The 135,332-nt window shown below is 53.9% G+C and overlaps 4 protein-coding genes across 17 annotated transcripts; 3 read left to right on the top strand and 1 right to left on the bottom strand.

Moving 5' to 3' along the window:
* Positions 1-30,715: 30,715 nt before the first annotated feature.
* On the top strand, positions 30,716-72,846 carry FGD3 (FYVE, RhoGEF and PH domain containing 3). Its single transcript, XM_057498427.1, has 18 exons — positions 30,716-30,874; positions 41,504-41,643; positions 47,814-47,971; positions 48,137-48,656; positions 54,023-54,112; positions 54,790-54,926; positions 56,401-56,557; positions 58,143-58,281; positions 58,812-58,870; positions 60,127-60,273; positions 60,412-60,504; positions 61,765-61,844; positions 62,770-62,800; positions 63,566-63,670; positions 66,139-66,234; positions 68,910-69,032; positions 70,301-70,441; positions 71,928-72,846. The coding sequence occupies exons 2-18, from the start codon at positions 41,539-41,541 to the stop codon at positions 72,048-72,050; spliced, it is 2,304 nt and encodes a 767-aa protein (XP_057354410.1). The 5' UTR covers positions 30,716-30,874; positions 41,504-41,538; the 3' UTR covers positions 72,051-72,846.
* A 10,772-nt stretch (positions 72,847-83,618) lies between these two features.
* Positions 83,619-99,578, top strand: SUSD3 (sushi domain containing 3). Its single transcript, XM_036896939.2, has 5 exons — positions 83,619-84,420; positions 93,291-93,479; positions 94,965-95,109; positions 95,635-95,772; positions 98,573-99,578. Exons 1-5 carry the CDS (start codon positions 84,333-84,335, stop codon positions 98,766-98,768), a joined length of 756 nt encoding a protein of 251 aa, XP_036752834.2. The 5' UTR covers positions 83,619-84,332; the 3' UTR covers positions 98,769-99,578.
* A 4,780-nt stretch (positions 99,579-104,358) lies between these two features.
* On the top strand, positions 104,359-117,016 carry CARD19 (caspase recruitment domain family member 19). Its single transcript, XM_036896933.2, has 6 exons — positions 104,359-104,492; positions 113,570-113,712; positions 115,043-115,196; positions 116,143-116,199; positions 116,333-116,404; positions 116,766-117,016. Exons 1-6 carry the CDS (start codon positions 104,486-104,488, stop codon positions 116,873-116,875), a joined length of 543 nt encoding a protein of 180 aa, XP_036752828.2. The 5' UTR covers positions 104,359-104,485; the 3' UTR covers positions 116,876-117,016.
* A 5,360-nt stretch (positions 117,017-122,376) lies between these two features.
* Positions 122,377-130,804, bottom strand: NINJ1 (ninjurin 1). 14 transcript variants are annotated; one of them, XM_036896926.2, is made up of 6 exons: positions 126,784-127,332; positions 126,530-126,566; positions 124,555-124,780; positions 124,000-124,192; positions 123,740-123,902; positions 122,377-122,859 (listed from the first exon to the last, which is right to left on the bottom strand). In XM_036896926.2, the coding sequence occupies exons 1-6, from the start codon at positions 126,819-126,821 to the stop codon at positions 122,803-122,805; spliced, it is 714 nt and encodes a 237-aa protein (XP_036752821.2). In that variant the 5' UTR covers positions 126,822-127,332; the 3' UTR covers positions 122,377-122,802. The 14 variants fall into 14 exon arrangements, 12 of the variants coding, with proteins under 12 accessions (XP_036752821.2, XP_036752820.2, XP_036752824.2 ...); XM_036896925.2 differs by lacking the exons at positions 126,530-126,566; positions 126,784-127,332 and adding an exon at positions 130,492-130,804; XM_036896929.2 differs by lacking the exons at positions 126,530-126,566; positions 126,784-127,332 and adding an exon at positions 130,492-130,785 and having other exon boundaries at positions 124,555-124,763.
* Positions 130,805-135,332: the final 4,528 nt, after the last annotated feature.

The following is a 135,332-nucleotide window of genomic DNA, read 5'->3' as shown; positions in this document are numbered from 1 at the left end:
CTTTTCAGTGTCCCAGAAATATTGGACTGTTGTAGCTTTGTTTTCATTTGTCTCCATGTATTTCTTGATTTCTCTTTTAATTTGGCCATTGATCCATTGAGCATTTAGAAGCATGTTGTTTAGCCTTCATGTGTTTGTAGGCTTTTTTGTTTTCTTGTGTAGTTTATTTCTAGTTTTATATCATTGCAGTCTGAGAAGCTGCTTGATACAATTTCAATTTCTGAAATTACTGAAGCTCTTTTTGTGGCCTAGTAAATGATCTGTTTGGGAGAACAGTCCATGTACACTTGAGAAAAATGTGTATCCTGCTGCTTCTGTATCCTACAGAAAAATCTGTAGATATCTGCTAAGTCCATCTGATCTAATGTATTGTTCAGTGCCTCTGTTTCCTTACTTATTTCCTGTCTTGTTGATCAGTTAATGTCAGTGATGTGTTAAAGTCTCCTACAATGAATGTGTTGTAATATATTTCCCCCTTTAATTCTGTTAGTATTTGTTTTACATATTTAGTTGCTTCTATGTTGGGTACATAGTAATTTATAATGGTTATGTTCTCTTGTTGGACTGATCCTTTTCTCATTATGTAATATCCTTCTTTGTCTCTTTTTACTTTGTTTTGAAATCTATTTTGTCTGATACAAGCACTGCTACTTTGCTTTTTTCTCCCTATTATTTTCATGAAATATCTTCTTCCAACCCTTCATTTTAGTCTATGTATGTCTTTGGGTCTGAAATAAATCTCCTGTAGGCAGTGTATAGATGGGTCTTGTTTCTTTATCCACTCTGCCATTCTATGTCTTTTGATTGGTGCATTCAGTCAATTTACATTTAAGGTAATTATTGATACATATGTACTTATTGCCATTTTATTAGTTGTTTTCTGGTTGTTTTTATATCTCCCCTCTGTTCCTTTCTTCATCTCTTATACTCTTTTCTTGTTATTTGATGGTTTTCTTTAGTGGCTGGATTTGTCTTTCTAAATTTTTGTGTATCTACTATAGGCTTTAGGTTTGTGGTTACCAAAGGTTCAAGGATAGCTTCCTGACTATGTAACAGTCTATATTGAGTTGCTGATTGTTCTATTTCAAACACAATCTATAAGCACTTTTTAATTCTTCTTCCTCCTCCAAACTTCCAAACTTTATGTATTAGGTTTCATAATCTGTACTTTTTGTGTATCCCTTGATTGATTTTGTGTACAGTTGGTTTTGCTACTTTTATTGTTTTCATTTCATACTTGCTTGGTAATTAATTGGTCTGCTATATTTACTACGGGTTTAATTTCACTGGTGAAAACTATTTAGCCTTAGAAACATTTACATCACAGCAGTCCCTTTAACATATCTTGTAATGCTGGTTTAGTTGTTATTAATTCTTTGAACCTTTTTCAATCTGGAAATTTTTAAATCTCTGCTTTATAGTTGAATGATAATCTTGCTGGGTAGAAGATTCTTGGTTGAAGTCTGTTTCAGTACATTAAATATTTAATGCAACTCCCTTCTCACGTGTAGTTTCTGCTGAGAAGTCTGCTGATAGCCTGATGGGATTTCCCTTATAAGTAACCTTTTTTCTCACTGGTTGTTTTCAATACTTTCTTATTATCCTTGATCTTTGCCTTTTTAATTATTATATGTCTTCCTGGGGTTCCTTCTGTCAGGGAATCTCTGCACCTCCATGACTTATGTGTCTATTTCTTTCCCCAGACTGGGAAATTTTTCAACAATTATTTTCTTAGAGACACTCTCTATTCCTTTGTCTCTCTCTTCTTCTGGTACCCCTACTATGTGACTATTGTTTCCTTTGGATTGGTCACACAGCTCTCTTATCATTCTTTCATTCCTAGAGATCCTTTTTTCTCTGTTCCTCAGCTTCTCTATTTTCCTATTCTCTAATTTCCATCTCATTGATTGTCTCCTCTACTTGCAGCAATCTATTACTCATTCCCTCCACTGTATGTTTCGATTCAGTTACTATACTCTTCAGCTCTTGTATCTCTTAGTTGAAGTCCTCCCTGAGATCTTTAATACATTTCTGCAGATCAGTGGGCATATTTATGACTTTTACATTGAAATATTTATCAAGAAGATTGGTCATGTTTGTTTCATTTAGCTCTCTTTCTGGTGTCTTATCCTGTAGTTTTGCTTGGAACATACTCCTCTGCCTCCCCATTTTGTCAGGGTTCCTGTGTTTCTTCCTCTGTATTATATATATCTGCTATGTTTTCTGTTTAGAGAGTAATGGCTTCATGAAGAAGGCATCCTGTCATTCCCAGAAGCTGAGGGCACTTTCCTCTTTGATGCCTGGTTCTCCTTTGCTCTAGAGCCCCAGTTGATGGTGGTGGGCAATGAGCAGGGTTGCCTTTCTTTCTGTCTGCTGTCAGTCTGCTGAGGCCAGGAGTTTGCCTCAGCCAGCACTTTGTGATCAGAGCAGTAGCTTCTGTTGGGATCATTGTGGGAGGGGCCACCCTCTACCTGACATGCAGTGATGGCAGGGCTGCCAGGGTGAATGGGGAAGTTACATAGTGAGTTGCACAATGGCAGGATGCATGGGCTTGTGCTGGGGACAAATTGTCTGGTTACAGAGCATGGGGCACCTGGCACCACTGGTAGCCAGTCATGCACTGGGTTGGTGCATGGCTGTGCAGAGGCAATGAGTTACACTGTGGAAGGGTACATGGGCTTGTGGAGGTGGTGCAATGTGCATAGTAGGAGGCTATACCACAGGGCACAGCTGCTGCAGCAAATTGCATAGATGTCCCCTAGCTGCAGTGAGGCACCCAGCACTGGGCTTGGCCACCCATGAGTAGAAAGGAGTTCTCAGAGCTGGCTCTTGCAGGTGCCTCCCCAGTTGGGCTGTAACAGGGCAATGAAAGCTGGGAGAGTTTCCCTCTGCCTGCAAGACAGAAAAGTCTGACACTACTGGGCTGATTGGGGTGGTGGAGAAGCGCCCTGGGGCTGAGCAGCCAGTGAGGGGGATGGAGCATCTGGGGCTCCTGAGAGTGCCTGACCTGTTGGACTGTGGGAGGACTGGGGAGGTCTTGCCCGCCCGTCCTTTCTTCTGCAGAGATAGCTTCATCTGACCCTCACCCCTCTTGCTCCCCTCCCACTGCTGGCAACACTTTCAAACTGCTGCCTCTGCATTGGTTCTCAGGGGGACCAGCAAGCATGCGTGCCTGTCCTCCATAGGAAGCTGGTGTCTCAACCTCCCAAAGTGTTCCAACTGTCTCTGTTCTCCAGCCCTGTTAATCACCTGAACCCAGTGCAATGTTGACTCGTGTTCCTGGAGCAGATCTCCAGGGCCAGGTGTGGAGAGTTCCTGGGTGCCTATCCCCTCCCTGCTTTGTTCCTCTTCCTACCACTTGTGGGCTGAGATGGGGGATGGGCTTGGGTCCCACTTGAGTGTGGCTCTGCCACTTTACCCTTTTCTGTGTGTTCTTCTCTTCTTCCCCAGACATAAGTGGTCTGTTGTGCAGTCTTCAGTTCATTTTCAGGTTTAGTTGTATTTGCTATAGTTGCTTCCTTGGTGTGTATGTGGGAGAAGGTTTCCATGTAGCTTTCCTACTCCACCATCTTGAGCCTCTGCCCTGGTTAACACTCTTTTATAATCCTTTTTATTTCTGTAGAATAGGTAGTAATGTCCCACTTTCAATTCTTATTTTCATAGTTTGAATATTTTTTTCTTAGTCCATCTAGCTAAAGATTTGTCAAATTTGTTGATCTTTTAAAGAACCCACTTTTGTTTCATTCATTTTCTCTACTGTTTTTCTACTCTTTATTTTGTTTATCTCTACTCTAGTCTTTATTACTTCCTTCTGTCAGCTTTGGGTTTAATTTGTTCTTCTATTTCTAGTTTCTTAAGGCATATAGTTTGTTTATTGATTTTTTGAGATTCTTCTCATTTTTTAATGTATGTGTTTACAGCTGTACACTTCCCTCTAGCTTTGCTTACACTACATTCCATATGTTTTGAGATGCTGTGTTTTTGTTTTCATTTGTCTCAAGGCATTTTCTGGTTTCTTTGTGATTTATTCTTTGAACCACTGGTTATTTAAGAATGAGTTGCTTAATTTCCACATGTTTGTGAAAATTACAGTTTTCCTTCTGCTATTGATTTTTTTAGTTTCATTCCATTTGAGCAAAAAATATACTGTGTATGATTTCAGTCTTTTAAACTTAGTAAAATTTATTTTGTGCTCCTTTGCTGATTTTACTCCTCTTGCTATAAGAAACCCTAACCATGTGTATAACAGCTTTCCAGGGTCCTGTGAATAATTCTAGTGAATCACTGAACGTGAATGTGGCCATGGGGACCCCCAACACAAAGACCTATAAATAAAATTTTTGGGCAGACCTGAAAAAGAATGCATAAGTACTTGAACGAATGGATAAACCATGAAGTTCTTGGAGAGGAAAACCCCAAAATAAGAAAAACACCAAACTCCTCTGAAGTATTTTCTAGATTAACTCAACTCTAATGAAAATGCTTCTGGGAATTGTTGTTGTTGTTGTTGTTGTTGTTTTCACCTAGCTAAGGGGATTTTAAAATTTGTAATGGAGGTAGGAGATGGGAAACAATACCCAGGAAATGTTTGAAAAAGAACAGCAAGTGGGGACTTAAATTTTTAACGTAATATGATTCTTAGTACTTAAAACAGTGTGGAATTGACATATGAATAGATAGCCAAGAGGAACAGAATAGAAAGTCCAAAACTACAGGCATACCTCAGAGATATTGAGGAGATATGTTTTGATGAAGTGACCCTTCATCATTATGTCATGTCCCTTTTTATTCTGGTAATTCTGCTTTATCTGAGTCTGTTTTGTCTGTGTTGATATAGCTACTCTAGTGTTTTTGTTTATATGATATATTTTTTCCATTATATTACTTTTAATCTTCCTAAATGATATATTTGAAGTGAGTTTCTTGTAGAGAACATATAGTTGGGTCATTTTTAAAAACCCATTTTGACCATCTCTGTCCTAAATTTATACCATTTACATTTTATGTAGTTATTGATATGTTTGTATTTAGGCTTAATATTATATTATTTGTTTTCTGTTTATCATACATGTTTTTCTTTCCTCTGTTTCCCCTTTCCTACTTTCTTTTGGATAATTTTGACCTTTAGTATTTCATCTTAAATCATCTGTTTTTATTTTATCTATTTGTATAGCTTTTTTAGTAGTTGCTATAGGGATGACAATATGCATGCCTAACTTTTCATTCTACTTAAACTGAAAATTTTACCACTTTGAGTATAATGTAGAAATGTTGCCACCATATCAAACCCCTGTACCCTCCATACTTTATGTTACAGTTGTCTTGTATACTATATCTACATACATTAAAACCCCACCAGATGGAGGGGGGCTCAAGATGGCAGCATGAGTAAGGCAGTGCAAATCTCCTCCCAAAACCTTATATATATTTGAAAATACAACAAATACAACTATTCCTAAAAGAGAGACCAGAAGATACAGTACAACAGCCAGGCTACATCTACATCTGTGAGAACTCAGCATCTCACAAAAAAGGTAAGATACAAAGTCAAGACCTGGTTGGACCTGAGCACTACCCCCACCCCAGGTCACTGGCAAGAGGAAAAGAATCAGAGTGGGGAGGGAGTGGAAGTACAGGACTGCTAAATAACCAGCCCTAGTAATCTGCACTGGTAGCACAGACACACATTGCCTGGTGTACTGGATATTAGAGAAATGGAAAAGTAAAGTCTGAGATGGAGATCGTGAGCGGCTCCCCACAGCTGGCTCCCCTGGGACAAAAGAAAAGTGGGCACTTTTTAAAAGTCTTAAAGGGACAAGGGCTCAACAGCTGGACAAAATTGTCCCAGCACACTCAGCCTGCCATTCATTCCCCCCAGCCAGTGCTGTAAGCAAACGAGCCGCCACAGCTGTGGAGCAACCAGAGAACAGCCCCGCCCACAGCAACCACACAGAGTCTCCTCCCAGCGTGCAGCTAATTAGGACAAATAGAGGAAGCCAGAGCAAGGTCTGGAAGGCATGAGGGGGCCCCATTCTCATAGGAGAACACACCCAGCATGTCTGAACCCCCACAGTGCGCTAGGCTATTCCAAGGGCTGCCCCGCACACGGCAGCTCAGGAGACTATCCCAGAGTCTGCTTCCAGTGTGTGGGTAACCCACACAGGCAGCAGAAGCCACAGCAAAGTCCAGAAGGCCTAAAGGGGCGCCGTTCTCACAGGAGAACACACCCGGCGCATCTGTGACCCCTGCTCTGTGCTAGGCTATCCCAAGGGCGGCCCCACCCATGGCAGCTCAGGAGATTATCCCAGAGACTGCTCCCGGTGTGCAGGTAGACGGCACAGGCAGCAGAGAAGGACAAGGAGACCAACAAACCGGAAGGAACTTTGTTCTTCCAGCTGACACACATGCTACCTCCATGACAACACATCTACCATCATGAAAAGGCAAAAGAATCTGGTCCAGTCAAAAATCACTCAGAGAACCCCACAGACAGGGCCTGGTGAGATAGATATAACTAATCTTCCTGAAAAATAATTCAAAATTAAAGTCATAACCATGCTGATGGACCTGCAGAGAAATATGCAAGAGCTAAGGGAGGAAGTCTAGAGGGAGATAACAGAAATGAAACAATCGATAGAAGGTCTTAAGAGCAGACTGGACGAGGTGCAAGAGACTGTTAATGGAATAGAAATCAGAGAACAAGAATACAGAGAAACTGAGGCCAAGAGAGATAAAAGGATCTCTTGCTAGGAATGAAAGAATATTAAGAAAACTGTGGGACCAATCCAAACAGAACAATATTCTCATTATAAGGGTACCAGAAGAAGAAGAAGAGAGAGAAAGGGATAGAAAGTGTCTTTGAAGAAATAATTGCTGAAAACTTCCCCAAGCTGGGGAAGGAAATAGTCACTCAGACCATAGAAGCCCACAGATCTCCCAACACAAAGGATGCAAGGAGGACACCAAGATATATAATAATTAAAATGGCAAAGGTCAAAGACAAGGACAGAGTATTAAATTCAGCCAGAGAGAGAGAAAAGATTACCTACAAAGGAAACACCATCAGACTATCATGAGACTTCTCAACAGAAACCTTAAAGGTCAGAAGAGGATGGCATGATATATTTAATGCAATGAACCAGAAGGACCTTGAACCAAGAATACTGTATCCAGCATGATTATCATTTAAATTTGAAGGATGGATTAAACAATTTCCAGACAAGCAAAAGTTGAGGGAATTTGCCTCCCACAAACCACCTCTACAGGATATTTTAAAGGGACTGTTCTAGATGGAAGTACTCCTAAGGCTAAATAGAAGTCACCAGAGAAAATAAAATCACAGCAAAGAAAGCAGACCAACCAAATACTAACTAAAGGCAAAAAATAAAGTCAACTACCCAGAAAAGCTGTCAAAAGAAATGCAAAATAGTACAGAATAAAATACCTAACATATAAAGAATTGAGGAGGAAGAATAAGGAGGGAGAGAAATAAAGAATCATCTGACTGTGTTTATAATAGCTTAATAAGAGAGTTAAGTTAGATGATTAGATAGTAAAGAGACTACCCTTGAACCTTTGGTAACCACAAATCCAAAGCCTGCAATGGTGATAAGTACATATCAAATGATAATCACCCTAAATGTAAATGGACTGAATGCACCAATCAAAAGACACAGAGTAATAGAATTGATAAAAAAGCAAGATCCATCTATATGCTGCTCACAAGAGACTCACCTCAAACCCAGACATATACAGACTAAAAGTGAAGGGATGGAAAAAGATATTTCATTCAAACAATGGCAAAAAAAGCAGGTGTTGAAGTACTAGTATCAGACAAAATAGACTACAAAACAAAGAAAGTAACAAGAGATAAAGGAGGACATTACATAATGATAATGGGCTCAGTCCAACAAGAGGATATAACCATTCTAAATATATATGCACCAAACACAGGAGCACCAGCATATGTGAAACAAATACTAACAATTAAAGGAGGAAATAGAATGCAATGCATTCATTTTAGGAGACTTCAACACACCATTCACTCCAAAGGACAGATCCACCAGACAGAAAATAAGTAAGGACACAGAGGCACTGAACAACACACTAGAACAGATGGACCTAATAGACATCTATAGAACTTTACACCCAAAAGCAACAGTATACACATTCTTCTCAAGTGCACATGGAACATTCTCCAGAATAGACCACATACGAGGCCACAAAAAGAGCCTCAGTAAATTCAAAAAGATTGAAATTCTGCCAACCAACTTTTCAGACCACAAAGGTATAAAACTAGAAATAAATTGTACAAAGAAAGCAAAAAGGTTCACAAACACATGGAGGCTTAACAACACGCTTCTAAATAGTCAATGGATCAACAACCAAATTAAAATGGAAATCAAGCAATATATGGAAACAAATGACAACAATAACACAAAGCCCCAACTTCTGTGGGACGCAGCAAAAGCAGTCTTAAGAGGAAAGTATATAGCAATCCAGGCATATTTAAAGAAGGAAGGACAAACCCAAATGAATACTCTAACATCACAATTATCAAAATTGGAAAAAAGAAGAACAAATGAGGCCTAAAGTCAGCAGAAGGAGGCACATAATAAAGATCAGAGAAGAAAAAACAAAATTGAGAAGAATAAAACAATACAAAAAAATCAATGAAACCAAGAGCTAGTTCTTTGAGAAAATAAACAAAATAGATAAGCCTCTAGCCAGACTTATGAAGAGAAAAAGAGAATCAACACACATCAACAGAATCAGAAACGAGAAAGGAAACATCACGACAGACCCAACAGAAATACAAAGAATTATTAGAGAATACTATGAAAACCTATATGCTAACAAGCTGGAAAACCTAGAAGAAATGGACAACTTCCTAGAAAAATACAATCTTCCAAGACTGACCAAGGAAGAAACACAAAATCTAAACAAACCAATTACCAGCAAAGAAACTGAAGCAGTAATCAAAAAACTACCCAAGAAAAAAACCTCCAGGATAGATGGATTTACCTCAGAATTTTATCAGACATACAGAGAAGATATAATACCCATTCTCCTTAAAGTTTTCCAAAATTTGAAGAGGAGAGAATACTCCCAAACTCATTCTATGAAGCCAACATCACTCTAATACCAAAACCAGGCAAAGACCCCACCAAAAAAGAAAATTACAGACCAATATCCCTGATGAACATAGATGCAAAAATACTCAATAAAATTTTAGCAAACCGAATTCAAAAATACATCAAAAGGATCATACACCATGACCAAGTGGGATTCATCCCAGGGATGCAAGGATGGTACAACATTCGAAAACCCATCAACATCATCCACCACATAAACAAAAAAAAAAGACAAAAACCACATGATCATTTCCATAGATGCTGAAAAAGCATTCAACAAAATTCAACATCCATTCATGATAAAAACTCTCAGCAAAAAGGCTATGGAGGGTAGGTACCTCAACATAATAAAGGCCATATATGATAAACCCACAGCCAACATCATACTGAACAGCGAGAAGCTGAAAGCTTTTCCTCTGTGATCGGAAACAAGACAGGGATGCCCACTCTCCCCACTGTTATTCAACATAGTACTGGAGGTCCTAGCCATGGCAATTAGACAAAACAAAGAAATACAAGGAATCCAGATAGGTAAAAAAGAAGTTAAACTGTCACTGTTTGCAGATAACATGATATTGTACATAAAAAACCCTAAAGACTCCACTCCAAAACTACTAGAACTGATATCGGAATACGGCTAAGTTGCAGGATACAACATTAACACACAGAAATCTGTGGCTTTCCTATACACTAACAATGAACCAATAGAAAGAGAAATTAGGAAAACAATTCCATTCACAATTGCATCAAAAAGAATAAAATACCTAGGAAGAAACCTAACCAAAGAAGTGAAAGACCTATACCCTGAAAACTATAAGACACTCTTAAGAGAAATTAAAGAGGACACTAACAAATGGAAACTCATCCCATGCTCTTCGCTAGGAAGAATTAATATCATCAAAATGGCCATCCTGCCCAAAGCAATATACAGATTTGATGCAATTCCTATCAAATTACCAACGACATTCTTCAACGAACTGGAACAAATAGTTCAAAAATTCATATGGAAACACCAAAGACCCTGAATAGCCAAAGCAATCCTGAGAAGGAAGAATAAAGTGGGGGGGATCTTGCTCTCCAACTTCAAGCTCTACTACAAAGCCATAGTAATCAAGACAATTTGGTACTGGCACAAGAACAGAGCCACAGACCAGTGGAACAGATTAGAGACTCCAGACATTAACCCAAACATATATGGTCACTTAATATTCGATAAAGGAACCATGGACATACAATGGGGAAATGACAGTCTCTTCAACAGATGGTGCTGGCAAAACTGGACAGCTACATGTAAGAGAATGAAACTGGATCACTGTCTAACCCCATATGCAAAAGTAAATTCAACATGGATCAAAGACCTGAATGTAACTTATGAAACCATAAAACTCTTAGAATAAAACATAGGCAAAAATCTCTTGGACATAAACATTAGCAACTTCTTCATGAACATATCTCCCTGGGCAAGGAAAACAAAAGCAAAAATGAACAAGTGGGACTATATCAAGCTGAAAAGCTTCTGCACAGCAAAGGACACCATCAATAGAACAAAAAGGTGCCCTACAGTATGGACGAATATATTCCTAAATGACAGATCCGATAAAGGCTTGACATCCAAAACATATAAAGAGCTCACGCACCTCAACAAACAAAAAGCAAATAATCCAATTAAAAAATGGGCAGAGGAGCTGAACAGATAGTTCTCCAAAGAAGAAATTCAGATGGCCAACAGACACATGTAAAGATGCTCCACATCACTAGTTATCAGAGAAATGCAAATTAAAATCACAATGAGATATCACCTCACACCAGTAAGGATGGCCACCATCAAATAGACAAACAACAATGAATGTTGCTGAGGTTGTGGAGAAAGGGGAACCCTCCTAAACTGCTGGTGGGAATGTAAATTAGTTCAACCATTAAGGAAAGCAATATGGAGGTTCCTCAACATGCTCAAAGTAGACTTACCATTTGACCCAGGAATTCCACTTCTAGGAATTTACCCTAGGAATGCAGCACTCAAGTTTGAAAAAGACAGATGCACCCCTATGTTTATCGCAGCACTATTTACAATAGCCAAGAAATGGAAGCAACCTAAGTGTCCATCAGTAGATGAATGGATAAAGAAGCTGTGGTACATATACACAATGGAATATTATTCAGCCATAAGAAGAAAACGAATCCTACAATTTGCAACAGCATGGATGGAGCTAGAGGCTGTTATGCTCAGTGAAATAAGCCAGGTGGAGAAAGACAAATACCAAATGATTTCACTCATCTGTGGAGTATGAGAACAAAGGAAAAACTGGAGGAACAGAACAGCAGCAGAATCACAGAACCCAAGAAGGGACTAACAGATACCAAAGGGAAAGAGACTGGGGAGAATGGGAGGGTAGGGAGGGATAAGGGTGGGGAAGAAGAAAGGGGGTATTATGATTAGCATGTATAATGTGTGGGGTGGGTGAAAGGGGAGGATCTGTGCAACACAGAGAATACAAGTAGTGATTCTACAATATCTTACTATGCTGACGGACAGTGACTGTAATGGGGTTTGTGGGGGGGACTTGGGGTCGGGGAGACTCTAGTAAACATAATGTTCTTCATGTAATTGTAGATTAATGATAACAAAATAATTTTTAAAAAATCAATACAGAAATAAAAGAAACAAATTGTACAAAGAAAACAAAAAGGCTCACAGACACATGGAGGCTTAACAACATTCTCCTAAATAATCAATGGATCAATGACCAAATTAAAATAGAGATCAAGCAATATATGGAGACAAATGACAAAAACAACACAAAGCGCCAACTTCTGTGGGACACAGCGAAGGGAGTTGTAAGAGGAAAGTATATAGCAATCCAGGCCTATTTAGAGAAGGAAGAACAATTCCAAATGAATAGTCTAAAGTCACAATTATTGAAACTGGAAAATTAAGAAAAAATGAGGCCCAAAGTCAGCAGATGGAGGGACATAATAAAGATCAGAGAAGAAATAAATAAAATGGAGAAGAATAAAACAATAGAAAAAATGAATGAAACCAAGAGCTGTTTCTTTGAGAAAATAAATAAAATAGATAAACCACTAGCCAGACTTATTAAGAGTAAAAGAAAATCTGCACACATTAACAAAATCAGAAACGAGAAAGGAAATATCACAAATGGACCCCACAGAAATACAAAGAATCATTAGAGAATACTTTGAAAACCTGTATGCTAACAAGCTGGAAAACCTAGAAGAAATGGACAACTTCCTAGAAAAATACAACCTTCCGAGACTGACCAAGGAAGAAACACAAAATCTAAACAGACCAATTACCAGCAACAAAATTGAATTGGTAATCAATAAACTACCCAAGAGCAGAACCACTGGGCCAGATGGATTTACCATGGAATTTTATCAGACATATAGATAAGACATAATATTCATTCTTCTTAAACTTTTCCAAAAACAGAAGAGGAGGGAATACTCCCAAACTCATTCCATGTAGCCAGCATCACTCTAATACAAAAACCAGGCAAAGACACCACAAAATAGAAAATTACAAACCAATATCCCTGATGAACATAGATGCAAACATACTCAACAAAATATTAGCAAACCGAATTCAAAAATATGTCAAGAGGATCATACACTGTGACCAAGTGGGATTCATCCCAGGGATGCAAGGATGGTACAACATTCGAAAATCCATCAACATCATCCACCACATAAACAAAAAGGACAAAAACCACATGATCATCTCCATAGACACTGAAAAAGCATTCGACAAAATTCAACATCCATTCATGATAAAAACTCTCCACGAAATGGGTATAGATGGCAAGTACGTCAACATAATAAAGGCCATATGTAGTAAAATATCTAGGAATAAACCTAACCAAGGAAGTGAAATACCTATACCCCGTAAACTACAAGATACTCTTAAGAGAAATTAAAGAGGACACTAACAAATGGAAACTTATCCCATCCTCTTGGCTAGGAAGAATTAATATTGTCAAAATGGCCATCCTGCCCAAAGCAATCTACAAATTAAGTGCAATCCCTATCAAAATACCAACAGCATTCTTCAACGAACTGGAACAAATAGTTCTAAAATTCATAACCACCAAAGACCCCGAATAGCCAAAGCAATCCTGAGAAGGAAGAATAAAGTGATGGGGATCTCACTCCCCAACTTCAAGCTCTACTACAAAGCCATAGTAATCAAGACAATTTGGTACTGGCACAAAAACAGAACCACAGACTAGTGGAACAGGATAGAGAGTCCAGATATTAACCCAAACATATATGGTCAATTAATATATGATAAAGAAGCCATGGACATACAATGGGGAAATATCAGCCTCTTCAACAGGTGGTGTTGGCAAAACTGGACAGCTACATGTAAGAGAATGAAACTGGATCACTGTCTAACCCCATACACAAAAGTAAATTCAAAATGGATCAAAGACCTGAACATAAGTCATGAAACCATAAAACTCTTAGAAAAAAACATAGGCAAAAATCTCTTGGACATAAATATGAGTGACTTCTTAATTAACATATCTCCCTGGGCAAGGGAAACAAAAGCAAAAATGAACAAGTGGGACTATATCGAGCTGAAAAGCTTCTGTACAGCAAAGGACACCATCAATAGAACAAAAAGGAATCCTACAGTATGGGAGAACATATTCATAAATGACATATCCGATAAAGGCTTGACATCCAAAATATATAAAGAGCTCATGCACCTCAACAACAAAAAGCAAATAATCCAATTTAAAAAATGGGCAGAGGATCTGAACAGACACTTCTCCAAAGAAGAAATTCAGATGGCCAACAGACACATGAAAAGATGCTCCACATCACTAATCACCAGGGAAATGCAAATTAAAACCACAATGAGATATCACCTTACACCAGTTAGGATGGCCACCATCCAATAAACAACAACAAATGTTGGCAAGGATGTGGAGAAAGGGGAACCCTCCTACACTGCTGGTGGGAATGTGAATTAGTCCAACCATTGTGGAAAGCAGTATGGATGTTCCTCAAAAAACTGAAAATAGAAATACCATTTGACTCAGGAATTCCACTCCTAGGAATTTATCCTAAGAATGCAGCGGCCCAGTTTGAAAAAGACAGATGCACCCCTATGTTTATCGCAGCACTATTTACAATAGCCAAGATATGGAAGCAACCCAAGTGTCCATCAGTAGATGAATGGATAAAGAAGATGTGGTACATACACACAATGAAATATTATTCATCCATAAGAAGAAAACATCCTACCATTTGCAACAACATGGATGGAGCTAGAGGGTATTATGCTCAGTGAAATAAGCCAGGCGGAGAAAGACAAGTACCAAATGATTTCACTCATATGTGGAGTATAAGAACAAAGAAAAAAAACGGAAAGAACAAAACAGCAGGAGACTCACAGAAGCCAAGAATGGACTAACAGTTGCCAAAGGGAAAGGGACTGGGGAGGATGGGTGGGAAGGGAGGGAGAAGGGGAATAAAGGGCATTATGATTAGCACACATAATGTAGCAGGGGGGTATGGGGAAGGCAGTATATAGCACAGAGAGGACAAGTAGTGACTCTGTAGCATTTACTATGCTGATGGACAGTGACTGTAATGAGGTATGTGGGGGGGACTTGATGATGGGGGGAGTCTAGTAACCATAATGTTGCTTATGTAATTGTAGATTAGTGATACCAAAAAAAAAAAAAACCCACCAGACAATGTTCTTTTAAAAATCATCAGTTTTAAGGAACTCAGTGGGAGATTAGTCTGTTATATTTGCCCATTTCTGTTGCTCTTCCATCACCTCCGATTCTCCCAGTTTCTTTCTGCTATCACATGCCTTCTGTTGGAAGATCTTTCTTTTATAATTCTTTTAGAATGGGTGTACTATGTAGAAATTATCTTAGTTTTTCTGCATGGGAGAACGTCTTTGTTTCCTCTTCATTCCTGAAGGATATTTTCTACTAGTTATAAAATTCTGGATAAAAGATATTTTCTTTCAGCATCTGAAATATAGGCACTTTATCTGGTGTCCATGATTTCTGGTGAGAAATCCTGCCATCTGCATCTTTTCTGCTTTGTAGGTAATGCACTGCTTTTCTCTAGATGCTTTCAATATTTTTCTTTGTCTTTCATGTTCAGATGATTGATTAGGATAAGTCCAGACACGGATTTCTTTTGGTTTACTCTTTTTGAGATTTGTCAAATGTTTCAGGGTCCTGAATATCAGCATCACCCTAGAATTTCTCTAGCAGAGATTCACTGGGACTCAGCACTCAGCATCTGCCCGTGCTTCTGCCTGCTGAGACGAACCGCAGACTGCTATGCTGCTCTTTCCTCACCTCACCCTCATTCTGGTTCCTGCTCTATTTAAAATTTGGATATTTTGCTCATCATGGATTTTTCTGCATTAATTCTGAGAGACAACTCCTCTTTATCTCTTTTGAAATTCAAGAAAAAACTCCCTGGGAGCTCAAAACAGACCTCACTGGCCAAGCCGGGACTCATGCCCAGGCCTGGGCTACCCATGGCTGGCTGCCAAAGCCAGGTGGCCCACCTGCAAGACTGACAACCAGTGCAGCTGGCATGGGAGAGACAGTAGGTGGGTGAGGGCAAATCCAGGTAAACTCCCTTCAGAGAGGAGCAGGCAGTGGGGCTGGAGGATTCTGTCCCAGCAGGCTTCAGACACCAGTGGGATGTCATCATGTTCTTGGAGAAACTACATTTCAAGCCAAACATCACCTATACAAATAAGATCGTTTTTAACCTACAGCACTTCACATTCTTGTCTTTTTCCCCAGTTTACCTGTGTTGTTAAACATGTGAAGACTACTTCATGTACTATGTGCATGTATGCACATGTATGTGTGGTGTACACTGTATGTATGTAGACTGTGTTCATGTAAGTATACTTCAGTAAGAAGGTCAGTGAGACAACAAATAAAGAAACTCTCTTAAAAAGACAGAGAAAAGAAATGAAATGATGGATCCTAAAAAAAAAATTTTAAGAGCTCTGTGTGAACCATGTATTTTGGAAGAGAGTGGTCCAGGCTTAGAATTGGCACTGTTGGAGTGCAGACTCTTGATTCATGACTCTCTGAGCTGATAAACTGAAGTTTAAGACAAACTGTCTTCAAGGAAAAAAAGAAAAACCAACTCACAAAATATTTTAATTTACAATAAATCTGAAGATTTGGTTTCTTAAGTTTATTTGTGGCTTTGCTTTTTCCTCTCAAATGGGCCACATAAAGATGCTCCTCAGTGCCTTTTAGTCACAAGTAGACACAGAAAAAGGTTGTGGGCCTGGGTCTCCAATCACCAATGGAGGAAATGTGTTATTTCTCTACATCCTGCCAGCACCAAGCATTGGTCTTTTAAAGTTTTGCCAGTATGGTGTGAAATAATATTTTGTTGCTTTGATTTGTAATTCCCAGACCATTGGGGGATGTACTCTAAAATACGGGGAGGCCACGGTTATTGGGGGATTAACTGACCACCATCTGCTTCTTCAGATGGTACCATTCTGGAGACCAGTTTATCTGACATCCATCAGCATAAATCAGTTTGACATAAATAGAATAGATAGCAGGGACCCAGGGGTTTGACATACTGTACTTGCACATGGCATTTATTAAGCACTGATCCGTAAACATCCTTCTGCCTGCTGGCCTTCCAGGCTGACCCACTGTGGCCTCGGGCCAGACCCCCAGGCGTGTCTGGGATGTCAGAGGTGGCTGGTACTGCCTGTCTGTGCCCACTTGAGTCTCCAAGGCTCCATGCAGCACTGAGTTATTTCTGAGACTCAGAAATGATTGTGGCATGTTTTGCTCCCTCTCTCCCCACCACACTCACAGGGTGTAAGTACATGCTGGCCTTCAATACAATACTCTCTGATGGGACTTTTCTAAACTGTTCAGAGGCGCCTACCCCCTGAGATGCTCCTGGGGAAAAGCAGCAGGTCCCACATGCCTGGGGGCAGCTTCTCGGTGATTCCCCTCTTGGAGATGTTGGTGGAGGCAAGGCTCAGGTGTCCCAGGCTGGTCGCTGTTGCAGGGTTTATTTATCCCTTTGGAAAACACCATCTGGGTAGGTCGAGTGCCTCAGGCTTCTCGCTGAGGCTGACCTTGTCCGCAGCAACCATCAGCTAATGTGCTGTGCTCACAGGGCTCCAAGAAGCTCAACCTGTGCTCAGTCCCACAGCCCTACAAGTCACAGTGCCCCCAGCTGGGTGACCTAGGGAAGCTGCTCAAGGCTTTGGGCCCCAGTGTCCCCATCTGCAAAGGGTTTAGTGGTGGAACCCATCTCACCAGCAGCTGTAGGGTTCCACGAGACAGAGGAGATGTGTTCAGCACCCGGCTATGATCCTTCAGGTCTCCGCCATGAGATGGGGCTTCCTGTTATGACAGGGGGCCTTTTCTTTTTCCCTTCCAAGCAGGTACTCAGCTGAGTGGAGGGTGGGGCAGCTGCCTCATTACCCTGGCTCCCAGCTGTGTGACCCTGGGTGCGCTGAGCCTCTGTGGTCCTGCGAGCAGGACCTGGGGAATGCGCCTGATTCTGGAGCCCAAGCACCAGGCCTTGGCCCTGTCTATGCACAACGGCCCTGCCCTGTGCTCTCCCCTGTTGTGGAAGCCCTGAGCAGTAGGAGTTACTGATTCCTTGGGGAAGGAGGTGGCCACAGTCCAGCCTGACCTTTTTTTGGTCTTTAGGGATGACATTGTGAGGAAGGGTGCACCCCAGGCTTCTTGACTGGGCTTGTGTGGCCTGTGTTTTGCAGGGCTGGACATGGAGGGACACAGATACTCGTATAGCCCAGGTATGGGGAACAGCTAGGGACCTGTGCTGATTACACATACAGGGAGGTGGGCCTGGGTCCTGGGGAGCAGTCAACTGTCCCTACTCAGGCCCTAAGCCCGAGCGCTGGCGGAGCAGCATGGAGAAGTGCAGGGTGGGGGCCCCACTGAGGCTCCTGTCAGGTGTGTGTGATCAGCCACATTACAGGTGAGGAAAATGAGTCCCTGGGCAAGGTTTTGGGATGGGGAGTGCAGGCATTGATGGGTTCACTGGGTTGTGGGGCCCCCAGGGTGGTAGGTGCAGGTGGGTAGGTGCAGGCCCTGGAGTGGCTGAGACTGCAGTCATCAGGCCTCCGTGCTCACTTGGAAGGGAGGGCCCCCACCTGGCGTATGGATACTCTGAGGTCACCATTGTGACCTTCATTCATCCATCTTTGAACCTGTATTTTGTCAGAGAGGTCAGAACAATGGCATCTGTGCAATGTCCCAGTGGTCCAACCACTTTCCACCCACCTGCTTCCCTGGGACAGGTTCATTCTGGCTCTCAGGCCCTGCCCAGCCTCCCCTGCCACAAGCTACCTGAGCAGAGATAGCTCCAGCTGGCCAGGGAGGCTGGGTGTGGGTGCAGGAGGCTGCAGGAGGGTTGGAGTCAGGCCTGCCCATGCTGGGATGTCTGCAGGCAGAGTGAGGTGCTGCAGTGTCCAGGTCTGAGCACACCTGAGGTTTAAAGACACCTCAGAGTGATGGCTGTAGGGAGCAGAGAGGCCCTACCTTCCTCAAAGCCCCTCCGGCTGGCAGGAGGGAGGCCAGGGGGCCATATGGCCTGCACCCCCGAGAATACCCCATATCCAGGAGCATTCCCTCCACTGACCCCCAGCTGGGGACCCTCTGTCCTCCTTCCAGGCTTTCTGGGGCCAGCTTGCAGCACCCCACCAGAAATGAGCTCCAAAACAGATCGCACGCCTTTGGACGGCACTGGCTAGGCACACCACAGAGATTACCAGGACGCCAGGCCAATGACCTAAAATGTAAAACTTTTCTTTATTTTGAATGAAATTAAATAGCTAATATAAGACAGTGTGACAAGTCAAGAGAGACTGTGGAAGAAAAGAAGTCACCTTCACATGGCTTCCCTGCAGCCCACGCTGCCGGTTCTTCAAGTCCCAGCCTCAGCTCATCTCTGAGTTTCCGTTCGTGATTTTCTTCAGAACTTAAGTTTCTGGAACTTGCTTTGGCCACTTGAGGTCGTGTTAATCAATTCCTGTGTTGACATGTAGATTCAGCCCATTTTTCTTACTGTTGAACTGCATTCCATTACAGCAGGATATAGCACAATACATTCAGACTGTGGACGCCTGACTTTGCTGGCTAACAGTAATGTTTCAATGAATAGTCCTGTACCTGTGGGGCCCTTCCTGCTTTTTCTTGCTATGTACAAGAGATACTAATACCTCAAACATTAATAAATAAGTAAAATTAGCTAGGCTATTAAAAATATTGTTATGCCTGTAAATTTGCAAGACTACATGAAATAGACAAATATCTAGAAAAATATTACTGAACTGACTCAAGAAGAAACATCCTGAATATTCCCATAACCACCGAAGAAATAAAATCAGCAATTAAAAATCTTCCCACAGTGCAGTTTTACCAGAACTGGAGGGAACACATAATTCCAATGTCCTGCAAACTTGGCAGCATACAGAAAAGGAAGAAACACTTCCTGTTCATTGTATGAGGCTAAAACATGCCCAGGTATATGTGAGAAAGACAAATCACAGACCAGTCTTGTCCCAAACAAAATTGTAACACTCCTAATCTCCTGACAGAACATCAGCTGTGCGTCAGGAAAGACAGAGAGGCACAACTGAGTTGAGTTCTGACCCAGGTTTACTATGCACACTGTCCCACACAGGTTCATTCCACTGGGATACGTGGCAGGTGTTCTGGTCTGTGTGCCCCTGTCTGTGCCCAAGTCTCATTACCGATGATGCATGATTGCCCACCATGTGCATGTCCTAGGGCAGCTGCAGCAGATTTCCACAAACTTGGTGAGACGAGCAGAAACGTGTGCTCCCCCAGCCTGGAGGCTGGAAATCTGAGGTTCAGTTGGGGCAGGGCTGCACTCCCTCTAGAAGCTCCAGGTGGGGGGGGTCCTTTCTGCCTCAGCCAGCTCCTGGGGGCTCCAGGCACCCCTGGGCTTGTGGCTGCATCCCTTGTCTCTTGCCTCTGTCCTCACATGTGTGTCTCTGTGTTTGTCTCCTTTCTCTTAAAAAGAAACCAGTCATTGGATTTAGGGCCACCCTAATCCAGGATGATCTCATCCTGCAAAGACCCTTAACTACATCTGCCAAGACCTTATTTCCAAATAAGGTCCCATTCACAGGTGCTGGGGGTGAGAACTTGAGCGTTATTGCGGGGGACACACACAATTCAACCTACTACATCCACCTTGGTCTTCTTTTTCAAATAGGCCTTAGGTCTTGATTTTTGGTATTTTTTTAGGTGAATTTTTGAGTCAATTTCTCTAATTCAAAGAAAAATCCTGTGTTAGTTTTCTATTGTCATTGTAACAAATCACCACATGCCCTGTGGCTTGAAATAGCACAGACTTATCTTGTGCAGCTCATTAGGTCTGGCGACAGGTCTCCCGGGCCCAAACCAAGGTGTTGACAGGGCTGTGACCCCCGGGGGCTCAGAGAGAAGCTGTCTCCTGCTCATCTGGGTCATTGGGAGAATGCAGCTCCTTGAGGTGATAGGATGGGACTTTCACAGCTGTTCACAGACGTGTGTGGCTGAAATCTGCGTCACCGTGGCTCATATCCCCACAGAGGGCACCAAGGTGCTGTTGTCTTCTTGTTTCAGCTCTCAGACTGCAAACGCCTTTCCAAGGGCCATTTAGTGCCTTATTTTTTACCACTTTTGTGCCTTTTATTGGTGATTTTTCTAAGATGGCCCCAAGCATAGTGCTGAAGTACCGTCTAGTGTCTCTAAGTGCAGAGAGGGCTGTGATGTGTCACAGGAGACAGTCCTGCCTTCAGTGGCCTCCTTTGGGCATGAGTCACAGTGCTGGTGGCCGAGAGTTCAGTGTTTATAAATCAACAATATATATTAAATAAGGTGCCTTTGAACAGAAACAAACATAAGCCAAGGTTATGCACCAATCAGTTGAAGAAGTGTGACCCGTGGCTTGTGGCATCCTAACCTTGGTTTCTCTCAGGAGCAGCAGCCCTGTGTTTGCTGATTCAATGTTCCAGGTGACTTTACAGAGCACGACTGCAGGTAATGAGGACTGTCCATCTCAGTCTGTTATGGCTGCTGTAACAAATACCATGAATTGGGTGACTTATATTTCGAAGTTTCTCATGGTTCTGAACATCCAAGACCTGCGCTGGCAGATTTGGTGTCTGGTGGGGGCCTTCTTCCTGGTTCCTAGATGGCGTCTTCCTGCTGTGTCCTCTCCTGGCAGAGGGACAGGGGTTTCTCAGGGGTCCCTTTTCTAAGGGCTCTGATCCCATCATGAGGGCTCCCTCAAGGCCTCTTCACCTCCCAAAGGCCCTGCCTCCTAACACCAAAACTTTGGGGGTTAGGTTTCAATACGTAAATTTTAGCGGAACACAAACATTGAGTCCATGGCACTGGAATACACCATATGATAGAATAAAGTCCAGAAACTACACGATTATCTCAATGGGTACAAAAAAGCATTTGACAAAATCCAACACCCTTTCAGGATAAAAGACACTTAATACACTGGGAATTGCAAGGACTTCCTCAGCCTCAGTGATGAAGGGCACCTGTGGACAACCCTCAGGGAGGGGCACCTTTCTTCTTTCATCCGTCACTGCAGACAGCTGCTTCCCCATTGTCACAGCAAAGCAAGGGCATCCATTCCACTTCTATTCCCCATCAGGGAGGATCTAGCCAGAGAAGTTGGCAAGGAAAATAAACAGAAGACATCCAGATGGAAAAGCAAAAGGCAGAATGATCTATTTGCAGATGATATGGTCTTGTATGAACTAACAAGTTCAGTGAGGTTGCAGGATACAAGATCAATACACAGAAACCAATGTATTTCTGTACACAAGAGCCTGTGGAGGTGTCCATGGCTGTGCAGACCTGGGTTTGGGCCTCCATGAAATTCTCCTGCATCTGTAACTTGAGACAAAACACCCCCTCCCTCTCCTGGAAGACTGAGGATAGGGGATGGTGGTGACCCCCACCTGCTCTGCACACATCTCCCAGGCCTTCAGTCCCAGGGGTGGCTCTTGTCACCCCCCTTCGCTGTAGGGGTGCCCAGGCCCAAGCAGAGACAGGACTCTGAACCCCAGGGAGGCCCCAGCAGCCTGGCTGGATTTCTCACCCCTGACACCCTGCTGGGCTGAATGGGGGCAGTGTCCACATGGAATTGTGGCATCTGCCATTCTCCTAGGGAGAGTCGGTGTGGATGCAAGCATGGCCTTCTGGGACTCTGACGTGTTCATGGTTAAGCTTGCAGTGAAGCATGTCTGCAGTGGCCCGGCCGGGAACCCATGCATTCCATGTGCTTGAGTGGCACAGACATAACCACCAGGTCTGGGAGGCATCCTCCAGGGGCTGGCATGTTGCACAATTGCCGGGAAGTGGGAGGGCTCCCATGGGGCAGCTCAGGGAGGGTCCAGGCATCTTCCCTCATGGTGGACTTGGCCTTGGCATGCTGGACGGGTATCCCTCCCTGTGGGGCTGCCTCCACCCAGCCCAGTGCACACTCAGGCCTGGGCAGTGGTCCAGGGCTACCATCAGAGCAGGAGCACAAGCAGGCTGGCTCGTGGGGGTCGCTCCTGAGGCTGCCTGGGGAGGGCTTCTGACTCAGAGACCCCTGGGCCTCCAAGACTGACAGATGTGCAGCCTGCTGGGCCACCCTGTTTGGGGGGCTCACCTGTCCTGCCCTCTAGCCACCAGCCTCCAGTCCTGCCGCCAAGGGAGGAGGGCCCAGCTGTCCAGAGGCCCTTGCCCCCCTCGCCAGAACTGCAATGCCAGAGCCATTTACCAGCTTTACAGTTTCTCCATCTGCGAATAGAATTAAGGATGCCTACCTCCCTGGGGCCAAAGGAGGCATCCTTGTGTGCAAGCCCGGCATGCACCAGTGTTCAAGAAGACTTCTGCTTTGTGTGTTCCCTTTGAGAATAGTCAGTGCACAGTTCTGACTCAGTTTACATTGTTTGCATAATAATTTGCAGTTGTGTATGTCTGGGCAGGTTGGTTCAGTGTGTCTGAAGGCAGCTGCCCTTTCCTGGGCTGTGGCCCCACCAGGTCTGACTTGCCCGGGTGCTGAAGGTAGCACTGCTCCAGCTCAGCAAACTAGCTCCTTTATGCTGTGGGTGGCACAGGAGAAATTTCCTATGGATGGGGCAGTTGCACAGATATTGTTGAGCTCAGCAGAGAAATCTTGGAATTGAAGTATTTCTGCCATTTTTCTACACACCACAGGAAAATCACATTGCTCCCACCTCACATAAAGACACCTTTTCTTTGCTGAGGCTTCTGAACGAAAGCCAGCTGTGAGCTCAGGCCCAGGGACTGAGTTACCTGCTGACGCCTGGTTGTGGCGCAGGGTGCCTACCTGGACAGGACATGGGTCCCAATCCCTAAACAGCCCCTGGACTTTTGGGACAGGGAGGAGTCTTTCTCTGAGAGAAGTCTGGTGTTAGTTTTGGGGGAAAAGATCTGGCTTTGGACAGTTAATGAAGCCACCTGTGGAAAGTGCCTGAAATGCAATGAGAGCTCAGAAAGCAGGTAGTTCTCTTCTCTCCTGGGTTTTGTTTATTGCACGTTTTTCACCACAACAGCATGGGAACAAGGAGCATCTGCATGAGGCCACCCCTCACCCCCCACCTTTGCTGAAGTCGCAGCTTCCACTATGCTGCCTTTCCCCCACCGCCACAGCCCTCCTAGGTCCTGACCACAGTGCCTGTTTCAGCGCGTTGGGAGATCACCACAGCCTGTGCCGGTGGGTCTGGGTTTTACCACCTGGTGGAGGGCAGAGGCCACACTGGGACACTGGTGCTGTCTTGGGTGGAAGGACAGGCACAGTTCTCCCCAGGTGCCAAGGACGCTGACACCCATGGGTGTCACTCACCACGTGGCCATATGTGTGTGCATGCCCCACACTGGCTGTGATGGCAGGGAACCCAGGGTCAAGGCTCTGTGGGCCTGGGCTGCAGGCCACCCTCCCTACAGGAGGTGCTGAGACCACTCCAGCACCGTGATCTTGCGAGACCTGGAGGAGAAGCTGGGACCGGCAGGCAGTGTTGATGGACAGGGAATGGGGGGGCTGCCTCGGCTCTGGCACAAGAGGCGCCCCTGCAGGCTGGCAGGTTCCCACCTGTTTCCAGCCTGGGAGCACGAGAGAGACGCTGTGAAACCGTGGGCCCAGCCAGGGGGAGGCAGCGTTCACTGGGTGGCCTGGTGTGGGGCCTCGGGAAGCCACCGCCTCTTGGGCGGGCAGTACGGGGAGCACCCTGGCTGTGGGAGAGCAGGCCCCTGGGCGCTGGGCATTGGGGCCCTGGGTAAGCCCTCACTGGGGCAAGAGCCAGGCAGGAGCCAGGTGCAGCTTCGGGGATGCGCCCCAGGGGGCTGCAGCCCGCCTCCGGCCTCCGCATCAGCCACAGCCCCGGCCATGTGCGTGTGTGCACGGCCCCGCCGGCAACGGCGGGCAGGCAGGCGGCATGGCCCTTCTGCAGGCGGGGCTGCCACAGAGCCGCTGGCCTGTCACTGTGCCCGGCTGCGCAGGGCTCGGCATGCCGGGACTGCCGGGGCCGCAGGAGGTGTCATGGCGCAGGTGCGTGCGGGCCGGGGACTGGCCTGGGCTGGAGACTGCAGTGCACATGCCACACACACCACACTGCACACCACAAACACCACACACCACACACACCACCGCTCACGCCACACACCACACACATGACCACACTGCACACCGCACACACCACAAACGCCACTGCTCACGCCGCACACACCACACTGCACACTGCACACACCACCGCTCACGCCGCACACATCACACACCACCGCTCATGCCACACACCGCAGACTGCACACTGCACACCACACACAATGCCTCTCACACTGCACCCACCACACACCACCGCTCAAACCACACACCGCACACTGCACACTACCACAAACCACACACATCACCATACCACACACACCACACACCACCGCTCACACCACTCACTGCTACACAAAGCACACTGCACACCACACATACCACACCACACACACCACTACACCACACACCACCACACACCACACACCACACCACACACACCACTACACCACACACACCGCACACCACACTACATGCCACACACACCAAACACCACACACACCACCACACCACAACACACACACCACCACACACTGCACACCACATTACACACCACACACACCACACACCACACACACCACTACACCACACACAACACCACACCACCATCCAAACCACACCACACCACACACACCACTACACCACACACACCACCACACACACCGCACTACATGCCACACACACCAAACACCACACACACCACCACACCACAACACACACACCACTACACCACACACACCACCACATACTGCACACCACATTACACACCACACACACCACTACACCACACCACCATCCAAACCACACCACACACCACACACACCACCACCACACCACCATCCAAACCACACCACACACCACACACACCACTACACCACATACAACACCACACCACCATCCAAACCACACCACACACCACACACAACACCACACCACCATCCAAACCACACCACACCACACACACCACTACACCACACACACCACCACACACACCGCACTACATGCCACACACACCAAACACCACACACACCACCACACCACAACACACACACCACCACACACTGCACACCACATTACACACCACACACACCACACACCACACACACCACTACACCACACACAACACCACACCACCATCCAAACCACACCACACCACACACACCACTACACCACACACACCACCACACACACCGCACTACATGCCACACACACCAAACACCACACACACCACCACACCACAACACACACACCACTACACCACACACACCACCACATACTGCACACCACATTACACACCACACACACCACACACACCACTACACCACACCACCATCCAAACCACACCACACACCACACACACCACCACCACACTACCATTCAAACCACACCACACACCACACACAACACCACACCACCATCCAAACCACACCACACACCACACACACCACACACAACACCACACCACATACCACACACACCACACCACACATGCCACCACACACACCAGACACACCAACACCCAACACACCCAACACATACAGCATACACACCACACACTGCACACCACCACCACACACACCACACTTCACACCACACACACCACCACACCCCCAACACCCACCACACCCCACATACACCCCACACCACAACACACACAACACACACACCACCACACCACACCACACACCACAAACACACACCAGACACACCACCACACATAATACGCACACCACCACACCACATCACACACACCACACCACACCACACCACACACAACAGACACACCACCACACACAACACACACACCCCATGCACCACACACACCACAAAACACCCACCAGACACAACACCACACACACCACACTACACACCACCACATACCACACACATCACACTACATACCACACACACCGCAAAACACACACCACACACACAACACACAACATATACCACACACCACACTACACATACAATACCCAGCACACACCACATACACCACACACTACACACACCACACAGAACACACCACACACCACATAGATCACACAGAACATATAACACATGCCAACACATACAACACACAACACACACATATCACACACCACACACCACATGCATACACACTACACATACATCACACAATGCACACACCACACTCTACACAGAACAAACACACAACACAAGCACCACATAATACATACACTGTACAACACACAAAACCACACACACTTTACATATACCACACTGCACACACACACCACACAGTACATGCCATACAACACACATGAACCACAGCATACACACACCACAACACAACACATCCCCACGCCGGCCTCAGAGCTGGTCCACCCCCATGTGCCTCTGCAGGTGCAGTGGGTGTCTGCACCCCGCAAAGCAGCCGCCGGTCAGGTGGTCCATGCTCTGCGGCCAGGACTCCTAAGGTCTGCGGGAGGGAGGCTATGGCAGGGCCCCTCTACAGCCCAAGGCTCCAGGACTGGGCCTGTCCCAGGGCTCCCTCAAGGAGCTATTCAGAGCGCTGTCTCTCTCTCACCCACTTTCATTTTCATTAGGGAAACAAGTTCTTCAGATAAATGTGGGCAAGGGTCTTTTCTTTAAAGAGGCTGGAAGGTGTCCTTGGGGAGACAGCCTGTTCTGGCTCATTGGTGACATGGACCAGATGCTGTACATCTGTGATGAGGACATAAGCATGTTCCAGCTGGCGCTGGGCTTCTTCCGGGGTGACTGGAGTGCAGCCATGTGGTCAGAACCAGCCTGAGGTGGACAGTGCAGACATGTGTGCTCTGTCCACAGCACACAGCCCCCAGGCAGCCCCAGGCATCATGGAGGCTACGTACATGGTACAGAAGAGTTGCTTCGGTGGGGTGCCTTCCCTTCCAGGCCCAGGTCTGCCAGCAGGTCGACTGAAGGCCGGCGGCTTTGGACTCAGGGCCTTCTCTATGCTGGGCTGTGTCCTTTGTACAGGGACTCCATTGCCAGAGCTTGGGCTGGGCCTCAGTTCCTCATCTGTGCCGTGGGGTCCTGACAGCTGGTCCCTGGGCCCTTAGAGGGCTTGCTTGCTCAGCAGCCTCAGCCTGCGCCATGGGGGCCTGGCCCTGCTCTGGGCGCCAGGAGCACACTGACATGCTGGGGAGCTCAGACCGGGACATGTCTGTGTCCACCTCTGTGGCATGTGCTCGGCCAGTGCCTCAGTTTCCCCAGCAGTCCAGTGGGGCTTGCTGTGCGACTGAGGGCTGTGCCCTGTGGCATGCGCAGCCTGTCTCACTGCCTGTGTGGCAGGAACACTACCCCTAAGATTGCGGCCCCAGCTCTGCCCCGGTCCTGCTGCTGTGGGCTAGTTTGCAGGGAGTGTCCATCTGCTCCAGACCCTCAGGCCATAACCCTTGAGAGGCTCTCAGCTGCCCGCTGCCCTCAGCAAAGGCAGCATCCCTGGTAGCCCGACTAACTGACCCACCAGCCACTAACCGGCCGCTGACCAACTAGCTGGCACCCACCCCCTGCCCGCCTGCTTGCTTTTCCTCCTTCCTGCCTCCCCGTCTTGGCCCGGGAAGCATTCGTTTCAGCCTAACTGCACAGGATATAGAGAGACAGGTGAACACACGCGAGAGGCAGAGCCGGTGGGGTAGGAAGCCTCAGCTGGGTGGCATCCCTGGGAGTTGTGAGCGTGGGACACGGGCCACCCTCCAAGGGCCTGGCCCACTGGGAGAAAGCCGTGAAGACAAGGGAGCCCTAGGGTTGGAGGCCTTTCCCGCCTCCAGGTCAGGCCCTTGGGCGTCGTGGGAGACTGTGAGCTCCTGGTGACGTGGGCTAAAGAACTGAGCCCAGAGCCAGAGAGCCCGCTCAGGAGGTCTGCACAGTGTGGGACAGGGCCTCAGGGACAGGGCCGTCCTCCCCTACCCAGGGCCTCCTGGGTGCTGCCCCCTGTCCAGTTCCCAGGGCGTCTGTCCTCTCAGCTGCTCGGTCTCCTGCAGGGACCAGGGGCAGGCAACAGCAGTGGCCAAGGCCCCAGGGTGGCCCCAGGCTGAGACCCCGAGGAGAGTGTAGAGCATTTAGAGGGAATTCCACTGGGTTTTTTTTTTTTTTTTTGTAGATAATTATTTTTTATTGAAGGGTAGTTGGCACACAGTATTACATTACATTAGTTTCAGGTGTACAACATAGTGATTCAACATTTATATACATGACAATTCTAGGTACCAGCTATCACCATACCAAGCTGTTACAATATCTTGACTATATTCCTTATGCTATACATTACATCCCGGTTACTTATTTATTTTACCATTGGAAGTGTGTACTTTTTTTTTTTTTTTTTGTGAGGGCATCTCTCATATTTATTGATCAAATGGTTGTTAATAACAATAAAATTCTGTATAGGGGAGTCAATGCTCAATGCACAATCATTAATCCACCCCAAGCCTAATTTTCGTCAGTCTCCAATTTTCTGAGGCATAACAAACAAGTTCTTACATGGAGAACAAATTCTTACATAGTGAATAAGTTACATAGTGAACAGTACAAGGGCAGTCATCACAGAAACTTTCGGTTTTGCTCATGCATTATCCACTGGGCTTTTAAAATTAAAAGCTACTTGCGATAGATGCTTGGCCAGATAATGAGGAGGCCCTTTGTTTCCCAGCACTGAAAACAAACACAGAGGCCCAACATGGGCTCACTCCTGCTTGGCTGACCCACCAGATCCGGGTCTGATGCCCGATCGCACTGATGTGTCCCCCTCCCCAGAATGTGCTCGGTCAGGACTTCTCCGGTCAGCATCCTGACTCTCCATCCCCCAAAGGTATCCACTTAATGAGACCCTTTTGTCCCCAGATGGAGGTAGCCTCACCCAGAATAACCCTTTTCTCTGATCATGTCATCCTTGCCCCCCTTCCTGTGGCCTCAGAGCATCTCCACCTGCCAGAGGGCACTCTGCCCAGTTCCGGAGTCACTTAATAAAGCCAATTAGGTCTTCAATGTTACTTGGTTGAATTTCATTTTTTAAAACCATTGATTGATTCCTGGTAATTCCTAGCCTGTCTTCTCTGGGTGTGTAATTTTGTGCCTCAGAATATTCTGCCTGGACAGAGCCGGACAAGGCTAGATTTTTGCTGGGTGTGTCTTACACAGAACTTGTAACATCCTAAAACAAACTACTGTCCCATGCAGATGGGGCTCATTTCTGTCTGCTCCTGTGTTCTTAGTCCTTGAAACATCTTGGCCTCAGGATCCAAGCAGCTGGTGTGGCTGCAAACTGGATAAAGCCTGGCATCTGAGGTGTGGTCTCAGGGCTCCCGGCAGCCTGTGCTGCTCCACAGAGACAGGTCCCAGGCAGGGCGGCTGTTGTCTTTCTTCCTGGGTGACTGACCAGGACCCCAGGGGTGGGCCAGGAGCTGCCTGCATCTGTGTGGGGGCTTCGTGTGCAGGGGTGTCCATGGGAAGCCGAGGCAGGTGGCCTAGCTGATGCCAGGAGCTGCTGCAGAGAGGCCCCATGCCCACACAGAGGGGCTGGGGCAGGTGCAAGCTCAGAGTCGAAGACCTTGGGTGGCAAGTGGCTGTTTGGTCCCCTGATCACCCTGCGACACTTTGTCTTAAACCAAGTTCCAAAAACCTGCAAACCAAGCTGTGCTGCTGAAGAAATAATTGACTGTGGGGCCAGCAGTCTCTCCAGCCCGCAGCCGCTTCCTGAGAAAGTCCTGGCTGCAGATCCCTTCTGAGGGACAAACAGGTTCCCTCTCCTCTCCTCCGCCCTCCTTTCTGGCAGCAGACGCCCTGTGAGCTGAGCCTGCAATCCGAATAGGAAAGGGTGCCGGCGACTGCTCAGGACCCTGAGGGCAGGGGCCCCGCCCCCCGGCTCAGGCCCCAGCCCGGCAGTGTGCGCAGCCCTTACTGCCTGAGTGCTCACAGCCCTGCTCGCGCTGTTAAAATGTTCCCACACGGTTAAAATTCAGCCCCACTTTCTTCCAGGGTGACCACAGTGCCTGGCTGAAGATAAGGGCGCCAGGCTCTGCGATCACCCAACCTTCCTGGAATCCAGAGCAACACCGCAGGCTGAGGTGAGTAACCGTAGAATGTTTCCAGAGAATTCTGGTTTGCTTTTGCTTAAATAAGGAAGTAAAGCAAGTGGTGAGGAGGCTCCACTCGCCGCAGCCCAGCCTCTGGGTGTTGAGCATGGTGTTGGGGAGGGGGCTCCGTGCACCCAGCCAGCCAGCCTCATAGTGCTGGTACACCCGTCCACCCTCCCAGCCCTGGCCACGGAGCGAGGGGTAGCTTCCATCTTTGAACAAGGTGCGGTCTTGGTTTAAGCCAACCTAGAGCACTTTTTGAAAACGTGTGTATTCAGAGAGCAAAACTGAATCTGGCGTCCTTTTGGGTTTCTTGGCCACATTGCTCCTCAGATTTCAGGCCGCTGAGTGGGAATTAAGTTTTCCATAGGCAACCAGCACGGAGACGGCTTTCACGGCCACTGCGGAAGCCTGGAACCTCCCACCAGCTGTGGAGCTGTTTTTTAGTCTCTTACTTCCAAGTGGGTTGGCTTTCCTCCCAAGTGCAAATACAATAAATGTTCTTTGTAGACATTCACGTGTTATGGAGAAGCGTGGAGGGAAGATGGAAACCCCCGGAAGCAGGCTGCCCAGCACCCCGCCCCGGCTGGTGGGCGTTTCCATGGCTCCCGCTGCCCCGGGGAGGGAGATGACAGCACTGGACCCCTGGTGCCATTGCCATGGTCTGACAGGTGCTGCCAGCCCCTGTGCAGCCCATGAGTGGCCCCCATTTGGGAGCTGCTTTCTGGGCCTGCCATTGCTCCTGCTGGCTGCTCAGAGATGGGTGTTGGCTGACTGCCTGCCTGATGCTCCTGGCATCTCTGAGCCTCGGCTTCCTTATTGGTCCTGGAGCTCTTCCTTCCAGGGCTTCCTCTGGCCCTGCAGCCTCCGTGCTCCCTGCCCGCCTCTGCCCTGTGCATTGGGTTTTGTCCTTTGCACAGCTCAGAACAGTGTGGCCCCGAGTGGCTTGGTCCTCATGCAATGTGATCCACCCAGTGGGTGGCCCCTGAGCAGCGTGGCCCTGAGAGGTGTGGCTGTGGCAATCATGCCACCTTCTGAGCTGCAGCTTCCCTCCTGAGGAAGGGAAATGGGGATGGCTCTGAGGTGGTACCACATTCTCTCAGTGTCTGTGGGGACTCAGTCTGGCCAAGTAGGACGGTTACACCAGGTCAGCCTCCTCCCTCCCTCTCTGCATCTGATAAGGTTTCTAGCAGCTGCCTTGGTCCAGTCATGACTTGTTTCTCCTAAGGACCCAGGAACTCCATGAGTCTTTTATAAAAATCAAACTTTTTGGGTTGAAATACCTGTAGATTCACAAAGACCTGCTCCCCGGTGGAGCTGCCCTGCAGAGTGGAAGAGCTGATCCAGCCCCTGCCACCTGAAAGGCTCCCGGCACTCCAGCCCTGCCTCGCACCCCGCTCCCCACACCCGTGCTCCTGGCTGCCGCAGCACCAGTTCAGAAAGCCTGTGGCGGGGCCGTGTGGCAGGGGCCTTCCCACTTACCTGCGCCTTCAGAAGCTTGCGCTGTGCACCAGCACCCCTCCCTCCGGGCTGTCAGTGGCGTGGCTGTGGCACAGCTTTGCCACAGGGCAGTGGTGCCCTTGCAGGTCCTTGGCTCGCACTTTGGGGCTGGAAAGGGAGAGCCACCTGGTCATGAGCGTGGTGCCCGTGTGGGCCACGCCCTCACCCCTGTGGGGCCACTTGCTGTGCCAGGTCGTGGGGTGTCTGGTGGCTGCACCCACTTACACAGAGTCTGCCCAACTGGTTTCCAGAGCAGCTGCCCTGTGGTGTGTGGCCCGCCCATGTGAGTGCCCAGCCCCCACCTGCCTGCGCCAGCCACTGGCTCGCTGTGCTCATCCTTTCAGGGCCTTAGCAGGCACTTGCCAGGGTGGCAACGGCCCATCCGTGCCTCTAGGCTGTCTGTGTGTCCTCTCTTTCTGGGGCCTCTGGGTGCCTGTGGCCCATGTCCAGCGGGATGTTTGTCCTGCTGCGGGTCCTACCGTGCTTTGCGAGCAGCCCTGTGGGGGCAATTGCCAACGCTGCCCCTCTGGCCGACCGATCACTCTCCCTCCAGGGCCTTGGGCAGAGGCTTCAGATTCTGAAAAACTCAGATTTGTCTACTTTTCCTGTTGAGGATCATGCTTTTGGTGTCAAGTCTAAGAATTGTTCACCTAGTCCTCAATCCCAAAGATTTTTCCTATTTTTTTCTTTAAACTTTTTAGTTTTATATTTTACATTTAAATCTGTGACCAGCTGAGTTCAAGCTGGTGTAAGGTGGGCAGTTCCGGTCGGTCGGGGTTGATCATGTGTCCGTGGATGTCTAATCGCTCAGATGCCCTGCGTTGAGAGGCTGGCTCTCCTCCCTGAATTGATTTTGCACCCTTGTCAAAACCCCTGTTCTTGGGGCTGCCTGGGTCCCCGGCTCTGTCCCACTGATCCACGCCTCTCTCTGGTGTTGTCTTGGCCGTGGCCATGGAGGGAGACTTACTGTCAGACAGCGACTCCTCTGCTTCCTCTCTTTTCCTCAAAGTTGCTTAGCTATGCAGGGGCCTGTGCTTTTCCATTTAAATTTTAGAATGGGCGCGTCTCAGATCTATGACAAATCTCACTGGGGTTCTGACAGAAACTGCAGTGACCTTGTTGACCATTTTGGGGATGATGCTCTTTTTCTTTCACTGCATCATCAAGCCATGACACATGCCTTTTTTTGTCTTTTAGATTTTTATTTCTTTTATCAGCATGCTATAGTTTTCAGCATGCAAGTTAAGTTCAAGTCTTATTTATATTTGACGATTTTTTTTTTTAGTGTAAATGGCATTGTATTTTTAAATTTTTGGTCTCTCCATTTTCATTGCCAGCAATGACTTTTATGAAATGACCTTATATCTACGACCTGCTGAGCTCACCAGCTCTTGGAGAGTGTGTATGGATTCTTGGGACTTCTTTTGAAGATGATCATATCATCTGCCAATGTGGACACTTTCATGTCTTCCACCCCACTCCAGGCACAGGGAGTTCCCTGCCTTGCCTTATTTCACAGGCTAGACCACCCACTACTCTGATGAATAAAAATTGACACCTTTGCCTGTTTCCATCTTTAGGGGGTGTTATGGGCTGAACTGTATCACCCCAAATTCACATGTTGGGGTCCTAACCCCAGGACCTCAGAATGTGGCTGTGTTTGGAGATGGGGCCTTTTAAAAAGTAATTGAGTTAAAAAATGAGGTCATATGTATGGGCTCCAGTCCCTTCTGACTGGTGTCCTCATAAGGACAGGAGATCAGGACACAGATGCAGAGGGGTGGTCACATGGGGACGTGCACCCAGGAGGGAGGCCTCAGGAGGACCAGCCCTGCCAGCACTTGGATCTCAGACCCCAAGCATCCAGGATGGGGAGAGAATGAATTTCTGCTGTTGTTTCTATGGGATTCTGTTATGGACCCCCAGCAAACTGATCACCCTGCCCCCCGCCAGAGCCCAGAGCCTGTCACTGCTCTGACTTCATGACTTCTGTCTCTTCTTGGCTCTCACCTGATGCAGTCTTTGTGTCTGGCTTCTTTTGTGATCTACCCATGCTATTAGTATATCAGTATTTCACCCCTTTTTATCCCATATAATGGCTATACCACTCTTCTCTTATTCATCCTCTGGTTAGTGGACATTTTATGCTTCTACTGGCACCATGTAAGGTTCTGTGCTCATGGCCTTGTCAACACTTGGTATTGTCAGTCTTCATCACTGTCGCCATTCTGATGGGTGTCATGATACCTTGCTGTGGTTTTAATTTGCATTCCCCTGACAGGAGCTGTTGAGTGTCTTCCCAGGGGCTTACTTTCCATGCACATAACTTTTTAGAGTCAAGTATCTGACCCAGTCTGTTCTTCAATTTAGTTTTACTGGGTCATTTGTCTTTGTTGTTGTTGGTTTGTAGGAATTCTTTGTATGTTCTGGACACAAGCCCTTTGTCAAATAGATGTAGTGCAAATATTTCCTCCAAGTCTGTGGCTTGCCTTTTCATTTCCTTCATGAGGCCTTTTGTTGGACACCTGTTCTTCATGATGAAGTTTGGTTTATTGAGTTGTTCTTCTGTGGCTAGGGCCTTTATAGCCCAGAAAATCTTGCCCACGTCGAGCTGTTTTCCCTGTGTGCTCTGAGTGACAGTCAGAGGTCATTTTCCATATGGATGTCCACTCATTCTAGCTTGCTGAGAGGACTTCATTTTACTGCGAGGAAGGTTGGCACCTTCACTGAAAATCAGTGACCACATGGCTGTGGGCCCATTTCTGGACTCCATTCTGCCCCCATGATCTGCTTCTCTATCCCTGGGCTGACACCACACTGTCTTGTTTCTAGCTTAATTCACTTTTATTATAGTAATTATTTCATGTAGTAAATCATTTTACTTATTGTAGGAAGTCCTGTTCTGTGGCAGTCTGCCGAGCTAGTTCTCCACTGTGGGCACACACACCCCCTTCCCCCTGGCATTGCCCTGCAGCAGATTTGGCTACACTGAGTGTCATGGCTTCTCTGTGTGGGCATGATGATCTGCATGGGGGCTTGGCTGGGGGGCGGGTGAGCTGGGTGCTGTCATGGCTTCATTGCTTTGGTTGAGCGCCACACAGCTTTCCCCAGGAACTGGGGGCAGGGTGCACCCCAACTGCATGCCTTTCCAGACTGCCCCACCTCTGTGGGATAGCAGTGCCCTCCATGCCCCCCAGGCTCCCTACATCCCAGACTCCCCCTTTCCCCCATGTCCCCTGTGTGCCCCACGCTCCCATGGCTCCTGTATTCCTTGTGTGCCCCATGCCCCTGGCTCTACCTGTGGAGCCGTCACATCTCGGCTCCACTTTGTCATGGAGACAAGCCACAGGAGGAAGTACAGATGTTTGTTTGTGTTTGTATTATCAAGTCTTACATAAATGATTAAGGTTTTTATCCTTAATCATTTATGTATTAAATAAATCATTTATGTATTAAATAAATCATTATGATTTATTTTCCATATGGATGTCCCCCCATTCTATGATTATGGTTACATGATTAAAAATCCAAAAATATACCCTCTCTCCCATCTGCCTCCATTCAGCTTCACTCTTGTTTTCCATAGATGACCATTTTAAACCATTTAAAAATTTTCAAGTTTACATAAAGTTGCAATTGATTACCAAGTGTCGGTATTTTGCCACATTTGCCTTCTGCCCATGTATAGGTGGACTTCTTTTCTCAGAACCATTTAAAAAAATTTGCAGCGCCCATGTGGGGAGCACGCTGCCCCAGGCACCTTCATTCCACCATGGGGCTGCATTGTCCACATGTGTGTCTCCCTCGGCAGTTGCAGGGGCTGTGGATTCCCAGCCAGTCCCCTCTGGGTGGGCCTGGCGTTTCCAGCTCTGCTCTTACTGACTCCAACACAGGGACACCTGGCTCCTTGTCATTGTGCACCTGGGCAGGTGAGCCTGTGGCGCCCATTTCCAGAGGGGTGGGTGCAGGGCATAGGGTGGCTGTCCCTTACAGCCTCTCACCCACAGCCTCCTGGTCATGGCCCATCTGGCAGGGACAGGGGGAATCAGTGCATGCTCTACACACTCGCCAGGCATGCGGGGGCCCTTGTCACGTACAGGAGCCCCTTAGGCCTCCTTGTCTGTGACTTATCTGTTCTCCCCCGTGCCCTGAGTCACTGGCTTCTTCATCACTCCACAGCCTACTCGTGCCCCACAGAGACTAAATGATGGCAGTGACCCACAACGGGGGGCATCCATCTGAATCTTAAGAAAACAAAACCTGAGCCAATTTGCAACAAAATCAAATGTGTTTTGAGTCATGTCAACATCAGACATGCTTTATATCTGGTGATGGCTTTGATCCTCTGTCCTCAGGCTGCTTCCTGATTCACACATGAGCTGGAAGCTGTTCAGAATGTGAAATGTCTTCAGGGATGAGAGTTTGGCGCAGAGCTAACCCTCTGTGACCTACCAAGGGATTGTCCCAGCTCATTAAAACATCAACCACTGGTCATAAACACCTTTTATTCTGGAATAGCTTTTTAGTTATTTTATAGTTTTGTAGGTTATAGTTAATATAGTTTTATTCTGGAATAAGATCATACAGAGTTCTTGTATGCCCTCCACATAGATTTTCCACTGTTAGTGCCTTTGTAACCGGGCTGCACTTAGGAACACCAGAAGCTAGACTGTAGTCAGATGGCACCAGCACCCTATCTTGGATGCCACTGTGTATTTAGTGAAGTGGGTGTGGTGCTGCTGCTCTGCCCCCTCATGCTCACGATGCGGACAAACCGCAGCAAGCTGCCAGTTCACACTGTTTGATATTTCATACTGTAAAAACCCTCATTTTTGGCACAGGCGTTGAAATGGGCCCTGGGATTGTGATGTTAATTGTTCTGACACTTTTGCAAGAAGGCCTGCCAACACATGCGGGCTCACCTCTGCCTGTCCAGGGAGCCACACCCGTGGAAGCACAGCATGCCCCAGAACGGTGTTGCTAGTTGAGGATAAACCTTTCCAATGGCCCTGGTCGTAGGAGCGTAAAAAACATTTGAGCCTTTTCCAGTACCCGGGTGGTGCCGTGTGGGTGTCCTGCATCTGTCACTTGATTTTAGCCAATGGTGCAGAGAAAAGCTCACTGTCCCTACCCAGAGCTAATGGAGAGGACCGTGGTGGCCAAAGAATGGCCCGGCCGGGGCGGGACGGGAGGGCGTGGTGGCAGGGTGTGGGCCCCTGACGTGGGTCAGCCCATCTGCATGGGGGATAAAGGCAGCTAGCTGGGTGTGGCTGCCTGGCCTCACCTTGGGCTCCCAGGGGCCAGCTAGGCCCAGCTTAGTGGCATGGAATTAAGGTTGGGAGACAAAGCACGGAATTTCAGGAGAATGACAAGCATCCGCGTAAGTATGTCCCATGATAAAGCCATGCCCCAAATAGCCCATGGGGTATACTCACACCACAGAAGGGTAGGCTTGGCTACCACGTTCTTGTTTCTCCCCCACAGAGCCGCCAGTGGGCCTGAATCAGCCCCCAGAACTCCAGGGCTCTGAAAAACCCCAATTAAACTGAGACCTGATGTTCTGTGCACCCATCAGAGAACGTGTGTTTGGAAAAACTCTGTAATAAAATGCTCAAAACAGTGTTCTCATTTTCAAATTAAAAGGCCTTTTCGTGGTAACCTGGGGAAGGGGCTGTGAGCCTCTTGGCGTGTCTGTGTTCAGTGACTGCAGGCATGGCCTGTGAAGCTGGCGGGTGCAGGGCCTGGACTGGGCCCAGGCAGCTCCGGTTCTCCCCCACTGCAGCCCCTACACCCAGCTTCCTGGTCCCTCTGTGTCTCAGTTAAGCCTCCAGCCCCTTCAGTTCTGCCACCCCTGCCCTTGCTCACCAAGGTGTGCTGTCAGGGGAGGAGAGCCTGTATGCGTCCTGGGCAGAGACGCGCATACCATGCACATACCATGCACCACTTTGAACCTTTGGAAGTGTGGTGCCCTGTCAACATTCCTACTTTCAAAAAAGTACAGTCTAAAACCCAAACCATGGAAGGGTGCATGCTCAATCTGGGTGTCGTGTGCCCAGGAGTCTCAACATCTGGCTGCCTCTTTCCAGCTTTGGACTCCTGGAGGGTGCCTGGTCCTGAGAACTATAAACCCGCTCTGTGTTCTAGGCATGGCCCCTGCTGGCCTTTCCCCTTGTGTTTTTGTTTCTTCGGCTGTGTAGACGGTCTACATGTTCATGTGCATCAATCCCTTTCCTTTATGAATTATGCTTAAAACTTTCTTTTACCTGAAGTCATAAGGACCTTTCTATAAATTTTATTCCAAAAGGTTTGGCTTTTCTTGCTCTTCATATTTGGTCTGGGTTCATCTGGAATTGATTTATGTGTATGGTAAGAGGTGGTGATCCGTGTTTACCCCTCTCCTCATTTCTTCAGCTCATGCTTTCCTCACCAATTTGCAAGGGTGTCTGCCCTGCATGCACACCTTGCTTGCTTGCAGCCTGGTGCTGTCACTGGGTGGGCCTGGGCAGACGTCCCACCTCTGTGTACCCTGAGGGCCTCGTCCTCCATTCACCCTGGAGATTGGGGTTGAGCCTCCACCCCTCATCTGCAGAATGGGAATAATATGCCTGTTTGGGGGTTTCTGGTGAGATCACACCAGATCATGGCAGAGGAGCCAACGTGCACCTGCACAGGCTGCCGCACCCAGGGCCTGGCGCCGTGACCGTCTCTGTCCTGCCAGCAGATGTCGTGTGCTTGGGAGTGAACAGTGAACCAGGGAGCTGGGGGCTGGGCAGAATCCACACTCGTGACCTACAGGGACTCTATGAGCCTGGCCTTTACCAGTGAGGCCACATCCTTCTTCCCACCCTGCACTGTGCAGACCTTCCTGGGGAAGCAGCCCCGGGGTGTGGGCTCTGCCCCAGCCAGCATTCCCCTATGGTTTTTCTCAGCTGGCCAGGCCTCTCCCATGGGTCACCTCCTAAGGGAAAAGAGTGGCCACCCCCTGGGTGAAGGGTCTTGCCCACCTGCCCACTACAGCCTTTGGTCACACAGGCCCCTCTGGGCACCCAGTTTTTTGGGTCCCTTTGCCTTCTGCAGAGGGGCTGGGGCTCTCTGAGGACCCCTCATGAGCATGGCCCCTGTGCCGTCCTGGAGGGTGGATGAGTGGTGGGCAGCCCTCACTGAGAGCCTCTGACCTGTGGAGCTATTACCACCGGGAACCCTCAGGCTGGGGATCATGAGTGAAATACTGGGTGGGGAATCAGGGACATGTCCCTCAGTGCCTGCAGATGCCTCCCCACTGTGGGTTAGCCTGGACCTAGGTCACCATCACCCATCTGTCACCGTAAACCACCCCAAACCCAGTTGTTTAAAAGAACAGAAATTCTTATCAATTCTGTTAGTTTTGGTGGGTCAGAAATCTGGGTGCAGCTTGGCTCCAGTGCAGAGTCTCTGGCGAGGCTGCGGTTGTCTGGGAGCTGTGGTCTCAGCTGGGGGCCTGTCTGGTGACTCCTTGCACCCCAGTAAGCTGGGGTTGGTGGTGGTCCTCCTGGCCTGGCTGCTGCTTAGAGCAAGGGACCTGGGAGAGAAAGGCAGTAGCCACGAAGGCCTCTCTGATCTGGCCAGGAGTCACCCCAGCATTTCCACTGGTCCTGTGGGCCACGTCGCTAGGTCAGCATGATCCAGAGGGGGCACTGCTGCCCCACACAGGACGCCAGGTGGCCACCACCACCCGGCCGTCCTGGGGGCTGGCTGCCACAAGCATGTCTCCAGTCAGACGGTGTCACCTCCCCAGCAGAGGTGCCCCTTAGGATGTGCGGACTCTTGCCCCAGGGCTGCTTTCTGGCCAGGCACCCACATGGTGTTTTTTTGTCTTTACAGCTTCTCTGCCTTCTTATGCGGTTTCCACACAATAAGGGTCTGAGCCTGGGCCCCCAGGTGGTGTCTGGCTCCAGGCTGTCTGGGGAGGGTGGCAGGTACTGTCCTTCCAGCCCAGCTGGAAGCATCAGAAGGAACCCCCTGCCAGGCTCTTGCTCCTCCAGAAACTCCAGCCTCACATCCTGCATTCTTCCAAGATGTGAAGGAGTAATTGGGGCTCTGAGGGGTTCCACAGCTCAAGGAGGTCACAGCCCACAAGCAAGTGTGTGAGCCTAGAGGCCTTGAGACACGGGCCTTCTGGCTGGGGCAGCTCAGGATTCCTGGCGATGAGGGCTGGCCAGCAGGCAAGACGGGTCTCATCCCCACCCGCTGTTCAGATTCCTGGAGGCAGTCAGTCAGGCTGGCACTCTGTGGTTCTGACCATAGTTCATCGTGGTGCCAGTGCCTGTCAGCAACTCAGCCTTAGAATTTTTGGAATCTGGGGTTAAAAGGAAGAGCATCTGGTGGCATTAAAATGGGTAGTGTCCCTCAGCCCCAGCAGCAACAGATTTTTGAAGGAAGTGGACATGGGAGCCAGTGCTCTCCAGCTGTGTGGACATCTCTGGGACAGTGCAGAGATGCCCCGCTGTGTACCCTTGGGTGGTGCAGAGACATCCCGCCATGCACCCCTGGACAGTGCACAGATGCCCTGCCATGCGCTCCAGGAGGCCCATGCAGCTAGCCCCTGTTGATTTCACCACACTCATGTGTTCCATGCTTGTCCAGCACTGCCCCCAGGAGGGAGGCTCTACATTTGCACACCTGGCCCTTGGAGGCATTAGGAACTGAGGCCCAGAGAAATCACTTTGTTTTTGAGAAAGCCTGTAGGGCTGGCTGAGAGGCCATTGTTTACACTGTGTCAGAATTCGTGGCCTAAGCCTTGTGGGAACTCTGGGTCTCTATTCTCTCTGAAAATCACATCCTCGTGGGACAGGCCTCCTGGGGGAGGGGCACCCAGAGGCACCATTCAAATAACTGAAACAACCGGCTTTCAGCTCAGTTGATCCCTGGCAGTTTCCTCTGCTCCTACCCAGAAAGACCACTACGCCTGGGACGCTTGCTGGGCCATCCTCAGCAGGACCACCTGAGGGCCTGCTCGCAAGGCCCCCAGGCATGGGCAGATGGCAGCTGCTCCCACCTGGCTGGCGGCCCAGGGCCAGTCGGTTAACCTTTAAGCCACCCTAGGGCAGGGCTCCAGCCAACTGGGGCTGTATTTTCTCACAGGAGGCAGCGACCGGCAGCTCACTGACAGGGCGGAAATGCAAACACCGGTCTCTGCTGAGCCAGGCTGTGAAAACCAACACAAGGAAGTTGCTTTGCTGCTGTGCAAAGTCGTCAGAGAGAAGTGTGTGTCCAGGAGACAGGTGAGTGGAGCCACTTTCTGCCACCTGAGGGCCCTGTGGTCCTGGAGGGTCCTTTGGGAGACTGGGGACATGCAGAGCTGGGGCCGTTGGTGCCAGATGTCTTCAAGGCAGGAAGCTCCTGCTCTGCGCCCAGTAGCTCCTGGTTGTGGCCCACTGCCTGGCTTTCATGGGCAGCATCAGACGGCAGGTGTGGGGCTCCACTGGGAGGGCCAATGTTGCCTGCAAAGATGAGCCTTGGCCTGGGGGTCCAGGGCTGTGGCTGCCCAGATTTAGGGGTAGGCCTGAGGCAGGGTGGGCCTTTCTTTGCCTGGGCCAGGGAGTGTGATGGTTTCACACACTGTCCCTAGGGGGCCAGGCCTTCCCACACAACTGGCTTTGTAAGGTTTCTGTGTGATTTGAAGTTTAGATACTGACAGATGGACTGTGGCTGGCAGGCTGGGCAGGACATGGTGGCAGTGGGAACAGCCAGATGCTGCCTGTTTGTGCTGGTGTGTGATGCAGTAATGTTGTAGGGCCCAGATGCCCCCAAAGTGCCTGCTCTCCTGCCCTCGGTTTGCAGAGTGGGGTCCTGAGTTGTGGCTGAGCCCCCTTTTCCAGCTTTCTGAGGTCTGGGAGGTGCTGTGGGGCCCCCTTGGGGGATAGAAGGATGCCTCTGGGACCGTACTGGGGAGAGCCAGCAGGGGAAGTGCCTGGACTGTTGGAGGGCCACAGGGTCCCTTGGCACAGTCCGTCCCAGGCCCGTGATGGGCAGCTGCTCTCCTGCCTGTGAAGTGGGGCCTGAGGGCCAGGCTCCCAAGGTGAGCAGGGCACTTGTGGGGTTGGCGTGCTTGCGGCAGCTCTCTGCTGCTGGATCTGTCTTCAGGGGCACCCAGGGCCGACACGTTAGGACTTTCTTGCAGGAGAGGAAATGGAGGCACACAGAGCCCCCCTTGTGCCCTCCACGGCCTTGGAGCTGACCAGCAGGGCCCAAGCCCAAACTTTCTCAACATGGCGGCTCGCTAGAGGCAGCCCTAGGCCTGGGTGGGACCGGGTTTGGGGGGAGGAAGTGGTTTGTTCCTGGCCTGGAGTGGCAGGAGGCCAAGGCCTGGTTCCTCCTTGCCGAGGCCTATCTCAGCACAAGGGCCAGAACCTCTTAGTTCAGAGCCCCTAAAACTGGACAGGCCTGTGTGCTCTGACATGCAAAGACCTGGCCTTGCTGGTGGGTGGAGGCAGCTGAGGTAAACGAGTCGAGGGCAGGCTCTGTGGGCCTGAGCTCTGAGAGCGACGGGCGGGGCTGGGCGGGAGCAACACGTTGCCACAGCCTCTGTCCCACCCTTGTGGGCTTTAATGACTGCACTGACAAAAGGGGAAACAGAGGCCCCACCTTAGCAGGGATGAGCATGGGGTCACCAGGAGGACAGACCTGGAGGGGATGTCACCCACCTGCATTCCCCCCTGGCTGCCTGTGACTCTGAAATGTGCCCTGGAGCCATCCCTGGGTCCTGGCTGCTCCACCTCTGGGAACACTGCCTGCTCTCAGACGGCTGGCTCTTGTTTGCCTTTGTGCCCTTCTGTCCGTCTGATATGCTGTTCCCTGTGTCTTGGGTTGCTGTTCCCTTAGTCTGGGATGCAATTCCCTCTGGCTGGGGCTCTTTGCCCTCTGTTTGGGATGTGTCCCCTAATGGGACATGTTCCCTGTGTCTGGGCTCCCAGGGATGGTGGTAATGACTGGTCATGGTCCCCAGTGAGTTGGACAATGATCAGCCCCAGGGTTTTGCTAGGTCACTGGGAGCTTGTCAGCACCCGGGACATAGCTGTAGGAGGTGGCTTTTGACCTTCTGTAATATCAATTTAGATTTTATATTTTCAAAACTTGGACTCAGCTAAGCATGTTTTTGAATATTTATGTAGAAGCATATACTGGAAGGGAAATGTAGGCTGTTCCTTTGGTCACCAAACACTTGTCAGGTCCTGTGTGCCAGGAGGGAAACCAGGCAGCTGGGGTGGGGGGCTGGCAGGGCAGGAGCCCCTGGGGAACGGGAGAGCAGAGGCTCACCCGGAGCAGGACCCAGCCGCTGCTGCAGGACCGCTCGTGGGGGATGGGGCCGCCGCAGTGTTCAGGGCGGTGGCTCCGGCGGGAAGCTGTCAGAAGGTTCTTGTTTGTTTCATTCCTTTTCTAAAATGAAAATTTCAAACATAATCCATGTAGAAAGAATTGTTCAGTGAGCCCAGCAGCCCAGGGGAGGTCAGTCGGACTAGTGGAAACCATGGCCAGGGGAGCCCTTGCCATACCCCAGGCACTGGCCGTGGTCTGCAGTGCTGCAAAAATCAGCGGGTCCCCCAAACTTAACTGTGAAAAACTGCAAACACACAGCCAAACTCCAGGAGCTTTGCTGTGCCCACCCTGAGACTTGCTTCACCACACATCTGGCTACCAATGCAGTGAGGGCACACTGTCCATCGTAAAGGCCGTGACTTTATTTTTACAGTTTCTTTCTTTATGGCAAGACAGTGACTGATGTGCTTTTAGTCCTTCTAGATGAGGTAAACTAAAAGCAGAAACCAAACAGAAGGTAGAAATACAATAAATTAGTATAGAAAACTTAAAATAGAAAATAAAAACAGAAAGTAAAAGAAAAATATTAAGTGAATGTCTAAGGAACAAGGCTATGTCAGAGCCATGTGTGTGGTCTGTTCCCAGGCACATGCAGTCCTGAGCTGGACTTCTAGCCTCAGCCTTGTGTGCCCTTGGCCTTGCTTGCCGGGAGTTTCTTGGGCACAAACCATCATCACCATGCTCACTGCATGCTTTTGCCAGGTCCTGCTGGGGCTCAGCAGCCTTTCCACCTGCTCCATGACGTGGTAACACAACCGGGTGAAGCCCTTGGCCCACGAGTGGTCCCAGCCGGGTTGGTCTGCCCAGGCCACGACAACGTCCACGTGACGAGTGGGATGGAGTGCCCCGTGGGGCCTCAGGCTTCAGGACTTGACAGGACTGCTGTGTGCATTCTACAGGCAAGGAGATGAGGCCAGAGGAAGCCAAGTTTGCCATGTCCACCTTTCGGCTGTTGTGAATAATGCTGCTGTCAACATGGCTGTGCAGATACCTGTTGAGTCTCTGCCTTCAGTTCTGGGAGAAATCTGTTCTTGAGGACAGTGGATTTGTATTGGAACTGGTGGAAATGAAGGCAGGCCTCTGAGAAGAGCTGCAGTCACCTGGACCCCCTGTCACCCAGCCTGTGGGGCTACCTGCAGCCACTGCCTGTATAAGTATCCCAGTGCCAGGGTGATGGGAACTGCTATTTCCTGTTTGTTTCCCCATAATTTCTAACTTTTCTAAAAAGGGCCCATCAGTCACACTTTGGAAGTGATGCTGTGAGCAGTTTGGGGACCATCTGACCAGGTGTCCCAGCAAGCAGGGATAGGCAGGTGAACCATCTCCTTTCCTGCCTGCTCTGCTTGCCCTGGTACCCCATCCTCCCCACAGGTCCCACGCTGCAGCCAAAGCCCCAAGCAGGTGGCAACCTGTGGCACCTGTGGCTACTCTGTGTTCTCAGCAGACAGTGTGGAGATCCTGGGCCACACCAGCTATAGCCGGAGCACCTTCCAGGTGGAGGCCCCGTGCTTCCAAGCCTGACCCTGGAGCTGATGCCCCTCTGGGTCGTGGGGCAGCTTCTCTGACTGGAACAGGGCACTCTGCCTGGCATGGCCAGTGTGGAAGGCCTCACTGTGGATGCGGCCTCTCAGGCTTCTGCCACCTGTCTCCCAGCCATGGCCATGCATGCAGGTGCACTGCACGCCCAGGGCTTGGTCAGTGTTTTTCATATTACCTGCTCCAGGTAACCAATGGCCTGACTGTGGTGGCATAAAGAGCAGCCCCACCAAGCACTGTTATCTCCCAGACCTGGGCTGGAGGTGCAGTGGGCAGCTATCACTTGGTTTTCTGGTGCCATTGCCAGGAGGGTGGAGACAGTTTCTAAGGCTTCTTCTCAGACTCATGCCAGCTATCTTCTGGGATCAGAGAAGGGCAGCCCCTGCCTGTGTGTCCCCAAGCGTGCCAGGTACCAGACAGCAATCGGGATCTGTGTGGTGGCCTTCAGGGGCTCCCATGCTGCCCCCAATGATAGGACATCTGGTGGCAGGGGAGCTGGGGGGCTGGCAGGCTCACAGTCTGTCTGTCCTTCTTGTGCAACCACTGAGCAGCACAGGGCTCTAAGGCAGGGGCTGCAGCACTTCTGCTGTCCCGTCCCCTGGCTGCTGTGGACGCAGCTGCTGAAATGGCCCATGACACCCTGGATAGTGGGACCATTTAATTTCTCCATGTTTCTGCAGTTCCCAAGCCTCCCCTAGTCCATACTGGGGCCTTTGTTGCGGAGTGCTAACAGCCCAGGTGTCCAAGGCCCTGGCCAAGTCCTGCAGCTCACCTGGGGTCGGCTCACCTGGGCACAGCTCACCTAGGCGTGGACCAGTGGAAGCTGGGGCCTCACTCAGCTCAGGCAGTGCAGGACTTCTAAGGAGGAAGCTGAGCGGCCGGGCAGAGAATTGGCGGCCCCTCAGCTCCCACGTGATGGCACGGCTTGGCCCCTGGCCTGAGTCCAAGGGTTCATACAGCATCTGTGGTGGGTGCAGCTCCCAGGTGCTGGTTCCTGCCAGGCCAGCGCTGCCAGCATTGTTCTTGGCATCCTTTTCTGAGATTCAGAACACCACACCTTGGTGTCAGACTGAGTGAGCACAGAAGTGCCTACACAGCTCCTGGCATATCATGGGAGTGTTTATATGTATGTGTGTGCTTGTGTGCACATTGTGGAAGTGTGTGTATGTGTGGGTATATGAGCACATGTGTCCCCTCCCTGAAGTGCCCTGCTGCCCTGAGCAGTGGGAGGGCAGGCTGGCTTGCCTGGTGTGCCCTGGCCTTGGAAAGGCAGCAGGGACACCAGACTTAGTGAGTGAGCAACTCCTGCAGGTTCCTGAATCAGGTGGGGGTGGTTCCAGCTGTTCTGCACCCAGGACCTCCCTCCCTCCCACACTCCACACCCTGGAGGATGTCTTCATGCTGAGCCCTGGGCTTTTCCCAGCACCTGCACCAGCAGACCTAGCTATCCCTTCCCCACAGCCTCCCGGCACCTGTGTGAACCCACTCCTCTCTCCGCAGCCCTCTGCCCTCTTTCCTTGCAGGACTGCCCTCCTGTGTCCTGTGACCTCTGGCTGCCTTGGTCTTCCTGGTCTCTCAGCTCCAACTCCTCATTCAGGGGTCTACCTGGGGCCCCCTTCTCAGATAGGGAGCCAGGCCACAGCAGCTGGCTGCATCAGCCCTGCTGTGCTTGGCTGCCTGGCTACGGCGTCTCTCAAGCTGCTCTTCCATGTGTTTTATCCACTTTTGGTTGTTTCAGGGGACAGAGCAACTCTGGTTCCTGTTACTCCCCCTTGACCAGAAGCAGGGAGCCCTGAGGTGGGATTGCAGTGGGCCCCACCTGGTGCCAGCTGGCTGCCTTGGGCCGCACTGAAGCTCAGTGCCCGGCCCGCATTCCATCTGGCATGTTTTCGCAGCTGTGCTGCGTCTGATTTCTGGAAACTGAAGTCTGTCCCTTGTGCTGTGAGAGGAACGCAGCAAAGTGTGCATTTTCTGCTTAGAAATCTTACGGTTTCTCTGCATTCAGCTCCTTAAGAGTGCAGCACAGCCAATGACAAACATGAATCCTGCCCCGGTGTGGCGTCACTTAAAGCAAGGCCGGCTCTGGAGGACGCTGGCCCGTGGGGAGGCTTCTGCAGCCCTTACCCCTGCGTGGTGGGGGCGGGCAGGGGTGGGGCAGGCTCGGGGACACCTGTTTGGTTGTGTCTGTGAGACCACGGCCGCACCAGCGGCTCTCTGTTTTACTTCATGCGAGGTGGGCATGTGGACAGGCTGCAGGCAGCACGGCCAAGCAGTGGGTGAGGGCAGGAGCATGGGGCCTGAGGGGCTTCGAGCCCCAGTATGGCTGTGCACTGGGAGGTGCCCTGTGACCAAGCCAAACTTGGTTCTGGCCCAAGCTGCAGCTGGGCTCCAGGAGCTACCAAGTGCCCTGTGTCGGGGGCCGGGGGGCTGCTGAGCTCCACCATCCCAGGCTGTGCTCTGCCCTTCTGCCCTCCTTAGAGCCACTTTGCCAGTCACTGCTGGCAGAGAGACAGTTCTCAATCCCTTCCTGTTCTTTTAGGACCTTCTGAACTGTTGGCCTTCAACTTGCAGGACAAGAAAAAGATTCTCAGCGGAGCCCCCAGCCCTGCAGGCTGCCGGAGGTGGCCGAACCTGGACGGACGTGGCCAGCAGGGAACCTAGCACCTGCCCATTGCCCTCAGTGGAGCTGTGCACCAGGTAAGCAGCCTGTCAGCCTCCCTGCCATGCCCCCACTCTTCCCGGTCCCTCCACAGGCTCAGCACTGAGAGTCCATTCCTCTCCGGTGCAGCCCCACACTGTCCTCAGCAGATGCCCAGGCTGGCCCAACCAGCGGTGGTGACCATGCTCATTTCTCCCCAACAGGAAGCCCCCACTCGGCTCAGAGAGCTCAGCTTTGAGGATGGAGTCAGGAGGGGGATCTCCAGGGCCCCCTGCCCCCATTATTGCCCTAGGGATGCCAGATGCCGGGCCTGGCTGTTGCTCTGTGGAGCTGCCGAGCACAGACCAGGGGAAGCTCCAAGCTCTGCCCATCGGGCTGGGTGCCCACAGTGGGAACCCAGCCCCCGGGAGCACTGGCAGCCAGGCCACTGCAGGAGATAGCCCCCTGGACACAGGCCCCACTGGGGGGCCCAGCAGGGGCACAAAGATCCCTAACCGGGACAGCGGGATCGGCAGCCCATCCTGTAGTGTGGCCGAGGGGCACTTCCCCTGCGAGGAAGGCAGGGAGGTGGGCTCAGGCCATGCCGCCCAGGGGCTGCTCCCGGCGAGGGCCCCCGATGACAAAGCCCTGCGGGAGGAGGCCGACAGTGATGTGGGTGAGGACAGCAGCGAGGAGCCCAATCCTGAGGACAGCCCCCCGAGGGCTGACATGGACCCTGCCAAGGTAGGCTGCCCTTCTGCCCAGGGGCGTCACCCATGCTTGGCCAGATGCCCATGCTCGGAGAGGCCCCTGCAGTGATGGGTTGATGGACAGGCCCTGGGGCACAGAGACCCTGCCCCAGGGTGGCCGGGGTGGGACCAGGTGCACAGCCTCGGTGGTGATGGTGCCACAGCTAGCATACTTCCTTGGTGGTTTCTGCCCGCCTTGCAGAGCCCTTGAGAGGAAAGCAGTGTGACTGTCACCCCATCTTAGGAAACCCCAGGACACCCCCGGATGTGGCAGAGACGGGGAAGGAGCCCAGGCACAGGAGTGGGGCCCAAAGCACAGAGGCACAGAGCCCAGGGAAGTAGGTGTGCCCACAGAGTGGTGGGCCTGCCTAGAGAGAAAGCTCGTCTGCATCCCTTGGGTCCTGGGACTCATGGGGACACGGAAATAAAGCAAACAGTTCCCGGCTTAGAGAGGCCATCTGTGCATGCAGAGAATGGCTCGGAGAGGCTGCAGGTGACAGGGTCCCAAGAGAAGCACAGGTGGCATGTGGCTGGGGTCAGACCTATTGGCTCCCAGGGCGTGGCACTGGCTACCTGACCAGCACCAGGGGACGGGCCTGGCGGGGGAAGGCAGCATGGCAGCCAACTTCCTGGGAGCCGGGACAGGGCCTTGTTTTAACCCAGGTTTCATTATTACTCAGTTGTGGTGAGGTCAACAAATCAGAGGACAATTGCCATTGTAAAAGGAGTTTGTCACTCATGGTTCCCTAGAGGAGGGGCGTGCTGTGCAAGGGACACACAATTAGAAGCAGGCTCAGTCAGGAGGCAGAGGAGTGGAAACTGTGAGCGAGGAACCTCTACTGTGGCTTCTGGGAGAAGGGAGAAGTGGGGAAGGGTGGGCACATTGGGGTGGGCTGATTTCAGTGGACTCTGGGCACAGGCTGCCCCTGGATATCTGAAACCAGACTGGGTGACTGGGGTACGGGATTAGCAGATATGGAGGCTCTGCAGGGGCTGGTTTGCATGTGAAGCCTGGCTTGCAGCTGGGCCTTCCTGCCTCTGTGACTCAGCCAGCCCTGGGAGGGTGGACATGCATCGTGAAATAGAGAAAATAAGTGGCTTGGTTACTATGGGCCACACCAGCTGTGGCTCTGAAGGTGTGCTCCAGGAGAACTTGCTGGCTGCCTCAGTCTCCTGGGGGCTGGGGTAGGTGCAGATGCCAGGCCTGGCCCTCTCCTGCCCACAGGGGCTCCAGGGGTGTACCCAGGGCCACCAGAGGCTGGTTGGGGAAGGCCCAAGTCTTCATGTCTGTAATAGGACGATGCCAGTGCTTCTGGATTCATTTCCGTCACAGGGTCTGGTTAGAACACTGTCTGTCACACACTGACCCATCCTTGGGGTAAGGCACTGGACCAGGAACCCTGGGACATAGCGCCTTATGCCCCACTTCCAGGTAGGATGGGGCAGGCGCACACACGTCAGGTGGGCCCTTATTATGTGGGGGAAGTTCCCATGTATTCATAGTTTGCTGACTGTTTTCATCACGAATCTTGTCAAATGCTTTTTCTGCATCAATGAAGATGATTGTGTATGGTTTTTCTCTCCATATTCTGTTGATGTAGTACATTACCTTGGTTAATTTCATGCATTGAAATACTCTTGGCATTCCAGGAACAAGTCATGGTATATAATCCTTTTAATTTGCTATTGAATTCAATTTGCTAGCATTTTGTTGAGGACTTCTGCATTAATATTTATCAGGGATATTGGTCTATAGTTTTATGTAATGTCTTTGGCTTTGATGTTCGGGTAATGCTGGCCTCAGAGGATGAGGTTGGAGATGGTCTCTCCTTTTCAATTTTTTGGAAGCATTTGAGAAAGATTGGTACTAATTTCCCAGTGAAGCCATCTGATCCTGGACTTTTCTTTGTTGGGAAGATTTTTTTTTATTGCTTATTCAATCTCCTTATTCATTATTGTTCTGTTCAGATTTTCTACTTGTTCATAATTCAATGTTGGCCCATTGTATGTTTCTAGGAATTTATCCATTCTTCTAGGTTGTCCAATTTATTTGTGTATGACTGTTCACAGCAGTTTCTATTTGTATTTACATGGCATTGGTTGTAATGTTCCCTCTTTCATTTCTGATACTAGTTGAGTCTTCTCTCTTTTTTTCTGTTAATTTAGCTAAGGATTTGTCAATTTTAGTGGTCTTTTCAAAAAACAACTCAGTTTTGTTGTTTTTTTGCCCACTGTTTTTCTATTGTTTGTTTCATTTATCTCTTCTCTAATCTCTATTACTTCCTTCCTTCTGACTGATTTGGGTTTAGTGTGTTCTTTAAAGTTCTTGAGGTATAAAGTTAAGTTGATTTGAAATCTTTCTTCCTTTTTCACATATGCATTTATCACTATAAACATCCCTCTTAACACTGCTTTTGCTGCATTCCATTAGCTGCAGTATGTTGTGTTTTCATTTTCATTTGTCTCTAGCTATTTTCTAGTATCCATTGTGACTTCTTTAATTCTTATTTAAGAGTGTGTTATTTAATTTCCACCTACCTGTGGATTTTTCAGTTTTCCTTGTGCTACTGATTTCTAGTTTCATTCTATTGTGATTAGAAAAAACACATTATATTATTTCAATCTTCTTGAACTTGTTAGTAATTGTCTTGGGGCCTCACATGTGGTCTGTCCTGGACAATGTTCCACATGCACTCGAGGAGAATGTGTATTCTATATATGTCTGTTTGGTCCATTTGGTCTACAGTGCTATTTAAGTTGTCTGTTTCCTTACTTCATGTCCTCAATATTGAAAGCGAAGTATTGAAGTCTACTGTTATTTTGTTGCTGTTTCTTTCTTCAATTCTGTCAGTTTGTTTCATGTATTTAGGAGCTATGAGGTTTGGTGCATCAATATATATAATTGTTATATCTCCACAGTGAAGTGGTCCTTTTATCATTATATAATGTCCTTCTTTGCATCACGAACAGTTTTTAACTTTAGGTCTATTTTGTCTGATGTAAGTATGGCCACTCCTGCTCTCTTTTGGTTACCATTCACATGAAATATATTTTTCCATTCTTTCACTTTCAGCCTATGTATGTCTTTAAATATAAAGTGAGTTTCTTGTGGACAGTATATCATTAGGTGCTTTTAAAAAAATCTATCCAACCAATCCATGCCTTTTGGTTAGGGGGTTTAAATTTACATTAAAGTAATTATTGAGAGAGAAGGACTATTACCATTTTGTTATTTGTTTTCTGTATATCTTACAGGTTTTTTGTCCCTCTTTTACTGCCTTCCTTTTTTTCATTGAATTTTTTGTAATGATGTACTTTGATTCCTTTCTCAATCCCTCTTGCATATATTCTATAGACATTTTGTGTTTACCATTGAAATTACATAAAACATCTTAAAGTTATAGCATTCTATTTTAAACTGGTAAAAACTCAATCTCAATGGCACACAGAAACAACTTCTTTACAGTTCCCTCTTCTCCCACTCTGTTTTTCATATCACAGATTACATATTTATATATTGTATGCCCTTTAACATAGACATATAGACTAACAGTTTTTAAATGTTTTTGTCATTTAAATTCTATATACCAAATTACAATAATATAGGTTACTATATTTGTCCGTGCATTTACCTTTACCAGAGAACTTTATATTTTTAACAGCTTCTTATTGCTGTCTACCATGTTATTACAACTCAGAGTACTCCCTTTAGCATTTCTTGTAGGGCATGTCTAGTGGTAATGAATTCCCCAACATTTTTTATTTGGGAAAGTCTTGATTTCTTCTTTGCCTTCAAAGGCATAACTTTCCCAGATACAGTATTTTGGGGTGAGTTTTTTTCCCTCAGCACTTAAATTTATCATCTCACTCCTTTTTTTATTGTAATGGGTCTCAGTGTGATACTTTTTAAACTTATCCTAGTTGGAATTATGTGAGCTTCTTGAATTTATATGCCCATTTCTTACCTCAGATTTGGGAAATTTTCAGCCATTAATTCCTCAGATAAGCCCTCTACCACTCTCTCTCTCTCTGCTCCATCTGTGATTCCGATAATGCACATGTTGATCCACTTTATCATGTCCCGTAATTCCCTTAGGCTCCGTTTGCTTTATTCTTTTTTCTTTTTCCTCTCTGACTCAATTATTTCAAATGACTTATCTTCAAGTTTGCTGACTCTTTATTCTGCCTGATCAAGTCTACTGTTGAAACTCTCTAGTGAGTGTGTCAGTCTTGTTAATTGTATTTCTCATTTCTAAATTTTTTCGGCTCTTTGTTTTATTTCCGTCTCTGTTGATATTCTCACTTTGTTCATGCATCACTTTCATGATTTCACTTAGTTGCCTATTTGTTGTCTTATAGTTCATTGAACATTTTTATATGACATCTATTTTAATTTTTTATGAGCTCATAGGTCTGTGTTTCTTTAGGGTTGGTTTCTAGAATTTAATTTTGTTCCTTTATTTGAGCCATGTTTCCCTGTTTCTTTGTAATTTTTTTTTTTGGCTGGAATTTTGACATTTGGGAAACAACCACCTTTCCAGTCTTTGATGATGGCTTTTGTGCAGGGGGACACCTTCACCATTCAGCCTGGCTAGAGGTTCTAGGACTTTTTTAACTTTTCTGATTTCTTGCTTCTCTGGCATCTGCCTGCAGACCACCAGCTCTAACATGCTGCTTGCCTCTGTTTTCACTGGCTTTCAAAAATCAGCACTAGTCGTGACAGCATTCCAAGCAGGCAAGAGAGAAACCAGTCCCTCAGGCAACCCCAGACAAGGCAGAATATATACTGCACACTTCACTCCTTTGTTTGCATCCTGAAAGAGGAACTCAGGCGCAGGAGGTTTCTCCCTGCTCATGCTGCACTGTGCTGTGTGGGGGGTGACTGAAAGGGCAGGCCAAGGTTGTCAGTTTCCCCGCCCCATTCGCTGGAAACTCTTCTTGGATCTACAGTGGCTTCAGGGCTGCATCTTTTCCACGGTTCTCTGAAGTTCACACAAAGGTATTCTGGTTTATATATTGTTGTTAACTCCTCGTCTCTATAGGGGAAGAGGGACCTGTGGCTTTCCTGTCTGCCATATTGCTGATGTCACTCCACAGAATATTTTGATGTGGCCACTGCAGCTGCTCCGTGGTCTGGCCTTAGGAGGGAGGAGTTGTCTCTGGGCTGTAGAAGATTTTAGGGGGTGGCAGAAACTTGTCCCTTCTGCAGAAAACTCCCTGGAAATTCCATCTGTGAGAACTGAGCCCCACATCCCAGTCCTAGCAGCCTCCTCTGGCCCTCTGAGGCCCCTGGTCATCCCTTGTCAAACCCTGCCTCCCCCAGGCTCATATTCCCCAGATGAGCTGTGGCTCTCTCTACAGTGCTCTGGGCCCCAGAAGCTGCTCCACATTGCCCAGGAGCTCCTGCGCACCGAGGAGACCTATGTGAGGCGGCTGCACCTGCTAGACCAGGTAGCCCATGTGTTTGAGGTCTTGCCTTTGTCCACCACCAGAGCTTTAGTGGCAGTTTCAGAGGCAAACTCTGCCTGCTAGCATTGAATAGGTCTTACAGTTGGAGCACAAATGACTTAAATTAAAAAAACTTGGGCAAAGTTAAATCTCTTCCAGAAATTGTTACTTTTTGCTTTCAAAGGTTGTAGCTCCAGGGCAAACAAAGGTTTTGTCCTGTCACCTTGGGGGCCTTCTTCCAGACAGTCATGTTATCGGAGCATGTAAATGGCCTCTGGACATCTTTCTGCATAAGAGGCTGGGATAATGGATGGCACTCTCCCAGTGCATGTGAAAGTGTGGAGTTTATGAGCACAGAAGTAAAACTCCAGCAGAAACCCAGGTTTCTGACAGGTGTTGCTTCTGTTTGTAGCTTACAGAGCAAAGAAAGGAAATGGGGACCTTTTATTTCCCACGAGGAGTGGGAGGGGGACAGATGGGCCACCACCCACTGGGGACTGTCTCTGCCTCACCTCTGGTCCTCAGCCATAAGTAAGGCTGCTTTAAGGCCATGAGGCCAAGCCAGCCCGACGGAAGGCGGCTCTCTGAGAAGGCGAGAGGTGGTGGCGGCTTCTCCCACACCCCCACACCTTCAGCAGCAGCTGTCGTGACTGGCCACTGTGTGGGCTTCTCCTGCCCAGGTCTTCTGTGCCCAGCTGACAGAAGCAGGGATCCCCCAGGAAGTCACCACGGGCATCTTCTCCAACATCTCCTCCATCTACCGCTTCCATGGGCAGTTCCTCCTGCCTGAGCTGCGCACGCGGATCACTGAGGAGTGGTGAGTGTGACTCATGGTGCCTGGAGCTGGCAGCCAGCGCCCCCCGAGGAGTTTGCCCCCACACTGTTGCTGGTTGAGGGTCCCAGCGGCTTTGTCAAATTTACACTGCCAAGTGGCCTCTACGTCTGGGGCTCATGGGCCTGAGAGCCAGACAGGCGCATGTGGGCCCCTTTCCCAGTGCCCTGGGTTCCTTCCTGCTCGGTCCTGGGCCAACTCTGACCCCGTGGCTTCTCAGTGTGACCAACCCTTAGCCTCTCCATCTGCAGACCAAGTGGCCTGTAATTCCTGCTCAGGGCTTCCTGGGACTTCCAATGAGGTCTGATGTGCTTGGTTTATTTTCCCTCCTTTGCTTGAAAAAAATGAGATTTCCCCTCAACAGAGCACCTTGTATCCCATGCTACCTTGGGCTGTTCTGCCCCTCTGCCACTTCTGCTCATTCTCAGCAGAGGGACAGCTTGGCGGGGAGTCACGATAATGAGCATTGTGGGGTGGCCCCAACCTCTCTCCACGTTGGTGCCCACCCCCACCTCCCATTCTGGGTGCTGCTGCAAGGGCCTCTGCACTGTCCTCTCTTCCCTGGCCCAGCCTTGGCCAGCGTGCGTTTCTCCTGTGGAATCAGGAGCCTGGCTCCTTGTGGACACAAGAGCCCCCTCTTCAGCTACAGCCAGGCCAGGGAGAGCACGGAGGCCAGGAGTTTCATTGGGAGGGGTGTCCCTTCACCAGGAAGGCTCAGCCAGCATCCAGGTCAGTTTGTGAATCTCTAGACGGATGCACTCCACCTGAAGAGTAGGTCGTGCTGTGTCCCCAGGGCCATCGGGTCAAAGCTCAGGGCTGGCCTGGCTCTCTGGCTGACACAGCCCATACCTGCTAGGAACCAGTTTTCTCCTCAAGGCCCTGGAGACGCTGTTAGCATGTAGACGCTCGTGTGGCTCCTTGAGTAAGAGCATGCAGGGGCTCCATTAATCCTGAGAGGATGGCTTTGTGACTATGCCGTTTTTTCCTCATTTTGCATGATTCCTTTAGGATAAATGCCCCACAGTGCTTAAGTTGAAGACTACTTTTACGTTTCTTGAAAGTTATTTCCAAACCACTGTTCAAGCCACTGTCAGTGCCTCCCTGGGCTGCTTTCCCACGGCATCGTGAGCACGGACTGTCCCATTTTGTCTCATCTTTCCTCACTTTACAGGAGTAAAGTGGGGCTGCACTGACTCTGGTAACCCTGGCCCCTTGCCAGAGCCATTCTCTTTCTCCTAACACTGCCTGGCTCTGCACCGTGGTCCCATGGCTGTGCTGACCCTCCCAATGACCTCCAGGTCATGCTCTATCTCCACCCACGTGCCGCAGCGGAGCGCACGAGTCAGAGGCAGTAACCGGATTGCCCCCCACCACCCAGAGCTGAGAGTCAGGCGCCATCCCCTTGCCCCCCAAGCCTCAGCCAGAGCTCGCTCTCTGATGACCCCGCCCTCCCACAAAGGGACACAAAGCCCCGGCTCGGAGACATCCTGCAGAAGCTGGCCCCATTCCTCAAGATGTATGGCGAGTATGTCAAGAACTTCGACCGGGCGGTGGAGCTGGTGAGCTCCTGGACCCAGCGCTCACTGCTGTTCAAGGACATCGTGCACGGCATCCAGGTAGGGTGGCCGCCGCGGCTTCCAGAGACCTGGTGCCAGGTTTGTGGTTTAACACAGAGAAAATCAGTAAAACTGTGGTATGTGTCCAGATGCTCTGTCCATGCCTTGATCCTTAAAATAACCCCCAGGGACAAACCGTCATTCTCATTTCATGGGTGGGGAAATGGTGCCTTAAAGAGGTCATGTGGCCTGTGTGGCTGCCAACTCGCCCTGCAGGCCTGGCCTGCCAGTCTCTCCCTCTGAGGCCAGTGCAGGCATCTGGGGACCGCTGCCTTGCCTTTCCCTTCCTCTCCTGCGAGCGTCCTGCTTGCCTGTCTGGCTGCTGTCCTCTCTTGCCGTGTTGCCTCTTCTTACCTGTCTCCAGGTTTGCATATGCTAAGAACCTCAGCTGTCGTCTGTCCTATGTGTTACAGATTATTTTTCCCCACTGATCTTTTATTTTTTTTACCTTATTTATAATGCTGTTTGGGTTTTTAAGTAGCCACATTCACCCATTTCTTAATAAAATAATGCTTTAGAAAAATCTTTGAAGTCATGCTTACAGATGGATTCCCCAACCCATGATTATATAAATTATGTTATCTTCTAATATTATGGCTTTATTTTAGAATTAAAAGTGCTATCCCAGAATAGTTTCCAGATGGACTCTGGTATGAAGTCACAGTCCAGTTTTATTTTCATGGAGACTTTGTTAGCTGCTTGTGCCAACATCCTACTTACCATGAGTGCCACGCCCATGAACACCCACGTGCACACACACACGTACACACATGTATACGTTCCTTGCTGTGCCCTGGAGGGTTAATAGGCACTGAGCCCTCTCTGCTGAGGGTTTGGAGGTGGGCCTGGATTCAGGGTGGCCCCTTGATGACCTTCTACACTCCCCCTAGATCCTGCTGTCACTGGGCAGTGGCCCAGGAGTCCCCAGTGAGGGGCCCTAGGTGCCCCCACATGCCTCCTCAGAGAGGACACTGATGCAGTGCCCTTCCTTCTGCCCTGCACCCTCTCCCTTATGTTGGGGCCCTCCCTGGCTTCCTCCACCCCACATCTGCTCCAGCTTGCCAGCTGTGCCCGCAGCTGACCCAGCTTTGAGGGGCCAGCAGGACCCAACAAGGTGCTGGGGGTCTGAGGGCAGGGGCTGTGTTCCAGAAAGAGGGTGGGCACCGTGAAAGGTGCTGGGGCTCAGCAGCCCGTCCCACACCCGCGCCCACTGTGCTGCTTATCACAGAGGGACGGCAGCACCCATAGCAGCTGCCAGGCATGACCCCTGGGCCCTCGGGCCCCTGCCTCCCTGAAGGCTGACTTCCCAGCAGAGCCCAGCTTCTGGCCCCTGAGCCGGTGCTGGCGGGAAGGTCACAGGGAGGGGCGCCATGCATGCAGCAGCAAGCTCTGCTCTAGAGCAGCCTGCCTGGCCCGGCCTAGGTCTTGCTCTGTTGGCCAGCCTCTCTGGCCTCAGTTTCCCCTGTGGTGAAATGTGTCTACAGCCAGCAGTGTGGGTGCGCTGGGCAGCCTCCTTCTCCTCCAGGGCTTCTGGAGGCAGGGGGCATAAGCAGGTGGGGCCAGGGCCACACGTGTCTCCCCGCAGAAGCAGGAGGTGTGTGGGAGTCTGACGCTGCAGCACCACATGCTGGAGCCTGTGCAGAGGGTGCCCCGCTACGAGCTGCTGCTCAAGGACTACCTGCTGAGGCTCCCAGGGGATGCCCCTGACTGGAGAGATGCACAGAGTGAGCCGGCGGGGCCAGGGGCTCCTGTGGCAGGAGCAGGGAGGAAACCCAAAGCCACGAGGGTGGGAGAGACGAAAAGAGAGAGACAGAGACAAAAACAGAGAGGGAAAAGCAGAGACGCACAGACAGAAAGAGAGAGACAGAGATGGGGTGACAGAGACAGAGACAGAGATAGAGGGAGATAGAGACAGAAAGAGGGAGGCGGAGAGACAGAGAGAGAGAGATGGAGGGAGCGTGCCAAGCACCCCCTAAGCACACTGGGGGAAGTGGCTGAGATCCTTTGAGGGCGGAGGAAAACCCCCCCAGCCATGCGGTGTGAGGGGTGGATGCTGTTCTGAGGAGGCGGCCAGTCCTGGTCCCTGAGCAGCAGCTGGCAGGCAGCCCTGGGTAAGGATCTGTGCAGGGTAGTGGCCCCAGCAAGGCCCCAGCAAATGGGGTGTGTGTGCAGGGCCACAAGCAGTCTAGACAACCCCCTGGGAAAGGGTCGGAGAGGGCAGAGCCTGGCCCAACTCCAGGTCCTCACCCTGCAGGATCCTTGGAGCTCATCTCCACAGCCGCCAAGCACTCCAATGCTGCCATTCGGAAAATGGTGAGTGCGGGGCAGGGGGTGGGGCACGCTGGGCCCCATGTGATGAGGGCACAGCATGGCAGGTGCCACCAGCCCCACTCTCACCCATCTGTCTGCCAGCATGGGGCCAAGTGGCCTGTCCCTTACCAGCACTGGAAGCTATTTAGCACCCATACCTCAGTTTCCCCATCTATAAACTGAGGTCACTGGCAGAGCCTCCCTCATGAGGTGTTGGGATTGAGAGCCACTCTCATACAGTGCTCAGCGCAGGACCTGGCTCAGGCAGCACTAGCTCTAGTGTCCCTGTCACTCACTGGTGCCAGCCGCAGTCAGATTGTAGCAACCACCAGATGGGCAACGTCCACTCCAGATCTTGCTTGCAGCTTGGAGGTTTGAAGTCCCAGACGCAGGCAGGTTTGTGTGTGGTCTGCAGACAGCATTTTCTTGGGGGCAGAGGAATTCTCAGGGCTCTGATCCCATCGTGGGTCCCCCCTCATGACCATGACCTCCTACACCAATCCCCTCCATACACAGCCTGAAGGTGGAGGGGATGGCAACCCTTGATCTCACACCGAGTAATGGGGTCTGCAGGCTGGGGAGGCCTCCTGGACCCAGCTGGGCCTGCGTACAGGTCAGGGTGCAGGAATCTCTATGTCCTGCCAGAATGACAGTTCAGGGCATCACAAGAAAACCCAAATTCCTGGCTTTCCTAGAAAACCCCAGAAACTCTGGGCCGACACTGCAACCTGTCATGTCAATTGGGCAGGCACGGCACCCCTCACAGGGCTGGCTGTCCAGGCTTCCAGTCCCCATCTGACCCTGGTTGTCCCCATCCTGAGACCTGGGTATGGTCACATGGGCACTCTGGATTTTGAGGAGAAAGTGAATTATTTCTTTCACCCCACATCTCTCACAAGTGAGAAATGAGAAGTGGCTGCTTGTATGGGGATGTGTGGTCTACACGCATGTCTTCCTCCAGCAGCTCACTTGACTTCTCCGTGCCTCAGTTTCCTTCTCTGTAAACTGGGGCCAATCGGCACCCTCCTCTCAGGGTCCGTGCTGGAGCTCAGTGAGTTAATACTGCGCTCTGCTCATGGGGACCCTCCTGACTGGCTGCTGTCCTTGGCACGGTCCCACATCTTTCCACTCCCGTGGTCAGCAGGCTCGGCACCCGCCTCACCTGACGCTTTTGCAGGCCAATCTCCGGTCCTCCCTGGGTCCCCCGCCGTCAGGCCCACTCCTGTGGCCGCTGGCCACCTGAGTCCTGTCTCCCACAGGAGAAGATGCACAAGCTCCTGGAGGTGTACGAGCGGCTGGGAGGGGAGGAGAACATTGTCAACCCTGCCGACGAGCTCATCAAGGAGGGCCACATTCAGAAACTGTCGGCCAAGAGTGGCGCAGTCCAGGACCGCCACCTCTTCCTGGTGAGCCTGCTGCCTGAGCCCCAGCCCACCCCAGTGCCACACCCCCTGCATCCCCTGCCCCAGGGACACCTCTCCCCCGGGGGCCTCCCGCCCAGCACCCTTGCTGCCTCCCCTCACCCGGGCTTGTTCCCATTGCAGTTCAACAGCATGATCCTTTACTGTGTACCCAAACTGCGGCTCATGGGGCAAAAATTCAGTGTCCGGGAGAAGATGGACATTTCAGACCTCCAGGTGGGTGAACCCCTGCTTCCCCTGGGAGGGCATGGGGTGGGGTGGGACCTGAAGCGTCACCCCTCCTCCCACACGCTCCTGTGGGCTCAGCTCAGTCTGTGACCCAGGCGTGGCAGGAACATCACCGAGGATGACTTGGCCTGGCATCTTGGACCCACCGGACAGGATCCCCAGCCCTCTCCTGGGCCTGCCTGCCAGGGTGACCCTGGTCTGGTGTTCATGGACAGAAGCCTCAGAACTCGGGCAGACCCCTGCTTCCTGTGAGGTTGGCACTCAGGGTGCACAGGGAAGGGGCATCCTCCCTCCTGGCCCCTGACCCCCCGATCTCATGCTCCCTCCTCCCTGACACCATCTCAGACATAGAGGAGGTTTCAAAGGTGCCTCTGCCCCAAATCCAGACCTACTGCCCTTGCTGCCCCTATTTCCTAAGACCATCCATGTCCCCTGGCATGGGGGCTGCAGGGCCTGGAATCAGCCTCCTCTCCTGTGGGGGAGGTTCTGAATTTAAGGGGCACCCCAAAAATATTGGCTACATAAAATACTTTAGTCAGTACTAAAGTGAAGGTTTGCCTTACCGATAATAAAAAAAAATCACTTCTTACCTTGACATTATCTGAATCCAGGTTGAAAAAACACCTTTAAAAATAATGACTAACTAGGAAAAACCTTCTTTCTTCCATAGTTAGAATAAATCATTTTCCAGTGTTTCTCTGTAAGAAATCAGTCATGCGTGCTTAGCTGGATGTGCTCACACAGACATTCTCAACCTTGGGGCATCGGGGGAAGTCCTGCTGGGAGACCACTGGCCCAGATTCTGGGCAGACCAGAACCACAGGCTGTGGTTCTGAAGGTGGCCAGGCTGAGGGGCCTTGGGGTAGAGTGTTGGGGGTGAGGGGTTTCTCCACCTCACAGGGGCTGGGAGACCCAGGGCACCACACCCCGGGGCTCAGGAGCCCCAGCAGAGTGGTGGAGATTCTCCTGGCTTTTCTGAGCATCCCATCCCTCTGTCAGGGGTCATGCCATGGGTGTCTGGATGGGGAAGGGCCCAGCGGTCCAGGGCAGGTGGGCTGGCCAGCACAGTTCCAAGCGCAGAGGCTGAGAGGTCTGCTCCCCTTCATGGATCAGCTCATACGGTGTCCAGCCCACTGGGTCACATCTGCCCCCTCCTCCAGGAAGACCGTGTCTGAGAGCATGGAGCCGCAGCTCGGGGCTGCGAAGTGACCAGTTGCTTTGTGTCAGTCTTGGTTTTTGTGCTGTTAGGTGCAGGATGTCGTCAAGCCGAACGCTGCCCCCACTTTCGTCCTAGTGGGAAGGAAAAGGTCCCTGGAGCTGCAAACACGGTATGCTGGGCTGCCTCAGGGTCTGTTGTTGCGTGAATGTCTCTGACCTGACATCATGGGTGGCTTCTTTTCTAAACTGGATAGCCCTGTGATCTGTTGTCTTTTATTCATCTTACTCACTTATTGTTGTTTAAAATATAACAGTATTAAGAGAAAGTCAAAGAAAATTACCCCTCTGCCCTATTCCTGTCCCCTGCCCCCAGCAGGCTTTCTTAAGCATCTCTGATGTATCCTTCCAGAATTTCTGTGCTCAACCATGAGTACTAAAATCTAAAGTCTCAGAGGGCCATTTACTGTGCAACCTGTTCTGCATCTTGCTTTTTTCACTTAGTTTATCAGAAACCATCCCCTCCCATAAAGCAGCATAGTTCTCCCCTGTGATCATCCACCCAGTCTCACAGACAGGCACACATGGGCAGGGGCCTGCTGTTCTTGCAAACGGTGCTTCAGATCCTTGCCCTGGGTTTGTACCCATGTGCCATTAGATCTGCAGGATTCCTGGAGCAGGACTGCTGGCCGGAGGGCAGCACAGGTGCTTCGCCTTTCACGGGCTGTTGTCCCACTGCCCAACAAGGCAGTACCAGGTGGCAGGGTGTGTGGAACCTCCCATCTCTCACTTCTGCCAGTGACATGAGGCCTGTATAGCAACCCACCATAGTCTAGGGTGGCACTGATTTGCAACCACTGCAGAGAGTTCTTCCCCCCACTCCTGGCCCCTACCTGGCCACCCCTGACCCACCTGACTGTGCCTGATCCCACCTGGCCACATCTGGCCAGCGTTCCAGAGCCCTCAGGGCCTATCTCGCAAACCTTGGGCTGACTGAGCCTAGGCAGTGAGCAGCTCGGGCAGGTGCTACAGGCCTGAGGGGAGTTTGTAGGCTGTATCCAAGCCCAGATTAATAAAATACTGCTTTTGTTTTAATAGGACAGAAGAGGAGAAGAAAGAATGGATTCAGGTGAAGACCCTAAAGTTCTAAAGTAATCAAATGACCACGTTCTTGACCAGCATGGCCATTTCACGTTGGAACAACAGATGGGGTGGCCTGTGACTCCCCAGGAAGTTCCTGCCCGCTGCCTGCCTTGAGGTGGTGGTGTGACCATGTTCAGAGGGCCTTCAGATGTCCTGTGCCTTCACTTCTTGTGTGTGTTGGGCCTCAGTGAATACATAACCATGAAGAGCCTTGTGGTGGGCAGGCTGGGAGGCGGCCCCGCTGCAGGGCCGCGTGTCCACTGTCCAGTGGCTCTGAGAGCCCGTATCGCCCTTCCCCCCACCACAGCTGGCTCCTGTGGGGCGAGCGGCGTGTGCCACTGGCAGGACAGAGCCTGATGGGGTGGCACTCTGGAGCAGCCAGAGCCAATTCAGCTCAGAACTGGCCGTCGTTGGAATAGAGGGGACAGTGACATAAGCCTGAGATGGTGAGGGTCAGGAGGGCTGCCACAGAGCAGGGCCGAGGCAGGAAGCTGACGGTTAGACTTGTGGAGAAGAGAGATTTGGGTGAGAAGAAAGAAATTCAAATAGTAATTAGGTGGAAATGCCAGTGCAGGAAATTGGGAATCCACACACCACCAGAAAGCCTGTGTGGGGAGGAGACTGCAGGAGGGGCCCAGCTGCCTGTAGGTGCACTGGAGCTGCCCACCAGACCCCATCCTCAGGGAGACAGGCCCCCCTGCCCCCCCTCTGGATGAGCTCTCCGGGCCCATGTGCTCTGGTCTCGCTTCAGGTCATCCAGGCCACCGTCGAGCAGCACAAGCAGAACAGCCAGAGCTTCAAGGCCTTCAGCAGCTCCTTCGGCCAGGATGAGGCCGCTCTCACTCCAGAACCCCCTGTGAGTGCCAGGGCTCCTGGGTCATGGGAGGGCCTGTCTACCTGCTGACGGCTCACTTGGACGGGGAGTAGCTACAGGGACCATGTGCCCATCACCAGGTGGTCCAGGCTGTGTGCCCGAGGGCTGGAGTCTGGGAGGGAAGCCAGGGACCAGGGGTTGGCCAGTGTACTCACTGCCCACCCACATTAGTGCCCACTTGGGGACATTGGACCTCTCAGCAGGGGTGGGCACTCAGGTGGGCAGTAAGGAAATTGGGCTGGATGACGCTGTACGGGAGGCATTACATCTCCCAGGCACCGCAGGGCTGTGGTCTTATCAGTGGGGGCAGCTCTTGCACTCCCACACAGAGCCACTCCAGGAACTTGGGGCAGCCAGGAAGCAGGGTCCCCACGAGGGCCAGCTGTGGGGCTCAGCTGCAGCTGCCCCTTGGGGGCTGCCCCAGGCCCTGGCTACCTCCTAGCTGGGCACAGAACTTCAGAGCAAGGGCCCCTCTCTGAGCCCCCCATCAGACATCCGGAAGTCAAGCGATAACAGCCCAGCAGGACCAGAGCCCCTAGAAGGCAGCACCAGACCTGGGTGGGCCTCCCACAGCCTCACCAGGTCTGTGGTCCAGGCCACTTTGTTTTCCTCATAACATTTGCATCAAATCTACTGGATTTTGTTTGCTTTCTGGACATGTTTGGAGGAAGCTTTGCATCACTCCCAGACAAAGGAACATGCCGCTGCCTGCCTTGAAAGGAGGTGGCCAGGAACAGAACACCTGACCACAGCTACCCTTAAAGTCCCCCAGAGGTGCCCCCCACCCTGCCCTAGAAGGCAGAGTGCAGCTCTCCCCCAGGAGGCATGAGGGTGGGGCTAGAATCCAGCAGAAAGACTTCAGGAGAAAGACTGAAGCTCGCTTGACTTTGGGGCAAGCGAGCTTCAGGAGAAAGACTGAAGCTCGCTTGCCCCAAAGTCAAGTGAGCTTCAGTCTTTCTCCTGACCCCGTGGTCAGACAGAAGGGCTGGGATGTCCCTGTGGTCCCTGCTGAGCCCCCACCAGGGAACCTCCGCTCACCCTGGCTGGCTCTCCCTTGCAGATGGTGGGCCCCGGCTCTGAGGAGCCCTTGGGGGCCCACGGCAGAGGGGCGGCTGCAGTGGTGAGTGACCCCCCAGCTCCAGCAGGGGCAGGAGGCAGAGGATGGGGTCAGAGCAGGCTGACCTTAGGGTGAGCTGCAGGGTCCAGCCCCATGCCATGTGACTCAGGGCCCCACACCGACAACCTCTGGGAGCTGTGCAGCGGGGCTGGCGGGAGCCCCCGGGGCCCTTGGCTGGGTGCTGTCACACAGTTGGGCCGTGCTCTTTGCTTCATGGGTGTGGGTAAGACAGGAATCGAGGGGGCGCCCAGACATAGGAGGCCAGCCTTCCAAAGAGAAAGGTCAGCCCCTGGCTGGCATTTTGGGGGATGGGAAGGGGCTCAGTCAGGAGGGCCCCTGGACTTCGCAATCCCTCCTCTCTGTCAGTTGTTGGGGGGACTAGATAGGAGGGCAAGTGTGTGCACCTAGTGTATAGTGAGCGTCAGGACAGGAGGACATCCTGATTAGCCACTAGGCCTAGAAGCAGTGACTGCAAATGGCAATGACAGCTCTTGGCCACATGGGGAGTGCAGCACCCTGGATTCTGCAAGGGGACTCTCCTGGGTACCCTGGTTCTGCTCTCGAGGCTCAGGGCAACAGCCGGAGTCCTGCCCACTTGGGCTCAATGAGCCCCAGCCATGCTTTGCTCCTGAAGGGCTTTCCTCCTGGGGTCTAGGTAGCACTCCATATTCCCTCGGTTCACGGGCGTGAGTCGGTCTGAATCCAGTATCAAGTCCTGGAGCTCCTTCCTCTCTGGGAACCAGCACTACCCTGTAGGTTCTCTTCCAGGGGCTGGGCTGGGTGTTGCCATGGATGACCCCATTTTAGGAGGAAGAAATGGGCTTGCTATGAGCAGGCCTGGCCTCCAGCCACAAACTCCCATGGTGGGAAGGCAGCAGAGGCAAGGAGGGCAGCTGTCCCGCTGGTCACAGGCATAAGCATTCTTGTTGAGACTTGAATTTTTAGTAAGAAAACCTGGGTCCCCTCGACCATGCTGTGTGGCCCGAGGACACCAGTACCTGACCTGCTCCATGAGGAGAACAGAAGCTTGGCTGGGCCACCAGCACCCCCTGAATCCCCATGGCCTTGGGCGGCTGTGGGGAAGGCCTTGAGAAGCTCTTGGGCTCCTGAGGAGGGATGGAGCATTTTGGGGTCACAATAGGCATGGGGGTCAAGCAAGAGAAGGGAGCCCCCTTATTTGAAAGGTGCTGCCACATGGTGGCTGCAGTAATTCACTGTAACTGGGAAGGCAGAAAGCAGCTGGGGTAGAGGAGAGACTGTCAGGTCACAGCCCCACAAATTCCCCAGGTGGTGTTCTCTGTCTGTCATGCTCTGCCCTCCCCTTGCTCAGCAGCACTCCAGGACCTTTGCACCTGCTGTTCCCTCTGTCCAGAAGGTCTCACTTACATCTGCTCTGCCGCAAGACTTGAGGCTTCCAGTCAGCTCTGAGGTACCTCAGCCCAGGGTCCCTGACAGCCTCTGTGATGACCCTTTGCCCAGAGCACAGCCCTCCCTGCCCCTCGGGGGAGCCAAGTTAGACCCCACACAGGGCTCTATGTCATCCATTCCTCAGCCTGGGGCAGGCCTGGAGGCATCAAGGTGGGTAAGAGACCCCCATCTGTGTAGGATGTGTGCTCCTGGGGACACAAGTCTTCAGGGGGCTGGAGATAGACCTCAGTCCCAGGACACAGGGAGGTGGAAGGGTGGTCAGAGGGACTGGGCAGAGAAGACCAGGCCTCAAGGCTGGGAGAGAGCAGCAGGAGGTGGGGCTGGTCCATCAGAGAATGTTCTAGCCGGAAAGGACCTGAAGGCCACGTTTTTAAATGTTTTAACCTGTGATGTGGGTCCTGACAGGAGTCCTAGGGAAAGTCCCCACTCCTCAGCGCCCCCACCTTCAACGTCCACCTGGGTGAGGACATGAGCAAGAAGCCATGTTAGCTCCCATCATGTGTCCCTCATCAGCTACCCATGTCCTTCTGTGGGTGAGAAGGTAACTGGAAGGGTCCCCTGGGCCAGTCCACCTGTCAGCAGACCTGGAGGTGGTGATGGCCGTGCTCGGCGGCCGGACCTTTTGCCCGTGGCTCAGCCTTCCTCAGCCTCCGCAGCATCTGTCACTTGCCAGATGCTTGGGGTCACCACTTAAGTTCAGGTCTCTTGTCCCTGTCCCTTCCCCTGACATTGGGGCCAGGCTCCAAGACAAACAAAACAGCCACAGACATACAGCTCCAGCCGCTGTGCAAGTGGCTGGCCATGGTTCTGTCCTGTGAGTGGGGCTGGTGGGCCTGGGCAGCTCAGTCTGGGGCCACGCAGGGCTTGATTGGAGATATGCTCAGGGGTGTTTGTGGAAGGCACTTAAAATTAGCTTTAATTCTGACACCAGAAAAAGTGACTTTGCTCCAAAGAGCCACACTTAAGTTTTTCTTAGCCCATCTGGGGAGGAAGAGGAAACCCACATGTGGTGTGCTGGTCTGACTCCTGAACCCTAGTGTCCTCAGATGCATGGTTCCTGCAACCCCACTTTCCTAAGAGAAGATAAGCCCAGACCAGGAAGTTTCACAAGGCAGCATTGAAGAAAGCAAGCCTTCCCATTCTGCAAAAGTCCCATAGCTCTTCAGAAGCACAGGAGTGAGTCTGAAAAGAGTCTGAAAGGCCTCTGGGGCCCCAGACCCACTCTGGCAACAGGTGGACCCCTCCACAATGTGAGCTAAGTCTCTGCTGCCACCCCACCGCCTGGGGTATGTACAGAGCTGACCCTGTCCTTCTGCCCCGCACCCACCCTCTGGGCTCCGGGGCAGAGCTGCCCAACAGCAGAGCAGCTAGGGCTGAGACCCAGGACTGGTTCTCACCCTATAGGACCCAAGGGTGACTGGGAGCTTCCATCCGCAGGGGCTGGTGGGCAAGACCACCACTTGAAACCCGATTCTCCCCAGTGTTCTTCCTGCTTCCCTGTAACAAGCGAAAAGGCTGCTGAAATGCCCCAGGCCCTTGGCAGGAAACCTCCTGGCTGGGCACTTAGGGAGGAGGCACTTGGCAGTTGCTGGCAGCCCTAGTTCTGCCCCTCCATGGAAGATGTGGGCCAGGCCTTCCTGATGTCCCCACGTGCCTGTGTCCATTTATCAGCTCATCCCAAAGGGAACCAGGAAGACCTGTCCCCCACCACACGGGTGGGCCCCTAGCCTGAGCCAATCCCACCCGACCTCACTTGTTTATTGGTTTTCTTCCTCTTTCACAAGATGTTCTTGGTGAACAAGTGAGAAAATCCTATAAGAGAGTCAGATAAGAAAAGCTCCCCTGACCCCAAACAGCTGTGGGATTCTCTGGGCACCTCCATGCAGACTTCAGCCATGCCCCTCCGTATCCTCTGGTGCCAGTGTCCATGTGTGGCCTGCTGCTTGGCGCCTCGGTCTCCCCTAGCAGTGTGACCTGGCGCCTTTAAAGAGTCTGGCCTGTTCGCATCCTGGACCTTTTCATGGGACCTATGCCTTAGTGTTGAACAGCATCAGACTTTCAAAAAGTTTTAAACACATTTAACAATGAAAAGAGCAAATACTCATTTGTAAAAGCTCGGGTGGTAAAGTAGAAGAGAACCCCCTCCAGCCCCAATCCCTCCTTACTCTGAGGAGCTCATGTGGTCCTTGCAATCTCTTCGACCTAAACACACAACATGTTTAAGCTTAGAAACATTTTAGGGTGTTCTCTCAGCTGTCTGAGAGCTCTAACGTCTGTAAACACGAGCTACGCTGTGTCCATGACTTCCTGTCATTTCTCACTTGACTCAGTTCTGCCCTCGTTGGTGGGACGTTCAGGTGGTGGAAGACAGAGGCAGGGACCAAAGCCCCAGACCTGCTTCTGGACCCCAGGGTGGGTGGGAGGGGCCCAGACACCCCCGCCCCAGCATTGGGCCCCTGTGCAGGCCCTTCCCAGCATGGGCTCTCCCACTTGTCACCAGGTTATCTCTGCTGCCCTCTGTGTAGGGCCAAGTCATTCCAAGCATAACGTCCTGGACCCCTTTGACTGTTACTGGGGGAGATGGTGATGGTGGCCTGTGAAGCGGGTGTCGGAGGGGCTCCTGCTCCCTTCCCTCTGCAGACTGGGATGCTGACTGCAACTGTTCACCTCCCGCAGCCCGAGCCCTGGAGGGGGTCCTCTAAGAGCAGGTGGGACAAGGAGAAGCAGGGCTGCTGGAGCTGTGGGGAGACCTTCAACTCCATCACCAAGAGGAAGCACCGCTGCAAGCTGTGCGGGGTGGTGAGTCTGGGGCGCCAGCGCCATCCCCGTGGTCCCACAGCAGCTCTGCCTGGGTCCCAAGGACACACAAGGACAGACGCCCTCATGCAGACAGGAGGTAGCCTGCCTGAAGTGGAAGCTAGTCTCATTCTCTCTGGTGTCCGACAACACATGTTGCACTTCAGGAAGTGCAGGATTTGGAACCACAGAGCCCCTAGGTGGGTGGCCTGAGAGCAGGGGGATGGGAGGGAGGTGAAGGGGACAGGACAGGTGCAGGGTATGACCATGGAGGGGCCCCTTCTGTCACCTGGGTCCTGGCACTGCAGTGGTGCCCAAGGTCCAGTGGGCCCTCATGAGAGGTGCTGCCTCCAGTGGGCACTCAGGTGCAGGCCTCTCCACTCCCCCTGACTTGGCCCACCCCCAAAGTCCTTCTTCTGAGGATGGCTGTTTGGCATGAAGAAGAAAAATTACCCCCAAGAAAGGACGACTGTGGACTCAAGTTGTTTTAGATTAAGTAATTAAAATCTATGTTAGCAAGTGGGTCCCAGCTTTGGAGCTGTTTTTCCAAAGGGTAATGGCAGCCAGGCCTGGTACGGTGTTTGCTGTCACACCCCTGCCTAAAACCTTGAGCACGTGGCAGGGAAGGGGGATAAATGGATGGGTCCTCCAATGGATGGATGGATGAATGGGTGGATGGGTGGGTGGATGAGTAGGTGGGTACCCAGGTGGATGGGTGGATGAATGGACAGGTGGATGGATGGGTATGCAGATGGGTAGGTGGGTGGGTGAATGGATGGGTGGACTGATGGATAGTGGCTGGCTGGGTGGGTGGGTGGGTGGATGGATGGGGGCGGTGTGGGGAGTGAAGGGGTGGATGATGGATGGATAGGCGGGTGAGAATTAAGCCTCTCAGTGACTTTTCCATACCTCTTACTAACCTGTGCTCCCCCCACCCCCACCGGCAGGCCCCTCAGCTCCCCCTTCCCCATTCCAACTCCTCCCAGCTCTCAGGCTGCGTCTGGTTCATTGTCCTCTTTCTCTCTGCTGGACCCTTCTCCCAGCTCACTGCCTCCTTCCAGTCTTCCTTCCCTGCATGCAGGCCCCTGGACCTTGGACCCTCCAGGCAAGGGGACAGGTCGTCCACCCAGGCCCCCGGCCCCTAGGGCCCATGGAGAAGCCCGTCCCCTCCACGTGCGGCTGTCTCTCCTGGCCTGTGGCCCGGCCGGCCTCTTCCCGGACAGCTTTCTGTCCTCGGTAGGTTGGGATCACAGGTGCTCTCTGTCCTGCAGGTCATTTGTGGGAAGTGCTCTGAGTTCAAGGCTGAGAATGGCAGGCAGAGCCGTGTCTGCCGAGGGTGTTTCCTGATGCAGCCGGTGGCTCCCGCGAGCCTGAGCCTCGAGGTGCCGCCTGTGTCCAAGCACAGCACAGAGGTAGGTGGGCAGATCCTGTGAGCCTTCTGGATGGGAGCACCTGTCCCAGGCACACTTGGCAGGCTGTGCTCCCAGAGCTGCCGGCTTCCCTGCCACCAGGACCGGGCGGGGTTCTACAGGCCCTGGGAGCAGCTGGCAGTTGAACACCAAATATCATGTGTGCTTATTGGACTTCTCAGGATCCAGTCATGGCCAAGGGCTTGGGAACCCTTTATACCAGGAGTTAGATGGTGCATCAGTCAGCTCAGGCTGCATAAAAAATAGCACAGGCTGGGCAGCTTAAGTAGCAGAAATTTATTCTCTTCCAGTCCTGGAGGCTGGATTTCAAGATCAGGGTCCTGGCAGAGCTGGTCCTCCTGAGGCCTACCTCCTGGGTGTAGACACCCTGTCCTCCCTGTGTCCCCACATGGCCATCCCTCTGTGTGTCTGTCCTGAGCTCCTCTCCCTATAAAGACACCAGTCATATGGGATCAGGGCCCACTAATTTAACTAAATTTCCCCATTTCCAAATACAATCATGTGAGGGGTGGTTAGGGCTTCAACACATGGATTTGGGGGCTCCAGTTCAGGGCACAGCAGATGGGAACAAGTCCCACCTTCACTCACGGTCACCCTGATTGAGGGCCTGCAGGGGAGATGCCTCACCTGAGCCACTGCTGGGGGGCCAGGGTGTGCACCAGCCCCTCCTGGGGGTGGCCTGCCCTCCTGGGGGTGGCCACCACCTTTCAAGCCCTCCTCCAAGTGGTGACAGGAAAACTGGGGAGTAGAGAATGTGGTTTTCCAAAAAAGTACACTTTTCTATCTTCTCCACATAACACAGCCCATGGTTCTCAGGCCAGCTGCATATCGGGGTCCCCTGGGAAGCTGTTTATTCTCTTTTCCCTCTCCAAGGGCTCCAAGGGCTCTAGGTGGGCCAGGCTGTGGCTGAGTCCCATTTAAGGGAACTGAGTGTAGAACAGTCTCCAGGGAGCACCCCCATGGCACAGGGCGTTCCTCCATGTGGACCTCCAGTGCTGAGGTCTGAACAGGAACTCCACCACCACGTGCATCTGGGGGCTCCCCGACCCCACAGTGTGCACCATGATTGCTCCAGACAGTCAACAGAGAGGGGTGTGTATGTATGTGTGTGTGGCGTGTGGTTGTTCTGTTGTGTGCATGGTGTGTGATGTGTGCTGTGTGTGGTGTGTTGGGCAGCAGTGGGCCTGCAGCTCAGTGGAGGCCACCATCCCGGAGTCAGCCCCCAGGAGCTAGTGCTGCACCTGCAGGGGGTGGTCAGGGGTGTCCCACCCACAGGGCTGTGTCGGAGTCAGCCCCTCTCCCTGCAGCCCAGAACCCCAGGTGTGCTGCCCACAGGGGCCTGGGACACGCTGCCTGGGCTCTCCAACCTTGCGGGCCTCAGTTTCCCCGGCTGCCTGCTAGCAGGGAGACAGTATTAAGTGATACCAGGGCCCCAGAGACGGGGTGCTGATCTGTGACTCCTTTTCAGCAGGATGGCCAGCCACCGCAGGCCCTGCCCCTCTCCGGCTGCACAGTGAGCGTGGACCCTGCAGAGGGGCTGCACACAGGCGTGTGTGGCAGTTGCGCCCGGCCCTGCAGGCCCTGTACCTGAGTGCTTCTTCACCGAGCTGCAGCAGTGCTGGCTGGAGGCTCTGACCACTGCCCCCCAAGGAGCCCAGGACCCGTGCAGCCTGGGGGCCCCGCAGTCCCAGGCTCCAGCACCCGTGAGCTGAATCTTGGCCACACCTTCAGCTCTGTGAGCCCCCAGGGCAGAGCCCATGCTCATCTGGGAGGTGGTGTCAGAGGCCACATGATGGCGCAAAGGGTGCCCAGATTGTGGAGGGGCCCACAGGCCACAGGACACTTGGCCCTGGAGCACCCCTCTGCTTCAGAGGGGAGGAAACAGAGGCCCAGAAGGGCAACCACATGCCCAGAGTCACCTGGCACATCACAAAGAGCCTGGCCTCTGCCAGCAGCCCCAGCAGCAAGCCCAGGGCGGTGCGCTGGCTGACAACGAGCCAGGCCCAAACCATGTGGCCGTGCAGAATCTGGGTCAGGAAGGTGGAGCGAGCACCCTGGTTGGTGCCCAGAGACGCTTGGTGGAGCCCGTGGTCATGCTGTCCCTCTGTCTGCTGCCTGCCTGTCGGCGCCATTTACTCTGTGAGCCAAACGTGACAAGCCCCGCCTCCTCCTCCCCCCTCTGCCTTCTTCTCGCAGCTGGCTACCATGGGAGCACTCCCATTGGGAGTGCCGGCTGTGGGCCTGGGCCTGCCCCACCAGACCTTGCTGAGAACCTCACCAGCATGCCCACTGGCATCACGTGGTGGACTGAGGTCTGTGCCTGTGCCCCTGGTGGGCAGCAGGCAGTGCCTGTCTGAGTAAATAAATGCTGGCAGCCAGCAGGTGGACACAGCCTCAGGGCAGGGCCCCCAGTGGGCCCACCTATGGTCAGGTGTGTGGTTGACAGAGAGGCACAGTGGTGGGAAGGGCCTGGACCTCAACCCAGCCCTGCAGGGTAGGGGCCAAAAGACCCAGGGCATCAGACAGCTGTGCCTTGGGCCCTGTGCTGTGCCCGGAGACCTGCTCTCCCATTGGGCAGAGGCAGGCTCCAGTGGGAGGGCAGGGTGCTGGCCATTCCCACCCGTGTCGGGGAGGCCACAGAGATGAATGCTGCTTGTAGGGCCTCAGGAGCAAGCAGAGGTACTCCCAACCCTCTGACATCCCGTGACACCATGCCAGGACCCCTGTCACTACACAGTTGTGGGCACACCCACAGGGCACCTACCTGGGGATGAGTGGGTCAGTGTGGGAGCCAGAAATGGGCAAACTGGTCACCAGGTGTGGTGGGTTTGAGGCTTAGGTGAAGTGGGCAGGGCCCAGGTGAGCTTATGCAGGTGCTGGGGCTCCTCCCTACACCCCCGTGGGTCTACCTGGTGACATGCCGCTCTAGCTGTGTAACTGCTCTGCACCTGGGCCTCAGTCCCGCCTCTGTGAGCACTCACCTGCAGAGGGTGTCCTGGACCCGCCTCCAGCCAGGAAACAGGCTCTGGAGGGCAGGGCTTGTCCAGCAGGAGGAGGGACAGTGGACAGCAGAGGCCATGAAGGCTCCCTCCTGGCTTGTCCAGTCCCTGCCCCCTCCCAGTTCTGCTCTCACTGCCTCATGCATTGACTGAGCACCTACTGCATATAGCTGGGTCAGCTGAGCTTCTTCCCCCAGGATGTTCCCACTTGACAGCTGAGGAAACTGAGTCACAGGAGGTCTCAACAAGTCCCACAAGCTCCAGATTGAGGGGGCAGCTGGAATTGATCTGCTGTCATGGCAGCATCTGCTGGGGTCTGAGGGTGACAGTGGGCCCTCACCCAAGGCCCCCATGTGCCATGGCTGCAGCAGGACTAGGAAAGTGCCCTAGCTGTCAACTTTGGGCAATGCTGGGCGAGGACATGGAGGGAAGGAGACAGGGAGGTGGCCACAGGAAATGGTGCAGGCTTGGAAGGAGCCCAAGCTGGTGAGGGGGTGCAGCCCCTGGGAGACTCCCCAACTCAGGACCCTAGGGCAGGTGTTGCAGGGAGAGTGCCCAAGCCAGGGCAGGACCACCAAGGCTGTAGGAGCCAGCGGAGCCCGGCACGGAGTGGAGCAGGGCGTGTTGGGTCAGGGCACCCAGCCCTGAGGTGTCCGCGGGTCTCCTTTGGCATTGCTCTGAGAGGCAGGGGCCACAGGTGGGCTTGGGGGTCTTAACAGTGGGATCAGTCAGGGCGGGGATGGAGACATGGCCTTGTGGCTCCAGCGGGCCTCAATGCAGACCCCTGCAATGGGCACCTGAGCCTGTGGCTTCCGGCTTTCCAGGAGATAGAGAAACTTGGGGGCTCTTGTGAAGGATCCTGATGGTGTTAGCCACTCCCGTGGAGGCCCAGTTCACAGGTAGCTGGCATTTGGCCCCAGAAGGTGGGTTGCTCTCTGGACCCCATCCTGTCCTGCTCCCTTTGTTAGGAACATCCCCCCCATTGGCCCCATCTGGCCCCAAAGCCTGGGCATGCTCTACTACCCACCCATGGGGGCAGGGCTACCAGCTGGGGGTCCTGGCATCAGGCTTGGGGCTGTGGTTGGAGCGCCATGCACATTAGAGAGGGTCTCCACCACAGGGGAGCAGAGACAGAAAGGCCAGTAGGAGGGGGGGAGAGAGGGAGGGCCTTGGCAGACGCTGCCTGTGGCTGGAGCCAGCTCCCACCACAGACTCCAGGGCTGCTGAGCCCTCAGCCAAGGAACACATGCCCCACCGGGCCCAGAGTGGGTGCAGTCTGTGTCCCCCACAGTCCTGGGAAGAGGAAGGAGCCAGCTGCTCACTGAAAAGAATTATATGTCAGAGGGTGTCTTAGTGGCAGTAAAGCTGAGCCCAGAGAGAGAAACACCTGCCCAAGGTCACACGGGAGTCGGGGCTCGTCACCCATGTGTCTGAGTAGCAGGCTGGGCTGACACACCTCCTGTGTGTCAGGCTCGGGGATTTCTGGGGCTGGGGACAGACAACACCCCACAGCGTCTGCCCTTCCACATTTCCAGCTCGTTCCCACCCCCTCAGGTCACTGGCTCCCATTACCGGGCCTTTGAACACACCCTCTCTTCTACTTTCCTGGGGTTCAAGAGCCTGCTTGGCACCTGTGCGGAGCCCTCTCACTCCCCTGCCTTTTCTTGGGCATTTGCTCTCATTTGCACTCCACCTCCTCAGATGGCACAGCAGCTCAGGACACAGCACCCACCACAGTGGCTGGCACATGACAGTTGCTCAGTGGGCATATGCCAGCAGCCTTGGAGAAGGCTCAGGGACTCTGCTCTGGCCATGTGGTCCTTGAGCACTTGGGATGGCTGCTGGGGCTGGTAAAGAACCAGCGCTCCCTTGCCTCCCCAGGGTCCCTGGGTCTCAGGGACACACAACCAGTTCTTCTTCAGATGTCTGGTCCCGTTGGAGACTGGCACACAGACCCAGAGGGGCTGCCCTGCTCTAGGACACAGTAGAGAGGTGTTTGGATGCAGGGCTCTGACTCACAGCTGTGTCTGCCCTCCACCCTTCCAGGGGACAGCAGACCTCTGTGCACGCACTTGGAGGTGGCAAGATCACTCCCAAAGGCTTACCCTAGGCCCCTGAGCCAAGGACTTGCCTCCCAGTTGCTCAAACAGAGGCCAGGACTAACCTCTGGATGTCCAGGGAGGAGGGTAGGGTCACCTCCCCCAGAGCCATGTGCAGCTGGTCTGCAGATGAGTTCCCTCTGAATGATCCTTCCTGGACGCCCAGCTGGCACCCAAGGGTGGCTACATTGTGGGCCCCACAGCCCATCCCTGTCAGGCACCCCCACCCTCCTTGCAGGGCTCTCTCAGGAAAGCCTCCCAGAGCAGTGCCCGAGGTCCTCACACCTCCTCTGCACCCTGGTTCCCACTCAGCCACCTGGTCATGGAGGAGGGCAATCTGTGTGCACTGAGAGCAAGTCCTCATGGGCAGCACCTGGCACTTGGCGGGCATTCAGTCCAAGCCCAGGCCCCTGTCACCACAGCATCTCCGACTCTCCAAGATGAGGCAGCCACAGTCCCCAAGAAGCTCTTGAGAAGTGGTCCCAGGGGGCTCAGGTGATCCCGAAGAGCTCATTTGTTCCCGGGGGCTAAGTCTGAGGGGCTCAGGTGGTCCTTGGGGGCTCAGATGATCTGGGGGGAGCTTGGGTGGTCCTGAGGCTACCATCTGTAATGAGGCCAGGATGCCCCATTTATGAGAATAAAACAGCAGGCCTGCGAAGGTGGGCAGGCGTGGGGAGCTGTCATAGTTTGCCCCCATGTTCTGCACATTCCATGCTGGAAAACTGGCCTCTCCTGGCCGTCAGGCTTACCCGTGCAGCCCTGCTGACCTGATGGACGTGGGTGCAGCACCCTGTTCACAGGTGGAGGCCCTGCGGTCAATCCCAGCCTACCTTTGTTCCCCTGAGGCCCAGGTGGGCTCAGGCCCCTGCCTGCTAGGTCCCAGGGACACCCATTAGGACCTTCCACGTGTCCTGAGGACGGAGCACGCCCACACTGCTCCAGCAGCTGTGGCCCTCCCTCCTGAGGGCTCTTACTAGCAGGGCCTCAATGCAAAGCTGTGCCTGGAGAATTCCCTGCCAGAGAATGGTGGGGGGGCCAGGAGCTACCTGGCCCTGAGGTCTGGAAAGTGAAGGTGTGCAGGCAGGGGACTCCTCTCTACCTCCTATCTCCCAGGCAGCTCTCCCATCCCTCCAGCATGGTCCAGGGTGACTGTGTACCCAAAGTGGTGCCCAGTGTTGGGGTGCAGGGGCCCAGCACTGCACACTTGGGGGCCATCCTGCACCAGAAGGAAGGGCTTCCAAGGGCCCAAGTCAGGACTGGCGAGCAGGGGAAGAAAGAAACCCATCTCTGACCACACCTGAAGCAGCCAAGGTGGGAGAATCAAGTTCAGGTGCAGCTGAGACCCTGCTCACTGCCACCCACCCCGCCAGTCCACCAGCTCTGCTTCTGCAGGGACAGCCTCCAAACCTCCTGCCTTGGCCCTATCCCATGGGAATCCACGCTCATATGACCCTGAGGGGATGAAGCCTCCCTTTCCTGCCAGGGCCCAGCCTGCCCCAAGGTGGGTCTCCAGTGTGCCAGCTCCACCTACTGGGAATGCACATGCCACCTGCCCATGTTTGCCACCCCAGACACAGAGGTCCCTTCCCTGGCCGCACCAAAACTCAGAGAGGCAGCCTACTCTCCCAAAACATCTGCCTCTAAAGGGGCACCAAAAAATCACTGACATCTGGGAGCCCATCCACATCACGAAAAAATATCGAAGTCATTCCCAAGGCAGGGAGTGGTCATTCGCTATGTATGGTCATAAGCCCAAGACCCTAGCATTCTCTCCTCTGTCTTCCCAAAACCTTGGAGGAAGGGGCTATCGTCTACACTCCACGCACAGTTACACTCCACGCACAGTGGAGCCACTGCAGCTCAGAGCAGGGGGCTGTAGGTAGGTGGGTCCCCATAGCTCAGGGTAGGGGGCTGCAGGTAGGTGGGGCTCTGCTAGCAAACCTTAACTACAGGGATTGAAGCCAGGAGTCGTGTAGGAGGAGACACAGGAAGCCAAGGCAGGGTGAATAATGACGCAGAGAAGGGAGGCCAATACACGTGTCGCGGGTGAGTGGTGTCCCCCCATGCTCATATCTCCCTTAATCTCAGGAAGTGACATTTATTTGAAATAGGTGTTTGTAGATGTAGTTAGTTAAAATAAGGAGCCCTAATCCAATGGTGGTGTACCTACAAGAGGAAGAGAGGACAGACACAGGGAAGGCCACGTGGCCAAGGGACTGAGATTGCGATGGTGCAGCTCATGCCAAGGGGCACTCAGGTCCATCCACCGTTTGAAGCCACATTTGTGGTGCTTTATTTGGTGGCACCAGGACACTGACACAGTGTCACCAAGCACTGTAAGTCTGGGGGCAACTGGAGCTTGGGCATCCTGAGGGCAGAGTCCCTGGCACACCCCATGGTCAACCCGCTGGACTTTGCCCTACTGTGGGCTGGCCAAGTGCATGCCGTGGAAAGCACAGCATCCCTGATCAGTGGGGAGCCCTAGGGGAGGTTTGGTCGTACAGGGTTATCTGAGGAGGGCTCAAGGAAGCAAGGCTGAGTGGGTGCAGGTAGGTGGGCTGGTTCTCTGCTTATCATTTGACTGTATCAGAAAGTAGGAGAAGATGCAGCCAGGTAGACAGGTGACTTTCTTTGGAGTTCTTTCCTCTCTAGCACCTTGGCGCATCCTGGGCCTGCACAGGACCAGGGGCTGGTGTGTATCTCTCAGTGGTCTGGCCTGACGCTGTGACCCGTGACCATTCACTTCAAAAGCAGAGGCCACCTACCCAAGGGGAAGGAGCTGGGTAGGCCAGGCATGGGGCCATGTGGCCACGTGGGAGCCTGAGGGTGGGGGCAGGGGGTAGAGAGTGTTTCTGTGGGAAGGAATGGGCGGAGAGCAGGTGAGTGGCCTTAGATTGCCAGGTTGGGTGGTTTAATGGGAGCTAGCTGCTTAGTGCCTGGCCCCAGGGTGACAGGAGCAGGTAGGCAGTGGCCCGGTGTGAGCCTCTGGAGGTGTGGGCTCTGGATGGTGGCTTATACATGAAGTCCAGCTCTAGAGAGTCCTTTACCATCTCTAGGAATTGGCTAGCTCAGGGAGGGGCCATCCCCCAAGGGCCAGCATGGCTGTCAAAGCCTCACAACACAGGAATAGAATAGGTGACTAACTTGGGACCCCAGAGGGGGGCTCAGGCAGCGGGGCTGAGTGGGCCAGGCTGAGGAGCCCTGGTGCATAGGCAGCATCTGCCCCAGGCAACCTGCCCAAGGTCACCCCAGCTGTGGCAGGGCTTGACCTCAAGGCTGTCGATGCCAAATTCCTTCACCTGTACTTCAGCTTGATTTGGTGAGTGGAGAGAAGAGTGGAGCAGATGCCTGCTGGGTGTCGGGAACATCACTGCCTGGACTGCCTCTTTCTCAGATCTACAATCTGCTAGCAACACCTGCCCTGTGCCCAGCCTGTGCTGGGCTCCAGGGCCAGAGAGATGAACCAGGAGTGATTCTCCACTCCAGTGCAGTCCATCTATGGGGCATGAAGGGCTAACAAGCCAGGTCTGCCTCAACCCAGCTGAGTAGGCAGGGAGTCCTTCCTGGAGGCAGCAGCACTGATCCAAGTGTGGAAACAAGCAGAGCTACAGGGCTGGGTAGAATGGAGGAAAGTCAGCTTTACTGAGGGCTTTACCCCAAGCTCCATGGACCTGAGAGATCAGGCTAGCAGCATGGTGCAGCCAGGAGCAAGAACAGTCCAGGCAGGACCTGGGATGGTGACTGGAGGGAATGAGGCAGGGAGGAGCCGGGAAGGGGCCTTTTAGATTACTGTCCCCTTTGAGGTGGCAGCTGCCCTCCACAGGGCCTCTGAAGGCTGCAGTGGCACACTCCCCACTGAGGATGGCCGTGTTCAGTTGGGCAGGTTGTATACTGCACAGGGGCCCTGGTGATCATGCAGACACACTGAGATCCAGCCTTTGTACCACCCTTGGGGCCTTGGCCTTCACCAAGTGGGCTAGCCTTGGCCAGCCCCACTCTCCACGTGCCTTTCAGAGGAGCTGAGGATGAGGGAGTCCCCAGGGCCATGGGGGTGCAGGGACAGGAGGGAAGAGAGCAACCACATGACCTGGGCCCCCTCAGGTGGAGCTGGGCCTGGATGAGATGAAAACTGTGTGGGGTCCCCAAGACTCCGTGTGTGCTTGTGCCGGCCTGCTCGAGATGAGCTTAGCTTTGGTCATGGGCTGTGGCTGCCTGCCCACAGACAGTGTCCCTAAAGCCCGGGGCTAGACCAATAATGTGTGCGTGCCACTGAGCAGCCCAGCATGTGCATCAGAAACAAGAATAAAGCCATAACCCACACCATCTGGCACTAGTGCCTCCAGCCCTCCCGACCTGGTGTTGGCTGGTGCCCGTTTGGCTTTGTCAGAGCCAGCAGGTCGCATGTACATATGACCCCATTTCTCTAGTTTGGAAAGAGCTGCTGGTGTGTGGGTGTCTGGCAGATACCCAGGAGGAGTTTGGATCAACCTGGCCCATGCCTGCCCCACATGGCTCTTATATTTCAGGGGATCCTCTTCCTGCTTAAAAGGGAGGTCTGTCTCTACATTTGAAACCTGAGCTCCCAGCTGCTTGCTGGGAAGTGACATTCTGGGCTGTGACCTGGAGAAATGGGCAGGTTCCACGTCCTCCTTGGAAGCGCTCGCTCCTGGAAGCTGGTGCCATGCTGTAGGAAGCTCAAGTGGCCCCACAGAGCGCCAGTGCACTGGGATGGGCTCTATCTGTTGAGCAGAAAGAAGTGCTGAGCCCCGCCTGCCTGGACCACAGCTTGTGAGCAGGAATGTCTGCTACTGTCGCAAGCAGTTCTGCTGCTCTGCAGCCACATGTTCCAGAATGCCTGGAATGTCTCTGCCTGGCTGTAGCCACTGGCCCAGGGATGAGTGGGTGGCCCCATATGCCCCTGGGGTGAGGTGTTGGGATGCCAGGACAGTCATCCCCCAGTCCTGTGGCCCTGGCTGCAAGGCCCTCCTCAGAACACTGAAGCTGCCAGGAGCAATCTCCCCTGGGTGGCTGTTGGGTTTCCATCTCTTGTAGCTGATGGAGCAACCACTTAGCAAATGTGTGGCTTGCGGCCTCGTCTGTGAAATGGAGACAGTGAAACTCTCCTGACTAGTAATGCATCTCTGTCATGCTTCGGTGAAGAAGCAGAGCAGGTGTGCAGCCCCTTCCTGCTCCACTGTCCCCAGACAGCACAAAGCCCCTCCTGCTGGCCCTCACTGTGGGCCTCACACTGGACACGCTGGAGGCCCGTGCAGCTCATCTTTCCCTGGTCCCTGATGGGAGCGGTGTTGGTTCCTGTTTTACAGATGCCCTGAGAAGCACAGAGCCTGGGCCTTGTGGGGCAGGTCTGGGCCAAGCTGTGTTGTGGGGGGCAGCTCCTACCCCAGCCCTCAGTGTCCCCATCTGTGAAGTGGGAGCCTTCCAAGGGCCCAACCTGGGAGGCCCCAGGAATGCCTCCCCCAGGGCAAGAACCAGCCCCAAGCCCAAGCCTCTGAACTGCCCCCTGGACAGAGAGCCCTGAGTGATGGTGGACACAGTGGGAGGCGACAGGGCCTGGAAATGGGCAGGGCTTTCCCAAGGCCATCAGCAGGCTCTCACGCTTCTCCAGTGACCAGGGACTTGGGGTCCATCAAAGAAGCTTAACTGGCTCACAAGCACTAAGCCTCTGGGTTGCCCTTGACCCACCCGTGGACTTCTTACTGCCCTGCTTACCTGGGAGCAGTTGGGGCACCCAAGTCCTATCGTTTTTGGCTCAGACCACAGCAGTCAGGCTATCGCCTACATGTGCCTACCCTTAAAGTCTTCAGTTTCCTGTTTTCTGATTAGAGAACAGATTCATGCTCACTGTATGAAATTCAGACAACACAGAGAAAAGCCAAGCAGCTGGAAGAAATACCCGTGGTCTGGTGGCAGGGAGGGGCCCTGGGAAGCAGCCCATCAGGCTCAGCCCCCCATGCCCACTGTGCCCCAGTTCCTGTGCAGGCTTGGCACACAGGAGGGCAGGTCAGATTTGTTCCAGGAACCTGTTACCTGCTCTCACCCTCCAGGATGCACACAGCCCCAAGACCCACCCCCTCCCAGGCACCCTGCCCATGTCTCTGAGGCATCACTGTGAACCTGAGGGCCAGCTCAGTGTCACCTGGGGTGACTCACCCATCTCCTCTGTGAAAGTCAAGGCGAGCCTTGGTTGTGCAGGCTGCTGGTCAGGGAGGACAGCACAGTGGTCAGAGCTGGGCTCTGGTGGGCAAGGAGCTCCTTGCCTCTCCAACAGCCTCCCACATGTTCCTTCCCATCCCCTGCCATAACCACCACCTCCACCAGGGAGCCATAGTCTGGTGCAGACACAGCACAGGCCTTGAGGTCACACAAGGCTCTGAAGGGGCAGGCCATCAGGGAGGGTTCCCTGGAGGTGGCGGCTGGGACCTAAGAGCAAGGAGACACCAGCCTGGCATAGCCCAGGCACTGCTCCAAGTCTGTCCTGGGACACAGAGAACCAGGGGTCCTGGGCAGCATGGAGAGATAGAGGGGAAGTTGGGTAGAGTAGGTGTGTATGGGGAAAGTCAAATGCTGGTGGGCCTGCGCGGCCCAGCCATGCGGCACGGCTCCGTCCTTGAACACGTCATGACCTCCCTCATCTTGGGAGGGTGGTAGGACATTCTCTATTCCTCCAATGAGAACATTATGGCCCAGGGCATGGGGGAGGCCCCTCAGAGCCACGATCTAACAGGGTAGATAGGGGGAGTTGAGGTGGTAGGGCAGGGGGTGGCCTAGGCAGTCTGTGGTCCAAGGTAGGTTGAGTACCTTCTTCTTGGGCCTCAGTTTCCCTCCCTGCATGTGGTCAGTGTTGCTGGGCTCTCCAACAGGCCCTGGAAAAGAATGTATGGGGCATACCAGCTTCATACGGGTTCATACAGCTCATGTGGGCTGAGGTCCCACCTCCAGAAGCCACCCCAGTGCCTCCTCCTGCTTCTGAAGATGGCTTTGGTGGCAAGTGGGTGTTTGGAAACATGACACAGTGTACTGTTTCCTATAGGATGTGACAGAGGTCTCGGGTCTTAATGGTATTTAGTGGAGGCCAGCCACATGTCACCAAGCCACAGACGGACAAGAAAAAATTCCAATCCCCCTTGATATCATCTGCTATGGGCTGAACTGTATCCCCATCAAATTCGAGTGCAGAATTCCTAACCCCAAAAACTCAAAATGTGCCCTTATTTGGAGATAGGGTCTTTATAAAGTCAAACAAGTTAACGTGAGGTTGGTAGGGGTACCCTAATCTCACAGGATTGTGTCCCTATAAAAAGCAGAAATTGGATACTGAGATAGACAAGCAAAGTGCCAAAACGGCTATGTGGACACTGCAATGACACTGACACAAGCCCAGTGACTACAGGAAGCTGGAAAGGGGCCTGGACCAGACTTTCCCCAGTGCCTTGGGAGGGTGGTGGACCTGCTGACACCCAGCCTTGGTATTCTGGCCTCCAAAACCCTGAGATGACACATTTTTTGCTATTTGATGCCACTGGTCTGTGGCACTGTGCTGCAGCAGCCCCTCACAGCATGCACACCCCAAAGGACCAGGCTCCTTTCAGCTTTTTTGGGCTCCTGGAGGCCTGGGCCAGAGTGTGGTGGTGTGGGCAGCCCATCCCATCTTCCCTCCCAGCCCCATCCCTGTACCACAGGCAGCTGCCCTCAGCCTAGTGGTGTGCACAGGGGCCAGTTGCAGCGAGAAGACCACGCAGGCCCAGAGGAGGGCTTGGATCATTTGGAGGAGAATTCCAGTTCCCAAGTGTCATCGGGAGGGTCACAGAGGGCCCTGTGGACTCACATGGCTTCCTACTGTGGCAGATGGACACACAGGCATGGTCAAGGGTTTTTAGGGGCCATCACACGGGGCCCACAGTCTGCAGTGGGAGGAACATATTACAGAGAAACCAGCCTAGACCCAGGAAAGTGAAGGACCCCTCACGCCACAGCACAGTGAGCCCGAGCTTCCACAAGGCCCAGGAAGCACGGGTACACTGCGTCTGCCCTGTGGTCCTGGAAGAACACACATCTCTTTGCTGCCACAGGCCAGGCTCTCCAAAGCCAGTGCTGTCCACATGGGCCTCCTTCCCAGACTTCCTGGGCCAGTCGCACTGGACTTCTGGTAGTGCCTCAAGCTTCCAAAGTATTCCGACCTCAGGGCCTTTGCATCTGCTGGACTGCTTCTGCCAGTTCTCTTGTCTGTGGTCCCAGGGCCGCAGGGCGGTTGTGGGGCAATGCGCCTGGGCTGGGCGGAGTCAGGGGGAGAGGAAGGGGCGGGCGCAGCCGGCGGCTGCAGCAGGAGGAGCTGGGCTGGAGGGAAGAACCGGGGAGAACAGGTACCCCGGGTGCGCACGCCGGTCCAGGACCCAGGAGATACGAATCCTGTCCACACACCCGGGGGCTCCTTCAGTGAAGACGCACAACATCGACCCCCACCTTAGGTTCCCAGCCCACAGTGGCACAGATGGGGTCCTGCTCCAGGAGCCTGCTGCTCACAAGAACACGGGCCTGGGGACCTTGGAGGTCAAAGGTGGGACGGAGGGGACCGCCCCCGCGAGGGCCCGGAGCGAGACTTCCTGCCCCTCCGGCTTCGTGCCCTCAGGGGTTGAAGCTCCCTCAGGGCCTGCCCCGCCCCAAGACCCACAGGGCGGGGCCTGGGTGGGCGTGTCCGGGCTGCCCCTTCCGCCGGCCTCTTCCCGCAAGTACCCCAGTGCGCGGCGGGGCGCAGGGATGCTGCGGATGGGCACGACCCTCCGCCTCAGGTCGAGGCCCGGGGGGCGTGCGGCGAACTCCACGCCCGCCCCGGAGGACGGCACAGGTGAGCCGGGGCCGCTAGGGTGGTTCCTTGCCCATTTCACTGACTGGGAAGACGAGGGGCGGGGGCACAGCCGACAGGAGGTGCACAATCTGGGGGCGCACAGGTGGGTGTCTGGGTGCACAGCTTGGGTCGCAGAGCAGATTTGGGGCTCCGCACAGCCAGAGACCGGCCGGAGCTAGACCACCTCCACCACCCAGCGGGCGGCCCCGTGGAGCCGAACTCGGCGCCACTACGCGCCTTTTCCCTGCTGGGCGCGGCGGACAAGTGGAGAGGCGCCGGTTACTTGGCCAGCTCCGCAGCCCCACCTCGCAGGTGGAGAAGCAGCCTGGAAACGAGCGAATGCCCGAGGTCCTGCAGCAGCCAGGTCCCCAAAGGCGGGAGAATGATTGTCTTCTTTAAGTTTGATGTCTGGCGTGTTTTGAAGAGGCCTCACTGGGTGCCGCAGCTAAGGGGGGAGGAAAGGCACCTTGGGCCCGGTTGGTTCCGTGTGTCTAGAATCCAGCCTTTTAGAAACAAAGCCAAATCCGTCCCCTGTGCCCCAGGTGTTCCAGGCTTCACTTTAGCGCACAAGCCCCCCTCCCTTGAGGCCTGGACTCACCTGTGCCCCAGACCGGACGCTGGACTGAGCTCTCTGCACAGGTGGCAGGTGGGCCTGGAGGGGCGAGCTGGCCAAATCACATTCCAGAGTGTAGCCAGTCCTGCCTGCTTAAAACGTGATGCCTGCCACCCTGGAGGCGCCTGTGGGGTGGCTTCCTCTCCCTGTCAGATGGGGAAACTGAGGCCAAGGGGAGTAAGTCCTGGGGCAGAGCAGAGGCGTGGCTTGTAAGTGTGGGAGTTGACCTGCTCCCCGCTTACCCGCAGCCTGTTGCAGTCCTAAATTTGGTGCTTTGCTCCTCTGTGTGAAGCAGTCAGCTTTGTGCGCACTATCTGGGAGGTGGTGTCTGCCACAGGTGGACAGACTTGCCCAAGGTCAGCCAAGGAGAGGGAGGGAGCCCCGGTTCCTTTGCATATGAAAGTCTGTTTGCTGGCGCTCACCTGGGGAAAGGGTCTCAGATCCACCTCTGCCCTGGTTCTGCTTTGTGGCTCAGCCTCTTCCCAGACACATGCCCTGGGGGTTCCAGCTTGTGAGCCCTTCGTGGAATCTGAGCTTGGAACCCGCTTTTGATTTGGGGTGTGTCTCACCGCCTCTGTGCCTCAGTTTCCCTGTGCATTGAGTGGTGGACGTTGTATGCCTGCCCCAGGCTTGTAGACAGGCCAGGCAGAGCCAAGGAGAGCCTGGTGCACCAACATGTTGGCTGGGGTTGTTTTGGGGCAACACCGGCATTCTGACCCCGCCTCCAGCCCCCCAGCCGCCCTGCTGCTCCAACCTGTGGCTCATCTCTTGGCTGTGAAATGGGTGCCCACCCCTCCCTGCTGGGCAGTGAGGGGAAGGGTGGGGGGTACGGGGGTCTTTGGGAGATAGTTAGGCACTGTCTAGGGTGGTGAGCAGGTGGGATTTTTGACCCCCTCTGTAAAGTGGGTGCATCACTCTGTTTTTCCTGGGTGGGTGTGAAGGGCCAGCTGGATGCAGTCTGTCCGGGGCACTTCCCCTCTCTCCCTTCATGGCGGTGGTGGTCGGGAGGGCCAGCTGGCTCATCAGGGGTTCAGTTTGTTGAATGGCTGCCTGGGAGGGGGCTGGGTGCCCTGCCTGCAGGGAAGGCTGCCCTCCCACAGCCTGTAGGCCTCTGCTGGTCCCTGGCCCAGCTCCCAGGCAGCACCAACCCTCCCTGATCTGGGAGATTGTGCAGGGACACAGCCCTGCAGGAGGAGGAACCCAGGGCTCCAGGGGCTGGAGGTGACCCCCCCCCAGCCCCATCCCTGGAAAGACCTTGGAGGAGGGCCAGGAGAGGGGGCAGCAGGACTGCCTGGAGGGTGAGGGTGGGTGCCCTTGGCTTCACTCCTGCAGCTGGCCACGCAGCCGGGCTGGCCCAATTTAGAGGAGAGGCCAAGGCCCAGAGCGAGTGTGAGGGTAGGGGTGCGAATCTGGATGTTGTCCTTGTGCCCTTGGGGCCCCTGCTCCCTTCCAGGGTGCAGCGGAGCTGTTGGGTGGGCCTCCCAGAGCCTCCGTGTTCTTCCCCTGGGGCAGGGTCAGTCTGGCCTTCTCCTGGAGCAGAGCCTGTTCCACACACATGGGCGAGCCTCATGGGAGTGCTAGGAGAGCTGGGTGGGCACTGTGGCTCCCCTCCCTCCCAGGGAAAGGAGGCAGGCCAAGAGAGGGCAAGCTCCTTGCCTGAGGATGTACAGCAAGGCCTGTGGGCCTCCCACATGTGCTGTCCCCCTGCCAGGGTCTTGGCATTCCCACTCTCCATAGGGCGCCTCTGTGTACTCATCACCCATTTGAGTTCTCTGAGACCTTCGTTCTGAGGTTTCCCCTTTCCAGTTGGGGAAACAGACTCAGCAGGGCAGCCACTCTCCCATGGCACAGGACTCAGGCCCTGGGCCCAGTGGCCTGCCTCCCTCTCCCGATATTCCTCTAGTCCACAACCTCGGCCAGCATAAAAGGTAACTCATTTACCTGGTCCCTAGCTGGTGAGGTCAGGATTTGGGGGTCATGTGGGCTCCAGGAGGGGTGGGCCTGTGGTCCAAGGTTCCAGATAAAAGATTAACAAGCACGGCTTGTTTTCACCCCCACTGGCCAGCAGGCTGGGCTGGAGAAGGCTGGCCAGGGCAGCTGGGCACTGGGTGTGCAAGGGCGGCCCAACGGGCAGGTCTGCATCCTCTGTCCAGTGAGCCCATAGGGTTTGTTCCCAGTTTGTGTCAAATCCATTCACCCTGTTTTTTCTTTTGTTTTTGCTTTAAGATCTATCTGCACATTATAAACAAGAGGAGTCATAAATGGTGCCAGGGAAAAAGGTTGAGGGGTGCATTGGTCCAGCCAACGAAGGGCAGGAGATGTAGCTTCCAAGGTCCCAGGAGCAGGTGGGTTGGGTGGGGCACCAGGGCAGGGTGGGGCCAAGAGGAGAGACAGCTTGGGGGGTGTCCTCTGCAGGGGCCAGGCCTAGGAGGGGTGTGTGGTTGGGGTAGGGGGGGAGGTGAGACTTTTCTCTTAGATGCCAGGTGTGGGGAGGGGCTGTTGGGGGTGGTTAGTGAGAAGGTCTGGGGTTCTCCAGTTTGGGAAGGAGGCAGTGAAGGGTTTGGGGGTCTCCAGGCTGGGGTGGAGGGCAGCGAGGGGTCCAGGGGTGCCCAGGCTGGGAGGGGCAGTGTGGGGTATGAGTAGCTGCTGGGCTGGGTTTTTTGCAGTGGTGAGGAGGCATATTGGTAGAGCCAGCTGGCCCATCCACCAGGCCTTGGTGATTCCTGAAATTGTCTCTGGGATGGGGGCCTGGGTAGACCAGACTAAACCCCCATAATCCCCTGGCAGCATGCTGCCTCCCACCCCATCCTGGCTTTGCATCAGGAGGCCTGGGGGAGAGTCTGGTGAGGCTGTCAGGCACTCCAAGGCCTCAAGGAGGTCTGTGGACCTGTCCCTCTGGAAAATGGGTCAGAAAGGGTTTGCTTGTCTTCCCGGCCTAGGGGAGGGATGCAGGAGACCCCATGGGAGTCTGGTTGGGGGGCAGGTGGAGGTGTCCTGGGCCCCATGGACATGGAGGGAGGTGGAAGTGTCCTGGGTCCTGTGGATTATGGGGACAGGCAGAGGTGTCCTGGGCCCCGTGGACTGTGGGGGCAGGTGGAGGTGTCCTGGGGCCTGTGGAGGGGGGGCCATGACTAGATGTTACTCCCCCTGTGAGGGAACATTCCTGAGCTCCGGGCCTTGTTGTAAGGTTTTCAGGAAGTGAGCCCACTCTTCCTGTGATCCTGGGGGGCAGGTCACCCCATTTTGCAGATGGGGAAATTGAGTCTGAGCAAGGTCAGGATGAGGGCCAGGTCCTGGGGCTGGGAAGTGGGTCATTCTGGGGGAGATGGGCTCATGGGTGAAGGGGGCTGGAGCATCTGGCCTGTGGGTGGGAGGGGTGAGGGCCGCCCAGGGCTCCCCCTGGCAGTCATTTTCTCACAACTTCCATTTTCCCTTGTATGGGGAAGACCTGCCCAAACCTGGGTGTGTCAGCTGGCTGAGGGCACAGCCTGAGGCCACAGGACTGGGGAGGTCAGGACCATCCTGCCAACCTGTGCTCCCTGGGCTCTGCTCCAAATTCCCCTGCACGTTTCCTTGAGTCTTCTCTGAGGCTCTGGGAGGCAGGACAGCCCCTGGGCCTGAGGGGCATCCTTCTGTCCTTTAAGGTGTGGGCCCTGTGCCGGTGGGCCTGAGGTCCTCCACTAGGTAGGGATGCTGCTGTGGCCATTCGCCTTCTCCCTGCCCACTGCCCACCTGCTGCTGCTAGGACATCAGGGTCCTTCCAGGTGCCACTGTTTGGGCCAGGCTAGCCACACCGCTGACTTGCCAGTAGGCCACAGGCCTGGGCAGTGCAGGGGTGGTGGGCCATCCAGAGGGTCCTGGCTTCCTTCCCAATTCTCATCTTTTCAGACGCGCTGCAGAGTAGAGGGAACCTGTCACCGCAGCCCAGCTCTACCCCTCGGTCTCTGTCTAGACCTTAGGGTCCTTGGTGTAGGGGGAGCCCCAGCTGTGTCATTAAGGGTGGGTGGGAGGGACCAGCGCCCCCAGTGCCAGCTGCCTTGCTAACCCCTCCCCAGGAGTCCCCTCCCTGAGACCCACATGGTGCTGGGGAGAAGGAAGGTGCTCAGTCCTGGGGGATGGGGAAGTGGGCTCTACATTGAGGACTGGGAAGTGTCAGCTGCCTGGGGCTCTGGGGAGGGGCTGCGCAGCTGGCCTGTGCTGTCTACCCAGCTCCAAACCTCTGTCCACTCTCTGGCCAGAGGGACAGCATGGGTCCAGGCCCGTGGATCCTGGAAAAACAGAGAGGTTCTTCCCTGGGGGCACTGACCACCGCTCTGGCCAGTTGGGGTTGGCTGTTGCTGGGCATGCCCAGGCTCCTGTGGTGCCCATGGAGAAGGCTGGACTCTGAGTCAGGACTGGAGTCCCACTGTGCCACGAGTGCCCACCAGTGGCCCAGGGCCTGAGAGGGGAGGCAGGAAATGTCCAGATGGGCATGGTGGATGGGAGCTGTGTCCTCTATACCCACCCCTGCCAGGGGTTACATACCCCTTCCTCCACACCCTTGTAACCTAGTGGACCAGTCTCTCAACTTTAACTGAGCTAAGAGGCCAAAAACAGTTCAGGTTTTAAATTTTCATTTCTTTGACATATTTATTCTGAATATTTCTAACGGCTTTATTGGCGTGTAATTCACATACTGTACAATTCACCCATGTGGGTTATGCATTTAATGTGTACCAACTCAGTGGCTTCCAGCGCGTTCCCAGATACCTACAGCTATCACCGCGTCACCTATAGAATGTTTTCACATCCCAAATAGAAGGGTAGCCCCCTGCAGTCTTTAGTGGCCATGTCCCAACTCCCTGACCCCCAGCTCCTAATCTGTGTTTTATCTGTATGGATTTGCCTCCTTTGGACCCCTCATATGAAATGAACAACGCGCTATGTAGTCCTGTCTGTCGGCCATCGCTCTGACGTCACCCTCAGTGCGCCGCCAGCACTCCTTGCCTTTTATTGCTCAGTAATGCTCCGCCGGGTAGATTATACGGTATTTTGTTTATCCATTCATCAGCGGATGGACATTTAGGTGGTTTTGACTCTTTGGCTGTTGTGCGCAGCACTGCTGTGAATACGTGTGTTCATACTTCCCGGGCATGGAGCTAGGAGAGACACTGCTTTCTCACGCACTAATTTCCTGCTTGACTTGGAGAAGCTGTGTGAACCCTGTTCCGCCCCCACCTACAGCATGGAGGGTCGGTTTCCCCCGCCCCGGCACACCGTCGTCTGCCTTTTTTTCCTGTATGGAAGGCTCGGTGGGTGTGAAGGGGCGCCTCCCCGTGGGTTTGATTGGCACCTTCCTGAAGGTGGCGGGTGTGCAGCATCTTTTTACACGCCTATCAGCGGCCATCAGTGTATCCTTAGAGAAGTGTCTGTTCAGATCTTTGCCCATTTTTAAATTGGGTTGTCTTTTTATAATTTAGTTTAATCATTCCTACATTGTAGATCCAAGTCCCTTATCTGATAGGTGATCTGCAGGTATTTTCTCCCTCTGGGGTCATCTTTTCCCTTTCTTCATGGTTCTTTGAAGCACAGTGTCTTTAATTTTGATGAAGTCAGTTTATCTGTTTTTTTCCTTTGTCTTTTGGTGTCATATCTTAAGAAATCATTGCTTTATCCAAGGTCAGGAAGATCTATCCATATGCTTTCTTCTAGGAGTTTTATACTTTAGTGTCTATTCAGGTCTTTGACTCACTGTCAGTCGGTTTTTGTATGTGACGTGTGGAGAGGGGGAACTTTATTCTTCTGCATGTGGATGTTGTCCTACCACCAGTTGTTGAAAAATTGTTCTCTTCCCATCGAATTGTCTTTGCGTCCTTGTCGAAAATCAATAGACTGTAAAGATGAGTTTATTTCTGGGCTCTGAGTTCTGTTCTGTGACATCAGCCATATGGACAGCTCTGTTTTGATCACTGTAGCTTTGTGGTAAGTTTTGAAATAGGGAAGTGTGAGTCCTCCAGCTTGGTTCTCCTTTTTCAAGGTTGTTTTTGTTTTGGCTATTCTAGGGCTTTTGCATTTCCCTTTGAACTTTAGGCTCAGCCTGTCCATTTCAGCGGAGGCCTCAGCGGCTGCGGATCAGGATGGTGTTGGGTCTGTAGGGGAGCAGACTGCAGAGGTACCATCCCAACAGTGTTGTCTCCCCACTCAAGGGCATGTGGCGCTTGTTTTATTTTTTTCTTTTGTAGTTTTTGGCATTTAGGTTTTATCCTTTCATTTAATGTATTGTCCTTACAATAGATGAGGTCATTTCCTAACTTCATTATCAGAGTGTTCGTCGCCCTGTACGGAAACTGCACTTCCAGGTGTCGGTATTGCATCCTGCAGCCTGCCTGAGCTTGTCCGTTAGTTCCTGAGACTTTGAGTGGATTCCTGAGGACTTTCTAGAGAGGAGATGTCATCTAATAGGGAAGTTTTGCTTTTTCCTTCCCAGTGTGGATGCCTTTTACCTAATTGTCTTAACTAAATGCCCTGCCCCCTGGGCATTAGTTGAGCCATTTCTTTTCCTTCCTATTTTATCCTTTCTTTTCCATTGTAATTTTCATCGTTGTCTCACTAACATAGGTGCTACTTCTATGGTCACAAGTATGTTAACAGTTGTAGATATGGCCCAAAGGCCCACACTCCCTTGTCTCCTGTTAAATTAAGACTCTTAAGTCTATGTCAGTTTCTAGCTGCCCTCTCCATGCAGTGTTTGGCAGGTGAATGGCCATGTGGCATCTCATGGATGGGGGTCCTCGCTTGGGTGGGCAGCTCTGTTCCACTCCCCACCCCTGCTCCTGGGCAGCGTGCTTAGACATGCTGGCAGGGCATCCAGGCCCCGTGAAGCATGCGGTCTTGCCTTGAGCTCAGGCCAGGCTGCCAGCACCACTGGCCCCCTGCTGTCCAATACTGGCAGCCCTGCCTTAGGCCCTCTTTCTGGTGCAGCCAGTGCTCCAAACAGGAAATTCCCAGAAGAGCAGAGGGAAGTGCCTCTTGTGCTGTGATAGCAGGAGGCTCGCACCGGATGTCCTGCGGCCTCATCCGGAGGTGCTGAACACAGCTCAAAGCCGCTGGTGGGGAGCAGGATGCCATAGGGCCGGCCCTCCTGCAATTGGCCTGTACTCCACCTCGGCAGGCCAGTGCCCAGCACACGAGGGCCGACAGGCCCATGGCATGTGCATGTGCCAAGAAGCAAGACTGGAGCCACCTGGCCTGGTCCCTAAACCGTGCCTGCTTTGTGACCTCGGGCAGTGACTCACCCAGCCTGTGCCCCAGTTTGCCAACCTGCTGGGGGGACAGGGGGTGACAGTGTTAATGCCATCAGATGGGTGAGTCCCTGTGTACCTAGTGCAGTCGGTGCCTTACAAGGGCCAGCTGTTGGCCTTGCTGTTTCACAAATGCTGTACTCGCTGCCCCACATGGGGCATCTGTCCAGCATTCACCACCCTGACCCCCACAGCTGGGGCATTGGTGGCTCTGGTTTCCCAGCACAGAGATGCTGGCAACGGACTCCTCTAATTATTCTTTTTGGCTCAATTCTCCAATGGGAACACCATGTAAGGCTCTTGATCCGTCTGCCAAACTCCGCCCAGAAAGGTTTGGATCCGCACCCCCACCAGAGAAGTCCACGAGGAGGTGCTCCCAGGCCCTCGTGACTTCACACGAGGTCTTTGCTCTTTCACTTGTTGCCAAGTTGAGGAATAAAATATTATTGCTCCTGTGAACTAGTGTTCAGTCACCGAGGGCTTGCACTGTTCTCTCTCAGCCGCTTGTCTCTTCGGGGTGCGTTCGCAGTCAGCCCTGGAAGGTCACCTCTTTTTGATGTGGGAGTTTCTCTTTATAAGCTAAGGGTGTTGAGCCTTTGCCTGAGATTCTCCGATTAACATTTTCCAACTTTGTCCATCTGAGTTTATGTCCCAGTTACTAGCGAGCAACAAGCTTTTGCTTTGTGCTTCTGTGTGGTCACATCTGCTGGCCTGCCCTCCTTTGCAGCTGCACTTGGATACTGGCTGTTTGCCTTACCGTCTTCTGCTGCACACTGCCCTCAGCGCCGTGGGTCTCAGAGCATCCAGAGCTCACGCAGTGTGGGGGTCAGCTCCCCATTTGTCCCCCGGTCTGGGTAGCTGTGGGCCCTTCTCTGGGGCCTTGTGGCTGCTGGAGCATCGGTGTGTGTCCCAGGCAGGGGCCCCTGCCCATCCCCACCCTCCAGCAGGCCCTCATGCCGTCTCTCCCCTCTCCCCAGGCACATGCTCACAAGTGCAGCCACCCCCGAGGGGCACCTTCCAAGTCCTTCGTGGCAATGGCACTTCTGTGGGGACTGTCATCGTGTTCCACTGCCCCTCGGGCCACCAGATGGTGGGGGCCGGCCTGCTCACCTGTGTCTGGAAGCAGAGTGTCGCCGAGTGGTCTTCAGCAGCCCCTCTGTGCAAGTGTGAGGCCCATTTCCCCCCCTCTTTGCAGCTTCCTTGGGTGGGTGGGACCTGACCCCAGCATGTGGGCCTCAAGAGCACCCTTGGAAAGGCGTGGTGGGTGTGAGCACTTGGCCTCTTGGTGGGGTCCTGATCTTGGTGTTGGGGACTGGCCAGCACCCTTGGGGCTCCATGTCCACCTGTGGACTCAAGCCGTAGTAGCTGGTATGAGTCCTACCCTGCCACTGACATGGCCTGTCACCTCCAAGAGGCTACTTGTGTTGTCCACGCTTGAGCTCTTCTTATTTGTTAGGCAGGAAACTACATTTGTTCCTCTCCGTCATTCTTTCAGGCATGCACACTGCACACGTTAATAGGATATTCCATGTGCTAAGAATTCTAGAAGTGAGAGTTCTGAGGCCAGGATGCCCCCACCCAGGGCCGGGGGAGGGGATGGCTTTCCAGTCTTCTAGTTGTGTTTGTTGTGCAGGGTATTGATGGATAATACCCAGCACAGCATCTTCCAAAGTGAGGCCTTGTGTATTGTGCATTAAAAGGGCTCTATAGTCAACCAGTTTGGGAAAATGCTGGATTAATAGGCTGTGGGACTTCTCAGAGCCTTTAAAATGCTCATGTGCTGGGTGAGTCTCTGGGAAAGGGTGAATGTCAGAATTAGATTGCCAGAGATGGAAAGCCCAAGATAACAGGGTTAAAATGAAATGGAGCACCTCCTGCCTGTGGCCCTTGAGATGGGCGATCCAGGGCTCTTGTGGCACCTCTGTTGGGCATGATCCAGATGGCAGCACCCGTGTGCCAGACAGCTGTGGGAGAGGGACAGGGCAAGGCAGGCTCTCAGAAAGTGGCCAGAATGCAGTCGTGTGACCACGTGCAGCTGCAGGGGCAGCGGGGAGAGGCAGGCTCCTTTGGATGTCCAGAGTCCAGCAGGGTAGGGCCTGGAGGACTGAGCAGTGTCCCTGCAGGGGAGGGTGTGTGCTCACATGAACTGCTGGGCCCCATATCCCACAGCACCCTTTACAACCTGAAAGTACTAGTTCTTAGTGCATAGCTGAGGTCACACGGCTGATATGTGGCGAAGGCCCTTGGATTCCAAATATGGGTGTTTTCCTTGCTTTGGTGTCCTCCTGAAAAGTGACAAGGAGACACATAGGCCTGAAGGGTTTGCCAGGCTGGACGTGATGAGAACAGACCAAGAGCAGCCTGCTGCCACCCTCCTGGGACCGGGCCACAGTGTGTGGGAGCCGGGGCCCACCACTGAACTCCCTGTCAGAACTGCTCCCAGGTGCCACCACAAACTCCTACACACCCTCCAAAACCCTGCTAAAACATCCCTCCTTGGGGGCAGTCTTCTCTGACAGTTTGCACACACCCTTTCCTTGGCCACCAGCACTTCCTGCCACCCCTGTGGGTCATGCTCGCTGTGGGGTGGCCTGTCCTGTCCATTGTAGGGCCTGGGTGAGCACCCAGGAGCTGTCTTGTCTCCCTCACAGCTGTGCCACCCTATGAGACCTTTGGCTTCAAGGTGGCTGTGATCGCCTCCATTGTCAGCTGTGCCATCATCCTGCTCATGTCCATGGCCTTCCTCACCTGCTGCCTCATGAAGTGTGTGAAGAGCCGGCAGCCACGGTCCGACAGGTGAGACCGCATCTTCTGGGAGCAGCCCCAGTGCTACGGGCAGCGAGCATACACACGAGCGCCCCCACTCCCACACGGACCTCTCCCCACCCTGCTGCTCCTGGAGCTGCAGGGGCGCAGCCCCTCCCACCTGGCCTTTCCTGGCTGGCTTGTGGCCGTTGGCTTTGCTACTCTGCATGTGCCCTTGGGCACAGCTCATCGTGGTCACACGCCTGGTCTGGTCCACCACCACCACAATTCACTGAAATGCAGCCTCCTAAAAAGCACTTTATTGTGAAGTACAACATGGGAGCCACCTCCCTAACCGAGGGCAATCATATAGCTCGAGGCATTGCTTCAGTGCGCACCTGCCTCTGTGAGTGATTTTTCCGCATACAGCTGTGCCGTCTGGGGGCCCACCATCTGTGACCACACTCACTCCAGCGGCATTGCTGGGTGGTCCCTACAGGAATGTGTGGCCCTGAGGTGCTGTCCACCTTGTGCAGGTTGTGGGTGGCACCCTGACCATCTTCCGTCTCTCCCCAGGGCAGCCCAGCTGTGGCTGCAGCCAAGAGGCCAGGACTTGGAGACAGTGCAGGCCGCCTACCTCGGCCTCAAGGGCCTCAGCGGAAGGGAGCCCAGGAGCTGGCCTGGCCAAGCGCATGATAACTACAGCTTCACCACGTGGGTACCGGCAGGGCAGGGCGAGAGGCTCAGTCGGGACACTGGGCCTGAGAACCAGGACCCGAGGGGCACCCTCCCTCTCACACTGCTCAGCTCATCTGGGCCTCCGCTCCTGTCCCCGCGATAGTGTGCTGGTCCCATGCTGGTCCCCGAGGGCCGCCACCTTTACCTTGAGAATTTGTGCCCACAGGGGTATGCTGTGCCACCACCACCTGGCTCCCTGCCCTTCCTCTTTCAACACGCACATGCACACCTTTTTCTGAACTAATGCATATTCTCTTGTGCACCTTTTTCTGACGTGGAATCTCATCCTGGCTGAATGTGGACATCTCCAGGGTCATGGCAGCTTGAGCCCCTGCCATCTGGCCCAGGACCATGCATGGCACCCTCTGCTGAGTCTTCAGGGTGTTGCCTTTTGTGTGCTGCGAGATGCTGATCCTGACAGTCCACAAGCTGGGATGTGGGGCTCCCACTGGATCATGCTCAGGCTGTTTCTGGCATGGGTGCCCTGGTGGCACTGGGATGGGTCAGATTCTGGTCAGGCTGGCCCCATGGGCATGCAGTCTGGGGTCTCCTGGCTGAGGTACAATCGTCAGGTGATCAGTGAGGGGCTCTGCAAAGAGGCCTCCACTGCTCCCACGACCTTTGACCCAGGGCCTCAGTGTCCATGGGTGATGCAGCTGCGCAGTATTTGCCTGGGTTCCAAACTGATTTTCATTCTGTCGTGATTCTGTCACTCCTGTGAGGAATGGGGATGCGTTTTGACTCTTTATTCCTTTTTTGTTCATTTTATTGTTTTCTTATCACTATGAATTCACTCGTATTCTTTCCTAAAACTTTATTTTGGGGAAATTTCATGCATACACAGAAGCAGAATGGTGCACCAAGCCTCCCGTTCCCGGGCCATTTGGACGCATGTTCCTGCAGGCTCCCTCCTTCCTCGATGGCAGCCCTGCTTTGCCACACACGTGCCCCTGTTCCCTGAACAGACACCTCCTCTTGCCCACAAGATGCTGTGGCCACCTCCTGCTTTGTCTGCCCCAGCCATGGGGTCACTGCTCCTCCAGGGAGAAGGGTGGAGGGGCTTCTTGGAAACTGAGCCTCTGCCATCCCTGCTGGAACCTTCCCAGAGAGCCACATGCGGGCCCAGGTGCCCTTGTGACCTTGCACAGTGAGGTTCTGGCCCCGCCCATGGCTGTTAGTCCTGCACTTGGAGCAGATGAGGCAGATTGGGAGGCACTAGCCTTGTGACACCCACAGCAGCACTGCTGGCCTGTGGGGAGGAAGTGGCTTCCAGGTCCCCCAGGTTTGAGTGATTAGAGCTGTTTTCCTTTATTAGACCATGTTCTGGGGCAATCCTAGGAACAGACTGTTTAGGCCAACTAGTCTGAATATTTTTATTGCCAGATTTTTCTCTAGGAATCGCACAGCTTACTTGAGGCATTGTTATGACAACTGCCCCATCACTGGTCACGATTTGTTCCCCACCTGCGAGCAGGTGTCAGCAATGTGCTGGTTTCCATTGGCATTTGACTAATGTGAAAGAAGGGTGTTTTCCACACCTTTGGTTACCAGCTGCAACACTCGCTTGGGTCATCCCTGTTTGCTCTGCTGAATCCTGCTGACGTTTTTCTTCTAAATACTCTGAGGCCTGTCACATTGCAAAAGAGAGCCCTCCCTGCTACTGGGCTGCAGGCACTTCATTTCATTTCCATTTTGTTGGGGTGGTCCCGGCTAATGCATTCCTTCACAGTCAGATGTCCTTGGCTGGTCGCCCTCGCCAGCGGCACCTGCTGTGACACACTGTCCTCTGTCTCAGTTGGGCGAGTGTGGTGGGTCCAGGAGAACAGCCAGCTGCCCTTGGCATGGCCTGGGCGAGTTCTAGGTCTGACAGGCAGTGACACTGTCTTCAGCAAGGCGAGGCTTCCCCTTGACCTTGCTTTTATTTCATAAATGCTTCCCAGCACATGTTCTAAGCCCTTCCAAATATGCCTTGCTCTGAACTTAGGGGTGGGTGCTATTTTTATCGCATTTGAAGAAACTTAACCCAGACTCACATCTACAAGAATGAATCTGGATTTGAACTCAGCCTTTCTGGCTAAAGTCCACCAAGTTGTCTTTTCTTTCCACTAATTAACTGATTTATTCACTTATTCATCGCACCAACAAGTGACTTCTTAAGTCCTACTACTTTGTACAACTTTTCTGAGTAGTAGGTGTGGGTGGAAGCAGATCTGGGAAGGCTTCCTAGAGGAGGTGATACCTAAAGCAAGCAGATTGGGAGACTTGTGTTGGGGGTGGTATAGAGCATCTGAAGTGGGGGAGGAAGAAGAGGCTGGAGTGAGGGAGATGGGCAGGGCTGGGTCTAATCATCCTGTAGAATGGGGTTATTTGGTAGGTGAGGGGTAGGGGAGCCCAGTGTAACTGAAGCTGTAGAAGGTTGTTGATCTGGCCTCAGACTGCTGGTAGACCACCTGGCAGGAGCAGGGTGTCCCTGGGCCAGGTCCCTGCTTGGCCTGGGGTGCCCCAGCTGCGGAGCATACACATGATGGATGAGCCCCTTCTTCCACACAGCCCTATCCCACCCCTGGAGGTAGGCATGCTGCTCCATGGACCACACCCCTCATGGATCAGGGCCTGAGGTCCAGGGAAGAGTGCCGTTGGAGGGGCCTCCACAGGCTTAGAGCAGCTCTGACAGGAGGAACGGGGCTCCCCAGCCTTGGGGCAGGAGCCTGGGGTAGGGTGTGCAGCCCAGGGCCAGAGGTTGGTTCTCCTCCTGCTTATGTCTCCTCTCTCACAGGGACCTTGGTGAGGGCCCCAGGGAGCTGGTCGGTGTGGCCTGTGGCATGGACAAGGACCCCTGGGTCCCCAGTGGCCCTACTGGCTCACCACACGCCCAGGTGATGGTGCACACCGCAAACCTAGGACCAGTCCTGCCTGCCTCCGGGCCCACCTCGGAAATGCCCGGATGGCCTGCAGCCTCTGCCCCTGGGTGACAGAGGCTGAGGCCAAGGGCCAGGTTACACCCGCCAGCCAGCCACCTGCATCTCCACGTGTCCAGCTCCAGAGTGACTAGTGAAATCAGCTTCAGGGTGTAGGGTTTCCCTCAGCACTGAGCTGGGGACCCCTGTGGGGGTGGCTTGTCCCAAGGGAGCCCAGCTGCAGCAGTTTTTATAGCTAACCTTCCCTGAAACCAGCACTGTGGTTAACAGAACTGGCTGCAGCTTCCCTCTAAGCCCAGCTTCCCTGGAGAGACTGCGGGACATTTTAAGCAAACCTAGATTTGCATAGCCAAGGGGGAAGCCAGCGGTGGACCAAGCAATCACCACTGGCCACCCGGCATCTTCCTCTGCAGGGCAGGGCGCTGCATCTGTCACTTGAAGTAGTGGGAGAGGTGTGAAATAAATAATTCTAATACTGAAAATACAAAGGTAAAAATTCCTGTGTTGATCCTCCATCCCAAGTGCACTGGTGTAAAACTAGTTCCTTACTGCCACAGCTCGGCTCGTGCCTGCAGGCACTCAGCAGGACGACAGCCCCACTGGCAGGGCTACTGTTGGCCGACCTTGTGGGGTGTCCAGCATACTGGCCTCATGGTGAGTCCCCGTATGAGCCTTGCCTCAGGCCTGGAGGTCACTGGGTACACAGCCTCGTTCCACTTGACGGGCAGGCACGGGCACCTTCAGAGCCACTGGTCACCCAGCTCATCACTTGTCCAAGCAGTTAGACAAAAGATGGCCATGTCTCTCATCCCTGACCCCCTCCCCAAGGGAATGGGAGCCGTTACTGCATATGTCTGTGTGCACACCCTGCAGGTGTGACTCCAGACATGCGTCTGCTAGTGTGCATCCTGTTCACTCACCAAAGATGTGTCGGCTCACTGTGCACCCTGTTCTCTGCATGTCTCCTGCCAGCGAGCCGACATCTGTCCTGGCCATTAGGCTCTGACCTCTGCATCATGTGATTTGGGATGTGACCTGTTTGGCCATCTAGGAAAGTGGCTCTGGTTTGTCCTCCAACCTCTGCTTCCTGCCTGGGCTCCCTGCAGTCCTGAAGGACCACGTTTGCCACGTTTTCACCCCTTGTCAACGCATCCTCTACAGGTTATACAGTGCGGTCCTGTCCCATGGTTTGTGTGCAAAGCCCACAGAGGGACTCTGGGTGCTCCCACATTTTCAGCTGTTGCTTTTGGTGTTGAGGGCCTGTTTGTGGGAAGCTGTTCCTGAGTGTGGTTGTGAGGCCACAGGATGTCCATGTGCTCACTGAGGCATGTGGCAGTTTTCACGTCATGCTCCTAGGGGCATGGTGACACCAGCAGGGAGGCTCAGCCCCAGCGCTGGACCAAAGCAGTGCAGCATTCACGTGGTGGCATCCCTGCTAGCCTGGGCTCTCCCCAGCTTTTCTGGGCCTCCTGAGCAGTGCCCCTCGGCCACAACCTCCAAGGGTCCTTTGTGGAGGGTCATGTTAGGCTCCTTGCAGGGCTTTGGATCTGCCTCCCCCCCACCGCAAGTGAATTTTCACACAGCTACAGGTTTAAGTTTTTAAACAAAACATAACAAAATTTACCCTCTTAACCACTGTTTAGTGCACAGGGGCACTAAGGACACTCACTGTTGTGTGACCCTCACTGTCCCCTCCAGAACTCATCCTCCAAACTGGACCTCTGTTCCCACTAAACACTAACCTCTTCCCCAGCTCCCACCCCACTACCTTTTGTCACCATGAATATGACTCCTCCAGGGGCCTCGGAGAAGTGAAGTCAGAATTTGTCCTTCGGTGATGGCTTATTTCGGTCTTTTGTGTTCTGAGTACCCAGTCTTAAGTGTGTGGAGGGGGTCTTTTCCTTACAACAAGCAATTCTTGGACACTAGCTGGGTGTCCTACAACTCAACTCGGGTCTGACGCCATCTACCCCACAGGTTGGGGGCTCAGCCCCACAAGACTCCCCCCACTGCCCTCACCTGCATGTCTGACAAGCCAGCTGTAGGTCGGAGTTCCCATGACCCCTCAGGTTCGGTTCATTTGCAAGAGCCGCTCAGAGATATTTTACTTACTAGTGCCACTCAGGAGCAGCCAGGTGAAGATTCATGGGGTTAGGTGTGAGGAAGGGGCACAGAGCTCCCGTGCCGCTCCCCACACCACCCTGTGCTCACCAACTTGGAAGCTTTCCAAACATTTGGAGGCTTATTACACAGGCTTGATTGGTTAAGTCAGTGATCACTGGTGATTAATTCAACCACCAGCTGTCCCTTTCCCTCCCTCCCTGGAGGTCAGAGTTCATGGGTGGGACAGACAGTCCAGCCCTCTAACCCCACAGATGGGTTCTCTGGCAAGCAGTCCCCATCCTTAGGTGACCCAGGGGCTTCCCAAAGTCACATACAACAAAAGGCACCTTTTTCTCCCTCACAACTTAGGAAATTCCAAGGATTTTAGAAGCTCTGTGCCAAAAACTGGAGACCAAATATAGATTTCCTATGATACTGCACAATCTGTCACTCGGCACAATGTCCTCCAGTGCGTCCACGCGGAGCATGTCAACGTCTTTCCTTTTTAGGGCTGACGTATACTTCAGCCTACATGAGCACATTTGTCTTACCGGCTCATCTGCTGATAGTCACTGCTGGCTCCTGTGAATCCCGCCATTGTGCACAAAGGTAACAAAGCTCTTGAGACCCTGCGTTCTGTCCTTGTGTGTATACAGAGGGTTGTTTCAAAACGTAAGGTAGATGACCACACCCTCCCCTCAGCTCATAACCCTCAAACTGCGGGCTCTGGTCATCTGGCCTGCCTGTCACCTGCACCCTGGGTGCACCTTGCCCTTGGGAATCCTCCCCAGGTTTGCTGAAGTCAGCCCCTCCCTCACTTTTTGCCCAGACATCTAGAGCAGTAGTTGCACACAGCTGCAGAACAAGTTACCCCAAAATTAACCTGTCAGCATCTGTTACTGCCATGGTTTGGGGTAGGTCTGGTGGGGTGGCTGTGACTGAGGTCTCTGGTGAGGGTGCAGTCAGGTGTCGGCCAGGGATGTGGCCTCACCTGGGGGCTTGCCTGGGCTGGGGGTCCATTTCCAAGTGACACCCTCCTTCATGGCCTGGCAGCTGCTTCCAAAGCTAGGTACCCACGAGAGAAGGGCAGCAGCCACGAGGGCCTCTACTCGGCCAGAAGTCACACACCTACGCCTCTGCCACATTTTTCAGTTACACAGACCTACCTGATTCACCAGGGCAGGAAATGCAGAAAGGCGGAATCAAGGCTTCAAGGATCATGGCCACCTTGGAGGCAGCTATTAGCTTGTTGCAACACTAGGGTCTACACGCAGTGGCTTCCTGACAGGAGCTCTGTGGGGACAGGGCCCTTCAGCCTTGCCCAGGAACCTCAAGCTCTGGGTTGGGTGCAGGTGTTGGGGAGTCTTGTTGAATGAATGGCGGCCCTTGGCCAGTGAGGAAGTGGGAAGAGTGTCCTTGCTCCTCCACGTCCAGACCATTACCCCCGCCTCCCTTCGACCAGTCAGCTTCAGCCCCACAGGCTGCCCCTTGCTCTTGGGCGTGCCCTGCTACTCCTGCCTCTGGCCCACGTTCCCCTTTCCTTCAGCTCATCTTGTCTGGTTTTAAGTGCATATATGGAGTACTGGCTGCATGCCTGGAGCCATGACCAAGGCAGACTTGGCTCCTGTCCTCGGGAGCTGACGTTCCAGTGGGGAACAGGTAGCTGGAAGTGCTGCGGACAGCGCTGGGAGCCTGCGGGGGTACCCCATGGTGGGGTATTCCCTACCACCAGTCCCACAGGTCTGATCAGGAGCTCAGATTTGTGCCAATTGGGTCTATGAAACAGGAAATTCTCATCACAAATGGAATCAAGCAGCTCCCTCTTAAAACTATTTGCTTTCTGGTCAAAGCTGCGATGCCATGGTTACAAAACTTCAAAGAGGCAGAATTCTGAGGGGGAAGGGATCAGGGCCACGTGGGGAGCAACTTCAGTGGGTACCGCAAAATCCTCACCTGGCTATCCAGTGCCTTCTGCCTCGAGACCCACAGTGACCCCAACGGTCACCTTCATCTGCTTGGGTGCAGTGGTGTCCAGGTCAGCTGTGCCAACAGGGAGAGTGTTGTGCTCCAGTCTGGGGGGAGTGCCTGACCTGACCTTTGACCCTGGGTCTGTGCCCACCTGCTGGTAGCTGGGTGGGGATCCAGGCTGGTAGCCCTCTCACCCAGCTGCTGGCCTGCCTGGGCTGCAGGTCTTGCCCACCAGCCTGGAGGGCATATCCAAGGGGTATGGGGCCCATGGAGTGAATCCTGCACCTAGGAGGCCCCAACTTGGCTGCTGGACCTTGGGTGAGGGATCTTGCCCCTCCAAGCCTGTTTCCCTGTCTGTCCCATGGAGGAAGTGGATGTGAAGGTAGAATGCTAGCCACCTGGGAAGGGGCTAGGCTGGGGCTCCTTGAAGGTTGATAAGCCTGGGACCTCATGCTCTCCCACTGTGTCCCAGGGCCCCTGCCTTCTGGCCCTGACATTACCCTGGGTGATAAGAACCAAGAGGTAAACGCTGGCATCCAGAACAGAGTGTACAGGATGTGGAATACAGGGATCAAGTTGTGTCCTCTGGGGTGTAGGAGGCGCTCTCTCTAGAGGCTTCTGTGGGAAGGAATCCCTGGGCCCCAGAGCCAACTGGGACTCGCCCTGGTGCACAAGCAGGGTAGAGGCCAGGAGGGACCCCTAGCGAGGTCACAACCCTCCTACCTTGGAGTGCTGGGGTTTGGGAATTTGCAGGCTGTGCCTGCACTGGTTCTCTGGTGGTCCCAAGCACATCTACCCGCGCAATAGGCGGCCCCAGCCCCGTTTTACTGGGGACTACTGAGGCACAGACGTGGGGGTGCACGGACCTGGGGTGTGAGTGCCTGTGCTTGTCGAGGCGCCAACTCGATCTGAAGACCCACGGCTCTTCTCCTTAGAGCGCACTAATGGGCAGCCTGCAGGGGAGAGACCCGGTAAAACCCCAAACCTGTCTGCAACTGCGTCTTGTAACTGCCTCTTCCTCCCCACTGATCCCTGCTGCACAGGCTGGGGGCCCGGGGTGCACGCTGGAAAGGCCAGGCTGAGACACGAGGGGTGGGCTCGGGGAAGGTACCCGCAGATTGGGAGCAGGTGCAGGCAATGAAACCGGTCAGGGCCACACCTCGGGTCGACCGCGCCCCGGGGTTGGGGAGCATTATATACAGACCCTGCGCTCCTGGGCTGATCCCCCGGGAATACTGCACGCCCCCAGGCCTGCCCTCCCCCGTGTCCCTGGGTAAGCCACTTCCTTTCTCAGAGCCTGAGTCTCCATGACGGGCTTGCTGCGCAGTGACCGGAGCGCGGCGGCCCACTGAGCCGGGATCCCGACGGGCCGCGGGGCGGGGCGAGGGCCGGGGCCGGAGAGCGACCGGGGCCGTGCGACGGCCGTTGCGGAGTTGCGTCACGGCTGGGGCTGGAATCGAGGGGGGTCGGAGTTTGAGGTTCCAAAGGAGGCACAGCGCCCAACGGGGGGCGGGCCCTTCCCGGCAGGGGTGGGGCTAGGGCTGCGGAGGCGGTGCCGCTGGCGCCAGGGCGGGGCCTGCGGGGGGACCGGGATCGCAGAGCAGGGCGGTAGGCGGCTGGCTGGCACCGTCCCGGCAGACGCCTGGCAGCAGTGGGACCCGACTGGCCGGAGCCGGCCGAGGGCGCGCCGTGCCGCCGCCATGACAGGTGAGCGCGGGCTGGGCCAGGGTTGTTCCTGCCGTCCCGGAACGGGTGCGCAGCCTCGGAGGCCCCAGGGCCTGGCGGCCCCGTTGTCACCCGGTGGCCCCCGCTCGCTGCGGTGGTCGAGCGACCTTGGCCTGTGACCACCTTCCCTGTCGGTTGTGTATCAGGGGCCGTAGATAGGCCCTGCAGGGTTCTGCGGGAAGAGGCTGGGTCAGGCCTTGAAAGGTTCTGGGGGCCAAGGGCTGCGGTCAGGCCCTGGAGGGCCCCGGGGGGCGGGGCCCACATGTATCTGGGGTGGGGAGGTGCTGGTGAAGCCCCCTGACAGGGTGGGAGGTGACAGTAACCCGACACCAGGCGTGTCCTGTGGTCCTGCCGTGCAGTCTGCCTAGGGATGCAGACTGTCCTTTCTGCACCGACGGTGGGCCCGCCCAGGTGATGCGTTCCTGGTAGTGTGTGGTGCCCTGTGGACTCTGTGGCTCCTCTCGGGCCATGCCCATCGCCCAGAGACAGGCCCAGGGACACTGGGGGCACAGACTGATTCCCCAAGGGCTTTCTCTTCCAATTTGGGCGACCCGTCAGCCCAGCCGCCCTCCCACAGCCTTTCTGGACTGGGGTGTGCGCCTCCCCCGTGACTACAGCGGAGCAGGGTCCCTGTGCTCTGTGGATTTCCCACTGCTGGGGAAGCTCCATGAGGGTGGTGGGTGCTGATGGACCTCATGGCTGTGTGGTCAGGGAATTCGGTGGCTTCTGGAAGCCACACTATTTACCATGGGGCAGAAGTTGCCTCTGTGTGGCATAGGGGGTCAGGAAAGCCCCAGAAGTCCCCTTTCTCCCTCCCAAGTGCTCAGCTTGAGTTCCAGCTTAGGTCCTACACATAAGTAGGATTTCATGGGCTGGAACCTGGTGTCTTTTGGAAAACAAATATCCCAGTTTGGGCCAGAAAAGACCCCAGCTGCTACACCTACCCCAGCTTCCCTTTGAATCCTTTTCATTTGTGGCTGCCATTTCTGAGCATCTACTGTGTGCTGGGCCCTGCACTGAGTGCTTCTTACCCAGAATTGCCATATAGAGATATGTGGAATGTCATCTCTGTGTGTGGGTGAGGAAACAAAGGCTCAGATTTAGCAGGTGCCAAGCCCCAGCCACCCAGGTGTTTAGTGGCAGAGCTGGGACTAGACCTGTGTCCTGCCCAGGATCCCTAGTCCCCTTTCTCCCTAGTGTCTGTGTGTTGGGCCTCTAGAGACCCCTTCCCTCACAGTCCTTCATTTCTGGGTAAAGGAACGGAGAGGGCAGGCCCAGGAGGGTCAAGTGGACAGCCTTGCATGGCTGCAGGCCTGAAGTCTCTGACTTACTGTCCCTGTGCACAGACTGGGGGCCTGCCTCATGCTGAAAAGAGTTGCAGGGTGAGCATGTGGGTCCTGATGTGTCTGCAGAGGGCCAGCACTGGCCAAGTGTCATTGCAGCTGTCACTGTTACTGAGGAACCAGTCCCTGCCTTATTCTTCTGGGGAGTGAGCCATCTCTCAGGAAGGCCTTTTGGGGAGCGCAGCAAGCTGAACATGAGTTAGCCAGGTGGAAGCCACAGGGGCAGGTCTGCAGGTATCCTGGGCACCAGGGTACAGATGGGGACTTCTGTGTAGGATTGCTTAGGGGCATGGGGTAAGGGCAGGTGGGGTGGCTCCCACAGGGCCTGCAGGGCCAGGTCAGGACAACAGGTTGGGGGTCTGTGAGCCTGGCACTAGCTGGGCAAGAAGACGAAGAAGGCAGTGCTTGGCAAAGGGAGCTGGCAAAGGCCTGGTGAGTTTTGCCTGAGGCTTTCTCTTCCTTTATCCTTTAAAAGCCACCTTGGACTGTTTATCAGGACTAGGACAAAGCAGTTTCCTTTGAGTGCTTGTTCATGCCTGGGTGCAGCCATCTGGGTGTGGTGTTCATGCACAGCTCACCACAACTACAGGAAGCTTTGGCCCCAGGCTGTGCCACCATGCCAGATGACTCAATGGCTTGTGGCAGCAGAGGCCCCGCCATCCTCCAAAAGCCATCACCCATGGGCCTTGGACCTACAGTCATTCCAGAACTCTTTCATCAGTGCCCACTGTGTGCCAGCTTGTGTACAGTTGTGCACACTGTGTAGGTAGCACCTGGCAGAGCAGCCTTGGGTCTGCCCTCGTGGGCCTGACCAATAACAGACATGATGCAGCTAATTGTACTGGTAATTAGTATGTTAACTGAGGGGCAAAAGGCTGGATGTTGTCAAAAGTTTGCCCCAACACCATGCCTCTCTCCACCACTCCCCAGCTGGCTGAGGTCTTGGTCAGGTATCTCACCTACTTGCTATGCCTCAGTTTCCCCATCTGAAAATGGGTGGGGTTGGTTGTGCTTGTGTCGCAGAGCTGACAGAAGGATGAGAAGTGTGCTCAGAGGCCCCAGGATGCCGGGCCATGGGCACTCTCCAAGAGCTGTGGCCAGTATGCTTAACTGTTAAATCGGAAGGCTTCTGGAGCCAAAGCCAGCGGCTTGGAGGGCCCTGCTAAGTGGCTGTGGCAGGGCCGTCCCTGGACAGGCCTCTGTGTGGGGCTGCGATGAGTCTGTTGTGCAGGTAGACTTTCAGGGGCTGGGAGTCAGAAGGTGGAGAGCCCTACTTGGGGAGAGGCCAGCCAGGAGGAGGTGAGGTGAAGAAAGGCAGTCTCTGCAGTCTCCCCCGTGGAAGAAATCAGGGGGAAGGCCCCACCTGTTCCAACAAAAGACCCCATTGAAAGAATCAACTTCATTGAGGCATTGCTTATTTACAGATGGACACCCTCATTTTTAGGGAGTTATTCTGTAAGTCTGACAAATATATACATGCATAGAATATATACATACACCAGCCCAGGCACAATCAAAGCAGACCATTTCTGTCACCCCAGAAAGCTCCTTTGTGCCCCTTGCCAGGTAATCCCACCCGACCCAGGTTTTAGAGCAGTTTTAGTTTACAGAAAATTGGGCACATAATATAGAGTCCCATTCCCACCCACCACCCACCTGTTTCTTCAGTTGTTAACATGTTGCGTTGGTGTGGTATATTTGTTACACTTGATGAATATTATTACTAACTCAAGTCCATAGCTTACATTATGCCTCAGTCCTTGTGTTGTACAGTTCTGTGAGTTTTAAATAATGCACAGTGTCCTATGTCCAGTATTACAGTGTCTTACAGAGTGGTCTCACTGCCCAAAAAAATTCTTTGTGCTCCACCTGTTCATCCCTCCTTCCCCCAAACCCTGGGCAACCACTGGTCTTTTTATTGTCTCCATAGTTTTGCATTTTCTGGAATATCATATAGTTGGGATCATATAGTATATAGCTTTTTCCAATTGGCTTTTTTCATTTTTAGCAATACCCATTTTAAGTTTCCTCTGTCTTTTCATGACTTCGTAGGTCTTTTTTTTATTACTGAATTATAGTCCATTGTAACTGATTAAACTGAACCACAGTTTAATTATCCATTAGCCTTTGTTGTGTGTTATAAAATATACAGAATATAATATTTTCCATTTTAATCATATTGGTGATATTAAATATATCCACAATGTTGTGAAACCATCACCACTATCCATTTCCTGAACTTTGTCATCATCCCAAAGGGAAACTTTGTCCCTGTTAAAACACTAACTCTGCTTTCTCCCTTGCCCAAGCTCTTGGTAATCACTATTCTTTCTGTCTTGAATTTGCTTGCCCTAGATACTCATGTAAGAGGAATCATACAATATTTGTCCTTTTGTGTCTGACTTATTTAGCATAATGTTCTCAAGGTTCCTCCATGTTGTAGCTATTAGAATTTCATTCTTTTTAATGATTGTGTAATATTCCATTGTAATGTTCCATTGTAATATGCCCCATTTTGTTTATACATTCATTCATGGACACTTGAGTTGTTTCTACCTTTTGGCTATTGTGAGTAATACTACTTGGAACATTGGTGGGCAAGAATCTGAGTCCCTGCTTTCAATTCTTTTGGGTATATACCTAGGAGTAGAATTGCCAGATCATGTAGTAAATCTGTGTTTAACTTTTTGAGGAGCCACCATACTGTTTTCCATAGTGGCTGTACCACTTTACATGCTCACCAGCATGCATGAGAATTCCAGTTTCTCCATAGCCTCATCCTCATTCTCCACATTCTTATTCATATATAAATATGTGTATCACTTTAATGAGTATGAGATGGTATCTCATTGAGCTTTGATTTACATTTCCCTAATGACTAGTGATGTTGAGTACCTGTTCATGTGCTTAACAGTCATTGATATATCTTCTTAAATGCCTGTTTAGGTCCTCTGTCCATTTTTGAATGGGTTGTCTATGGATTTTTTTGTTGTTGAGTTGTAGTTCTTGATATATTCTGGATATTAATCCTTTATCAGATACATACTTTGCAGATATTTTCTTCCATCTGTGGGTTGTCTCTCCACCTTCCCCCACAGTCAAAATAGGGTTTGTTTTTAGGCTGTTTATTCCATTCCATTGGTCTATGTGTCTATCCTTATGCCAGTATCACACTGTTTTGATTCCTGTAGCTTTGTAGTAACTTTTGAAATCAGGAGTTGTGAGTCCTCCAACTTTGTTCTTCTTTTTTAAGGATTGTTTTGGCTATAAAGGTTCCATATGAATTTTAGGATGAAAAACAAAAAGCATTGGAATTTGAATACAATTTTGAATTTGTAGACAATCTTGGGTAGTATTGTCATCTTCACAATATTGTCTTTCAGTCCATGAACATGGGATGTCTTTCCATTTATTTGTGTCTTGTTTAATTTCTTTTAGCAATGTTTTGTAGTTTCCAATGTACAAGTCTTTCACCTTGTTGTTTAAATTTATTCCTAGGTATTTTATTCTTTTTGATGCCATTGTAATTGTTTTATTTTTCCTTTTTGGATCATTCATTTTTAGTGTATAGAAATGCAACTAATTTTTTTTGGTATCATTAATCTACAATTACATGAAGAATATGTTTACTAGGCTCCCCCCTTCACCAAATCCCCCCACATACCCCTTCACAGTCACTGTCCATCAGCATAGTAAGTTGCTGTAAAATCACTACTTGTCTTCTCTGTGTTGTAGAGTCCACCCCGTACCCCCTCCACATTATACATGCTAATTGTAATGCCCCCTTTCTTTTTCCTGCCCATATCTCTCCCTTCCCACCCATCCTCCCCAGTCCCTTTCCCTTTGGTAACTGTTAGTCCATTAGTGGGTTCTGTGATTCTGCTGCTGTTTTGTTCCTTCAGTTTTTCTTTGCTCTTATACTCCACATATGAGTGAAATCATTTGGTACTTGTCTTTCTCTGCCTTGCTTATTTCACTGAGCATAATACCCTCTAGCTCCAACCATGTTGTTGCAAATGGTAGTACTTGTTTTCTTCTTATGGCTGAATAATATTCCATTGTGTATACGTACCACATCTTCTTTATCCATTCATCTACTGATGGACATTTAGGTGAGATGCAACTAAATTTTGCTGTATCTTGCAGCTTTGCTGAATTTGTTGATTAGTTCTAACATAGTTTTTTTATTTTTAAGGTTTTCTATAGAAGAGATCATGTCATCTACAGAGATAATTTTGCTTCTTCCTTTCCATTTGAATGCCTTTTATTTCCTTTTCTTGCCTAATTGCTCAGGCTACAATTCCAGTACTATGTTGAATACACATGGTGAGGGTGGGCATCCTTGTCTTGTTCCTGATCTCAGGAAAAAACTTTTAGTTTTTTACCATTGAGTGTGATGTTAGCTGCGGGCTTTTCATATATGATCTTAATCATGACCTTAATCGTGAAGTTTCTTTCTTTTCTTGATTTATTGAATTTTTTTTAAACCAAGAATGGGTATTAAATTTTGTCACATGCTTTTTCTGTATCACTTGAGATGATTGTTTTTCCTTCCTTTTATTAATGTGATTTCTTACAATGATTAATTTTCATCTGTTGAATCATCTCTGCATTCTGGGAATAAATCCCACTTGGTCATGGTGTATACACCTTTTAATATGCTGCTGAATTCGGTTTACTAGTATTTTGTTGAGTTTTGCATCAATATTTATAAGGGATATTGGTAGTTTCTTATAGTATCCTTTTTCTGGATAAAATCCATTCAGATTTCCCATTTCTTCATATTTGATAGATTGTGTGTTTTTAGGACTTTGTCCATTTCATCTAGGTTGTCCAATTTGTAGGCATACAAATGTGCATAGTATTCTTTTATAATCCTTTTTGTTTCTGTAAAATTGATAATAATGTCCCTACTTTTATTTCTGGTCTTAGTAATTTGAGTTTTCTTTTCTTTGTCAATCTAGCTAAAGGTTTGTCAATTTCATTGATCTTTCCAAAGAACCAACTTTTCATGTATTGATTCTTTTCCTATTGTTTTTCTATTTCATTTATTTTACTCCAATCTTTATTATTTTCTTCCTTCTGCTAGCTTTGGGTTTAGTTTGCTCTGCTTTTCTAGTTTCTTAAGGTGTAACATTAGGTTATTGATTTGATGAGATCTTTCTTCTGTTTTAATGTATGCATTTACAGCTATAAATTTCCCTCTCAGAACTGCTTTTGCTGCCTCTCTTAAGTTTTGGTAGGTTATATTTTTATTTTCATTTATCTCAAGGTATTTGATGTATCTAATTAGAATTAGATATATCTAATTTCCCTTGTGGTTTCTTTTTTGATCTATTGGTTATTTTCCACATAATTATGAATTTTCTATTTTCCTTCTGTTACTGATGACTAGTTTTATTCCATGTGATCAGAAAAGATCCTTTGTATGCTTTCAATCCTTTTAAATATATTAAGACTTGTTTTGTGGTGTATCTTGGAGAATGTTCCATTTGCACTTAAGATGTATTCTGCTGTTGTGGATAGAAGGTTCACATCTCTGTTAGGTATCTTTGGTTTATGGGACTGTTCATATCCTCAGTTTCCTTATTTTGTTCTTCCATGCGGTTCTGTTCTTGAGAGTGGTTTATTGAAGTCTCCATTGTTTTAAAGCTGCCTACTTCTCCCTTCTTTGTGCTAACATTTGCTTTGTATATTTTTTGGGCTCTTATATTTGGTGCATATGTTTGTTAGATCTTCTTGGTGAATTGACATTTTTATTATACATAATGTACTTCTTTGATACTTACAGCAGTTTTTTACTTCAAGTCTATTTTTTCTCATATTAGTATAGGTACCTAAGCTCTCTTTTGGACACTTACATGGAATATCCTTTTCCATCCTTTCACTTTAAACCTGTTTGTGTCTTTAGACCTAAAATGAGTCTTATGAAGACAACATATAGGTAAGTCATCCTTTTTAAATCCTGAGAGGAAAACACTCTGTTTCTCCTCTACTCCTATATATAATGCTCATACTTCTCACACTTCTGACTCTTCTGGCCACCAAATTTGTGGGTTTTCCCACCAAGCAATTCTCCTGTTCTCTCGTGGACACAAACTGGATTTCCAACTTAATTCAAAAACAATCTACCCAGAGAGTGTCAGACCGCACAGGTGAAGGGCTCAGTTCCAAGTCCAGGCTGGCGCCTGTGCTTCTGACCAACTAGCTATCACTCAACGTTCCCACAACCCCTCCTTGGTTCCATCATTTTGTTGAATAGGTCATAGAACTCAGAAAACACTTTACCCATTATTGCCTGTTTTACTACAAAGGATATTTCAAAGGACACAGATGAACATCCAAGTGAAGAGATGTTTAGGGCAAAGCTTGTGGGAGGGGTGGGGAGCCCCAGCAGACAGGCCACCCCCCAATACCACCATGTGGCCACCAACTCAGAAGCCTCCAGGCTCCATCCATCTGAAGGGTTTTTAGGGGGTTTCAGTGACTAAATAATTGGTCATTGGTGACTGACCCAGCCTCCAGCTGCTCTCCCCTTCTTGGAGGTTGGGGTGGGGGCCAGAGTTCCAGTCCTCTCAGCATGTGGCTGGCTCCATGGCAACCAGCTGCCACCCTGTGGTTATTTAGGGGCTTTCCAGAAATCACCTCATAACAGTGAGAAGAGGCTGAAATGGGCTTGTTATGAATGACAGAGGACGCCGGTCACCTTCCTGGCTCATGGCTCAGGAAGTGCTGAGAGTGTCAGAGACTGTGCCAGAAATCGGACAAAGACCAAGTACAGATTTCTTACTACAAATCACAGTTTCAGAAGTCCAGTTTGCCAATGTCTGTCTTTTGACTGGACAGTTTAATCATTTACATTTAAGTAATTACTCATAATGGATAACTCATTCCTGCCTTTTTGCTGTGTTTTCTGTGTGTCTTGTGGCTTTTTTGTCCTTAATTTCTCCCATTACTGCCTTTTGTGTTCGGCTGATTTTCTCTAGTAACATTTGATTGCCTCTTGTGTGTATTTTGCAGGTATTTTCTTTGTGGTTCCCTTGAGGCTTGCCCATGACATCTAAAAGTTATCATCTGAAGTTACAGCCCTCTAATTTGGATGGACACCGACATTCACATACAAACATTCCTGTGCAGCCCCACCCACCCACCCCTTTGAGGAGGAAAGGCAGCTGGGGCTCAGGACCATCCTGCCCCGCCCTTGGCCTCAAAGACCCCTCACTCACAGGAACCTTCTTAATGGGAAGAAGGTGCAACAAGGTTGTTTGAATGGTTGCTTCCCCCTCACTGGTAAGCTTGCTAACCTGCTGTTGGCAGCTTGTCCAGGCCACACAGACATGTATGGCATGCTGACTCGGCCGCCCGAGCCCCGTGCTCTGACTGTGTGTCCTGTGGGTGTGGTGGCCAGCCTTCTCGGGCTCCTGTAATATCTACAGGCCCAGCTGCTTCTGGTGGACCCCTTGCTGATTTTTGGCGAGGAGGTCCCCAGTATAGAGGAGGGGCTGAGGGCTCAGCCCTACTTTTGAATGCTCTGGACCAGCCACCCCATTTCTGGGAGAGGGTCAGCAGGACACAGGGGCATACTGGGATACCACCAGTTGGGCACCTCCTAGGGGCCTCCCTGCGTGGGTCTCTGTCCCTACCCTGTGGCACCACAGGTCCTACCAACCCTCTGCAGGCTGCACTGTCTCACTCCCTCTGCCTCTGCTGTTCCAGAGCAAACCTACTGTGACCGCCTGGTCCAGGACACGCCTTTCCTGACGGGCTGCGGGCGCCTGAGTGAGGGGCAGGTGGACAGGATCATCCTGCAGCTGAACCGCTACTACCCCCAGATCCTCAGCAACAAGGACACAGAAAAGGTGGCAGAAGGGCGGGTGCGGGTCTGGGCTGTGCTCCCGTCTCTTCCTAGCGAGTAGGTGGGTGGAGGACAGGCCCCTGGAGGTAGGGGCCTATGGGCTTGAGACGACCTTGGACCCGGGGCGTGTTTCGTGAGCCTGTCTCTTCCCATGTCCCCCAGTCTGCTGGGCCTCCAGACACATGGGGAGCACCAAAGTAGACGAGACATCATGCCACTGCACACGATAAACCTGGGGGGGTGCGGGGGCAGTGGGTAGGGGGGCTGGGGGAGCGGGGTGCTATGGGGCTCGTGACTCCAAAGGCTCAAAATGGGCCAGTGTTTTGGGTGTGACCTGGCCTCCTGTTCAGGGACATGGATGGGAGTGGGCACCCTTGTCCACCCCCACGCTTTGGCTCCCTTGTTGCGGAGGGTGCCAGAGAGCAGACAAGGACCTGGAGAGAGCCTTTTCCTGTTGTAGCCCTGGCTTCCTTCCTGTATGCAGGGTAGCCATGCTTGTGCAAGGCTGTCTGCAGGCTTGGGGCCTCTCCTGGGCAGGTGAGGCTAGTCCTCAACCGAACTGGATCTGCATGGGCCCTGCTAACTCAGATGCTGCTGACATTATAAAAGTAGAGGCTCAAATTTATATCTGGTAATCAAAAGTAATACACGTCTATTGTAAAAAAACTTGAGAAGTTGCAGATGTTTATACAAGAAGTGTGCTTGTCTGCACACACTTCCACAATTCCTTTCCTCAGGTACCTGGGGCGCCTGCTGGGCACTTGGCTTTGCAGTTTCTGTTAACACTGATTCCATGTAAAATGGCATGGTGCCACCAGGCGGCAGCACCAGATCACAGCCTCTAGGTCATGGGGTCAGCGCCAAGTGCCCTGTCCCCTGACCTTAGAACAACACATTTCTCCAACAAACACTTCAAAGAAGCCACATTTTTTCTTATCTCTTAATTTATTGAATGGTTGAGTCACATTCTTATAAACTAAGTTACCACTTAACACCATCATTGTGTTGAGCTTATCCTTACATGTGGGTTTTTTACTCCCTTTTTACAAATGATAAACCTGGTCTTAGGGGTGAAGTGACCTGTGAAGTTCCACGTGAGCACGAGGGCCCCCCACTTCAACAGTGTTGCTGCCAACCTCCCTGGTGACCTGACCCAGCCTCCACAGGCCTGCTGTGATGTGCCCTCTCTGCCCCACCCCCATGTGGGCGTGGCTCTTGGTCCCCCCTCCCTGGGTGCTCAGAGCACCTGGGTGGGACACCTCACGAGGAAGCTGGGACCTCCAGCCCACAGCCACCTTTGCCACTCCGCACCTCATCTTCCCTTGTGCCCCCAGTTTCGGAACCCCAAAGCATCCCTGCGCGTACGGCTGTGTGACCTCCTGGGCCACCTGCAGCGGAGCAGCGAGAGGGACTGCCAGGAGTTCTACCGGGCCCTATACATCCATGCCCAGCTGCTGCACAGCCACCTGCCCAGCCGGCTTGCCCCCCGTAAGCCACCCACCACCTCCTCCACCAGAGGAAAGTCCGGACAATGCAGAGCTCTCTGTGTCTCTGTCTGTCTTCTGGCTCTGGTTCTGTCTGTCTCCCTTTGTCTCTGTTCCTCAGTCTCCTTGTCCCTACCTCCTGTCTCTCTTCTCTCTGTGCAAATTTTCACACAAAACTAGCATCTCTGTAACCAGTACACCTTACGCTCTCATGGGACCGGCTCACACTGTGGGTAGCCTCAGCCTTGAGTGAACTCACCCCACAGCGGATGTCCACGTGGTCGCCACAGTGTGGGTGTTTGTGTACAGCAAAGACAGCTGGTCCAGGGCATGTGTATTGGTTTAGAGGGCCCTCCCTGTGGGCCCGGGAGGCACATGAGCCTGGAGGATCCTCTGAGCTGCAGGGTGGGGACAGGGAGCTGTAGGCAGGAATGGTTACTCAGTCCCCGGCGACAGCAGCTACTGTCCCTCGATTCTCGGATGAGAGGCTGCAGATCCCAAGGGACAGGGTGGCTCATCCCAGGCCATCAGGGCTGGCTCCTCTGACCCCAAGGAAAGGCCAGCAGGACTGGGCCCTGAGTTCCAGCACCCAAACGTCCTGTCATGCTAGCAGCCAGGGCCCCACAGTCCTGCTGTGAATCAGATACCTTCTGAACTCCTGGTGCCTTTGGCCAGCCACCAGTATGTGTCTGGTTGGGGAGCCCCAGGAGGCGGGGGGTGGGAGCAGAAGGCCCTGTTGTCCTGTGCACACCATCAGACTGGACAGGCGGGTGTTAGCCCCACCCTGTGGCCATCTAGGTCCCAGGAAGCAGACAAAAGGACAAGATTTCAAACTGCAGGGTCCCTTCCCCTCCCCACTTCCCCCAGGGCTCTGTGGGAGGGGCCTCAGCAGCCCCCTGGGTTCCTTTGTGTTGGCCCTCCACTAACCACTCCTGTGACTTTGCTTCCAGAGAACTCAGATTGCACAGAGCTAGCCTCGGGCACCAGCCGCGCACACAGTGACAGGGGTAAAGCTCGCCCTGGCTCAGCCTCGGCCTTGGGGCTTGTTGCCCAGGCAGGCTCCTTCCGGCTTCCTGCTGGGTGGCTCCCTGGGGCTGGTGGGGCGCCTTCAGGCTCAGGCAGCCCTGTCTGTCTCCACAGGACCGGTGGCCTTCCTGGCCTACCTCGGCCTAGCCATAGGGCTGGCGCTCCTGGCCTACAGCCGCCCTCCTGGTGAGTGCTGCTGGCCGCTCCCCACCCCCACCCCCACCTTCTGGCCCTCCATGCATGTTCCCTCCCCGTGGGCAGCACGGTGCAGGGCCCACCTTGCACGGCACAGGAGAAATATGCGGTGGGGCCCGAGCCCACCAGGCCCCAGCCTGGGTGGCCATCACGCCCGTGCCTGGGGGTGACAGCCCCTCACAGGATGAGGCACACAGCACCCCACGTCTGGGCCTGTGTCACGGCCCAGTGGGGAAGCCCCACTGTCCCCTCCCTCCACACCAAGTTGTTGAGGTTGTGGTGGGCCGATGTGCTCTGCAGTGGGGCTCAGAGGAGTCCACCTTGGCAGGGCTGAGACCCCCTTGTCTTCCAGACCCCAGGGTGCTGCCAGGGGCCAGGCGCGTCCTGGGCTTCTCCCCCATCATCCTTGACAGGCACGTCAGCCGCTTCCTGCTGGCCTTCCTCACAGATGCGAGGCTCTGACACCCCAGCCCTGCCCTGGGGCGAACAGCATCTTCTCTATGAACTTGCTTCCTGTATTTATAATCCTGTTAAGAAGTGCTCACCCTTGCCTTACAAAGTAGCTCAGCAGAATTAAATGTGGAGAGTTCTCTCATCTCTTCAGTTTTCTAGATGATACTGGCTCCTGTGCATTTCCTCCTGGCAGGGGCTGACCTGAGGTCTCCCAGTGTCCCGCATCCAGCCTGGGCCCAGGTCCTGCCCAGGCCGCCCTCTGAACTCCTGCAGCCTGCACCTCACCCTCCCACGTGGGCTCCCTGCCGCGTGTCTGTCCCCTCCATGGCCCTTCTCCGGACCCCACTCCCCACCTGCAGCCTCAGGTGGGGGTAAGGGAGTGCCAGCCACACACCTGAGATGCCCCTGAACCAATTCCTCCTGGCAGGTGAGCTGCGGTCCCCCACTTCTCAAAGAGGAAACAGGTCACTCAGCTAGGAAAGAGTCACCTGGTATGTGAGGGGATCTGAGCTCAGCCACTGTCCCTATTCCCCTTCCATGATGTGTCCAAGGAGGCCCACTGCCTCAGCCCCCTTGTCCCTGTCCAGGCACCAGAATCAACTACCACTGTCCTGCCCCGTACCAAGTCCTAGGAGCAGAGCCCCTACCTCCTGGGCTTAGCAGGTCTGGGGCAGAGTCAGGCACAACTATGGTCAGAGCCTAAAAAAGAGCACAGAATCTTGTGCTGGATTCCAGGGGGTCAAGACTCAGAACAGTCCACAGAACCTTCTAGAACTTACAGAGATGAAAAACAGTTTTGGGCTCCTGCTCCTCATATCCTCCTCGGCCGCCTGGGGTTTGACTGAACCTGGCCTCTCCTGATCAGGGACCAGACCTGTCCCCTCCATCAGGGTGCGTGTGCTGCCTGTCACCTGCTGGCCTCAGGCTTAGGACCCTGATGTGCCCACATCTCTTGTAAACGTGAGGGGGAGTGGACGAGTCCAAGTGGGCCTAGTGCCCCGCCCTCTGCACCCACTGTCAACCCTGGGGGCTTGTGAGCAACCACATCCCCGACACTGGGTCCCAGACACCCCTGCCCTCTTGCAGGCACCCCTCCACAGGGCACCTCCACCCCCACTGCAGAGCAGAAGGCTTCAGCAGCCCAGATGGGGTTCTACCAGCCCTCCCTCCACACACTCACGTGCACACACATGCACATGCAAACACATGCTCACACGCCAGGCTCAGGCCCTCCTCCTGATTGCCTCCCCCTCTGCTACCCCCACCCCACCCCAAGCCTGTTTTTAAGGAAACAAGCACATTTGTCCACCGAAGAATCATCATGAGTTTGCATTTTCCACAGGGTATGGGGTTTCCGGAGGTGCTTGGGCAGCTGGTCTCAGGCTGGCGGCTGAGCGTGTGGGGGAGGTGGGGGTACATGTGCCTGGGGCAGGCCACTGTCCCCACGCTGTGTGCTGCGCAGAGCCCCACTTGGCCTTGCTCGGGGGGTGGGCGAGGGGCCTATGAACCTGCCTGCTCCCCTCCAGCCCTCCTCCGGACACCTGGTGACTGGAAAGGTGTGCCGCGCTCCGGACTCCTGGCAAACCAGCTCTGCTGCCACACTGGCCGGCCGGCCAGACCAGGGGCCAGGTGTTCGCACCTGTCCTGGACACTGTCAGAGGCGGCGGGGCTTCTCGAGGTCAGCAGAGCCCTGCGGCTCCGCCCAGCCTGCTGTCTAGTCTGCATCCCCCACTCATCTTGAGCTGCAACACCAACTCGGGTAGATCTCTTCCTAGGGTGTTTTCTGTGCCTGTCCTGCTCTTCTGGTGAAGGTGGTAGGCTGCCCAGACGAAGGGGCAGTCAGGGCAGAGCTGCCCCAGAAGGTGAAGGGGGACCAAGTGGTGTTAAAATGTCACCGTCATAGAAAACATAGGCCATAGTGTGATAGTGTGGAGACTTGTACCCCCAGATCCACACGTTGATTCCTAACCCCCAGGGCGAGGGTGTTAGGAGGTGAGGCCTTTGGGAGGGGATGAGGTCATGAGGGTATACCCCCCGTGATGGGAACAGTGACCTCAGGAGACCCCAGGGAGCCCCTCAGCCCTCCTGCCATGGGAGCACACCCAGGGGAGCAGGTTCTCACCAGACACCTAGTCTGCTGGTGCCACAATGCAGGCTTCACACCCCCAGAAATAAACATCTGCTGCTTACGAGCCTCCCCATGTGGGGCTTTGCTGGAGCAGCCTCAAACTAGGACAGCACCTCCAGGGAACCGACCCAGACAGGCAGGCCCGGCAGGCCTGCAGCAGGAAGACCCTGGCACTGTGCGCCTGACACCAGGGAGGCCGCCGCTCGGGCGGGCCTGTGGCAGGGGGCCCCTCCCCAGGTGGGGAGGCCAGTGCCTGCCCGATGCCCCAGGACCTGCCTGCTGAGCTGCAGTGCTGGGTGCCCGCCCAGGCTCTCGTCCTTTGCTGACTTTCCCCTTCCAACTTTGACCCACCGAGGCTTTTCCCTCACTGCCCAGAGTCAGCCCTTGGTCATGATCGGGCCCCTGCCCACCTCTCCACTGAGGTCCCGGCCGCCCCTGCCGGCCGCCTGGGGCCCGCAGGGCCTCTGTTCCTAGGCTGGGGCTCAGGAGGCGAGCAAGGGACCGCCATGTCTAGGCTCAGCCTGTCCCCACCAGGCCGCCCCACCTGCCACCTGGGCAGTCTGCCCTTTCCCTAGGACTGCCAGGGAAGGGGAGAGCCCCCACTACAGGGCAGGGCAATACCGGGACATGAGGAGGAGGGGAGAGGAGGAGGGAGGAGGCTGAGGGGGTGCGTGGGCTGGGGAGGCAGCAGGGTAAGCAGGTGAGGAGGTGCTCTCCGGAGGTGGGCATCCTGGGACCCGTTTGGCCCTGACGCCACACGCGTGGCATGTGGCTTTGGCCACGTGGGGACACAGGCTGTTTCACAGCTGGACTTGGAGCTGTATGTTGCACAACTCCAGGAGCCTCCAGGACTTGCTGACTATGCAGGGCCAGGATGGCCTGGCCCTGCAGACACAGGGGTGGCATCCAGTCCCTGGTCAGCATTGTGCCATCGGGCTTGAGGGCCCCTCCCTCCGTGCTGGCCTGGCAACCCCCGAGTTGTCTCAGGTGGGGCAGCAGGGCCCCGAGTGCATGGTGATGAGGGCAGGGCCCTCTGGCTGGGCACCCAGCAAAGTGGCATCTGCCCTGAAGTGAACGCGAGCAGGGCTGGAAGAGCATTGGCCGCCTAAGAAAGATGGAGGGACACCCGCACACGGCACGGCTGCCAGCTCAGTCCCTGTGCCCCCGGCGGTCTCCAGACAACCCTCATCCATCCCGAGTGCAGGTCAGATGGGGACAGTGGGGACACACTGGGTTAGCTGCGCAGTAACAGCTTCACTGCCCATGAGGTGCAGGGACCAGGACAGCTGGAGTAGCCTGCATGCCCTCTCCTGCCATCTGTGACCCACATGTCATCTGTCACCAACCTAGACCACTTACCTCCTGGCAGGCAAGCTAGCGCCTGTCCTCCGGCTGCGCCATGCCACCCTCTCCACCCCCGCATCTCTGCTCCCAAGCATCCAGCTCTCTGCTGCATCCTTGCATGTGCACATCCTTCTTAAGCACCCCCCACTTACGCTCAGGTCCCCACCATCCCGAGAGGGCAAAGCTGAGCAGGGGGCAGCTGGCTGCATTCCTGCCAGGGCTGTTGCACTCACTGTGGCCTGGGCATCCCGACACACACACAGGGCCCAGCTCGCATGGACAGCACCTATGATATGCCTCACACGGTGCCAAGGACACGGCTGCAGGAGGTGGCACCCGGCAGGACAGCTGAGCATGAGGTCCCATAAGCACACAGGAGGAAGGCATGAATGGGGGCTGCCTCCTCCCCCACTCAAGCCTTAGCCCCTTGACCCTCCCCCAGGAACCCTTCTTGGGACACAGCTGGGCAGGGAGGGCTCAGACACAGCACCAAAGGCAGAGTAAGCCCAGATGGCCTGCTGCGCAGTGCCCTGGAGAGGGCAGCACGTGCCAAGGCCCTGAGATTGGACAGTGTCTGGAGGGCCAGGATGAGCCTGCTGCTTCCGCGTGGGAAGGTGGGGGCTGTTATGATGCCTGGGGGCCACATGAGGCTGGGCCACATAGACCCACCCACTGCTTAGCCCTGTCCCCAGGGTCCCCAGCACTGTGGCTTGGTGGCCAAAGACTCAGTCTAGCCATGGGGGACTCCACTCCAGCTATGTTCTGGCGAACTTCCTGTCCTGGCTGAAAGGGGAACCATGCCACTGGGGTCCTGCCCTGTGAGACCAACACAGGGACTGCCACCCCACATGGCTGCCCACATCACACGCACTCCAGCACCCCGGACTTGGTGCTGGGAGGCCACCACCTTTGCCAGGCCCAGGCAGGCTGACCTGGGCAAGTGGCCTGGAGTTGTCCTGGACACACTGGGACAGCCAGGAGGAGGGGGCAAAGAGGACTGGATGGGGAGCATCAGGCCAACTGACACAAGGGCAGGTAGGGGAGCAGGTCACAGGTGTGAGCTTGAAACCCCAGCTGTCTGGTGAAGCATGCCACAGTGACACAGCAGGAGGGCTGGCCCGACCCCCACTGTGTCCGCCCGGGACCTTGCCCTGTGGCTGGGAACATGCCCACTCACTGTCCACCTGCACGCCTTGATCCTGGTGGGCCTCGTCCCACAGCTGGGTCACTGTCAACCAACATCCTTAGGGGGACACGAGGACTCCCACCAGATTGTGGCCCAGCTCAGCTCTGTGGCACCTCCACCTCCCCCCTTGTCCTGGAGTATTTTAAAGCAAGCCTAAGGCAGGCCACCTCAAGCCAACCCCAATGCGCTACTGTTTACCTACCCTCACTCACACCATAGAGGCCCCGCCACCTGAAGGTCCCGTGGGACCAGGACCCAGTGCTGGCTGCCCCAGGCACAGACGGTTGCCGGAAGAACTACAAGGGGGAGGGGCCTGGCAGCTCCGAGGGCACATGCCCCAACAGAGTGGCTCAGAGAGGCTGCGAAGGCCGCAGGTGGGGGGCCAGGTATCCCACCTGGAGGGGCCAAGTGAGGGCAAGCTTATGCCCCAAGGAGATGAGGAGGTGTGGGCGAGGTGGGGGGTCGGGAAGGAGGGACGAGGCAGTGGTGGGTGGGCTCCGGCCCTGCAGGCCTCGAAGGTGGACAGGGCTCCCATCCAGGTGAGGTGAGGACCCATAGGCAGGCCCACACCTGGTACGAACCCCGCCCTCCTCAGCCCCTCAGCCGACTGGTCAGCAGCTCGGGCAGCAGGGGTCTGGGCTGTGGGTTTGGAGGGGAGGCGTGCGTGCCAACTGCAGGAAGCCTGAGAACTGGAGCTCTCCCTGAAAGGCTGGCCAGGGACCTGTGGCTGAGTGTCCTGAGGACATGTGGGGTGCCATGTCAGAAGTCAGGGGGCCCACGTGGGCTGGGGCCTGCAGGGCAGGGGCAGGGCCTGGGGAAGTGGGGAGAGGGCTGCACTGGGAGCTGCACAACTTGGAGCAGGGGCCTCAGCTTTATTGGTGTGGCTGCTTAGGAAAGCGGGGCTGGGGCCTGCCTGGCATGGCTGGCAGATGGCTGTGCCAGCACTCACAGCAGTGGACAGGGGGCACTGGTGGTCCAGGAAGCACGGAGGCTGTGGGCCCCGCATGGGGTAGGGTGTCTCCCCACCCCTCTGGCCCTGGCCCGTCACCCCCATCCTTGGGCCTGCCGTGTGGCCGTGGTGACAACCCTACTTGGGGGCTCGCCAGTTCTGTCTCGGATGTTACCAGCCCACACTCCAGGGAGAGCAGCTGAGGGCAGAGCAGGCCATGTACTGGCCCCTGGTGGCCTAACCATGGGAGGCTTAACCCAGGACACAGTCCAGTGGGCCCGGTCAGGGCTCCAGTGGTTTCGGGGAGTGCCTCAGGCAGGGAGTAGACCTCAGGGGTCAGGTGGCTCCCAAGGTCTGGCAGCTGCAGCAGGGTGTGATGGGGGCATCTGCAAAGAAGGGACAGGAGAGGCGTGAGGGCTGCCAGGCCTCCACCCTGCCCTGGTGGCCCTGCCTCAGTGGTGTATCCAGTGACCAGCACACAAGCCTCTGCCTCTGGCATCGGCAGGGCCCAGGGCTAACCTGGGCAAGGTTTCCCCTCCTGGGTCATTGTCAGGATTTAGAGGCCTGCCCTGTGTCTGATGGGGACCCTTGGGGAGGGAGCAGGGGCTGGGCTGACCCATGGGAGAGGAAGGGCTGTTTGGGACACACAGCAGGTGATTAATAAATGGCCTGGTCACCCCACCACGTGTGAGGGACCAGGCTGGCATCCAGAGGGTTCTGCAGGGCGTGAATATAATAGCACATGGGGGCCAGCAGTCAGGCAGCAAGCTGGGCACTAGGTAGGGCTGATGACCAAGGCTTGGGCAGGGGTGCATGCTCCCAGTTTTCTGGAAAGTTCTCTAGGGTGTTCCCAACACTTGGGCCTGGGAAGCCTGTTGTCCTCTCAGCCCTGGGGTGTTGCTGGTGGGCCAAGGGGCCCACCCTCCTAAGGGATAGCCTTGATGCCGCGCAGCCTTGGCCAGGGTCCAGATGCAGGGCACACAGCACATGCCCACCTTCCATGTGTCTCCACTCCCTGGGTGCTATGTCTGGGCACCCTGGGCCCATACAGGAGGGGCTGCTTTGTCTGGTGTGCTAGAGGATCACCTTCCTCCCTGCAGCTCCTGCTCCAAGCAAGGTGACCTTGGGTGGGTGCTTGGCCTCTCTGGGCAAGGATAGGGCTGTGCATTGGCGGGTGCGCCTACTCTGCATGCTCACGGGGCTGGGTGTGAAAGGCTGGAGCCCCCCAGGCCTGCATGGGAGCCGGAGGGTGTAGGGGCAGCTCACCTGAGCCCCTACTGCCGGGGCGCTGCGTCTACCCCAGGCTTCTGGACACCGAAGGCAGTGATGAAGATGTTCACCACTACAATGATGAACACCAGGCCCGTGGCCAGGTTGTTGAGGAAATCCAGCTTGGCGTGCTTGGCAGGGTTGTTGAGGTCGTACCTGACTGGGGGGAGTGGACGCTGAGGGGTGCTGTGGGTGGTCTGAGTGCATCTCCCAGAGAGGGACGCACCTGCATTAACACCCGCGGGCAGTGGGCTCACCTGGCAGCCCGATGTCCATCTCCCTGCAACCCCTGTTTTCTCATGAGCAGCCAGTGTCTGGTCAGTGACCGCAAGGCATGCCCACGGCCAGGTCTGGGTTTGAAGGCACAGAGCGCTGAGCAGGCACCTCTGAGCACTGTGCACAGTGACCTAGCAATCCTCACACCAACTCCAGGCCTCGTCCTTACACCTACTTTACAGGCAAGGAGACTAAGGACCAGAGGGTCAAGTAACCTGCCCGATGTCACACAGCTATGACCTAGCCCAGACCCTCACCTAGGGGCCACCCTGTAGTCCCTGTGGACCACTGTAAGGACCAGCTGGTACACGATAGGTGCTCAATACACCGCAGTTCTTTTCCTATGTCCTCAGCATGGGCGGGTAGGACAGACACACAGGGGCCCTCGGGGCTACACAGGGCTGAGGGAGGTGGGCCGGCAAACCCCCATGCCTAGAGCATGTCAGGTGGTAAGCGCCCCATCCCAGGCTGTGCAAGCAAAGCCAGCCAAGGCGGGCGGCCCAGCCCTCTCCACACAGGGCCTTGCTTCCACGCACCAAGGAAGATGAGCAGCACACCCACGCCGATCTGCAGCACCAGGGAGATGGAGATGAGGACCACCAACGGCATGAAGAAGGCGAAGCTGGGGCCCTGCTCGATGACCGCCTTCAGCTGGGAGGCATTGGCCATCAGCAGTGCGATGTCCAGCATGCTCTCAGCCGCACTCTTCTTGTTGGCGTAATGGTTCACGTTGATGGGCCGGTTCCTGCGCCAGTGGGAAGGCTGCGTGAGAGTGGGGGGGTGTCAGCCTCAGGGCACACCGGCTTCCCAGGGAAGCCACCACCATCACCTGTCTGCTGGGTGCCTGCCTCTCCAGCCTCTCCTCAGGTCTGCGTGGTGGCTGGTGGCCAGCGTCAAGTGACATGTGGGGGACCCAGCTCACTTGCCCAGATATGAAATAGGCCTTCCCAGCCGACCAACGCCCATCCACCCATGCCACCTCCCTGCTGTGAAGGGCACACAGCTGTGCTCAGTAGATGTCAGCAGTCCACACTGCAGTTGAGCTTAGTGTCCCTCATTTTTATTTTTAAAAACCCTATCTGAGCTCCTTTATTGAGGCTGCTCTCAGTGCTGCGGTGGCAACATGCTGCCCTCACGTTCATTGGCCTGAGTGCACTTCTGGGCTGCAGGGCCGGCCTGCCACCCCCAAGTGCCCTACATGCCTTAGGCCCTGCCCAGAGGCCACTGCCTCCAGGAAGCTCCCATAGCTTATGCTGGAGGACAGACAGGTCACTCTCTCTAGGGCTGGAGGAGGGCAGTGGGTGCAAGGCAAGAGAGGGCTCACCTCTGTGGTAGACAGGACCTCATCTGTGGGGATCGCTGCCACTGGAAGGCCGTTCTTCCCCTGAGACTGAGCTGCCTCTGCCCAGGCCCCAAGACAAGCCTGTGCCCCTCGGCTCTGGCCCCCTGCTCACAGGTGCCCCTGGGCCCAGGCCCTAGGCCGCAGCCTCCTGAGACCAGTCACCTGGGAGATTCTGTTTCTAAGCTCACAGAAGATGTGGGCCCAGGAGTGGCTGCCAGCCCAGGAGCAGGCCCAGCACTCATGGCTGCCTCTACTTTTTGCAGCTGGACATTTCACCACGGAAAAAGAGAGACCTGCTGAAGGGTGGATCCTCGCTGTCTGCCTTCTTAGGCTTGAATTTAATCTAGAAGAACATGCCCAGGAAGAAGGGAGGCTGGCACACAGGACACTGGTAGCTGAGCTACCTGCCCCACCTCTCCCAATGGCACTTTGTGGAGCAAATCCACTTGGTTGAACATTCTCAGTGCAAGCACACTTGGGACACCTCTCTGGGCCCCGCAGCCTGGCCCTCTCGGGGGCATTCCAGACACAGCCAGGCCTTCGCCTCTCCACTAACAGCTGGGCGGGCTGCCCCATACCTGCACACTGCTGCCACCGAAGTGACTTCCCTTAAGCCCATGCCACCTTTCACCCCAGTCCCCAGTCCTAGGGAAACAAAGACAGATGCAGACCTCAAGGGAACCTCCCACCTGCAGGGAGCAGGGGAGCCAGAAACATATACAAATGCAAGCCTACCTATACACACCACACATACATACACATATGTGAGCATATACACACATCCACATACCCACATACATACATGCATGAGCATATGCACACATGCATCATACACATCCATACACATAAACACACACACGTGTATAAACATACATGCATAATGTGTATACACACATACATACACAAACAAATGTGCATATGCCCAGGCTAATCGGCGGGCGGAGGGAAGCTCTCCTCTTTTTATTCTGAGCTCTCTGGAACCATTCAAGTCTTTCATAGCCACGCAGCCATGGGCATGTTCGCACACAGAACATGGGCGTCACGGCAGCACCCCAGTACGGGTGCGCCCTGCTCTCTACCTTGGGTGCCCCAGGCACAGCCCATTATCTCACTTGTCCTTCAGACATGTGCCCTCCCCAAGGGAGCCCCCTGTCCCCACACCCACTTACCATGGGTAAACTGAGGCTAGTATGGGAGGCATTTTGTCTGAAACCAACAGCACATGAGGGCTTCACTGGGATTTGAACCCAGGCTCTTGGGATCAGGAGCCTGGTAACTGGTATCATGGACCCCCTGGAGGGTGCTGAGCACCCAGAGGCCCCTTGCCCCAAGCTCCAGCCACAGTAGGCACTCTGGGAGGTTCTGGAGGTTGGGCCACTGCCTCAGAGCCTTGAAGAGGCAAGCAAGGGCCCTGGCCACGTACCCCTCCTGGTATAGGGTGCTTCCTGCCCACGCAGCCATCTGCTTCCTGCTCAACCTGGGCACTGATAAGGAGCAATGGCTGGAGGCTCCTGGCTCACTGGCTGGGGGCAGTCAAGCCCTGGCTAACCACAGCCTGGCAGTGTGGCTTGGCAGCACACTCCCCTCTACCAGCCTCAGTCTCCCCATCTCTACACCCTCTGGGAAGCATCCCCAGTGGGTTCCCTGCTGGCGGTGAAAGGGGAGCTGGAGACTTGAGGCTGGGTGGGGGTTCCCAGGGCCACTTCAAGGGAAGGCAGATAAGAATTCAATCCTGCCCCATGCCAAGGGCTGCCTGGGACAGTAGCCTGGCCTCAGATCTGCCCTGGGGAGGAGGCCCGGGGGACTGCATGGAGCTGAGCCTTGGGCAGGGATTGGCTACTGCGTGAGTCCCAGGGAGGCCCTGTCCTGGGGAGCCCACCAGGATCCCTGTGGGTCTGGACTGCAGGGGCCTGGATGAGGACTGTGTCACAGGCAGGGCTGGATGTCCCTCCCCCTCACCGCCCAGCCTCCCCACCAGCTTGGCCACACTGCCTAGCAAATGGGCTGCACAACTCCGTAACTAACTCCACACCAAATCTCTCACAAGGGGGACGATAAGTTGGGGAAGTGGTCAAGCCGGGGAAATAGACATGGGAGCTAAGAACAGGGCCTGGGGGTCCAGCTCCAGCTACTGGCCCACCAGAGCCCCTCCACTCGGGTGAGGGCAGCACAGGGGCTGGGCAGTGTCGGGGTGTGGGGGCACGTGCGGGGGAGACACCTGAGAGGACTGTAGGAGCAGGCTCAGCTGCAGGAGCCTGCTCACAGGCCTGAGGGCACACACCCACAGGGGCCGCCAGCTCTGCCCTCTGCATCCCGGCAGGAAGTCTCACTGGGGTTCCCACGGCCACAGGGCGTGGGCTGGGCAGACCTGCTTCCTGTGGGCTCAGCACTGGCCCACAGTGACCCCGAAGCCACGTTAGGCATGCTTTTTAGAACTTGGCCAAGACCTCAACAGCCTCGGGATCTGCTGGGAAAGCAGAAATGAAAAAAAGAGCAAACTTCCCCACAACAGCTAGGGCTGTGCAAAACCCAGATGTGGCCCCAGGAGCTACGTCACTGTCCTGCCACCTTCCTGCTATGTCCTCAGCTGGCCTCGGGTCCAGTGCCACCTGCAGGGTCTAACACAGCTGCCCCCAAGCCATGACACCCGGCCACCCAGCATGATTCAGCCGAGGGCCACTCTCACAACAAAATGGATGCTTACTTTTCCCCCTGCTGCCCCCCAGACATGAGCTGACTTAACAAAGACACCAGCCCACTCCCGCAGAGACCTTGGTGGCCAGCCTCATGTGAGGGTCTGGGGCCTTGCGCGCACGGAGGGAGCACCTGAGGCTCATCTGCGCAGCGGCTACATGGACACTCCTCCTGGTGCGCGGCCTCGGGGTGAGCAGGCCTGCCAGCTTCACACAAGGGCAGATGTGTGTGGGCTCGAGAAGCTCTGCACCGCCCAAGGCTATTTGGCGGCGCACAGTCAGTCTGCCCACCCCAGGGGCATGCTGGACTACAGGAGTGACCCAGCCTACACACCCTGCTGTCCACAGCTCCTGCTTCAGTTAGCACGTGTCTGAAGACCCCAGGTCTGCCCCTCATCCCAGCAAGATTTTCCTCCCACCTGGCACCCACTCAGGAGCCTGAAGTGGACACAGCAGCACCTAGAGGGTCGGCCAGGAGGACAGGTGCTGCCCTCTCCAAACAGTTGCCTGGGAGTCACGTCCTGGCAAAGGTCTTGTGGGGCAGGCAGGAATAAACAGCGTGCCCTGCCAGTGGCAGCACTTCACACTTGTGAGCCCATTTGGTGCTCACCACACTTTCGAGGGCAGCACTGCTATCACATTACATGGGTGAGAAACTGAGGCAGAGAGTGATGTGCCAAGAACACAGTGAGCAGGTCCTCATGGTGGGAAGGGGAAGGTGATGCTGGGGAGCTCTGCTGGGGTCCTGGGCCCTAGGGGGGCAAGTAGAGTGGCCCTGAGGTTGCCACCTCTCCCGGAGCCTCCTCCTGGGACTGAACCCCAGGTGCAGAGGGCCTGGCCTCCAGTCACATGCCTCCTCCCCAGCCTCAGTGTGCCCTGTGGTCCAGCCTCTGGGCCTCTCTCTGGGCTGTGCCCTCTGCCTGGGACACCCTTCCTCTCATTGCAGAAGGTCACACCCTCAGCCTACTTGGTCCTCCGGGGCCCAAGACCAGCATCCTCACGGTGCAGGTAGTTTTCCTGAGCCCGCTACTGCCCTCCAACACACAAGCCCCTGGGAGCTCAGCCCAGTCCATCTGGGCTTAGGGCTCAGACCGAGGTTACATGGCTGGGGCCGAGTGCCCCCCCACTGGCCCCACAGCCCATGCAGTGATCCCTGAGCACATCCACTCGACCCTGCAAGCCTGCCGTGTTCCCATCATGCCTGCGGAAGCCACGGTGAACAAGTCAGGCTTGGAGAGGAGGGTGCAGCCAAGGGCTGGGAGGTGAGCAGGACCCCTCCCTTCAAGCCCACCTGCCCCATTAGTCGCTGGCCTGCTGCCTCACTTCCCTGAAGGCAGATAGGGGTCACTGGTTCCCCTTGTGTACTTAGGATCGATGGCCCAGAGGTGAAGCAGCCTCTCCGCCATGCGGCCCCTTGGTCCAAAATGCTCACATGTGTGGCAGGGCCACATGAGGGCTTTTCTGAGCCCTCACTATCCTCACCTCTCACTTGGAATAAACGTCCTGTGCTGCCTTAGGGCCATCAGGCTTTCCTGAATGGCCGCATGGGGACTGGGCGCTGGAAAGGCTCCGCCAAGATGGTAAAGGGCAGGGAGGATCACTGTGGTGGGACCAGGGACACGCGTGGGGGCCGGCTCCGGTCGCCCCTGACCCCTGATCACGGCCTGTCACCACGATCTGGCCTAGGACTGGTCGCCCACCCTGGGCAGCACCAGTCTGCTCCAGCCTGGCTCACACGGTTGAGAGGCTGCTGTCCTTGCTCCATCCCCATGGGGTCGAAACCGAAAGAACAGCCAAAGTCAACAAGTCATCAGAGGTCGCGCCCGGGACTATGGAAAGAGATGCGCGGAAGGCACATGCTCTGATGTTGGGGCAGAAGCACTGCCTGGCTCCTGCCTGGGCCGAATGCTCCCGGGCGCAGGCCAGTTCTGCACCAGCCGCGGGAGCCTGCAAGTAGAGGTGCCAGCGGCGCCACAGCGGCCCCAAGCTCCCCACCAGCACGCACCAGATTGTGCGGTCGCTGTGGACACCGTGGGGTGACGTAACTGTCTGCCCACTGCTGGCCGGGGGCCCAGAGACTGGGATCCTCCGTGCGGGAGCGGAAGGAGATGCGGGGGCGAAGTTAGAGGCCCGGGCGGTGGGGGGGCGGGGGAGCGGGGCGCCCGCGTCGGCGTAGGCAGCACCTGGCCCGGCCGCGGACGCACTTCCGCCCGCACCCCCCTCACCTGCGGCGATGGCCGCAACACGGGGCCACCTCTCGGGGCCCCGACGGGGCGGGACGTAGGGGACGCGCCGACGCGGCGACTCCAGTCACCCTGCAGTGCGGGCGCTGCGCTCAGCCGGCCAGCGCCCGCAGGTGCCCGGGGAGCCGCGAGCGAGGCGCCCAGAGAGGACGGGCGCCGGCCCGGGCCCCACAGCGGCGCGGGCGGGACGCTTACCGAGGCGTCCGGGGAGCCGGGCGAGCCCGGGCGCAGGTCGCCGTTGAGCTCGTATTCCTCGGCTCCAGAGTCCATGGTGCGGCCGCTGGGGCCGCCTAGCTCCGAGCCTGAGCGCAGCCCGCGCCTCCGCGGGCGGGGACCCGGCTGAGCGTCCGCCCCTGGCCCGCCCCCAGACACCGCCCCGACCGGGGCGGGCCGGGGGCCTGCAGGCACAGCCCGCGGGCCTCCGGGGACGCTCCCTGTCTTGGCGAGAAGGGCGGGAGCAGCGTGTTTTCCCCAGGCCCAGGTTTCACATCAGCGTGTGCAAGGCACGTCCTCCTCTGCGACCCCGTCGTGGACGCTTCTAACCTATTAAATATGGCCTAGAATCAGCCTTGCCCTGGCCATTTCGGGCGCGATCAACCTGGGGCCCACGTGCGCGCCCTGACAGCCCAGCTCCTGGTCTGCGCCCGGGGAGACCTGGGCTTGGGCCTGCACGCCCAGCTTCGGCCTTTCCTCCCGGTAAATGAAGGCACAAAAGCCTCCTACGCGCTCTTGGGGGAGGCACAAAGCGGATCACCGCCGGCTAGACGGCTCTGTGCCAGCCCCTGCTTCTCCAGGCGGGAGGCGGGCCAGAGCCCGTGGCGGCTCCCTATGTGCCAGCCGCTCTGGCAGCCAGAGAGCGCTGGCTCCAGGCCTCAGCTCAGTCGGCCCTTGTTTACCAGGAAGCCCCGAGGCCTCAGGCCTGAGGCAGGCCCCTCCCAAGCATGCGGGGGCGGAGGGACTGGGCGATTATCTCCTGGGCAGGTAAGGAAAGTTGGGGCCACCAAGTCCAGACCTTAAAGCCCACTTCCAGCCCCACCTGTTTTTGCCCCTCCCGCCTCCTACCTTCCTCCTCGTGTCTGCTGATGTCCCCAAAACTCGCAGTGTGCAGCAAGCACAGTCCCCCTTGGCCTTCTCAGCCACCCTGTGTTGGCAGGATGGTCCCTCTCAAGTGCTGGTGGTCTCAGGCAGGTGGCTTGGCCTCTCTGTGTCACAGTGTCCCCACCTGCCAGGCAACATGGTGCCTTAGCACAAGGTTGACTGTGTGGGCATGAGCTCTCCAGCGAGGGTAAGCACAGTCCCCATGGCAGTAAGCTGGGCACTAGCTGACACCCTGCACTCACCAGCACCTGCCCCCATGCTGGGCCCTGTCCTAGGCTCTGGGGCTGCACCGAGGCAGCCAGGGCACCACCGCGTGGGGCCAGGTGTGTCTCTGTTTTCAAGCCCTGGGGAGAGGGCATCCTCCGCACGGTACAGGGGAGAGGCCCCGAGGATGCGCTCAGAATCCCTGGGAGACTATGTGAGCTGGACACCTGGCAGCCTGTGGGACAGCAGGCCGCGCTGTGGGCATGGGGCTCCCACCAGGCTTGTGCCTGCCCTTCTGGGGGGGGAAGTTTTATAAGTGAAACCGGAGACAAAGAAAGTGCAGGTCACCGGGGATTCATCAGAACAGGGATCTTCCACTAAACCAGGCAGCCCACTCCTCCCGGCATGGGGGATGGGTGGCGGGGTGGTTTCCCATCCACTCACAGAGGCCTTCGGGCTCCACTCCTCAGCACTCTGCCTCTTGGGTTCCTGGGGCCCAGGGTGTGGGGTTGTGCGGGAGCTCGTTCTGGCCACAGCTCTCAAGTCCTGAAGCCCACAGCTCAGACTGCCAGGCCCTGTGTATGCAAGCATGGGCATGGCCAGCCCGGCACGCCTCCCAGGGCCTGTGAGTCCCGGGGGCATCGAAAGGTTCTGCCCCTGCCAGTCCATCCCGTGGAGAAGGCGCTCTTTGCCACAACATGGCTCCAGAGGGCTGCTGCCTTGCTCCTGCTTCCGGGGCTGCGTGGGCAGGACGCGGGTGCCCGGGGCTCCGGGCAGGTCTGGGCACGGCGGCCCGTTTCAGCACTTACACATTACAGTTACTGTTGTGCCCACATACCCCATGCCTGACCGTTCGGAGCAACTAGAGATCAACTTCAAATGTTGATACCACCCACACGAAAGCACACCCCATGCCAGCCGTATGGGACAGACCCCCATGCAGGGGCAGCATTCCCTCAGCCAGAAGGAGGAAGCAGGATAGATCGAGGCCAAACAGGTGAGCACTTAGAGCTGGGGTGTGGCACCCCCGTTGCTGGCCTCCGGGGCCTGGATGGCTCTCCTTCCCCCTGAGCCACAGCAGCCCCCCCTGCCCCTGCGTGCGTCCTCATGGATGGCTTCCTGGGTCTGTGGTATCCTCTTCCTTTGCCTATGAATTGTTTCCAGGCAGTTCCCAGGGCAGATGGAAAGAGGCAGACCCCACACCTGCATGAATTCCAAATCTCCTGGAGAGATGTCATGAACACGTGAGCATCTGACGCATGTCCCAAACACTGACCTGAGGCCCAGGACCATGGGGAAGGGACCTTCTGGGGCTGTCGCCAGAGAGGGGTTTGGCTGGGGAGGAACAGGTCGGCATGCTCCAGCAAGGCACTGGCACATGGCGGGGGGCCGAGAGGCAGCCAGTGCACACACACAGACACACCTGCCGTACAGCGGTGCCGAGGTCACCTGTCCCTTCTGAGCTGGGTGAGCCTGAAGATGCACTTCCTGTCTGGAAGATGCAGATGAGGTGATCCAGCCTGGGGGAGGACAACAGAGGCCTGGATGCCAGCCCCTTCTCCCTTTGCCACCCAGAGCAGGCCCCAGAGGTGACTCCATGTAGAGGCAGCAGCTCCAGTCCTGCAGGAGGCAGAGGCTGGCCCCATCACTCCTCGTCAGGAGGGACACGGGTTCCTGACCAGAAAGGGGCCTCAGCCCTGCAGCCCCTGGGAGTCACATGGGGACAGCACAACGTGTCACCTCGGGCCTGGGAAGATATGCTTTCACATAAACCACGTTTTGTGAACCTCTGCAGCACCCCAGGCTTAGTGAGGCAGGTGGGTGCTTGCCCCTGCCTCTGCCGGACCCAGACCAGCCTGCACATGCCCACCGCCAAGGAGGACAGGCACTCACTGGGGGCTGCTTGCCTGCCTCACCCACCCTGGGGGACCGTTCCCCAGTGGCGAGTGGGCTACCCCATTCCCAGGAGACAGGATGGAGGCAGCTCTGTGAGGAGGTGCTGTCATCACCCCCACTGTAGAGACGGAGGAGGTTGATTGGTGTGCTAACAGGCCAGGTATGGTGAAGGGGGCCCCCAGTGAGATGTGACATGACCAAGGCTGCCAATAAAGCACGGCCAGCCCTGGAAGACCCTGATCCCAGAAGCAGGCACCCACCACAGTGAGTGGCTGAGTCATGGCTGTCGCATTCTGGAATATCATACAGCCATTAACCTCCAGGCAGCAGGCAGGAAGGACCAGCCCTTGCTGGGGGAGAGGAAAGTGAGAGGCAGCGTCCTGTATGGAGCCATGACCCGGCCACCTGTCATGCTCCTTTGTGCATCCATGTCCCAAGGTGTGGTAAGGTTGACTCCTCTTGTCCCTTGTGGGCATCTATGCCCAGCACAGCCCCTGTACCCAGCAGCCAGGGCAAAGGTGGCAGGGACAGTGCTTTCCTCCCTTTGGTTCTCCCCTTCTCTCTCAGTCACAGACTCCTGATTCTGTAGCTCAGCAAATGGCTTCCCAGAGTAGAAGCTCATTTCCCATCCTCTCCTGCAGCTGGGTGATCGAATGGCTACATCCTGGCAATGGAAGGAGGTGTGCAATGTCAGGGAAGGGACCTTAAACAGTGGAGCTGTGCCATTCTTCATTACCTCCTCCTTCCTGCTGGCTGGAATATGGATGTAATGGCTGGAACTCCAGCAGCCGTGTTGGACCATGAGGCAAACTTAGGCCTGGGAGTCTCATGCAGCACAGCTAAAGAAGAAGGAGCCTGTGTCCCCAGTGCTTGGAGCACTGAACCTCCCTGGGCTGCCCACCTCAAGAAAATAATGATCTTTTTTGAGGACACTATAATTCTGTTTTTTTTCTGATGCTCTGAGCTCATCTCAATACTAATATATTTTTCATTAATAAATACATTTAAACACAGAACATATAACAGATTGAAACACTCCCTGTCTCCCCCAATCCTATTTTGAAAAAGCAAATCAGATTATGTCATTGGCCAGTTTAAATCCCTCTGAAATCTTCTTGTGAAAATCCTCACTCCTGGACTCTGTGCACCTGCATCCCCTCCACTCTGCCCCCTGTCTGTCCCATGGGCTCCTCTCTGCTTCAGGGCCTTTGCACCCCTTTTTCTCCACCTGAAGATCCTGCCTCCAGGCCTCTGCATGGTGGGTTCCTTCCTGTCACCCAACCACAGACCATCTGTCTGCAGTGGCTGGGATCCCCCTCACCCTGTGCTCTGTCTGGGTCAGCTCCTGAAAGCACCATTCTTATTTGCATATATATTGTCTGCCCTGTGCCCCCCTGCCCCTCCCCATAAACAAAGCCCCAGGCCCTGCTGAACCTCAGCCCATACCTGATGGCTGCCTGGGGCATGCCCTGGTCATGTCCTCTTTATCCAGCCCCATGTGTCCCTTGACCCAGGTGGCCTGGCCCAGCCCATGGTCTGCAAACCACTAATGACAGGTTGCCAGGCTCTATATTCTTGGACCTGACTTCAATCGTTGACTCAGGCCATGCAGCTGCTGGGCCACAGGTGACTATGGAGCTTGGATGGGTGTCTGGGACCTTGTGGGGCAGTGGTCTGTGGTCTGGTGAAGAGTGGCTGCTGGCAGGTCAAGTCTCATCTGGTACCCACTTCCTCTCCTGAAGGGCATCTGCTGGCCCTGGCCTGCCCAGGAAGCCATCTGGGCTAGAGGCCCAGCCTGGGCCTTGCACCCAGCCCCAGTGCTCAGAGGACGGTTGCTG

Source organism: Manis pentadactyla, chromosome 3, assembly GCF_030020395.1.
Source record: "Manis pentadactyla isolate mManPen7 chromosome 3, mManPen7.hap1, whole genome shotgun sequence".
NCBI classification, from domain to species: Eukaryota; Metazoa; Chordata; class Mammalia; order Pholidota; family Manidae; genus Manis; species Manis pentadactyla.
This window is presented reverse-complemented; position numbering and strand designations above follow the sequence as displayed.

Excerpts from the sequence above, each read along its gene's own strand:
- FGD3 (XM_057498427.1), top strand. The coding sequence starts at position 41,539 with ATGCAAACACCGGTCTCTGCTGAGCCAGGCTGTGAAAACCAACACAAG. Across the intron at positions 41,644-47,813 it reads AGTGTGTGTCCAGGAGACAG|GACCTTCTGAACTGTTGGCC; the intron begins GTGAGTGGAGCC and ends CTGTTCTTTTAG. Across the intron at positions 69,033-70,300 it reads GCTGCAAGCTGTGCGGGGTG|GTCATTTGTGGGAAGTGCTC; the intron begins GTGAGTCTGGGG and ends TCTGTCCTGCAG.
- SUSD3 (XM_036896939.2), top strand. The coding sequence starts at position 84,333 with ATGCTGCGGATGGGCACGACCCTCCGCCTCAGGTCGAGGCCCGGGGGG. Across the intron at positions 84,421-93,290 it reads CGCCCCGGAGGACGGCACAG|GCACATGCTCACAAGTGCAG; the intron begins GTGAGCCGGGGC and ends CCCTCTCCCCAG. Across the intron at positions 93,480-94,964 it reads AGCAGCCCCTCTGTGCAAGT|CTGTGCCACCCTATGAGACC; the intron begins GTGAGGCCCATT and ends TCTCCCTCACAG.
- CARD19 (XM_036896933.2), top strand. Across the intron at positions 113,713-115,042 it reads GCAACAAGGACACAGAAAAG|TTTCGGAACCCCAAAGCATC; the intron begins GTGGCAGAAGGG and ends TTGTGCCCCCAG. Across the intron at positions 116,200-116,332 it reads CCGCGCACACAGTGACAGGG|GACCGGTGGCCTTCCTGGCC; the intron begins GTAAAGCTCGCC and ends CTGTCTCCACAG.
- NINJ1 (XM_057498421.1), bottom strand. The coding sequence starts at position 126,646 with ATGATACCAGTTACCAGGCTCCTGATCCCAAGAGCCTGGGTTCAAATC. Across the intron at positions 124,193-124,554 it reads TGTGCTGCTCATCTTCCTTG|TAGGTGTAAGGACGAGGCCT; the intron begins GTGCGTGGAAGC and ends TTGCCTGTAAAG. Across the intron at positions 122,860-123,739 it reads CCCCGGCAGTAGGGGCTCAG|ATGCCCCCATCACACCCTGC; the intron begins GTGAGCTGCCCC and ends CCTTCTTTGCAG.